At 58.3% G+C, this 108,752-nt stretch overlaps 13 protein-coding genes and 1 long non-coding RNA gene across 18 annotated transcripts; 6 read left to right on the top strand and 8 right to left on the bottom strand.

Moving 5' to 3' along the window:
* Window positions 1–9,590: 9,590 nt before the first annotated feature.
* On the top strand, window positions 9,591–18,068 carry CRYBG2 (crystallin beta-gamma domain containing 2; the record flags this gene model as incomplete). Its single annotated transcript, XM_080357583.1, has 19 exons — window positions 9,591–11,807; window positions 12,278–12,322; window positions 12,409–12,527; window positions 12,753–12,909; window positions 12,992–13,131; window positions 13,206–13,332; window positions 13,892–13,927; window positions 14,020–14,147; window positions 14,333–14,459; window positions 14,714–14,856; window positions 14,936–15,062; window positions 15,159–15,191; window positions 15,305–15,417; window positions 15,563–15,692; window positions 16,010–16,149; window positions 16,908–17,031; window positions 17,159–17,317; window positions 17,692–17,851; window positions 17,980–18,068. 19 exons carry the CDS (start codon window positions 9,591–9,593, stop codon window positions 18,066–18,068), a joined length of 4,314 nt encoding a protein of 1,437 aa, XP_080213709.1.
* A 7,419-nt stretch (window positions 18,069–25,487) lies between these two features.
* UBXN11 (UBX domain protein 11) lies at window positions 25,488–34,260 on the top strand (the record flags this gene model as incomplete). Its single annotated transcript, XM_080357584.1, has 12 exons — window positions 25,488–25,494; window positions 25,576–25,676; window positions 26,507–26,561; window positions 27,573–27,649; window positions 28,112–28,226; window positions 29,410–29,627; window positions 29,943–30,020; window positions 31,176–31,296; window positions 32,110–32,213; window positions 32,435–32,502; window positions 33,152–33,298; window positions 34,095–34,260. 12 exons carry the CDS (start codon window positions 25,488–25,490, stop codon window positions 34,258–34,260), a joined length of 1,257 nt encoding a protein of 418 aa, XP_080213710.1.
* Window positions 34,261–35,789: 1,529 nt separating this feature from the next.
* SH3BGRL3 (SH3 domain binding glutamate rich protein like 3) lies at window positions 35,790–37,762 on the bottom strand (the record flags this gene model as incomplete). Its single annotated transcript, XM_080357418.1, is given in 4 exon segments — window positions 35,790–36,729; window positions 37,059–37,226; window positions 37,590–37,699; window positions 37,702–37,762. Coding segments are annotated over 4 exon segments (405 nt in total). The 3' UTR covers window positions 35,790–36,663.
* Window positions 37,763–39,859: 2,097 nt separating this feature from the next.
* Window positions 39,860–49,411, bottom strand: CEP85 (centrosomal protein 85; the record flags this gene model as incomplete). The annotated part of the gene is made up of 13 exons (XM_080357704.1): window positions 39,860–40,023; window positions 40,297–40,525; window positions 41,128–41,235; window positions 41,321–41,371; window positions 41,829–41,949; window positions 42,459–42,613; window positions 42,866–43,018; window positions 43,367–43,552; window positions 43,938–44,055; window positions 44,869–45,002; window positions 45,654–46,378; window positions 48,574–48,726; window positions 49,357–49,411. The coding sequence occupies 13 exons, from the start codon at window positions 49,409–49,411 to the stop codon at window positions 39,860–39,862; spliced, it is 2,352 nt and encodes a 783-aa protein (XP_080213830.1).
* A 2,562-nt stretch (window positions 49,412–51,973) lies between these two features.
* Window positions 51,974–52,573, top strand: LOC308048432 (claudin-7-like; the record flags this gene model as incomplete). The annotated part of the gene is made up of 1 exon (XM_080357585.1): window positions 51,974–52,573. One exon carries the CDS (start codon window positions 51,974–51,976, stop codon window positions 52,571–52,573), a length of 600 nt encoding a protein of 199 aa, XP_080213711.1.
* A 917-nt stretch (window positions 52,574–53,490) lies between these two features.
* On the bottom strand, window positions 53,491–61,890 carry CNKSR1 (connector enhancer of kinase suppressor of Ras 1; the record flags this gene model as incomplete). The annotated part of the gene is made up of 21 exons (XM_080357586.1): window positions 53,491–53,691; window positions 53,789–53,970; window positions 54,182–54,293; window positions 54,370–54,434; window positions 55,501–55,574; window positions 55,661–55,732; window positions 56,081–56,154; window positions 56,231–56,403; window positions 56,496–56,526; window positions 56,792–57,027; window positions 57,114–57,247; window positions 57,701–57,786; window positions 57,936–58,055; window positions 59,185–59,253; window positions 59,644–59,703; window positions 59,784–60,032; window positions 60,117–60,158; window positions 60,387–60,471; window positions 60,547–60,737; window positions 61,353–61,510; window positions 61,839–61,890. 21 exons carry the CDS (start codon window positions 61,888–61,890, stop codon window positions 53,491–53,493), a joined length of 2,466 nt encoding a protein of 821 aa, XP_080213712.1.
* A 2,965-nt stretch (window positions 61,891–64,855) lies between these two features.
* Window positions 64,856–66,243, bottom strand: ZNF593 (zinc finger protein 593). Its single transcript, XM_080357737.1, has 3 exons — window positions 65,989–66,243; window positions 65,438–65,500; window positions 64,856–65,304 (listed from the first exon to the last, which is right to left on the bottom strand). Exons 1-3 carry the CDS (start codon window positions 66,183–66,185, stop codon window positions 65,163–65,165), a joined length of 402 nt encoding a protein of 133 aa, XP_080213863.1. The 5' UTR covers window positions 66,186–66,243; the 3' UTR covers window positions 64,856–65,162.
* A 728-nt stretch (window positions 66,244–66,971) lies between these two features.
* LOC308048561 (uncharacterized protein C1orf232) lies at window positions 66,972–67,908 on the top strand (the record flags this gene model as incomplete). The annotated part of the gene is made up of 4 exons (XM_080357768.1): window positions 66,972–67,058; window positions 67,169–67,255; window positions 67,343–67,440; window positions 67,650–67,908. The coding sequence occupies 4 exons, from the start codon at window positions 66,972–66,974 to the stop codon at window positions 67,906–67,908; spliced, it is 531 nt and encodes a 176-aa protein (XP_080213894.1).
* Window positions 67,909–68,210: 302 nt separating this feature from the next.
* FAM110D (family with sequence similarity 110 member D) lies at window positions 68,211–71,086 on the bottom strand. Its single transcript, XM_080357801.1, has 2 exons — window positions 70,957–71,086; window positions 68,211–69,854 (listed from the first exon to the last, which is right to left on the bottom strand). The coding sequence occupies exon 2, from the start codon at window positions 69,746–69,748 to the stop codon at window positions 68,708–68,710; it is 1,041 nt and encodes a 346-aa protein (XP_080213927.1). The 5' UTR covers window positions 69,749–69,854; window positions 70,957–71,086; the 3' UTR covers window positions 68,211–68,707.
* A 1,445-nt stretch (window positions 71,087–72,531) lies between these two features.
* On the bottom strand, window positions 72,532–75,063 carry LOC308048535. Its single transcript, XR_013923151.1, has 3 exons — window positions 74,928–75,063; window positions 74,206–74,353; window positions 72,532–73,603 (listed from the first exon to the last, which is right to left on the bottom strand). It is a non-coding gene; the product is annotated as an uncharacterized lncRNA (long non-coding RNA).
* Window positions 75,064–75,210: 147 nt separating this feature from the next.
* PDIK1L (PDLIM1 interacting kinase 1 like) lies at window positions 75,211–83,765 on the bottom strand. Of its 5 annotated transcripts, none has more exons than XM_080357726.1 (3): window positions 83,699–83,765; window positions 81,353–81,654; window positions 75,211–78,707 (listed from the first exon to the last, which is right to left on the bottom strand). In XM_080357726.1, exons 2-3 carry the CDS (start codon window positions 81,635–81,637, stop codon window positions 77,967–77,969), a joined length of 1,026 nt encoding a protein of 341 aa, XP_080213852.1. In that variant the 5' UTR covers window positions 81,638–81,654; window positions 83,699–83,765; the 3' UTR covers window positions 75,211–77,966. The 5 variants fall into 5 exon arrangements, with proteins under 5 accessions (XP_080213852.1, XP_080213849.1, XP_080213851.1 ...); XM_080357723.1 differs by having other exon boundaries at window positions 81,353–82,791; window positions 83,699–83,735; XM_080357725.1 differs by having other exon boundaries at window positions 81,353–82,000; window positions 83,699–83,725.
* Window positions 83,766–87,022: 3,257 nt separating this feature from the next.
* Window positions 87,023–90,242, top strand: TRIM63 (tripartite motif containing 63; the record flags this gene model as incomplete). The annotated part of the gene is made up of 9 exons (XM_080357587.1): window positions 87,023–87,181; window positions 87,344–87,510; window positions 88,633–88,801; window positions 89,059–89,154; window positions 89,277–89,510; window positions 89,618–89,640; window positions 89,821–89,945; window positions 90,047–90,124; window positions 90,232–90,242. The coding sequence occupies 9 exons, from the start codon at window positions 87,023–87,025 to the stop codon at window positions 90,240–90,242; spliced, it is 1,062 nt and encodes a 353-aa protein (XP_080213713.1).
* A 1,294-nt stretch (window positions 90,243–91,536) lies between these two features.
* On the top strand, window positions 91,537–93,710 carry SLC30A2 (solute carrier family 30 member 2; the record flags this gene model as incomplete). Its single annotated transcript, XM_080357588.1, has 8 exons — window positions 91,537–91,586; window positions 91,771–91,970; window positions 92,148–92,294; window positions 92,574–92,727; window positions 92,814–92,970; window positions 93,133–93,238; window positions 93,329–93,463; window positions 93,565–93,710. 8 exons carry the CDS (start codon window positions 91,537–91,539, stop codon window positions 93,708–93,710), a joined length of 1,095 nt encoding a protein of 364 aa, XP_080213714.1.
* A 638-nt stretch (window positions 93,711–94,348) lies between these two features.
* Window positions 94,349–101,142, bottom strand: EXTL1 (exostosin like glycosyltransferase 1; the record flags this gene model as incomplete). Its single annotated transcript, XM_080357471.1, has 10 exons — window positions 94,349–94,778; window positions 94,853–95,013; window positions 95,363–95,449; window positions 95,551–95,646; window positions 95,960–96,078; window positions 96,158–96,290; window positions 96,361–96,480; window positions 97,244–97,351; window positions 97,434–97,527; window positions 100,208–101,142. The coding sequence occupies 10 exons, from the start codon at window positions 101,140–101,142 to the stop codon at window positions 94,349–94,351; spliced, it is 2,283 nt and encodes a 760-aa protein (XP_080213597.1).
* Between the last annotated feature and the right edge of the window lie 7,610 nt (window positions 101,143–108,752).

The following is a 108,752-nucleotide window of genomic DNA, read 5'->3' on the forward strand; positions in this document are numbered from 1 at the left end:
CTGCGCCCTCAGCCTCAACCCATGTCCCGCGAGTGGGGCGTGCACCCCCGTGGCCGTGTCCCCCCCGTGGCCGTGTCCCTCCGGCCCGGCGGCACAGGCCGCCCTCCTGCCGGCGGCGGAGCGGTGCCGAGGCGGTGCCGGTGCCGGGGGGGGGCGCGGCGGGGGCGGGGGGACCCGTCGCCCCCTGGGCCGGGCGGGAACAAAGGGCGAGTGACCAGCGGCTCCATTTCCGGCGGGCGGACAATGCCCCGGCCCGTGGGGGCACAGCGCCGCCCGCCGCCCCTCCCGGGCGCTGTGGGGTGTGCGTGAGGGGAGCCCCCGCCACCGCCCCCAAACTGGGGGGAGATGACAGTGACCCCCGTCCCCCGCCGCAGGGATGAGCCGGGGGGACATTTGAACTGAGCGCGGCTGTCCCACGCGGGACGCCTCTCGCGTGGTGCCATTGAGCGGAGAGGGGGTGTGGCACCGTGCGGCGGTTGGGCGCGCTGGGGACCGTGGTGCCACCCGGAGGGTCCCCTCGGCCCGGCCCGGTGCTGCCGGTAACGTCCCGCGTGGGGCGGCCACGCACGAAGCCCCCAGGGCCGCCGGCGCTGGCCGTGGTGCTGAATGCGCGCCCCTGTCCAGGGTCCTGGGAGCTGCCTTCTTCCTCCTGCCCTTCCTCCTCTTCTTGCCCATTCTCCTCCTCCTGCCCTTCTCCTCCTCCTGCCCCGCACACCCCACACCAAGACTCCCCACACCCGGGGGCTCCGCGTTGCCACTTCCCTGCAGAGCCGAGCAGTCCCACAGACCCCACCCGCGGGCCCAGGGTGAGGGTGGAGGAGGAAGAGGAGGGTGGTTTTTGCATGGGTACCCCGAGGGCAGGGAGAGGGATGAGCCTTCGGGAGGAGGCGGCCGAGACTGGGGAAGAGATGTCCCCAAACCTGCCCCCACTGCCACCCCCCCAGGGCTCTGCCATCTCCCGCGGCGGAGGTGAACCAGGGTCCCATGGGGCTCGGGTGGAGCAGAAGGAGCCTGCAGCAGCATTAATAATTCTGTGACATTCACAGGGTGTCACCTCATCTTTATGCTCGTTTTAACGGGGATAGATGGGGGCGCGGGGAGAAAACTCCCCTGGTCTCTTGTTCACAACATCAGTCTTGAGTCAAGTCCCTAAAGCCGAGGAGCAGTCCCGCGTCTGCACCAGAGGAGCACAGGGTCTGGCGGGGGCTTCCAGGGATCCCCCTCCTGCTCCAGCAGGAACGGGAGGGGACGCCGGGCTGGGGACAGTTTTGGCAAGAGGGAAACGACGGTGGTGTTCACATGTGCTCACCTTCCCGCTCCCCCTCCCCCTGCCGGCACCCGCAGCCCTCCCGGGGAGCGGATGCGCTGCGGGACCGTCCCGGGGCTGCGGGAGCCGGGGCGCATCTGGCCCCCTCTCCTGGCCAGCGAGGGCCAGGGCCGCGGGTCGCGTTTATTCTCCTCCTCTTGTTTGCAGGAGGAAAGAAGAGGGGAAAAAAACCCCAAGACTTGCAGGAGAACCCTCCAGGTCGCTCCTTTCTCTCGGTTCACCCCTCCTTCCAGCCCATCTCCTTCTCCCTTTGCCTCCTTTCACCTGGGATTTGGGGAGGGCGCAGTTGGCTGCCTGTGTATTTCACTCCCAGGCTTCTGCAAACAACCCCACGAGCGACCCCAGCCCGCTCATGGGGGATAAGAAGCACCTGAGCAAGTTCCTGGCGCTGAGGCCAAGGTTTGTAGAGTAGCCCTGAGAAATGGCTTTGTCCCTTCCGTCCCCAGAGGAGACACCTTGATGCCAGCACCCACACAGCCTGGGGACAGTGTCCCTGCACAGGCAGGACTCCCTGCAGTGGGGTGGGAGGTGGGCAGAGGTGCGGGGGAAGGATGTGGTGAGGAATCAGCCCTTGCTTTCTCCAAAATGAATCCTTCAGAAACAATCCATCACCGTGCACCAGTTTCCTCCCGCCAGCCCCTTCCTGAGTGAGGGAAGGGACTGGCAACCTCTAGCGACACTCTATTCTATTTAAACTTAGCAGCAAGTTTCTCAGCATCCCCCAATTTCTGCCTGTCCTCAGTGACTTTCCATCCAAGCGACACAGTCACATCCCTGAGCATGGCGCTTCCAGGCGGCTTCTCTTTACCTCTCAACCTCATCTCCCCCGGCCCCGGTGACACAGCCCTGCAGCGGTGACAGTCCCATGTCATATTTCTGTGTGTGGTGTATTTGTTTTTTGGGGCCTGTTGAATGGCAAATGTGAAAGGGAAGGGGACTCCTTCCTGTTCTTTCAGAGCCGGTCGCTGTGCCCTGCTCGGCTTCAAGGGAATAGCCAGCAAAGCGGCCGCTTTCACAAATAATGGCTTCATTAGATTGAAAGAAGTGGACAGTGACCTCTCCGAAATGGACTTTCTGACCCCTGCTGACCTCTGGCCCTGGCTATGACAGCCTGTAAATCTTCCCTCTCCCGGCACAGCCGCGCCGAGGGCAGGCAGAGCTCTGCCGGAGCCCCGTGCCGGCGCTGCTGCCCAGTTTGGCATCGCAGACCCCTGTGCAGGCAGCGCGGTGCTGCCTGGGGGCGGCCAGGTCCTGTCCCAGCAGGATGAGGCCCGGGGGATGCACAGATCCTAGGCACATGGGTCAGAGATTGGGTCTGCTGCCCTCACTGTGCTGCAGAGCCTGTGAGGGGCTGGTCCCGGGAAGCTGAAGGGCACTGGGAATGGTGTTATGGGAGTTGTGGCTCCAGCGCCGTCTCCCAGCATTGTCACCATCACCACCTGCCCATCGGGAAGGTAGAGACCAGCCTCCGAGTGTCCATCGGGGAGAGCTGAGCCCACTCCCTGCCCATCCCACAGGCACACACACACCTCCTCCAGCCCCACATCACCCACCTCCCTCCCACCAACACTGGTCCCCCTGCAGCCCCCAGCACAGCCCAGGGCGCTGGCGACACGGCACAGCCACAGCCTCGCCTCCTGAGCTGCTGCTGGGGAAACTGAGGCACAATGGGGATCTGTGGCCAGTGGGTGGCTGTGCAAGGGCAACCCACGTCAGGCTCCCCATAGTGCCCTGTGCTCCCCCCGGCTGGCACTTGTCCCCCAGCCCCTCGCAGCCCAGAGCCACCCGCCTCCCTCCTCCCCGTCCTTGCGTGCTCACCGCTGACCTTTGGCTATGAAGCAATCAATAACAGAGGCCACAGAGCCGCTCCTCCCCCTTGCCGGCCCCCCACGCCCCCCACTCACCCCTTGCCTCCAACAAGCCCGACTGGGACTGAGGAACGCTCTGGTAACTCCCAGTGCTGGGGACACGGGGCTGGGGGTGCATCAACCTACCGGAGACACAGGTGTGCTCCCAAGGAAGCCCTTGACCAGGCATCCCCATCCCAACACCCCCAAAAATGTCTCCCTGAGGCTGCTTTCCACCTCTAGGGTGTCAGTGGGTGCTGCACACCTCTGGGTTCAGGGTGCCCATGGTGGGGACGGAGCGTGGCCATCCTGCTACTGCCAGAAATGGGGCTCCCTGGGGCATTGGCACTGGAGAAGGGAGGCTGAGGAGCATTTCTAGGGGTGACCTGCCAGGGGGTGACCCACAGGGATGCTGCTGGTGCTGGGATGCTGCCCAGGCTTCCCTGCAGCTCCGCTGCCTTTTGGATAAGGCAGGAGGGGGTACAGGCAGGTAGAGTCAGTCCTGGCCTTTCCTAATTCAGCAGCTCCTCTTTGCACCCCCAGCTCCCCTTTGATAAAAGCCCTTGGGCAGCAGCTGATCGATGGGCTGCAGAGTGGGGATTGATCAGGATTTCAGCCCCATACATATTCTTGCTCGCTGATAAAGGGAAATCGATAGCTGAACGAGATATTCCTCCGAGGCAGCGGCCTCCAGCAGACCAGGGCTCACCATCCTTCCCTTGCCCCTTCAATCCCCCACCCTGCTCCAAGCCTTGTTCCCCCCAACAGCAAAACCCAGGCAGGGGGAGAGAAAATTGCTGTGGGGGAGCTGGAGGAGAGGGGGCAGAGCTGCTCCTCCTGTGGCTGAATCTCGCCTTCCAAAGCACACGCCCGCCTGCAGCATCTTCCTCTCACTGGTGGGATGGAAAACTCCTTCTCAGGGTGCTAGAGACCCCCCTGCACCCAACGTCACAGGCTGGGTGACCCTGGGGAAGCCGGGCTGGCTGGTGCATCCACAGCCCATCACCTCCAAATGCCCCTTCCCCAGCGCTGAGACCTGGAAACTCATTGCAGGTGTGGCCAGAGCAGCACCCTCCAGGTGCCTGTTCCATAGGGACAGGGTGGGGGCACCCAGTGTTCACCCGTTCATCTGCCTGCAGCTGATACAGCCCTCCCTTTCCCTTTCCCTTTCCCTTTCCCTTTCCCTTTCCCCTTCCCCTTCCCCTTCCCCTTTCCTTTTCCCTTCCCCTTCCCCTTCCTCTTTCCCTTTCCCTTTCCCTTTCCCTTTCCCTTCCCCTTCCCTTTCCCCTTCCCCTTCCCCTTCCCCTTTCCCTTCCCCTTCCCCTTCCCCTTCCCCTTCCCCTTTCCCTTTCCCTTCCCCTTCTCCTTCCCCTTTCCCTTTCCCTTTCCCTTTCCCTTTCCCTTTCCCCTTCCCCTTCCCCTTCCCCTTCCCCTTTCCTTTTTCCTTCCCCTTCCCCTTCCCCTTTCCCTTCCCCTTCCCCTTCCCCTTCCCCTTCTCCCATTCTCCCATTCTCCCTGTCACCTTCCGATTTTCCCCTGCCTGGAGGGACAGTGACAGCAGGGACGCCCCTGTGGCACCCTCGGACACCCCCGGGTGCTGTGGGGCTCCCTCCAGCCTCATGTCCCGTCCCAGCTGCTGTGGCTGAGCCCATCCCCACACTCTGCCCCACACCTCATCCTCCCTTTGCACACAGTGACTCAAGGCCCGGGCTCAGCCCAGTGTCCCTCCAGTTCCCCCAGTGCCCGGGGAGCTGCTTTGCCCCAGGGAGGACCCTCCCCAGCGCTGACTAAACCCTCCCTGGCCGGCCCCAGCAGAGCCGCTTCCACAGAGCCACGGCTGCTGACTCGGCTGCTCGGGCACGTACACACACTGAACCATTCTGGTTGGAAAAGCCCCTCAAGATCGTCAAGTCCAACTGTTCCCCCACCCCGTCCCTGCCCCATGTCCTGAGAACCTCATGTCCGTCTGTCCAGCCCTCCAGGGCTGGTGACTCCAGCACTGCCCTGGGCAGCCTGTTCCAATGCCCCACAGCCCTTTGGGGAAGAAATTGTTCCTAAATCCAACCTCAACCTCCCCTGGCGCAACTTGAGGCCGTTTCCTCTGCTCCTGGCGCTTGTTCCTGGGGAGCAGAGCCCGACCCCCCTGGCTCCAAGCTCCTTTCAGGCAGTTCAGAGATCAGAAGGTCTCCCCTCAGCTCCTGTTCTCCAGCTGAACCCCCCAGGTCCCTCAGTCTCCATCACACTTGTGCTCCAGCCCCTCACCAGCTTCGGACCCCGGTGCTGCTGGCAAAAGTGCAGAGGCAGCTCAGCTCTGCCTCAGTTTCCCTGGCAGCCCAACCAGAGCCCAACGGTGCCCCTTGTGCTGGGCCAGTGGTGGCCGAGGAGGCTCCTGGCAGCCAGGATGGTGGCCCCAGGGTGAGGCTGGCACCCCGCTGGGGCACCCATGGGTGCTGGGGAGGAGCAGAGGGCAGGGTGAGGGTACAGGGCTGGTGCTGGCTCTGCTGTCACCCCAAGCCCGGCTGGGTAAGGGCCCTGTGTCCCTGTGTCCCCAATCCCCTCGAGAGCCCCGGTTCTCCCAGACCTGGAGCCCCCCCACAGCAGGAGGTTCCCAGGAATGCGCTGCAGAGTGGGGGCTCCACATGGGACCCCCCTCAACTGATGAATCCAGGTGTGATCACATCCCTGGAGACTGCAGCGTGTTGGGACCCCCCAGCCCCGTGGCTTGGCCAGTGTGGTGCCCCAGCTGGTGACAAAGCTGGTCAGTGCTGTCCCCTCCAAGGTCACCGTCACCCTCTGTGAGATGGGTGGTGGGGAGGGGGTGTCCGGGCAGGGGTCCGGGGGAGGCTCAGAGCCACCCAGTCTGTCCAGGCTCCCTCCGGGCGCTGCTGAGTCGGAGCAAACGGCGGAGCTGGTGCTGGGGAACCAGCTTGACCGGCTCCCCGGCTGTCAGCACCTGAGGAATGCCAAACCTGCGCTGCGCCAGGGCTGGGTGCTCAGGGCTGGGTGCTCAGGGCTGGGTGCTCCCTGGGTGACTCTGCCGGTCCGCCCAGCCGCGGCGTGCAGGGAGCAGCACCCCGCTTCCCGCTCGGCACGGCACGGCGCCCCGCTCCCCGCTGGGACTCTCGGCTGGCAGGTACATGGGGGTGCAGGGTGGGGAACCCCGGACACTGGGTGCTGCCTGGGCCAGCCCGGCTTGCAGGGGTGCTGGTGGGGAGGGAACTTCCAGCTTCCACCAAACCAGCTGCCACCCGTGGGTGCTGCCCGGTGCTGGGACTCACGCCCCGGCTCGGCGGGGACCGGGATGGGTCCTGCTCAGTTGCGATGGGGATCGGAACCAGCCGGGGAGGGGACACCGGGAGGGGAAGTGGGGCTGAGACTGGCTCTGCTCCTCTCACCTCCAGTCCCTGAATCTGGGGGGGCTGCTGGGCTTGTAACCCCACTCCTGTCACCAAAGTGTGTCCCCAGGGCCACCAGTAAAGCTGGGCTCCTCCAGCTCCAGTGGTCTCATGATGCAGGCTGGTGGGACAGCGAGGCTCCCCCGTCACCCCTGTCCCCTCTCCCCGCAGAGCATGTGGCTGCTGGTGACGCAGCTCGGCGGGGGGGACGGGGGCAGCGGGGGGCGATGGCGGCTCCCCTGCCCTCCCTGTGACCCCCACCCGTGAGCAGCCGCCCAACCCAAATCCCTGATTTTCCTGGAGGTGGCAGGTCCGCTCGCACCCTGCGGCCACTGGGCTCAGCCTGGCGTGGCCCCAGGCTCGGCTTAACCCGTGGTCACCGGCTCAAAGGCAGCCGCAGCCACCGCCCTCGGTCCCCTTGTCCCTTCTGATTATTAAATGGCACCTTGTGCCTTTTACTTGGGTGCTGGGAGACTGGGGTTGGGTGCTGGGTGACACTTTGAGATGACAGGAGGCAGCAAAAGAGCTGAGCAGGTTGGTTTGGCTTGGCCGGGGGGGATTAATTAGCCGTGCCAGGTGCCCCGGTGTGGCAACACCAGTGGGAGACGTGTCCTGGCGGGCAGGGGCAGCAGGAGCTGTGTCCTCATGTCCATGTGAACTTGACCTACTGTTGTGGTAGAAAAGAGCATAGTGAAATTGGGGTGCTGAGGCAGCACAGGACCCCAGGGCGAACTCCTTCCCCAGGGCCAGTGGGTCACTGGGTGGCCCAGGATCCAGCTGCAGGGCTGGGATGGGAACAACAGACGAGCAGATCTTTGGAAATCCAGCTGCGGGCGAGAGGCAGCCGTGATGCTGAGTCAGCAGCTCCCACCTCCCCCTAGAGCCCCGTGTGACACAGAACTGGTGTCCCCAGCCCAGTGCCACCCCAGGGCCATGGGCACGGCGGGACTGGGCACCGCCAGCGAGTGCTTGAGAAACCAGCACTGGAGCAATCCTGGGGTGCAACTGGGGGCCAGGGACGGACACATCACAGGGCAGAGAGGAGACACATCCCTGTGCAAACCGTCCTGCCCAGAGTGTCCCCAGCGTGGGTGTCCCCATGTGCCACCACAGAGTCCCCAGCTCGGGGCACTGGGGGTCCCTTCAGCCTGACCCGCTCTTGCCCGTTTTCTCTGACACCAGTCTTGTCCCCAGTGCATTTAAACAGCTTTTTCTGCACATTGTGGTGTGCACCCATCCTTCTTCCACTGGCGGGTGCTGTAACCCTGGGGATCCAGCTGGGACACTGGGGATCCAGCTGTGGCTTTGCTGATCCAGCTGTGGATTTCCCAAGGCAGATGAGGCTTTCCCAATGCAGATATGTGGCCCCAGCCAGGCTGGTCCCAGCCTGGAGCCGCACTGGCTGTCCCAGACAAGGTCTCATCTCCTCCTGGAAGATGACACCAACCCTTCCTATCTGTACTGGAAAGACCTGCCGGGCCGGGGAGAACCAGACACGGAGGGCGCGTGGCGGGCGGGCAGAAGGGGCAGGCAGCTGCCTGCACCCCGTGCTTTCCTGCCCCTGCCCCCCCGAGCCCCCTTAGGGACTGGAGCCATTGGGAGGTGACAGGGTGGGAGGGGACCCAGCTCCAGGTGGTGCAGGATGAGGGTCTCTCCCGAGGTGTCCCCTGGGAACCCAGCCCCGTGGGGTGTGCAGGGAGGTGTCCCCATTCCCACCTGGGACACCTGAAAGTCAGCCTGTCTTTAGGCTGAGCCCAAAGCCCCGTCCCTTGCCGTGCCCAGGCTGGACCGGGCTCTGAGCACCCTGAGCTGGTGAAGATGTCCCTGTCATGGCAGGGCGGGCACTGGGGGAGATTTGAAGGCCCCTTCAACCCAAACTAGTCTATGATTCTCTGACACTGCACAGCTCCTAATTGGGACCTGGGGATACGCTGCCCCACTCCCAGCTCCCTGCACAGCACCTGCTGCGTCAGCAGCTTCCACAGCCCCAACCCAGCAATAAAACCCTCCTGGGGCAGGGACTCGGCCACGGCACAGCATCAGCGTCCCCTCCAAAGCTGGGGTGGCACAGGTGGCCCTGCCCCCTGCCCTGTCCCCTGCCCTGAGCACCAGAGACCGCAGCGAAGCCCACCCTGCAGCAGCGGGCAGAGGGGCTGAGTGCTGCGTACCAACTTCATCACAGAATCATCCAGTAGTTTGGGTTGAAGGGACCTTCAAAGCTCATCCAGTGCCCCCTTGCCATGAGCAGGGACATCTTCACCAGCCCAGGTTGCCCAGAGCCCCGTCCAGCCTGGCCTGGGATGTCTCCAGGGATGGGGCATCCAGGGATGGGAGCCTGGATCAGGGTGCAAGTGGCAGGTAATTAGTGCAGCTCATTATCTCCTGCCGATGGGGCTGCAGAGGTGGCTGGAGCCACCCCGTGTTTCCCAGCAGCAACAGGGAAGGGACAAGAGCACATGCTGCTCAGGTCCCCACCTCCTCCGCAGCCCCACGGCTGCCCCGGCCGGGCCCTTTTGCTGCCCTGTTGTTTTCTGGGCTTGTTTGTTTGCTGCGTTTGCTGACTCGGCGCAGCCCGGCCGCCCTCCTGACTCATCCCGCAGCTCGGGGCACAGCCCGGCCGCATCCTGCACGCTCAGCCGCGCCGCGCCGTGCTCTGCTGGAGCCGCCGCGGTGGCATCGCGGAGCTCCCCAGCATCTCTGTTGGATGCACTAGCGGAGGGGCCAGTGGTCCCCCCTCGCATCCCATGTGTGCCAGGAGGGGTGTCATGAGCACCCCAAGAATTGCATAGAACCCCCAAAACCATCTCCCATGCTCATGGGACACCCCAAAATGCCCTGCAGGGCCACCAGCAGGTCTGTGGGGGGGTCTCAGGGACTGGCTTGGACTCTGGGGCTGGTTCCTGCAGTTCTCAGCCCTCCCAGCGTCTCCTCCTCTCCCCGCAGCTCCCAGCGTCCGTGGGGGCCGAGCGCGGTGCTGCGGGGCGTTACGGAGCAGCAGCCCCCGCTCCCCGGCCCCCCGGCATGGATTCGCCGTTCCGGCACACCAAGTCCAGGGGCTTTGTCTCCAGTGCCGAGCTGAGCATGAAGCAAGCGGTGCCGAGCGCGCCGGGGACCGAGGGCAGGTCCCGCTTCCAGAAGGTCTCGCTGGTGTCGCGGCGGCTGGAGAAGACGGGGAGCGTGCGGGGCCGGGACGGGAGTCCCTCCCGCGTCTCCCTCTTGCTGCAGGCCTGGGAGAGGGAGATCGTGGAGCAGACGGGGTCCGGCCCCACCACCCTGACCCACCGGGAACGTTCCTCGTCCTCCATCAGCCTCCTCAAGGACTTCACCGCGCACGGCCCCATCTTCTCGCAGGTGTATTCCCCGGCGCAGAAGCCGCGGCGGCAGGACGAGAGGGGGAAGGTGGGGGCCGGTGCTGGCAGTGGTGGCATCTCCCCATCGGTGGGTGCGCCCGTGCACAGGGAGAGCTACGTGCACGGCACCCTGCTCCCCACCCGACTCCCCGAGTGTCCCGTGGGGGCTCCTGGTGACAGTCCCGGTGCCCCATGTGCGGCCGAGCGCGGCTGCGTCCCTGCCGTGCCCAGGGCCAGGCATGTCACCGTGCTGCGGACGGGCAGGGACGCCGCCGGGACAGAGCCGGGGCTGGCGGAGGGAAGGGAAACCCAAAACGGGACGCACGACGCTGCCGGTGTCACCGCGGCACCGCCACTGCGGGAGAGCTGCGGGCAGCAGGGTGGTAGCTTCGCTGGGGACGCAGCGGGCAGCGAGAGCTCACCGGGCACCGCCGAGGCTGCCGAGGGATCCCCTGGGGACAAACACTCGCCACAAGCCGCAGCCACGCCGGTGAACGCAACCCTGGGAGATGGCAACAGGCCGGGGGACCCGCAAACCTGTATAACCAGCTCCGCGCAGTGTCCCTCGGAGGAGGCTGGTGGCCAGGACGGCCCGGGTGACGCGGGAGAGGGAAGCACGGCAGACAGGGACAACAGCATTTCAGTGACACCAACAAGGACAGACAGCCCATCAGGAGCCAGTGTCACCCCTGAACACCCATCCTTGGAGGGGAGCGATGATCCTGGTGCCACCCCTGAAAACACATCCTTGGAGGGGAACAATGGTCCTGGTGTCACCCCCGAAAACCCCTCAGATGGGAGCGATGGTCCTGGTGCCACCCTCGAAAACCTCTCAGAGGGGAGCGATGGTCCTGGTGCCACCCCCGAAAACCCCTCAGAGGGAAGTGATGATCTTGGTGTCACCTCCGAAAACCCCTCCTCGAAGGGGAGTGATGCTCCAGAGCCTTCACCCGAAGCACCAGCACCTGCACCTCCAAAGGCTGAGGTTGAGTTGGATGGGGGCGAAACGACGAGGAACCCCCAGGGAACAACCCAAGAGCCCCAGACCAGCCCAGACCCTCCTGCCAAGCCCCCAGCCCCTGAGCCCCCAGCCGAGAGCCCCCCGGATGCCACCGAGGAGGACCCCGAGCTGCTGGTGGACATGGAGATCTTTGTGGACACGCTCCGCAACATGGAGCCCTCGGAGATGCGGAAGGCGCCCAAGACCCCGCGGCAGCCCCGGCCGTCGTCGCTGGGCCGCTGTGCCGCTCTGCCCCCCATCCACGAGGACCGGGTGGCCCCCCGGGCCCCCATCTCCCTGCCCGAGGCCCTGCGCGAGCTGCTGGCGCGGGGACCGGCGGGGCGGCGGGACGAGAACCCCGAGGAGGAGGAGATCGAGAACCCCTACCTGAGCCCCGAGGAGCGGGCGCTGGCGAGGACCCTCCGCAGGGCACCTGGGGACAGCGCGGCCGGTGACAGCCGGGCAGAGGGGAACTCGCTCCTGGGGAAACTGAGGCAGGCGGGAGCGGAGGAAAAGGCCAAAGCGGCAGCCGGGGGTTTGGCCGAGCGGAGCGTCCTCTTCCGAGGGAACGTCCTCAAGGGCATGGCGCTGCTCTCCCACTTTTTGGAGCACCGGACGGCCGCGGCCGACGAGCTCAAGCCGTACTCCCGCCTGGACAACAGCGTGCTCTACAGCCGCTTCATGGCCCCCAGCGCCGCCCCGCTCGAGCTGCCCGGCAGAGATGGGGGGGACACAGGATTGCCCACCCCTGGGGACCACAACGGGCTGGGACCTGGTGACCACCCTGTCCCCGAGATGGCCGTGCTGGAGGCTCCGAGCGCCGGCTGCGTCCCTCTTGTCACCGAAGAGCCAGAGAGTGTCATGGCCCTGTGCCCCGCAGATGTCCTGGTGAGTGATGGGGGGGCTGAACCCCCAGAGTGCTTCCCATCAGAGGGGACATGGGATGACAGCCCCCGGTGCAATAAGACAGTGCTGGGATGGGTGGTGGGAGGTACCAGGACGGGTGACATAGGGTACTGGGATGGGTGATGGAGCATTTTTGCATCGGTGGTGGGAGGATCCGGGATGGGTGACAGAGGGTACCAGGGCAGGTGACAGAAGGGTACCAGCTCAAGTGATGTGTGGGTGGCACCACGCATGATGGGAGGGTCCCGGGGTGGTGACAGGAGGTCCCGGGCGGGTGGCGGGAGGCAGGTCCCCGCGGCGCAGGAATGCTCAGGTGTGGCTGCTCGGGGCGGTGGGAGGGAGCAGCAAACACCAGACGCGAGGTTGCGACTGCGGCTTCTTTGGGCTGCGGGGAGATGGCTGGTGCGGCCGATGTCCCGCCGTGCTCCTCACGTCCCCTCGGGTGTCCACAGCAGGAGGACAAGAACGGCTTCAAGATCAACACGAGACCTGGCAAGGTACAGGGAGCGTGGGGGCCGGGCCGGGCTGGCCGGGGGGGACACGGCGCAGTGTGGCAGCACCTGTCCCGTGTCACCCCTCCCAGATCATCCTCTTCGCCGAGGCTGGATTCGCGGGCCAGAAACGGGAGATTTGGGGCGACGTCCCTGATGCCACGTCCTGGGAGCTCTCGCACACCATTTCCATCAGGGTCATCCGAGGCGGGTAGGGGACGGTGACAGCGCGAGGACACGGCGGGAGGGCTCAGCGGGGCTGCCTGTGCCGGGGGTGGCGAGTGACCATCCTGCCGGCGCTAATGACAGCGGCCGCGATCCGGCGGTGACGGGACTGACAGGACATCCCCACCCACACTCTGCCCCCAGGCTCCCCATGGCTGTGGGTAACACCAGGCTGTTTTTCCCTCAATAACTTGCTCCCCCCCGCCCGCAGGTGGGTGATGTACGAGAAGCCGCGGTTCCACGGGCGCAAGTGCGTTTTGGCCGAGGGGGACGTGGAGATCGACAACCCCTGGACGGCGTACGGGCAGAGCGGGGAGCCCCGCGGCAACCGGCCCTTCCGCATCGGCTCCTTCAAGAGGGTCGTCCGGGTGAGCGCAGGGACCCCCCGAGCATCCCGCACCCCCACGCAGGGGTACCAGCCCCCCGTAACGCAGCTCTGCCCCGCGCCAGGATTACCGCACCCCCGAGATCAGCCTGTTCACTGAGGAGAACGGCGAGGGCGCGCGGCTGCAGTTCAGCGACTCAGCCGAGGACACGCGGACGCGGGGCCAGGCGCTCACTGCCGCCTCCATCATCGTCCACTCGGGATTGTGAGTGTGTCCGTGGGGCTGGGGGGGCTCCGGCACGGGCTGGAGCAGGTGAGATGCTTTCCCCATCTCCACAGGTGGCTGGTTTACTCCAAGCCTTTCTTCGATGATGATCCCTACGTTCTGGAGCCGGGGGGCTACCCCAATTTAAAGGCATGGGGAGCAAAGGATCCGTCCATCTGCTCCATGCACCCCATCAGGCTGGTGAGTGCTGGTTACTGGGGTGGTACTGGGGTAACACCAGAGAGAGCATCTCCCGGTGCCTCCCAGTTCACACCAGTGAGAGCTTGGTGTGGAAATGTGCCGAGCGTGGCTCTGGGAAGTGCTCCTGTGGGTTGGTGGTGAACAAAAGCAATAAAATGGAGCAAGTGACAAGTGGCAGGACGAGAGGAAACAGCCTCAGGTTGCGCCAGGGGAGGCTGAGGGTGAATTTAGGAGCAATTTCTTCCCCAAAGGGCTGTGGGGCATTGGAACAGGCTGCCCAGGGCAGTGCTGGAGTCACCAGCCCTGGAGGGCTGGACAGACGGACATGAGGTTCTCAGGACATGGGGCAGGGACAGGGGTGGGGAACGGTTGGACTTGATGATCCTGAGAGGCTTTTCCAACCAAAATGGTTCTGTGATTATAAAATAAAGCCCAAAAGAGCTTGTTCTGGAATGAAAACAACTCCAAAACCAGCTCAGGCTTTAAAGGGGGTGATCGGATGCCCCTGCACTGTCCTCTCCTGCTACCACAGCCTCACCAGGTCTCCTTCTCCTTCCAGGGCTGCCCGGTTGTGGAGAGACCCGGGGAGCCGCAGGTGAGCACCGACCAGCCCCGGGGGCGCCGTGGGGCCGGGGCAGCCGTGGGACCTGCCGTGTCCCCACCTGCTCACCCGCCGCGTCCCCACAGGTGCTGATCTACGAGGCCGCGGGTTTCCATGGCCGCAGCTTCACCATCAGCCGAGACATCTACGACCTGAAGCGCCTGCCCGGGCCGGCACTGGCCACCGTCGGCTCCCTGCGCGTCCTGGGTGGCTGGTGAGTGGCACGGGGTGGGCAAAACCACTGGGAAGGTGACGGTCACCCCTGGGAAAGGGCTGCCCGGAGCTGGGGGTGGCCACGGGCAGCTTGGAGGGTGGCACCAGAGAGATGTGATGTCCCTGTGTCCCCCGGCACATGGATGTCCCCCGGGGCCCCCGTTAACACGTCTGTCTGTGCCGCAGCTGGGTCGGCTACGAGAAGGAGGGTTTCCGTGGCCACCAGTACCTGCTGGAGGAAGGGGAGTACGCGGACTGGAGGCACTGGGGAGGCTACGGCAACGAGCTGGTGTCCTTACGGCTGATACGGACGGTGAGGGTGGTGGCATCGCTTGGGGACAGAGCCAGTGCGGGCAGGGACAGCGAACCCCTCAATCCCACCCCCTCCTCATCCCCCAAAGGGAGCTGGGCATGGCCTGAGACCCCAAACTCATCACATCTAGGAACCCAGAGCTGCTCCCGCCCTCCCTCGGGTCCCGGACCCCGGCTACGGGCACGGAGAGCACCCGGCCCGCGGTCCCTTCCCCTAACACACCAGGGGCCTCGGGGGGCTCCTTCTCCCCGCAGGATTTCTCCGACCCGGCGCTGGTGCTTTTTGAGGCCATGGACTTCGAGGAGGGTGCGAGCGTGGAGCTGAGCGAGGCGCTGCCCGACACGCAGCTGGCCGGCTACGGCACCGTCACCCAGTCCATCCACGTGCTGAGCGGCGTGTGAGCGCGGGGACAGGGGACAAGGGGCCAGGGGGATGGATGGGGGGGCGCTGAGCCAGCACCCACGTTTTCCTGGCAGGTGGGTAGCCTATGAGGGCACCAACTTCTCTGGCGAGCAGTACGTCCTGGAGAAGGGGGTGTACCGCAACTGTGAAGATTGGGGTGCGGGGGATTGCCGCATCGCCTCGGTGCAGCCCATCCTGCAGGTGAGAGCACTGGGGACCCCCCCGCTTCACCCCATGGGGCTGGTGGGGGCCAGGCTGCGATGAGACCACAACCAGCCCCGCTCTGTCTGCTTGCAGGTCGGGGAACACAACCTCCACTTCGTCTCCAAGGTCAGGAGTGGTGGAAGGGGACCGGGACGTGCCCCCCAGGGGACACAGCTCCTTGTGGGGCGGTGATGATTCTTTGCCCCACCTCACCGAGCCCCTCTGCTCCCCCTCCACAGATCCTGCTCTTCTCAGAGCCCGACTTCTTGGGGGATCACGTCTCGTTCGAGGAGGACCAGGACGCCCTGCCCGCCGCCTTCGTCCCACGCTCCTGCAGAGTCCGCGGGGGCAGGTAGGGTGTTCTGGCTGGGGACGGGGACATCACCCGACCAGCAGCCCCACAGGGTGTCCCCAGGAGGGCGGGTGTGACGGGGTCCTGGGGGGCTGCAGGAGGGATGGACCCCCCCATGGCAGCCCACACACGCTCCTCCCGCCAGCTGGATCCTGTTCGACGGCCAGGCCTTCGCCGGGGAGCAGCACGTGCTGTCCGAGGGCGAGTACCCCACGCTCAGCGCCATGGGCTGCCTCTCCTCCACTGCCATCTGCTCCCTGAAGAAGGTCCCAGTGGTGGGTGCCAGCCCTTCCCTTCCCTTCCCTTCCCTTCCCTTCCCTTCCCTTCCCTTCCCTTCCCTTCCCTTCCCTTCCCTTCCCTTCCCTTCCCTTCCCTTCCCTTCCCTTCCCTTCCCTTCCCTTCCCTTCCCTTCCCTTCCCTTCCCTTCCCTTCCCTTCCCTTCCCTTCCCTTCCCTTCCCATCAGCTCTGGGGCAGAACCCCCCCCCAGAACCCCCTATTTCCCCTCCCACGGTGCTGCCTCTCCAGCCCTTCTGCACCCATGGGTGCTCACTCCTCCCACTCACCCCCCGGCGCCTCTCCCCCGTCCCGCAGTTTTTCTCAGAACCCTCCATCTTCCTGCACGGGCTGGAGTGTTTCGAGGGGAAGGAGATCGAGCTGAACAGCGAAGTGCGGAGTCTCCAGGCCGAGGGGTTCAACAACCACGTGCTGTCCGTGCGCGTCAAAGGCGGGATGTAAGTGAGCCCTGGTCCTGCCCCGGCTGCTGGGTGGTGTCTGCCTGCCTGGGAGGCGACTGTGGTCTGCTCATCCCATCCCATCCCATCCCATCCCATCCCATCCCATCCCGTCCATCCCATCCCACTCATCCCATCCTGTTCATCCCATCCTGTTCATCCCATCTCATCCCATCCCATCCCATCCCATCCCACTCATCCCATCCTACTCATCCCATCCCGTCCATGCCATCCCACTCATCCCATCCCGTTCATCCCATCCCACTCATCCCATTCCCTCCATCCCACTTATCCCATCCCATCCTGCCCATCCCATCCCATCCCATCCCATCCCACTCATCCCATCCCGTCCATGCCATCCCACTCATCCCATCCCATCCCACTCATCCCATTCCCTCCATCCCATCCAACTCATCCCATTCCATCCCATCCCACTCATCCCATCCCATCCATCCTACCCATTCCATCCTATCCTATATTAACCCAATCCATCCTGTCTTACCCCATCCCATCCTGTCCTTTCCCATTCCATCCCACCCATTCTATCCTATCCCACATTGTCCCATTCCATCCCATCTCATCCCATCCCACCCCGTCTCATCTTATTCCATTCTCTCCTCTGCCATTCCATCTTGTCCCATTCCACCTCCATCCCACCCCATCTTGTCCCATCCTATCCTCTCCCATCCCATCCCACCCATTCCATCCTATCCTATGTTGTCCCATCCCATCCCATCCCACCCATCCCGTCCCCTCAGCTGGGTGCTGTGCGAACACGGTGACTTCCGCGGGCGCCAGTGGCTGCTGGACTGCACCGAAATCACCAACTGGCTGACGTACAGTGGGATCCAGCACGTAGGGTCCCTCTACCCCATCCGCCAGGTGAGCGCTGGGACGGGGACGCTGACACCCAGGGGGGTGAACCCCAAAACCGCCGCACGTGGGGGTGGTGATGCAGGCAGAAGGACTCTTTTTTTTTTGGTGCAAATAAAGGTTTCTCTCTTTCCAGAGACGGATTTATTTCCGCATCAGGAGCAGGGAGCTGGAGCTCTACCTCTCGGTCCCCGATGACGTGGAGGACATGAAAGCGGGACGCGTGGTAGTGTCCGGCCTCGGCGAGCAGAGCAGCTCCGTCTGGTACTACGAGGATGGGCTGATCAAAAACCAGGTCAGGGCTCGTGTGTGTGACAGTCGGGGCTGCGCAGGGGCCGGGGAGCCGCTGGCGGGGCTGCGGCTGGGTGCTCCCCACCCCACAGCCACCTCCGAGGGCTTCTAACAGGTTTTCCCAGCGTCTGCCCTCAGCCTTGTCCCCAAAGACCAGTTGATTGTCTCCTCCCTGAGTCTCCTCTGGAGACCTGAAAGCATCTCTGGCTCCCCGGAGGGGTTTTCATCACCCTAATCATCCTCACCTCTCGCCAAGAGGTTTTTCGGTGTCTAACCCCAGCAGCAGCTGCGTTTACAGAGAAACCCCTCGGAGCTCCCAGCCTTTGCTGCGGGTATTGGAGGGGACTGGGCTGACCTGGCCACCACCGCTCCTTGCAGGTGGCCCCCAACATGAGCCTGCAGGTCATCGGGCCGGCCGGGAAGGGCGCGAAAGCCGTGCTGTGGTCCGAGACCCGGATGCCACGTCAGACCTGGAGCATCGATTCTCAGGGACGGATCCACAGCCAGATGTTCGAGGACATGATCCTCGATGTAAAGGGTGAGGCCTCGGCACCCTTCCCAAGAAACCCCAAAAACATGGTGTTTGGCTGTAAGATGGGGCACCCGCCCCCCTGCTGCCATCAGGAGCGAGGTCTGTGCCCCTCAAACCCTCCCCTTGCTCCGCAGGCGGCCGATCCTATGACCGGGACCACGCCATCGTTTGGGACATGGCTGAGGAAAGGTCCACGCAGATCTGGGACATACAGGTGCTATGAGAAGGGGACATGCGGCCCTCACATCCAGAAGTGCCACAGAGCAGGATGGGGACACCTTGCCATCTCCTGCCCCACGCACATCGCACCCCAAACACCCCTCAGCCCTGGGTGCTGGGGTCAAGGATGCCCACCATCACCGTCACCATCACCATCACCATCACCGCCACCATCACCATCACCATCACCATCACCGCCACCATCACCGTCACCATCACTGTCACCGTCACCACCTCCATCACGATCCCCTGCACCACAAGGGGAATCCCCCACCTCTCCCCTGGGGGACCCCATACGTGGCTCACAAAGGACCCCATGGACACGATCCTTCGGAAAGCAGCAGAGCCCCTTCCCCAACAGTGTCCCCCCTGAACTGTATTTATGTACGTGTGTAAGATATGGCCCCGCTCGGCCGGGCCAGCTCTGGGTGGTTGGTGTCCTTGTCCTTGCACCGGCCGCAGCCTGGCAGCCCTTATTCTGGGGGAGCTCACACCTTCCACCCCCCCAGCTCTGCATCGAGGGCCTGATCCTGCTCCCAGGATGGAATCCCGGTGCCCTCTGGTGCTCACAGCCCACGGGCAGCACCAGGGATGTGGGGTTTGAGGAGGGGGCACAGGCCAGGTTGTGACCCCCTGAGAACCAGTGGGAACCCATCTTGCTCGGGTGTTCCAGCCGTGTCACCCCGGCTGAGCTCCATGTCAGCAGCGGTTGGTGTCCGCGCTGCAGAGCTGCATCACAGCCCAGATCACTCATCGCCAATGTCCCTGGGACAGTCTCCTTCACCCGAGTGAGGGCAGGAGCTCCTTGGGAACGTGACTCAGAGCCAGAGGGGACATGGGGTGAGAAATCCCACACATGGAGACATCAAGAGCTTCTTGTCTGTCCTCACTGCTGGGGAGAGGAGAGGCTGCCGGCGCGGGCCCGGTTTGCTGAGCAGGTTGAGCCCAGTTTGGAGAGAGTCACAGTGTTAGGGCAGCTACCGCTGATCAACCCCGCAGCAAAACGGGGCTGTTCGGGCAGCGCTGTCTCCCCGGGAGGTTTCCTCAGCAGATTTGGATGCACCAAGGTCCTTCAATCAGGTGTCTCCAGTGACTGATCTGGCTTGTGGCAACAGCCACCACGTAATCACAGAATGTCAGGGGTTGAAGGGCCCTGGAAAGCTCATCCAGTGCAATCCCCCCATGGAGCAGGAACACCCAGATGAGGTTACACAGGAAGGTGTCCAGGCGGGTTGGAATGTCTGCACAGAAGGAGACTCCACAACCCCCTGGGCAGCCTGGGCCAGGCTCTGCCACCCTCACCCCAACAAGTTGCTTCTCATATTCAAGTGGAACCTCCTGTGTTCCAGTTTGCACCCATTGCCCCTTGTCCTGTCCCTGGTTGTCACCAGCAGAGCCTGGCTCCATCCTCCTGACACTGCCCCTTTCCATATTGATCCCCAGCAATGAGTCCCCCCTCAGTGTCCTCTTGTCCAGCTCCAGAGCCCCAGCTCCCTCAGCCTTTCCTCACACGGGAGATGCTCCACTCCCTGCAGCATCTTGGTGGCTGCGCTGGACTCTCTGCAGCAGTTCCCTGTCCTGCTGGAACTGAGGGGCCACAACTGGACACAAGATTCCAGATGCATCATCAAATCATAGAGTAGTTTGGGTCGAAGGGATCTTCAGAGCTCACCCAGCCCAACCCCTGGAAGCCGGGGAGGGATATCAAAACACACACCGGGCAGGTAGGGTGGTTACAGAGTGTGAAAACCCACTCAATACAGCACCACTAGTGTAAACAAGCACCCGCCTACCACCACCCACGGCCGCGCCTGCGAAAGAGGGGTATGCTGCCTCAGCAATCCTTATATACCTCCTACTAGGCTGTGATTGGCTAATAGCGGGGAATTTGGGAGCACCGGATTGGTCGAGAATCAGTAGGGCGGTCCGCCGGGCCTGTGGGTGGCGCTGGGCCCCGGGGCCGGGCCTCAGGGCCGGGCCCGGGGCCTCCGCTAAATCGTGGTGTCGGAAGAGCCGCGATCTCACCCAAAGGCCTCCACACCAGCACTTTATTTCTCAGCAAACCCGGGGGGGCGCTCCGGGGTGTGATTTTGAGGCTGAAGGAGCACAGGGCCGGGGCAGCGGGTGCCGTCCTGGGGGTGGCATCTCGGGGTCAGCGGAGGCGCAGGGCGAAGGCCGCGAGCAGCCCCATGGCGAGGGGCAGGAGCGCGGCGCGGGCACCAGGCGGGCTCAGGTTGGTCTGGGAGGCGGCTGCGGTGGTGGAGGGAGCCATGGTTGGGTTCCCCTCCACATGGCCGAAGGGCTGGAAGAGAAAGGGAGAGTCAGCGATGAAGTGTAGCAAGGGACAGGAGCGGAGGAAACGGCCTCAGGTTGCGCCAGGGGAGGTTGAGGTTGGATTTGGGAGCAATTTCTTCCCCAAAGGGCTGTGAGGCATTGAACAGGCTGCCCAGGGCAGTGCTGGAGTCACCAGCCCTGGAGGGCTGGACAGACGGACATGAGGCTCTCAGGACATGGGGCAGGGACAGGGGTGGGTTATGGTTGAACCCAATGATCCCGAGGGGCTTTTCCAACCAAAATGGTTCTGTGATTATAATAAAGGCCAAAAGAGCTTGTTCTGGAATGAAAACAACTCCCAAACCACCTCAAGTTTTAAATGGGGTGATTGGATGCCCCTGTACCAGTTGGACTCCATGAGCTTCTCTTCCAACCAAAATGATTCTATGATTTTAAGCCCAGCTCTGGCTGTGAAGCCAGATGAGTCCCGGGCACATCCACAGCAACATCCCACCTCATTTTATTTCTCCTCCTTGAATCTCTTTTCCTCCCCACTCTGGCAGATGCTACAACTGTGGGGGGCTGGACCACCACGCCAAGGAGTGCAAGCTCCCGCCGCAGCCCAAGAAATGTCACTTCTGCCAGAGCATCAGCTCGAGTTGGACTCGATGATCTTGAGAGCCAGCGAGCGCTCCAAAGCAGAGCAGAGAGCAGTAGGTGGAAACCCCCCCAGCGCCTTCACAGCCCTTTCTTGGGGGGGACACGCAGCCTCCCCTTCCCCCAGAAGCTTCTCCTTCCCCACACACACAGAGTCACTGTTGGCTTTGGGGTTTTCCCAGTGCGGAAAGCAAAGCGAGCTCCCCCTCGTGTCACTGCCCTGTTTCCAGCCTTGTGGTTTTAAAAAGGGGGGGACAGAAGGAGAAGCTGGGGGGTGGTCAGTGCCCCTCAGGTCACTGTGAGGGAGCAGGAGAGTTGGAAGTAAAGGGGAGAAGAGACTCCTGACCCCTCAGTCCCCTTGGCTGTCTCAAGGCTGCAGTCGCTGTGTGAAATCCAACACAACTGGCATGGTGATTTCAAGGTGGTTTCCTTCCCTCTCTAAAGGTCGGTACCTTCCAAATTAAGGTGTCTGCGTGAATCCTCCTGCCCTGGCTGTGCAGGACCAGTGTCGCTGGGGTTTTGGTCCTTCCCGACTGAGTGTATGCCTGCGATCGGGGACCACAGCGACAGGCGCTGCCCTGTCTGCGGGAAAAGGGGCTGCACGTCCCCGTGTTGGTTCACGTTCCTCAGGTCCCTCCAGAGCCAGGACAGGGACAGGGATGGGACCCCAACACCTTACTCTACCCCCTCACACGCACTTATGCGCTATGAGGGAGTTTGCTTGGTTTCCCCAGCCACAGAGCGGGACTCCTGGGAGGTAAATACACTCTGTGGAGGTCACAGCTGTGTGGAGTTTGTGAGCAAAACGAGCACAAATGGGCAGGAAAGATCCTGAGAGCTGCTCCAAATAGCATTACCGTCCCCAAAAGCACTGGCACTTTCATCCCTTCCATGCACCCGTCCCCACGCAGGGAGAACCGACATCCACCCGCACAGCTCTCGCACCGAGCGCGCCAGCAAAGAGGAAAATAACGCCTGGTGGGGAGAGGCGAGAGGAAACCACACAGCTGTGTGCCCAGCCAGCGTCCCCATGGCTGTTCCCAGTGTCCCCACGGCTGTTCCCAGTGTCCCCAGTGTCCCCACAGCCATCCCCAGTGTCCCCGCACCAGGCACGGGCTGGGGCTTGCAGACAAAGCAGAGGCTCCAAAATGGGGTGGAGAGCTAAGTGCAAAGGTTACGGATGTGAGTGATGCTCTCAAGTAAAATAAAAAAACACAAAACTTTTAAAAAAGCAACTTATGGAAGTATTTAGACCTTACAGACCGCAGCGCAAAGCCCCTGCTGAGACAGCCAGGGTTAAAGTCACATAGAAAGTCAAACGCTCTGTTTTCCAGCTGAAAGCAGAAATTCTCCCACTGGTTGAACCCCAAACTGCTGTCACCCCCATGGGACGGAGCTGGCGGGACCCCCGGCCTTCACGGGGGTGTCTCTTACCAGGCAGAGGACGAGCAGGGCGAGCAGGAGGAGGTGGGCGCACCGGGGGGGCTGCATGCTGGGGGCTCGCACTGTGCTGTGACGCTTCCTCATCTGCTCGCAGTGCTGGCAGCCGGAGGCTTTAAGCGCGGCAGTGGCGGCCCCATCTCACCAGTCACGCCTTCCCTGCACCGGCCCCACCGCCCCAAAGGGCCGTTTGAACCCACGGCAATTTGGAGAAATCACATCCGCTGCCAGTGCTGCGAGGGAGAAGGTGAAAGACAACATGGGGGATCTCAGAGTGCGGATGACACTGCATGGTCCTTTCAGCCTCGATTCTCCATCATCCAGCACAAGGGCAGCCCTGTTCTCCTTTTCCCTTGTCACAAAATACCACCTGCAGCATGAATCCCCCACCCCTGATGAGCTCTTCTTCTCCCCTCTCCTCTGCCCCACACCATAAAGGACTAATCATGGTTATGGATCAAACCTCATCCAGTTCACTGGGAGGGTTTGCAAATTACGGGCAGTGTTTCAAGAGGGCCCCGCATTGCACCGTGTGACAAACCTCATTCCGTGCAGCTCAGGACAGACGCTGCCCCTCTGAATTCTGCTTACACACTTGGGGTACTCTGATCTGTGTTACATATCAGCAAAACGCTCCCTTCCAGACCCCAATATGTGTCACGGCAGGTCTCTGAGCTCCTCCACCCACTCAACTGCATGAGCAGCAAACAAGAGATATCTGGTTATTTTAAGATGGTTTGAATTAAGCGAAGCTACTGGGATGCACTGCGCATAAGCACCTGTTGTCTGGTTTTGTGTTGGTGAAGCGCATCACGGTGTAGCAAGCCCACCGCCAGCCGGTGGCTGGAGCTGAGTCCTCTGAGGCAAAGCTTCACCCAATTTAGTTAATTTTTGCTCTTCTTGCAAGAGTCAAAATGAAAGTCTCTTGGGGACAGCCAACATCCTATAAAAGGTGCTAAAAACTGGCCTGTCCTGCTCCTCTCCAGCTGGTGAGGCCGAGATCTCCGGAGAGCAGAGCGGCACGGGGACGTGCAGGGATGGTTCTCTGCACGGCGGGTGGAGCGCAGAGCATCAGCGAGGAAATGAGCACGTGGGAGCTCCCGGGAGAGGGAAAGCGTTGCTAGAACACAGGGACAAAAGCAGCAGGTGAGACCAGGAGCAGCTGCACAGTATGTGACACCTCAGGTCAGGCTGCGCCTGGAGCTGGAGATCAGGGCACACGAAGGGTGGTGGAGGAAAAGCAGCACACGGTGCTCCCACCCCAGGAAAGGTGTGAAACGCTCTAAGTGACCACAGCTCCACAAAGCACCGTTTTGTGGGGCAGGGAACAGGCAGGACCCTTCAGCCAGGCAGGCGGCTCACAGAACGGAGCCTGCGGGCAGCCTGGGCCTCCCTCCTGAGAAACAGAGTCACAAAGATGATGGAGTGGAGCATCTCCCATGTGAGGAAAGGCTGAGGGAGCTGGGGCTCTGGAGCTGGACAAGAGGACACTGAGGGGGGACTCATTCATGGGGATCAATATGGAAAGGGGCAGTGCCAGGAGGATGGAGCCAGGCTCTGCTGGTGACAACCAGTGACAGGACAAGGGGCAATGGGTGCAAACTGGAACACAGGAGGTTCTGCTTAAAGATGAGAAGCAACTTGTTGGGGTGAGGGTGGCAGAGCCTGGCCCAGGCTGCCCAGGGGGTTGTGGAGTCTCCTTCTGTGCAGACATTCCAACCCGCCTGGACACCTTCCTGTGTAACCTCATCTGGGTGTTCCTGCTCCATGGGGGATTGCGCTGGATGAAGGGCCTGCCTAGTCCTCCACGTGACCAGCGCTGAGCCAATGGCAGCGGCTCCGCGTCGCCGTGGCAACCGCCTGTAAACAATATGGCGGCGGGGCGCTGAGCGCGGGGTGAGTGCGGCGCCAAGGCGGGAACCAGGGGGTCCGGTCCCGCCGCGGTTTGGGAGCCCCCCCGACACTGTGAGGGACACCCCAACACTCGGCGTGCCCCCCAGTGCACGCCGGGGCGTCCCCAGCGCTGCCACCCACACCGGGCCCCCGCAGGGCCCGCCCCGCCAGGTGGTACCGCTTACCATCGTTATTTTAAGTCTGGTTTTTGCCAAAGATCCTTCAAAAAGCCGATCGCTGCCGGCCTTCTGGGGACCCACAGGGCCGGGCATGATGGTAACAGGCTCAGAGACACCACCAGCTCAAGGATTTTAACTGTTAAAGACAAGCGGTGGGTGCGTGAACACCCGCTCTGCACAGAAAGCAAGGATGTAGGGCTGGTGAGAAACATGTGCAGTTTAGGCTTTTTTGGACAACACATTTAAAAATCATCGAGCAACTCCTTTCAAAGTTAATGAACCTATGCTTTATTTTTACATATTATCCCCTCTTCTTTGTACTAAAAGGGCAGAGCTGCCCAAGTTCATGGCTTCCACTGGTAAGGCTTTTCTTACCATTGTATGTTTTGCAATGATTTTAGCTTTTTCTTTCCAATTTGTCTCAGATCATAAGTCACAGACGGTTTCCACATCCCCAGCAAGCCCCAGAGCACATTGGAGCCTCATCTATTTTTACAGTTAGGTCACATCCTTCCTTCTAGACCTCAGAGCAAAAACTCCCTTTCCCCTCCCAGTGAGGTTTGCCACTTCTGTTAATCCCAGAGGATTGTGCTTTTTGTTAAAATAGCTCAATATTACCACTTTCTGCCTCACTGTGTGGGGCGGGACGCTCTGTACGAGTATCACAGAGCTTTTCTGCCAGCCCCATTTTGTGTTCACTCCTCCCAGCTGCTGAGATTGTACCTTCCCTTGGGTCCCGGCTCATAACGAGCACCTACTCATTAGCATAAGGGTGTTTATGGGAATGAATGGACTGGGCCATGCTGGTTCCTCCTGCCCTCTATTTCTCTCAGCTTAACCTCAGTATTTCTTTACCTGTTTTTGGAGAAGCCGTATCCAAAATATTGACCTGTTTTCTTTCTCTCATGCTCTTCATGCCTCTTCTCAGAAGGTGCCAGCCTGTCTCCTGGGACACGAGGGGGACAACGCTGAAAAAGAACATGCAGGGTAAAGACCTCTGGTTATTAGGGGATTAGGCTCCATTACCAGGTGCTAATTTAGATAGGTAACACATATTTGTGCTTGCAGGCACAGCTCACACCGACACGGAGCTCGTGTCCTCCATGATGCAAAAAATCACTCTGTTGGAGGAAACAATAGAGAAACAAGCCCAAGAAATCCAACTGAAGGTAAAAATGCTGCCTTTTACTGAACCTCTTTTGTGCCTGGCTTTGGCGGTTGAAGTCGCTCACATCTACTCTGGGCTAAAACACGTTAATCTGTAGCCTGCTCTGTTAATTACACAAACAAGCCTTTGCAAAGCAACAGAGTGATTGTATCAGTCCTGGGGGTGGGAGAGCGGACGGTCCCTGCCGGGACTTCAAGGCTCTCAGCACCTTTCACTGATATCATTAGCTGTTTGGCTTCAGACACTTTATTTCCCTCCTTTTACTTTCTGAAACAGCAGCTGCTCACACTGCAGAGTCATCCTGGAGCAGACCTCTCTGCACTTTTTCAGCTTAGAATAAATACCCTATTTTTAATTCTATTTAAGAGGTGGCTGCAAAGATATTGGTTTGGTTTCCACACCAGCCGCTTGCCACAGGTCAGAGCACGAGCAAGAAGCGCAGGGGCAGGAGTTTGTGTGGTTGCCCACAGCTCTTTTGCAGGTGGAGGAGGAGAAGATGTGGAGATGAAGTTCTTAGGGACGTGATTTAGTGAGAGCGTGGGGTTAATGGTTGGGCTCGATCTTGAGGCTCTTTTCCAATCAAAATGATTCTGTAAGACAGGTCAGTGTGTGCCTCGCCTATTCCTGGAGCAGCAAGTTTATATCCCACCCCTCATTTGAGTCTAATTAAGGTTTTTGTGACGTGATACACCCTTTCTGACCCTTATTTTGGCTGTCGCTGAGTGGGGTGAGAGTAAATACACCCCTAACCCCCCAGCCAGGACTAAATTATGCCTCAAGGTCCTGAAGGCCAAGAACTAAACATGGTCATTATTTGTTCTGGTCCTGAAGGATAAGAGGATTGCTGAACTTGAAGAGGAGATGAAGGCTCTTCAGAAAGGAGAAGGTAAATATTGTTTTACCCTTGGGACCTTGTTCCTACCTGCAGGAGAGCTACAGAGCTCCCGGCACCGCAGAGCGGGCTCCGAGTCCTCCTCCTTAAGCCAGCCTTGCCTTAAAAGCCCGAGAGCCTCTCCGGCGAGTGGTATCAGTCACACACACGTGGTACCGTTTGCCGAAGCAGATCTGCCTCCATACTCACATCCGTTGCTCGTTTTTTGCTGGTACAGTGCAAAACATTATTTCCTGACCTATTTTCTCTGGGTGACGGAGTTTCCACGAGCACAGAGCAACCGCGCAGGATGGTCGCAACGAAAAGAATGGTAAATACTGCAGAGTTCAAACGGGCTGGAAAAACAGAGCTAAGTGAAACCAAAAATCTACGTGGAGTCTCAAACGGCAGGTCTAAAAGCTCACTTGGCCCGTGAGGCAGCCTAACTCTAAATTGAGCCCAGCTTTGCGTGAGTCACCAAAGGTTTTCCCCTCCATTCTGTTCCTTGGAATCCAGCAGCTCTCCAGCTGAGCCCAGACACGTTTCCTGCAACGGCCCAACTACCTTGTTAGCACAAAACCGCGGTAAGTTCTCCATTTCCTGAGCAGAGAACACAAATACGCCCGTAAAACCACAAACATGTGTTTTGTACCTCATTGCACATTGTTCCAGCCGGTCAGCCTGGGTTTCTGGATCCAGCTTTAGTGGACACCTGCTCATTTTTTTAATAGGTCCCTTAAGAGTTAGCCAGGGAATTCTCATAGTGTAATTGCAAACAGCACCGCTCACATCAGCTTCCCAAAGCACAAAACCCCTCCAGTGTTGTTCACCACTATCTTTTAGTCTGTCAGCATCTTTCTTGAAGTGCTGCGGGTTGAATTGTCAGGGTCCAGCACACAAAGCTTGTGTTCAGCTCCTGCATTGAGTTCACTTAGAGCAAGAGCGGGTGCTGCTGTGCCGTGACGTGGGTTATCTACAGCTTTTATTCGAGGCTGTACATGGAAAAACCAACTCTTGCCTTTCCAGATGCTCGTGGCTCATCCGCAGCAGAGGAGCTGGAAATGAGGTGCCTTGAGCTGCAGAGCCAGGTCTGGGAGATGGAGGTGAGACACCCGCACCCCGGTTTGAGGTCATTGCCACCTTGGGCTTTTTCAGGATGCCACTTTGATCATCACGATTCTCCACCTCGCCGCTCTGAAAAGAAAGAACAGGTTGGATGTGAGCTACAGGGCAGCAGGAGTTTGGGGTATTTAACACACAAACATTTGTGCGTCCTGCAAGCCTGTTTGTTTTGATTTCTGAGACTGCAGAAACATTCTTTGCAGCTACTACAGTCTTGGGCAATTACTGTGTCACTACAGACACTCTTATTCTCCCTTTTACTACTAGCAGAGCTACTACTTCTACTCTGTCCACGAGTTTGTCTGCCAGAGCCAAAGAGCCCATGACAACCCTTTTTCATGTCCCCTTCTGCTTCTCGTGATCACAGCTGAGCCCTCTCAGCCTTCCATTTTAGTTCTCTGAAGCTCTGCTATACAACACCCACTTGTATTTTCCTCTTACAGCGGTTTCTAAATGACTACGGTCTGATTTGGGTTGGAGAGAGACATGAGCAGCTGGAAGATTTAGAATTGCTCAAGGATGAAGAGGAGCTGCCGGCAAGGAGCGTCTGGAAGCCAGGTAAAGCACCAGCGCTCTCGGCTGAAGCAGCTATCGGAAAGCTGGTATTTTGTAAACCTGTTATATATTTTGTAAGCCACATCTATGGGGAGAGCAGAGAACCTGCTGCCTGCCACCCTGATTGCAGCTGCTTCCCGAAGAGCTCACGTACCCTCAATGTTTGAAGCTTGATTGCCCCAACGACACGGAAGTAAAAACGGGTGGAAAACAGAATCAGACGCTTTGTGTACATAGTAGCTGGAGTAACTTACCCACATTGTTTGGCTCCATCAGGGAGTATTGTTTGTCTTTCCTTTCAACCACCACGTGAGTGGTTTAATTGAAACCTGATTGTGCTGTATGAGGTCCAGGCATATTTGGCAAAAACTTCTTAGGAAGTGGTAATGGAGAAAAAGAAAGAATAACACTTGGGCTGTACAGCCAATGCTGCTTCCTAACCACTATGCAAATATTAGCTAACTAATCTTTCCCTCCCTTAGGTGCAGGAGGGTTGGAGATGAGAAAAGCAGTATAAATAGTTTTAATTGTTTTCAGCTCATTTACCTTTTTAAGGAAGATTTCCGCAACTCTGCTTTAGCAAATCATAAAAAAAGCAGAACAGAAAACACCAAAAGGCTTCACACCTCTGCCTACACCTCTTCTTTCATTTCCTCTTCTGATTTCATCTTTCTGCCCCATCACAGCTCTGTTTTACTGTGTCACCACCACCCTGATAAACACCCTCAGCAGCGTCCCAGCAAGAGGGAGCAACCTGTGGGCGGCAAGGAGTATTTACACCAGCATCTCTTCCCCGATCCATTTATCCAATTAATCCAACCAGTTACATTTCTCACTCTGTGCATTTTACAGCACCTCGTTAAGGGATATCGTAACCTTCCTGAAACGACAAAGGAGCTGAGCGCTGTAAGGAGCCGGCTGCATGCATCTCTGCCTTGGCAGTTCTATCAGCTCTCAGGCTGTGTCCCGGCCGCCCTGCCCTTGCGGTTTGCCCACACCCATGTCAGCCCGGCAGCGCCGCACCGACATTGCACCACGCTTTGCGAAAGCGCAAAAGGCAAAGCACCGAGAGGCAACACAGCCACTCCAAAAAGTGTTAAACACAAACCCACCGCTAATTCACACAGAAGAGAAAGCTGCTCCACTGGCATCCCCTTCCCCTCTCACTCCGGTCCCTCTGCCATAGGTGATGCGGTTGTTGCCAAACACCAGGTTGATTTTGATTTAATCTTGGAAAACGTGAAGGATTTGAATGTGCTGGCTGGAGAAGGTATTTCTCAAGTTGAGTACACGGCCGGGGGGGCTCGGCTGAGGCAGCCGGACCCCCTCCCATTGACGCTGTATCAAAACGGGATCGTCATGTTCAACGGACCCTTCCGGCCCTACGAGGACCCGTCCACACAGGTAGGGAAAGGTCTGTAAAGGCATTTAGACTTGGACCCATCCCGCTGTCTCTCACTAAGCCTCAGGAATGTGTAGGAATAGGGGTTGGGAGCTCATCTCAGACCTAAAAAGGAGCTCCAGCTCCTGCACTGCACCTGCCCTCCCATGGTGCCTGCGAAGACAAAATCATTAAGCAAAGATGTACTAAAGATGTAGATTCTGGTCTTTGCAGCCTTTTCAGCACAGCAGTCACCACACAAATAGAAGCAGCCCAGGAGGAACATCAGTCACAATGGAAAGTCTAAGGCACGACCACGAGCTCTCGCTTTGTTTCAGCAATGCCTGCAGGATATCATGGACGGCTATTTCCCTTCGGAGCTGCAGAATCGCTACCCAGACGGCGTCCCTTTGCAGGTAAGCGGCGCAAAACCCCTATTTGTCAGCTTTTTGGAAGAAATTGCTCTCTTGCTTATCAAGAAAATCTGTTCGGGTTTCTTTCACCAATCTGCTGAACGCTCCCCACAGCAAATTAAGTTTCTGAACAAAGCGCATATGCAGCTTAATTCTGTGTATGTGTGTTGGGGAAAGGGTGGCTGGGAGCACACCTGCTAGAGCCGTTACAGGAAACACGGGAGCCTTTCGGCATTCGGACTGAACAGCTTCTCCGCCTCTCGGCTTGGAACAGGACTTGTAAGAGCACAGAAGGCTTTGTAGAAGGGGAGTACGTGCAGCCTTTGAAGAACCGTGTAATGAAAAGGAGAAGAAGAGTTCTCAAATAGTTCCCCTGGAAAAGTTTTAAAAACAATTTGAACAAGTATCTCTCAAGGAGGATGTTGAGAGAGTTTATTGAGCCGCAATTTAAATGGATTTGGCCACCTGAGGCTTTTTTGGGCCCCGCTTTTTGATTTCTCAGAAATAGCAAAAAGCCAAGGGCACGTTTTCAGGTAGAAAACGGGCAGAGAGCCCTCAGAGGACTCTAATCTAGGTCTTTGAGTGCATCCAAAACGTAAGCAGGCACAAACAGAGGGGCGCAGCTACCCATGCTGTGAAAACAGGGCGCAGCGGGAGCTCAGGACAGGCAGAGCGAGCCGGTAGGTGTGGAGGTGCCCAAGTTGGGTGGAAGGAGGGTTGTGCAAGGCTCCTGTGGTTCCCTGTCATCTGTGCACAGCTGGCTGCCTCTGGAAGCCACAGTAATCTGGGGTAAATACATCGCGCATCCACCCGAGATACAGACAGGCAGCGTAATAGGAACATAAGAGGAACCCAGACAGAAAAACTGCCCCTATTTATACAGCCTTCCACATGGTGGGGGGGCCTTGGGGTAGCACTCTTCCAAATCATAGAATCCCAGAGATTCGAGGATTTGCTTTATTAGAGAGTCTGTAGGAGCTGAAAATGTGTTTAATTGAGTTTGGACAGCTGGGGCAGCGCCCAAGGAAGCAGCGTGCTTGGTTTCATTTGGGGTTTACAACTCTTGGTTATAGCTGCTGTTTATTGTGCTCTGATGCAGTGAGAAGCAGCTTGTGCAACACTCGGATTTGCTTATGGCTCTTGGCCTTAATTCAACAGGTCACCGACAAAAGGGACGAGGTATTTCGGGAGAAAGACCCTCCAGGGAGATTTCCCGGCCACGGCCAAGTGGTTGGCTGTTCAAAATCAAGTGAGGTGCAGGAAACCACTGAGATCACAGGTAAATTCTTAAACCTGCCTTAAAAATGCAGCTACCTCCCAAATAGGAGAGTCAAAACTGAGATCCCTGCAGATCTGGTGGTGGGGGCAGCTTGCGAGCAAGCAATTTTTGGTTCTCCTACAAGCTCGTTCCCATAGTGGTGCACATCTCCAGCCAGACCGAGCTTAACTGTGCAGAATATGGGACAATTCCTTTTCAGACTTTCATAGGAGAATATGGGACATAAGGTCAGGCCCCAGATTCCTCATTTTGCTTCTGGACTTGAGCAGTATGCTTAAGCAATACCTGTTGGGGTTGGAAAATGAAATGCAGTCAGCCATATAGACAGAAAATAGTGGGTTTGTGCATGCATAACTAAATAACCTGAACACATGCATTGCAACATCTTCCTATTTATATAAAATTTACTACTTGCTCATTCATCTCAAGGCCAGTCACAAAAACTAATTGTCCAGTGACACCACAGGAAAAGGAATGGACACCTGCAAATACACCCTCACAAGATGGAAAATCCTCAAAGTCTGTAGAAATGGTGATAGTTCAGGCAGGGCTAACCAGGGCTCTGCCTGGTGTGTGTCCCGCTGTGTGCTGGCCAGGCTGCGCACTTGCTCCTTGTTGATAATCAAATATTTAGTGGCCCAGAAAGTGGGACAAGCTTCAACGAGGAGACAGCCAGGCCCAGCCTAGCCGGGGAGGTTAGAGCTCTCCCTGTCGGCTGCTGCGCTCTCACCTTTCACCAAATCAGCCTGCTCTGGGGGAAAATTGTTTGTCAGAAAGGTTACAGACGGACACATCTCCCCTCTGCTCCGGCAGGTCCCAGAGTCTCCTTGGAGCAGTTTCTCAACAAGCTTTCCAAGCCCTCAAAACACAGAGGAGACGCGATGGGTGTCCAAGGCTCAGCCCAAGCAGCAGAGGAGGTATAAATGAACCCCAAACACGCCCAGGATGAGGCCAGCAGCGATTCCCTGGGCTCAGCGCCCTACACAGCACCAGCAACCACTTCCTTGGGCCTCTCTTAGCTCTGCAGAACCTCCTTCTCCTCCCAGAAAGGCTCTGCCAGAGCACACGTGGCACTTTGGCAGCTGCTCCTGGGCTGCCCGGCCCTGGCTGTGGTGACGCTCACCTGGTTTGGTTTCAGGGTGCTTGTGGGGTGCGGAGAAGCAAAGAGATCCTGGTGGAGACACCCAGGCTGGCTGCCCTGGAGAGGTACGGGCACGGCCCCTCCATCCCTGCCCCGTCAGGCTCCTCTTCCATCACTGAGTTCTCAAAGGGGTTTCAGCTGAGGAAGTAAATAGACTTGCCCAGTTTATCTTAGAAATAATTAGGAAAAAAGTCCAAATTTGGTCTTTTGGGAAGATAGCAGGTTTACCATGAATTTACCAGTTATTTTACAGTTACTTACCAGTTATCTTTTACATCTCTAACAAAAGCTGCTGTTGTTCACAATGTTTCTTGCTACTGTGAAATACTTCTACTGAGAGCAAGCCAAGTCCCAAGAGTTTGAAACCATCTAAGCAGCTGTTTACAGTTGTGTTAAATGGGAGAATCCCTCCAGGAAACCGATGCCCGAGTGGGAGGTCACGCAAATAGCACTTTTCCACTTAGACTTCTGGCAAGACAAGACCCAAATAGCTAATGAGACAAAAAAAAAGAAAAAAGCAGATTATTTTTAATCAAAAAAGTAGGGCAAAGTACTTACCAGACAGCCCTGATCTAAAATGGAAAAGCTAAAAAAGGTCAGCAGCCCTCTTTCCAAGGCACCTTTAAGCAGGGGAAGCAAAGCAGCAGCTTGGTCCGCTCACCCATGGTCAGACAGAGCCCTTACTCCTCAGCAGACAGGGTTTTCTAATCTCAGGGTCAAGACGGCTGAAGAGGCCGAAGCTGCTGCCCCTGACGTCTGCACCCTCCGCGTCAAATCTGAGAGCGGGGAGCAGACGTACATCGTGAAGATGCTGTTCACAGAGACCATAGGAGACCTGCGCCAGCACCTTGCCCGTGCCAGGTAGGCTCAAGGCCTCCTCCCAGCTCCACAGAGCCCCAGGGAAGGTTTCTTGGGCCCTGGAGAACAGGAGCAGCCTGAGCAGACAAGCCTGAGCCGAGCAGGGCTGAGGGTTCCAGCTCCGGGAGCTGCTGGGCATGCTCTGCCGCTTTGGCTCCAGCACCAGAGATGCTCTCTGGGCAGCACCACCAGGGTCACGCTTTGCTCAGATCATTTAATACCCACCTTTGCCAAAAAGCGGACAAGCAGCAGAGATAAACCTCTTGTGTCCTCTCAGATTTGCCATCTGACCCAGGCCCACCGCTGCCTCTGCCTCCTTCCAGCTGCTCTGCAGCGCTCGCCTGTTGCCACCGTTCCCAAAATGGTGCAGCCTGGAAGCAGAGCTGCAGCCTTCGGCTCGGCTGGTGGATCCGCTGCTGGATAAACACCATCCAGCTTTATATCTGCATGCATCTAATGCTGCCCAAGGGCTCACACATCCCTTTGGGGACAGTGAGAGATGGCTGAGGGGACCCCTTTGCTCTCCCCTCTTCACTCTGGCCTCAGTCTGTGCCCGCACTGAGCTCACGGCTGTTGGGATGCAGGAGCCTCCCTCTCCGCTGCAGCTGCGCAGCCTGGAGCAGCCGCTCCGTGCCTGGCTGGTTGCAGTTTGGGCAGAAAGCCCTTTTTCTGCTGGGCCTGTGCTTGTGAAACCATCTCTCCTCTACTCTTACATAACCGCAGCTGGATCAGCCAAAGCATCTCAGCAAAACCTTGGGGGATCCCGTTGCGTAGGAAAGATTGTGCTGTTTTTTCCTAGGGGTGGAGACTCGGATTCGTATGAGATCATCAGCACCTTTCCCCAGAGGGTGTACACAGACAACTCCAGGAGCCTGCAGGAATGCGGCCTGATCCCCAGTGCCTCCTTGCTGCTGCAGAGAAGAGACCCCTCCCAAAAAGAGGGAACAGAGCTGCAACCAGCTTAACAGGTCCCAGCAAGAGCTGCTCCCCCAAACTGTGCGAGAGGAAGGAGCTGCCTCACATCTGTAGCTGTGTTAAACCTCCCCTGGCTGGGAAGATAGGGGAGGGTTGTCTTTCCAGATTTAGTTCATTTGTGCTGTTACCTGGGATGCAGAGAAGAGCTCAGGGGCAGCTGTTTGGCCTTTGGCAGAGGGTGCCAGGCCCAGTTCTGCTGCCTCATATGTGGATGCTTTTCCCCCAAACAGGTGAGCATTTCTGTCAGCTCAAAGCCAAGGTTTGGTTTCTCATTTCTGCTGAAGGTTACACAGGCTGATCCCTACCCAGAGAAGCCACTGGTACCAGGCAGTTGCTTAGCTGGGCTCAGGGATTCTCTACAGCAACAGTCCTATCTGAGCAGGACAGACAGACAGCATCTGTTTGCTCTCCACACAGACTTCAACTGCACTTACACCATAGCAGAAACTGGCTCAGATATATAGTCCCCGGTGAAACTAAACCAAAAGGCCTTGAGCCATTGCAGTGCTGGGACCGAGCCAGCCCCCTCTCAGCCAGATCCCGCTCCTGGGTTTCCTGTACGGGAACAACTCCTTCCCCTGCACGGCCCCGGCTCCGGCGGGCCCAGCCTCGCCGCCACCGCCCCGAGCTGCCTCCCTCCGCAGCTGGATGTGCAACAGGACACCGTGTCACCGGAGAAGAGCACAATCCCTCCACCGCTCCTCCGCACAACCCCCCGTAAAGCACCTTCCGCCCTGTCCCGCGGGCTGGGGCTGTGCAGGCCCCTTTCCCCAGCACATTCTTCCTGTTACAGCTGCAACAAGCTCCCACTTGACTCGCAGCTGACAACAGTCGTGCTTGTGCAAGGCAGCACCATCTGGCAGGTTCCCTTTTAGCAGAGACACAGCCCTCACCACAGGCTCCCAATAAAACCATTTGCAGTTTCCACTTCCATTCGATCTGGAAGGCACGGTTGCTGCGGAAAGGGGCAGGACGCCCAGAGCACTGTCCCCATCCCACACCGGAGCTGGGCCCCACAGAACTCAAACACAAGCAGCACCACTTGTGCAAACCAACCGCTTCCCCATGGCTGGTGACTCAACCCCCACAGCTCCACTTCAGTTTCCTCCTTTTTCCACCTATAGCAAATACAGGAGTGTACAGGGGACGCTCCTATGGGGCAGCCGTATCCGCTGCCCCTCTATATCCTGGTCTATAACTGATGGGGTCATTTTGGTGCTGGGGGTTTGGTTTTTGCTCACGTGTCTGGCTGAAGCTGTCCTGTTCTTAACACGCAGAGGAGAGGAACGCTCAAGAGAGGTACCTGTCACTACTGTGCTGTAGGATATTCAGATTAGTCCTCTGAGCCTTTGATTAACAGTAGCAATCTAAGGTGTTAAGATCTTTCTGTCAGGCTGCAGCAGCAAGTACAACTGACTCAGCTTCCCTGAGCTGGAAATGACACAATCATTACGCAGGGTGATGTTAAACCTGTAGTCAAAATAAAACCAACTTAAAAAAAATCCACAAGTACCAATGCGAAAGGTACAGTAACATTTAATAGCATCTCGGAAGACAACACTGGTTATAAACTTGCTTTTTGGCAGGAAAACAAAATGCACTTGGTCCAGGTTGCAAAAAGCTCAACTCAAAGAGGAAAGATAAGACAGCTGGAGCATCAGCTGTTCTGGAGCAGCCCTGAGCCATTAATGCTCCCGAGGGAGCCCCGGCACCGCATCGAGGGCAGGCGCAGCAGCGCTGGTCCCGCTTCTAGACCCATCCTTCCCGCCCAAGAGCTGGTCGAGCGACACCGGCCTTCCTCCCCAGCCCTGGCCTCCTCTGCGGCGGGTGGTCAGGCCCCAGCTTTGTGCAGTATTTTTGCATTAAATTAATACAAACAAAAAAAGAAAAAAAAAAAAATCAACTTAGTTGCCATAATCTCTGCAGTTGAGATGAAAGAAAAAAAGAAAGAGGCAGTGAGGCAGCAGGATGTACAATTTAACAGCAGCTGGGAGAAGTGGGAAGTAACATGCAACCCGAAGCCCTTCCCTCGTGAAGCAGAAGCTCTCCCTGCAGGGGAGAGGGCTGACGGACGGCTGCACTTCGCACGGCCCCAGAGGCTTTGCTGTTTACGGAGGCACTGGAAGCTGCGGTGGGAGCCAGGCCCAGCTTTGTTCAAAGGCCATGCGCAGCGAGCGTCAGACTTTCTTTGGATCCCTCTGAGATGATTATCAGGGTTAGGCAGGATGGAATCGGAGGCAGCTGCAATGAGTAGTTTTGGTCATGGGTTTCCCTGTGATGGGATGACAAGTTGCGGTGCCAGGACAGCGCTGACAACCTGGGAGTGAAGGTGGTTGGAGATGAGGGTGCTTAGGGACGCAGGTAGAGTCCAGGATGGGAGAGGAGCCCGGGGATCAGGCCAGCTTCAGAAACTCCTGCAGGGTGTTTTGCTCCACTGCTTCCACAAAGAGCTCATAATCCTGCAAAGAAAAGCCATACGGTCACTCGCAAGGCAAGAATGAGCTGTATGCTCCCGCTGGTCCCCGAGCGTGCAGCACACGCTGGTTCACAGCACAGGTGACAGTCACTTGCATAGAGGATGACAGAGCAAAGCGTGGACAGCCCCACTACCCCCCTGCCTGGATCCCATTTTTCACAAGCCGCTGTTAACCCTGGCAGCGCCCTGTCTGTGCGCCTCGCAAGAAATACCTTTTGAAAAGCATTTCAACACCATTTGTAGCAAGACAGGATTATTGCCCACCACCCAACCTCCCCGGTGCGCACCCCCAGCACAGAGCACAAGCCTTACCCCGCAGTAGTGATCTCCGTTGACGATCTGGGGCGGGATGGCTTTAGGGTTGCCCGCCTTCGCCCTCATCTCCTCCCGGAGAGCGTTGTCCTGGGAGATATCCACCAGCTCATACTTGATGTTTTTCCCATCGAGGATTCTGGTTACTTCACTCTGTTGGGATTTGATCTGGAAGCCGGGTGGGGAAGGCTGGTTATGGGGGGCTGGACAGGACCCAAAGTGTGGACACACACCCCAGTGTGCCACACACAGCACAGCACCCACGGAGCAACCACTGCTTGTGGGCCACAGGCCAGACCCCACCTGGGCACCCGGCTCGGCCCTGCGTGGCGGGGAAACACCCAGCACGGCGGGGATTCGGGGGAAGAAGGGGATAGAGTGCAGTGTGAGCAGGGGGAGGGACACCTGGGATGGGGAGGGGGGCGCTTCGCAGCTCCAGGGGAAACAAGAGACGCCCACCCTAGGGAAGAGGGGCCCCGGGACACCCCGCCCTGCCCCGCCGGGGCCCGGAGCGCCCCCGCCGCCGCTCACCTCCCGGGATCCGGTCACCGAGGTGCTGTAGACCTTGAGGGTGCTCATGCTGCGATCGCGGCCGCTCCCTGCGCTCAGCGCGGCGGAGGGACGTGCGGAGGGAGGGACCGGGCGGCCCCGCCACCGCCCCGCATGTGACTGCGGGGACCAATGGGACCGGCGGGCCCGAGCATGCGGGCTCGGCGGGGCCGGCACCCCCACCCCGGGACCCCCAGCGCACCGGGAGCTGCGGACGGTGGAGCAGAGCGGCTTTATTTGATACTCAAACAGTCGGTACAAACAATGGGCGAGACAAAGGCTGGTAGGAACACACGGCGCCCAATAGCCCGGGGGACGCGCAGCACCGGAGGGAACCGGGGGGATCGTGGTCCTGCTGCCCCTGCCCGGGGTGCTCTGTAAATTAAGTCCCAAGACTTGCCCTGCATGGCGACCAGCAGTCATGTACAGCAATGGGATCACCACCTGGGCTGGTTTGGCAGGAGGAAGATGACAAGGTGACATTTCTGGGACACGGTCGGAGGGTAAATGTGTCCCCAGCACATCACTGAGGAGCCAGATCCTGCATCCCAGGAGAATGCAGGGAAATGGGATGGTGCAAACCAGCACCCATGGGAGAAAGCGGCTGGCACAGCTGGTGCTGCTCTGCGCCCCATTGCCCAGAGCTCCTGGCAGCCAGGACAAAGGAATTCAAGAACCAGTCCTGGCGCACACTGAGCTCAGGACATGGCATCAGCAGCCTGGGAACACAAACAGCCAGAAATGTAACACACCCGATGGGAAAGAACAGGGCAGACACTGCTGCACTCCCTCCCCATGCTGTGCAGCGGTAGTTCGGGACAGCAAACAAACCGATTTGTTGCCACCGTCACCCGTGGTGGCCGAACGCTAAGAACAGAACAGATTTGGTCTTAAAATTTAACACAAAGGAATAACAAAAGCATTTCTCTCAAACCCAGGGCTCGTGGCCCCAACGTGAACCAAGAACAACCAAACAGCAGAAGTTTCAGCAGTGTTTTCCCCCATTATAACTGATTTAGCATCTCGCTCTTAAGCTGAAAACCATAAGTTCCATCCTCAACACCACGGTATTGTCACAAGCCAGTACTGTAAAGTTGCCACTAAGGTTAAGGAGGGTTGTGATCAAGTGAACTGCATTTCCATTCTGATTTATTTAGAAATCCCATTAATTTTGCAGAGGAGCAAAGAGCTCCTAGAGAACAAAGTGCTGGGATAAAACAAAGCCCAGTGTCAGGAGGAGCTCTTTGATCCACGTCATGACCAGAATGGCTTTTTCCCTGTCACACAGCAAGCAGAGTGCTGTTCAGGGGTGTCCCCCGGGGTGCAGGGGCTCCAGACATCCCCAGCTCCCCAGGATTGCCTGCGATGGCGCTACAGGCTGCTGCAGGGAATATGCATATGCATCTGCAGCCGGCAGATGCATTAGGCACAGAGCAGTGTGGGGACAGGAGGTTTGTCTAGCACATTAAGGCACTTCAGCATCAATCCACTTTCTCTGCAGTTCAAATCTTAAGCTCAGAGTGCTATTTTAGGGAGATAGAAAGCTTAAGGCTTCTGGGGCTAACAGTGCCCAGGGGGAGCGTTTTCAGAGTCTATTTTTTAGTGATGCTTTATTGCCCAGCTCCTGCTGGCTACCAAAAGACTCAGATTGCGTTTACCTGAGCAAAGCAGGTGCTGCTCCGCAAATGGCTACATGAGAATCCAAGCCAGAGCTGTGCAGACAGCAACTGAGGAGCCTGTAGCACCTTGATGTAATTAGCAGCTGTATAAAACTGGCACACCTGCCTGCAAAGGCCACAAATGTCCCCTAACGCTCTGATAATCCTCTGGTCTTACTAGTCACACAGGATCTGCATAGAGAATTTATCAGAGAGGTCAGGGCATACATTTCCTTTTAGTGATGGTTTTAACTGTCACATTTGCATGTTCAGCATTTGACATGCCTAGAAGGCAATTCAGAATTCATCTCCCAGCGTCAGAGACCACACCAGCTCCCAGCAAACACAGCATAAATACATTCCACAAGATCAAAGCTACTGCAAAGCCCGACACCGAAGCCCAGAATGATTCCGGTCAGCAGCTAAACACTTCTGGCAACACCCCCCCCTCCCAGTTTCTCAGGATGGCTAAGTCACACATCTTGTACCCGAGCAAAGGGATGGTAAAGTGCTGAATAGGTTTTGGGTTGTAGGAGCTCAAGACTCCTGGGGATTTCAAGTCTTCATTTCCCATCTTACTTTGGGGAGTGTTCTTTACTGGGTGATGCAGTTGTCTCCCATGTCCTGAGCGTATCTGTCAGATATTGCCGTCCTTAAGTCCTCCACCTCTTTATGGAGCTGTTTTACCTCCACCAGTTTCTTTCCAAGTCCATCAGGGCTCAGCAAATCATCCTCCTCCTTGGCAGAGTACTGCACAGCTGCGGAGTCAGAGAGAGGAGTTACCTCACATGCAACTCCAACCAAGGAGCACACACACCTTTGCAACAGAGCCAGAAAAACCCATGCACATTTGCAATAGAGGTACTACTTAACGTTTAGTGATGACAGCATGCACCTTTAGAGCTAGCAAACCACAGAAAGAAGGTTCACAATCCCAGAAAGACAAGAGCCTTCAATACTAGGTGAGTTATTCAGTTCCTGTGCTGTGGCAGGATGAAAGGGTTTGCTCTGCCATCACTCTCTGTACTTACAGCGAATGCCCAGGAGCAGGGAGAGGTTGGGATCCTTGCCCTGAGCCCTCTGAGTGACGATGCTGTAGACAGACTGCAAATCCTGCAGACAACTGGCCAGCTCACCGTGCAGCTCCTGGGCCAGGCGGGCTGCCTTGACAGGCAGCGGCTGGGTCGTGAGCTCTGCCTGCCGGAGCCGTTCCTGAAGGGTCAGGTTCTTCTCAATGAGGTCCTGGTTCTGCACGGAAAGCTGAGCAAATGGACACAGCAGGTTAGCGGGCACTCGAGACAGAATCAGTACACTTAAAGCAACATAACACAACTGCTCTGTGGAAGCACCGAGGGCAGAAGCAGCAGGCTTACATCGAGCCCTCCAGACTCTTAGCAGATAAGCGAGTGTCAGGCCTACCCGGTGTGAGCATTCAGCTTTCCTGGCTCAGACACAACAGGAATTAACAAAGCACCAGCTGCTCACCCCATCACTGGCCATCCCTTCCCTCAAGGGCTGCCATTGTGCTTGGCCTCCTTTAGGCTTGAGAGTGGGGCTCAGCCCTGCCCTTCAGCCAGGGCTGGAGCGGAGTTTGGACTCCTGCTCACCACACCTTGCTGCCCTCAGCCAGCAAGCTCAGCATCCACCACAACCCACAGCCCCCACTGAAGTTCCCAGGGCAGAAACTGCCTTTTTCCTCCTGCTTTCAAACAGAGAAGAACTCCTTTCAGAGCACGGAAGGCCAACTGACTCTAGCAGGAAGCAGGTTGTGCTGTTGACAGCAAATTAAGGGTCTTGTTTAAAGACAATCCATTACTCATGCAGCCACTACACTTGGGCACTCTAAACGCCCCCGCTCTGACCTCTTTCACAGCAGTCCGGAGTTGCTGAAGTGCATTTTCTCTTCTCATGGCTTCCTCCTTCAGAGCTTGGCTTGTCCCCTCTTCCTGGGCCACCTGTTCTTCCAGGTTCTGGAACAGACCATGGGAAAATAGTAAGCCTAACTCATTTCACAGCAGATTCTCAATTCCAGGTCCCTCCGCAGTCACCTCTCACCTTTACTTGCAAGGACAACTGCTCCATCTTCTTCTGCTGTTTGTCCGCAATCTGGAATCGAAAGCAGAGACACCAGAACTGGTCACCCAGACTCAGTAATACCAGCAGGATTTCTCCTTCAGTAGCACAGCATCCCCTCTCCTCCCTGCCCGCTTACTGCTTTAATCACTGCCTCTGTTCATAATGGACATAGATTCCCTGATGAAAGGCACCTGATAAAAGGCACCATTAGAAGTATCAGCTAAAAACAAACTGGAGAAGTTGCATTCTTGTGGTTTTCCTCTCCCCTCTTCTGCATTCTGCAGCTTCTCTCCAGTGTTACTGTGGAACTGCAAGGTTATCACAGCAAGAACAGCTTTTAAAACCCCTCCGTTTGGAATTCCTAGAACTGCTGCTTCAGTGCAATTGTGACTGCCTATGACAACAAAAGCACCCGATCTCATTTTAGTGCCTGGTGTGACTCAGTGGAAAGGAAAATGTGTGATTCCCAGCTGGGACAGCCTGTTACCTTCCTGAGGCAGTCACATTCTTTCTTCAGAGAGTCATTTTCTATTTTCTGTCTCTCCCCATCCTGCGCAGGGGGTCCTCTCTCCGCATTCTTTACGCACTGCTGCACCTTGTCCTGCAAGCTGAAATCAGCACAACACTGTGGGAAAATGAGCTTTATATGGGGTGTTCCCCCTCACTAAATGATATGAGGAGGCAAAATGATTTTCATATTTCATATGAGGTGTCAGTCTTGCCCTGTTTGCAGCTTGCAAACCGCCAGGGCTGTGGAGGAGCAAGTCACTCGCTCTGGACACAGCCGTACCCACAATATCAGCACATTTGCAGAGACACAATAATGACAGATTACATAGGTCCATTTTGCAAGGAGTTACGGTTGAGAGCAATAACCCAAGGACACAGACAAAACAGGTGACAAAACAGGGGTCCTCTTGCAGCTATCTGGTTCTGCTCCCACCCTCCACTCTTGGCACGCAGAATCTGAACATGGTGTTTTGGTGAGCATTCACATTATCAGCACAAACCCACGGTAACCTGGTTCTGACAGGTGGGACAATGGCTGTGCTGAATCGTCACCCTTCTTGTGCAATGATTACTTCAGCGCTAAGAGGAAGTTTCTTCTGATTTTCACCTGCGCACGGTGGCAAGAAGCTCCAGCTCCTTGTGTTTTTGGGATTCTAGCTGCATCTCTTGCTCCCTGAAAGCAGCCCGGACATCTCCAAGCTCTGTTTCCAGCGCCAGCACTGTTTCCTGCATAGCAGCACTCTTCAGTTCAGATTCCTTCAGCTGCAACAAAGACCATCACAAGACTCTAGAGACCCCCAAGGGCTTTCACCACACACGTTTCAACTACATTCACAGTTCTGATTTTTACAACCTATGTGGCAATTCTCAGCTACAGCTCAGAACATTCCTCCTCCAAAAAGGCCAGACCACAACTTTACTCAAGCAGCTGCACAGGGGATTATCTGCAGCTGTAGAAAAGCCACCTGAGCAAGTCTCTGAAGGGTTATCATGACAATTCTGAGGAAGTTTTACCTTCTGACTCTGTTTCTGATGGTCCTCGAGGGTTGGTAAGTCAGCTAGGTATCGTTCCAGGGTCTCGATTCTCTGTTGTCTCTCCCTGTTTTGTTCAGATTCCTTCTGGCATTTCTTTTTAAGATTATTAATGTGTTTGTCTCTCCCCTTTACCTGCAGGGACAGTTATACACAAGTTTATATAATTTCTTGTCCATTCTTCAGTATGCTGTCTCATTTACCTTTTTGTACAGCACTCAACACCAAAATACAACATCACCTCAACTCTGCAGCACTTCTGCTCATTTAGCTAAAGAGAGGCTGCTGCTTTGGTTAAAAAGAGAGGTACCGAAATACTTCTAACTGCAGGAAGAAGGGCTTTGGCTGATAAACCAAAGAATTCTCCAAGGAGATGAGAAAATATCAACAATCACACATTGCCACAGAGAACTTACACCTAGGCACTACACTGACTTAGCTTCTCAAAGAGAAAACACCTTCCCGTATCAACAGGGATCGTACCCTTTCTTCCTGTTTCTTTAACTCCTCCGCATGTTTCTGCATAGTTTCCTTTAGCGACTCCCGGATCAGCTTTGCATCCACCTCTGCGGCAGCCAGTTTTCTCTCCAGTTCAATCTTCTCCTTACTGAGGGATTCAGTCTTCTCTGTGAACTGCGCTCGAAGAAACGTATTCTCCCGCTGCAGCTCCTGCAAAAACGGACAGCGGTGAACTCTGCCTGTTGGAGCTAACAGGCAGTTACAAACAGGCACGAGGCAGCTGCGCTGTCTCAGAGCTGTGTTCTCAGCCCTAATTCTCAAACATCACTCACCCCATTTGATATAGTGCAGTATCTGAAATAGCACTTGTCAGGCGTTTGTATCGCTAGCACAGCTTCTAAACAAACTGTACTAATTCAGGGCTTGAAATCTCAAGAGTCACAGAAGATCTTGGAAATGACAGGTAACTGGGACCTCACACAAGGGACAGTTTTACTCTGCGCAGCCCTCCTTCTCTGGAAACGCCTCATGAGAAGTGGTAGGTCCATTGGATTCAATACATATGTCTTACTGACACCCTGTTGTACCTCATTACCTGCATTCTCAACATGTAGACATCTCCGTAGGGTGCTGGACAGCCGAGCATGGCACTGTGAACTTGCAGTTCACTTTCCCGGACCTTCTGCTCCAGCTGGGATATGTGTTGTCTTTGTCTGTAAAAAAAACCAAACAACCCCCAAACCCAACAGATAATACATTGTTCTCAAACATACACCCTGTTTTCAATGGTAGAAAGAAATAAACAGTGCCACCATGACTCTAATGCTCCATACAGTGAAAAACAGAAGAGAAAGACAACTCTGCAACTCAGAGCTGGCCTGCAGGGAAGCAATCTGAAAGATACCAATTCTAGAAGAAGTTGAAATGGGTATTAACTCTTCTCCCTTCAAAGCCTCCCCCTCAGCAATGATTATACATAAAACAACAAGCCTTACATGCTTTGGAGAATCCAGCTTGGCTGTGGAGCTTATGAGTAAAATGAAGAGACAGAAAACTCAAAACAAGCAAGCAGAAGAAGTATTTACATCCAAATGCTGGAGGCAGTTTTCATTAGGACTAGTGTTAGGTATGAGAAGTCCTTTTGGCAGCCCAAACTCCCAAAGAACACATTTAAAATACAGACCTCAAAAAGCTCCCAGAAAGTCCTCAAGCAAAAAGGCAGCGGTTCTGACATTCCGGATAATTGTGAGGTAAACATAAATCTTTATGCTTTATAGAACCCAGGAAAACATAACCAAAATTTATTTATTAGAACTCCTCAGTATGACCGTCCTACTTCCAAGAGGAAGGGCAAAACTCATGACAAAACAGGCTGTTCTCAAAGTGGTGTTCGTTGCAACAAAAAAAGCTCCATCAGGTAAAAGGGACTCCGAGATATGAGCTTTCCTCAGTATTTTCAAAACTCTTGCTTTCCAAAAGGAAACGTACTGGAGTCCTTAAACCACATGTTGGTATCAAACTCTCACCTGTCAATGAGAAGCTCTTTCTCCTTGAGCAGGTTTTCATTGGAGTTCAGGATATTGATCCACTGAGCTGGATCGGGCGTAGGCAGCGAAGGAGAATACATGGGGGGGTGGTGGCAGGCGCCTCCATTTTGTAACTGAAATACAAAACAAAACGAGGAGGGAGAGGTTTGTGCTCCACAGAGGTAATTGCAACATTGCTAGAGCTATTTTGCACACTGTGTGCTCATCTGCATGCCAGGGCACAGCTATTTCAGTCTCTGTCCATGTCCAAGAACAAGTAACTTTGCCCAAGCAGAACTGGAGATTAACAAATAATTTTAGATCACTGCGCTAGCTTGCTGGAAATAATTTGTCTCCATACAGCTGGTGGGAGGTGATAAACTCTTTCCATCTAATAAACTTCAGTAAATTTTAGGCATCTTGTAAAAAAAAAAATAAATATACATATATATCTGCTTCCTAAGTCTAGATACAGAATACAGATTATTCTAGAAACTGCTCAGAACTTCTTGGCATGCTTTTTCTTCAGTTTGTAGCAGACAGGATATTTCAGCCCTTGATCTGAACCACCGTGCAGTGCAGTAACATAATACAGGGCAGCTCTATGTCAAATGATACCTGTGACACCACACGTTGTAAAAACAGATCATTAACAGACTTTGGGTGTAAGACAGGGAGAAGAATGAGACATTTTCCCTCTGGCTTCAAAAGTCTCGGACAATGATTCATGGCTAAAGAGACAGGAAGGGTTTCAAACTCACACAGTGCCACAAGCAGCTCCCTACCTGCATTTGCTCTACTTGCAATCGCACTTTCTCCAGCTGTTGTTTCCAAGCGCTGAGCTCACAGACCCTCTCGTGCGGATGTAGCGCACACGCTTCTGGCATCCATGCTTGAGATGAAGGAGCTACAGGTTTTGAAAAGAAACTGTTGGCCTGGAGTCCTGTTGGCATCAGCCTGCTCCCACTCGGCCACGGCCCGTCCCGGGGCTCGCAGGCTCCATTCGCCCCAGCTGTTTGCCGGCTCTCTGGTAGCACCTTATAATGGTCCTTTCCTGCATCAGCTGCCCCAGAGCTTGAATTGAACTTGTGGAACCTGTGGAGAGGGTCAGTGCATGAACTATCCAGAAAGAGCGACTGGTTCAGGGTACGCTCGATGGCAGGGGTGTCAAACTTCCAAGTGTCTTCAGCTCTCATGTGATCCGAAACAGGATGCCAGGATGGCTCAAAACCGTTTCCCCCCGAAGTCCCGTATGGATGCAAGAGATCCCTGGGTGGCACCTGAGACGACTTCCCGGTGTTAAAATCTCCGTTTCTCATGAGCCCTGGGTGTTCAGCAGCAGATCCTGGCAACGCAGTGTTTGAAGTACCCTGCAAACAGCTCTGGTCTCCCGCAGAGCACGGCTTGGAGGGTGAAGCACCCAACGTAGAAGGCATAACATGGGCTGTTGGGATGGTCACTTGGGTTTTGATGGGATGGAATGAGGCACTGTCACTGGAATTGCAAAAGTCTAGGGAAGAAAAACAAGAAGAGTGATGCTCTAATTATAATCCTGAAAATATTCTGACATGAACAGCCACTCCTTTGGTGAACTTTCCAAAAGAATTTTAAAAACCAATTCTTTTCCCCCTGAACATGTGTCCTAAGCAGCAGCAAGACTAAGGCACACCTGTGTTCTCCCTCACTACAAGTTTCAGGAACCTGCTGATATTTTCTTACCACCACAAACCACAGGAAGAATCCAAGTTTAGTTCAGTACACATTTTTAATCCCTTACTTTTAAGCTACTCTAGTATAACCTTAAATCAATAAGGTTATCTTTCTATAGGTTTAGAAATCAAGTCATTTAAATTGAATAAAAAGGCTGAAACTTACTCAGCTGAACACTGAGACCTCGATTCTGTTCTGCCCGTCCCACAGCTCAGCGACTCAGACCCGTAACCAAAGCTAACGGGAGCCTTCGCTGAGCCCATGATGAGCTTCAGACACAGCTGAGCACCAGATCAGCGAGCAGTTGACCTTCCAACTCCTCCAGAACATTGCAGCAAAAGAGCTTTTTCCAGAGGCTCGAGTAATGGCTCTCGCCTTATTGCCACAGGAAATGAATTCAGCGCACGCAGCCCAACGTGAGCTCGTCCTGTCAGATGGGCACCAAACCTGGCTACGTGGACATACGGGGTTATTCTTAGCAACTCTCAAATTTCAATACAGCAACAGCAAGAGCTGAGAAAGGCAAACAGAGAAGTGCTTGTTCCCACTCCTTGTCCTGATACATTGTGTATCGCAGTGATTCCAGGTTTTTCCCAGATACACAAACTTGTTTTCTTCATGGGTTTGGCTAAAGGCCCAACACCACATGATGCTTCTTTAAACCAACATCAGGATTGCAAGGTCACCCACCTGTTTGTAACCTCAAAGCATTGCTACAAGAAGGAGGAAAAGGTTACAATTTGAATATGACCTAAAACAGATGAGGGAAAAGCCATCAAACTGCAGGAAAACTATCACAACAAAGGCACAAGACCCTCTCCTCAAAAATGAGCAGGAAGGCGAGAAAAATCTCATGACATGACTTGGCTGTGCCTCAGAACTGCAGAGAACACCATGCTACCGAGCCGCTGCAAGTACATTCACCTTGGCAAAGGGAGAAGGGACAGTACGATTTCCTTTCACAGCCCCTAAATTTATACCCCAGTATCGCTCTCAGGAACTCAAGTTCTCTGACCAGCACGCCACGTGCTGATGCTGCAATCGGTTCCTTGGGTGCGCGAGGGGTTGTCACAACAACATTTCTGAGTAACGTACTGTCCTGAACATCAGCTCATTCTCAGCTCTTGCAACCCAGGCTACAACATGACAAATGCTCAGAATGGCAATTTCCAAAGAGCCATCGTTTCCTCCCCACCCTCAGCGTGCAACTGGATGATTTATTATCCTGAGAGAGGCTAAATGGGACACTTAAACATGCTCTAGTAATATTTCCAGCAGTATTTCCACAAGCCAGACTTCCTCCAAAGCCTTCATTTCAGCTCACACATTATTAAGATCTATAGCTCATTCAAAAGGCTCACGGCAGTGTGTGAAACACATAAATGTGTCAAGTGCATTGTTTTAAAGAACAACAAACTTGCTGCTGAAGGAAGAATTGGTGAATTGACAGTGGTTTATGCCACTTTCCCAGGTGAAGATGAAAATACAGGTGGAAAGGATTGCTGGGCCAAGCAATTTCACAGAATGTGCCTCAGCTAAGGGCAAGGCTGCCGCGTTCTCCAGTGGGAAACGCACAGCTCCACAACTGCAGAGGCTTACGCACAAAGGCGCACTGATCTAGAGTCTCTAGAGGCATCTAGAAATTATTTCTTAAAAATCACACAAAAGACTTGCTAATTAATCACTTGTTGGTCGATGTGAACCAGCAAATCACCAAGGTGGCTCTTTTAGTCAGTTAAAAATGCTCGCTACAGTTAGAAGACAACCAAACCAGCTTAGAGAGACAGCAAGTCTCTCTCTCTTTATATTTCAGGGAGCATATCTGTGCACTGAGGCACTGAGTTTGAAATCATCCCCAAACATCATTACACATCCTGTTCTCCCCAAGTTTTACATTCTAGGGTTCAGTGATATTGGGCTATTTAATGCTTGTCGGTCTTCTAAGAAAACTTCAAGTCTTTGGCTGTGCCCGAGCGGTCCCGTTCTGCCCATCACCTTCCGTGCTGTCTGAGCATGACGTCCCGATGCCCCCGTCCCCGCTGTCGGCCACACTTGGGCAGCGGCTGACCCGGCTCTGGAACTTCACAGACAACATCGGTGTTTTCCAATCAGTCTCTGAGAAATTACTCTTCTGACTGGTGCTGGGATCTGGAGAGAAAAAACCAGGGATATTTATGCTTTAGCCAACAGACTAAAAAGCCTTTTAATATACTTAATTAAGCTATACCTGATCATCCTAGCCATACCTAATTCCACATGCCACCAAAACCCAGACTGACCCGTGCTTGACTCCCTGTATTGTTGCTAAAGAAATCTCTTTTGCAAAAGGAAATGGCAGCAAGTACAGGGAAGCCAAATAATATCAACAGGAGACTGAAAATCTATCTTGTCATGGAAGTCAGAAGGCAAAAGCAGTAAATTATACTCCCATTGATACGCTTGGTGATATTACACCCAGCAGATGCTCTGGTACTCAGACTAAAAAGAGCAGCAGCACTGGCAAACAGCAAAACTGCTTAAATTAAAGATACATTTTTCATTAACTGTTAAGAACTCTTCCAGGTTTATCAGTTATCACCCGTGATAGGTTCATTATCAAATTATTCTCTACCTTTGCATACCCATGCAATTATTTTATGTTGCAGGAAGAAGACATTGTGGGGTTTTTTTTAATAAAAAGCTTTTGGTAAAGAACTCTTCTGAGGGCCACATGTCTCCTCAGACAAACTGAAACAGGATCCGCCAGCAGCGTGGCTGTAAAGAGAGGACCGTCCTTACCCGACGGAGCGTTGTGCTGGAGCCTCAGGTCCAGATGCTTCTCAAGAGCAGCCATCTTATCCATCCAGCGAACTACAGGGCAATAAATAAATAAAATCCCTATTTTAAAATCAGCATAAACCAAACTCTGTTCCCACTAACCAAGCGAAGGGTACACGCGTCAGCCACTCTTCATTCAGAGTAACACAATATTTCATATTTAATTAGCACCTCCTCCCAAGAGCGTCTCTGTTTCAGCCTCACAGCAACAATACTTAAAAACCCCTTGCAGTTAGTGTAGATTTTCTTCATGCCTGAGAAATGAGAAGAGTTTCTGCTTGCAGCATTCTCCAGGTATGCAGCAGCGCCTTTCAACTGGGGCATGTGTTATCCCCATCGTAGTTATTTATAGAGCAGCCATCACCAGGCACCTCCACACTGGCTTTATGTCTGTAGAGACTACAAATTTCCCTTTAAAAGTCTTAACTCTAAACCAGTTTGTTTCTGCCATCTGTAGAGGTCACTGAGCAACTACATGCAGAAAGGCAGGCACACAAAACTTAGCCTTGCTGTTCCATAAACGGCAATCATTATCTATCCAGAGCCTTGGTGTAATTTATCTGCTTATTCTACTACTTCAGACAGTGAATTTCCTGCTTCAGATGATGTGAGTATAATTTACAGCTCTCAGGCTTCCCTGTGGAAATTTGAGGCCTCTCTCCACTCCACCAGTCAAATATTAAATCTTAAATTGCCAGTGCTTACAAATTTTTGCTTACTGATTCAAAGAGCTTGCAGAAACCATTAATTCTTAAAAACATAGGATAAACATTTGGAATACAACAGAATAATGAACCAGATGCAGCGCTTCACTTAGCAAAGAAACTGAAGAAACAAAACTCTTCCAGCTAAGCAAAGTGCTCATTAGGTTTGATTCAGGGATGCTTCAGAAATCCCCGAATTTAAATCTCAGTCTCCAGCACCACAGCCAGGCCATTATAACACGGAAAATCAAATGCAGGCTATCGAAATAAAGCAACCAGGCATCCCCACCTCAGTCAGCACCACCCGACCACAAACACCCCCCTCCCCTCCCGGGGGGCACCCACAGCACCCAAACCACCCCCTCCGGGCACAGGGCGGGGAAAGGGGAGCTGGGTCATGGCGAAACAGGGAGAGCAGCGTTTTACCCGAGGGACGCGAAGCCAGAGGGTGGGAGGCGGCCCTTCGCCCCTACAAGGGGATGGAGAGTGATTTGGGTGGAGGGAGGAGGGAGAGGAAGAATTGACCCAAAGGAGAGGGTCCAACCGCCTGCAGGGCACAGCCTGACCCCGAGGGGCCGGCCCCTGAGAGAACAGGGGGAGCCGGATCCTGAGGGGGAGGCCCGTTCCTGAGGGGAAAAGTGGGGAGCCGGTCCCTGAAGGGAAGCGGGGGCCGGTCAGCAGCCCGCGCCGGAGAAGGACGGATGGCTCCACCGCGGGGGGAGCGCAGGCAGCGGTGCCGGTGCTGCCCGAGGCCCCGGCGGCGGGAGCGGCCCCCGGGCAGGATGGATCCCTCACCTGGCTCCGCCGCCCGCGCTGCCCCGCGCGCCGCGACCGTTACAGCCGCGGAGGGGGCGTGGCAGAGAAACCGGCCCCTGCCCCGCAGCCATTCAAGCGCGCTGGCCACGCCCCCTCCCTTCTCTCATTGGCTCGCCCGAACGCTGATCCCCGCCCCGTAGCTTCGCAGAGGGAGCGACGGCTTTTGGCGGAGGAAATGTGTCCGCGGCCGCCACCCGTAGGGCGGGGCTTGAAGGAGCGGCACCGGCCGTTTGCCTGCGCATGCGCAGTGTCGGTGGCGGTGTGGCCCGGACGTCGTTTGTCATAAAATCACAGAGTCCCAGGATGTCAGGGGTTGAAGGGCCCTGGAAAGCTCACCCAGTGCAATCCCCCCATGGAGCAGGAACACCCAGATGAGGTTACACAGGAAGGTGTCCAGGCGGGTTGGAATGTCTGCACAGAAGGAGACTCCACAACCCCCCTGGGCAGCCTGGGCCAGGCTCTGCCACCCTCACCCCAACAAGTTGCTTCTCATCTTTAAGCAGAACCTCCTGTGTTCCAGTTTGCACCCACTGCCCCTTGTCCTGTCCCTGGTTGTCACCAGCAGAGCCTGGCTCCATCCTCCTGACACTGCCCCTTTCCATATTGATCCCCAGGAATGAGTCCCCCCTCAGTGTCCTCTTGTCCAGCTCCAGAGCCCCAGCTCCCTCAGCCTTTCCTCACACGGGAGATGCTCCACTCCCTGCAGCATCTTGGTGGCTCTTTATTGTCCATGCAGCGGGTCCTGACCTGTCCTCTCTTCCTCCGTCCTCCCCTGCCCGCTCCCTGGTCATGCCCAGGCGGACTCAGCCTCACCATTGCCCCCATGTTCCCCCTAGGGCTCCGCCGCCCCCTCAAGCCCCACCCCAGCTCAGCCCCCTCACCCCCTGCCCGCTCAGCCGGGAAGGTCAGCGCTGCCCTTGATGCCAGCACTGCTGGGCCCCTCATTATGCCCGGCCACGCCGTGGCCCCTCACGTGTGGCGGGGGGTCACCTTCCTTCCCACACAGGCGCGGCCACGGCGGGAGCAGCGGCACCACCAGCAGCGAGTCCTCGCGGGCGATGGGGACCCTGTCCCTGCTGTGGGGCCTGGCGCTGGCCCCCATGGGCTGGGTGCTGCTGCTGGCCGCCACGGCCGCCCCGCGCTGGCGAGAGCTCCGCGAGCGCCCCGGCTTCCCCCGCGACCTCTCCTTCAGCGACGGCCTCTGGGAGAGCTGCGTGGAGGCGCTGACACAGCCGGGCCCGGCCTGTCGCGCCCTCCCGGAGGACACAGCCCATTTCTGGCCCATGCGGGTGCTGAGAGCAGCCACCGTGGGCTCGCTGCTGCTGGGGGCCCTGGCGTACGGCCTGGCCGTGCTGGGGGCACGCTGGTGGGCCCCCCCACCACACCACAACCTGGTGGCCGCTGCGGGGCTGCTGCTGGCGCTGGCGGGTGCCCTGTACCTGGGTGCCGCTGCCTACATGGCTCATCGGGTGCTGGAGGACCTGGCCGACCCGCAGACCCCCCCGGCAGATCGCTTCCACCTGGGGACGTGTCTCTACCTGGGCTGGAGCGGCGGAGGGACGGAGGTGCTGGCTGGTGTCTGCCTGGCCACCAGCTTCTGCAGGAACAGGGGGCTCGTTGGGGAGGCGGCTGCTGCCCCTTACGAGGTGGATTATTGAGGCGCTGGGACAGACGAGGCCGCTCGCTGGGGAGCATCAGCAGCTCCTCAGCCTCCTGCTGTGGTCGCCCTGCACCCCTGGGCACCCCTCAGACCATCACCGGGTGGAAGACGTGGGTCTGTACCACATCTTACCTCCTCATTGGTAATTTTTCACTTATTAATAAAAACAAGCTGGTGTTGATGCTTCCTTGCGTGTTACTTGATTGTGCTTTAATCCTTAGCAGGGTTTAGTCTCTGCAGCCAAATAGTGACCCATACCAGCCCTCTGTGAGGGGCTGGGGGGAGGCAGGACCCCCCCTCCATTTCCAGGCTGACCACATCTCCCCCCTTGCACACTGCATGAAGCCTCCAGAGCATCACAGCCCTCCCTGGGACGTTTTCCCAATTCCATCACCCTCCCTGACCTCACAGCCCCACTGAAGCCCGTCCCTGTCCCCCCACCCCACGGGTGGGTGCCATCGCCTCCCACGCTGGGCTGGCACAGCCCGTGGGGAGGGGACAGCAGGATGCCACAACCCCTCCAGGACAGTGACACATGGGTAGGGACCGCTGTCACTGCAGGGACATTGCAGGGCCAAGAAAACCCACGATACGATCAGCCCTCATGGACACAGTTTTATTTACAGCAGAAGAGACCCTGGCGGCACCGCGCTGCAGGAAAAGGCGCTTGTTGGCATCTGAGGCAAAACATCCTCGAACAAAGCAAGGCTGTCACTGCAATGTCCCGCCGCAGGGACGGGGGATGGAGCAGAAGCCAATTCTCCTGTGGCAAGTCTGCTCTGGGGGCTGAGTCCTCAAAAATGTCATCGCTCGCCCCATGCACCCACCCCAGCGTGAGCAGAGCAGCTGCTTTGTTCCCGCAGCACTAGGATGGTTTTTGGCAATGGTTTATGTCAGAGAGGTCCCAGCGGGGTGTCAGGGTTCGGCCGCCTCTTTTGGGGGGCCCTGCTCGGCCCCAAGCCCCCCATTGCTGTCCTGGCCTCCCTGCCCTGCCCAGCACTCCCGCAGCTCCTGGTACAGCTCCTGGTGCTCGTCCTTCCAGCGCGTGAACTTCTCCGAGGTGAGCGCGGCGTCGCTCAGCAGCTGCTCCAGAGCCCGCAGCTCCTCCAGCTTCGCCTGCCCAGAGCAACAGCGTGTTTTGGGGTGGCTGCCCATGAGCAGGAGGGTTTGGGGGCGGTCAGGAGGATTCGAGGGGCTGTCAGGGGCCTCCCACCTTGAGCGTGCTCTGCAGGGCCCGCACCGTGTGCACCTTCTCGTTGATGTGGGGGTTCTTGTTGCGGCGGATGAAGGACTTGCGGCACTGCTCCTGCGTCAGGAACCGCTGCTGCCCCATGAGGGACACCCCTCCCTGCTTCAGGCACCGCATCAGGCACTCGAGATCCTCCCCAGCGGAGTCTGCGGGAGGAGAGAAGGCGCCGTAGCGGCGGGGACAGCCCCCAAAACCTCATGGGGCTGCCCCCACCCTGAGTGCATCCCGACATACTACATGGTTCACACTTAAATATGTCCCACATTACCCTCCCAGCACGCACACATACAAAAGGGTGGCCTTAACTTTGCTTGAAGGGTGCACACAGGGGGACAGATGCCACCCCCCGGTACCTACCCATGGGCGAGCAGGGCCGGGGGCTGCCCTGGGGGCTGCTGGCTGCACTGCCCGGCTCTCCAGCTGCGAACAGCTGGGCTTTCTCTGGGGCGTTTGGCAGCCTCTTCCTCGGCTGGGGGAGACAGGAGACATGAGGTGAGACAAGGATCCTCCATCCCGTCCCTGCGATGTCCCCTAAGGCCACTCACCGAGTCGCATCCGTGCCTGGGGAACTCATCATCAGGGTCCTCAGCTTCTGTCTCGCTGTAGCAGTCTGGAGGTGTTTAAAAGATGTATAGGTGAGGTTCTTAGGGATGTGGTTTAGTGCCAGAGTTAGGGTGGATTCGATGATCTTAAGGGTCTCTTCCAACCAAAATGATTCTATGATTCTATTCTGGAGGCCACGGGGGGAAGACAGTGGGAGCAGGAATCCCTGGGCTGCCCCTCAAATCCTCCCTAGGGCTGAGCATCACCCCAGCTCTCCTCTGCCTCACCCCAGCCCTCTTCTTCATCACCCCAGCCCTCCTCTGCATCACCCCAGCCCTCCTCTGCATCACCCCAGCCCTCCTCTTCATCACCCCAGCCCTCTTCTTCATCACCCCAGCCCTCCTCTGCATCACCCCAGCCCTCCTCTGCATCACCCCAGCCCTCCTCTGCATCACCCCAGCCTTCCTCTGCATCACCCCAGCCCTCCTCTGCATCACCCTAGCCCTCCTCTGCATCACCCCAGCCTTCCTCTGCATCACCCCAGCCATCCTCTTCATCACTCCAGCCATCCCCTTCATCACCCCAGCCCTCCTCTGCATCACCCCAGCCTTCCTCTGCATCACCCCAGCCATCCTCTTCATCACCCCAGCCCTCCTCTTCATCACCCCAGCCCTCCTCTGCATCACCCCGGCTCTCCTCTTCATCACCCCAGCCCTCCTCTGCATCACCCCAGCCCTCCTCTGCATCACCCCAGCCATCCTCTTCATCACCCCAGCCTTCCTCTGCATCACCCCAGCCATCCTCTTCATCACCCCAGCCATCCTCTTCATCACCCCAGCCCTCCTCTGCATCACCCCGGCTCTCCTCTTCATCACCCCAGCCCTCCTCTGCATCACCCCAGCCTTCCTCTGCATCACCCCAGCCATCCTCTTCATCACCCCAGCCGTCCTCTGCATCACCCGAGCCCTCTTCTTCATCACCCCAGCCCTCCTCTGCATCACCCAGCCCCCTTTCAGGCAGCATTTCTCACATTTCCCCCAAATCACGAGCCGAGTTCCCTGTGGCTCCCCGCAGGGTCCCCATCTCTCGCAGGGGAACTGACCCCATCTCCCACCCCGGGAAGGACCCGTTACCTTCCTCCCTGTCTGGGACGGACTGGTGGGCCAGCGTGTACTTCATTTTGGCTGTCACCAGGTGACTGACCCACCTGGGGAAAGAAAGGATGGACAGACAGACAGAAGGTCACGGCCAGCTCGGTGTGGTGGGGCTGTCACCGGCTGGCGTGTCACTCACATGCTCAAATCCGCCAGCGTCTCTGCGGCGAAGACGAAGGGCTTGTACCTCTGATGGGAGAGCTGGAACACGCTGCAGGAGGACAAGCGAGCGGCTGCCCCTGCTGCTGCGGTTACCCAGCCCTGAGCCCCCAAACAGCCCCTCATCCGCACCCAGCTTTTCCCTGCCCGTTGGAGACGCTCCCATCCTCAGCCTTGTCCCAGTAACACCAGTAGCGCAATGCACATCTTGCTCAGAGCGTGGGCTCCTGTATCGCAAGACTGTCAGTCCTGCCAGCCCCATGGGGTCCCACCAGCCCCATGGGGACCCCATCAGCCCCGTGGGGATCCCGCCAGCATGGGGACATGCAGGTGGCACCCAACAGCACCCATCAGCACATCCATCAGCCAGGAGGTCCACGGAGGAACAGACCCCACTCACTATTTCTTCTTCTGCTCCCTTGTGCTCTCCAGGTCGTAGGTGGCCACGTTGATGAGTCCCACAGCCTTCTCATCCTGCCAGGGAGACAGCTGTGTCTGTCACCCGCCCCGGCAAAGCCCGGGGTTGAGGACACCCCGTGTCCCCACTCACGTTGGGGTGGTTGTACCAGTAGAGCGTGTGGCCCTTCAGCACGAACCAGCAGCGCTTCCACTTCTGGGCCATGAAGCCCACGTGGTCCTTCTTCTTGAGGAGCCAGCCATCGCAGTCCACCCGGCCCAGGTCCCGGCACGAGACCCGCCGGCGGCTCAGCCGCGTCGCCACTCCTGCGGCATTTTGGGGGGGAATCATGAGCAGGGAAGGGGGAGCCGGGGGAGAGCCCATGGAGCCCCGTTCACCCTAACGCGGTCCTGCTCACCTTTTGATCTGCGTCCCCTCTGGGGGCTGCCCTGCATGGGGACACAGGGACAAGTGGTTAGGGACGATGTGGGGGGGCGAGGGCAGTGCAGAATTAGCTGAGCCCCCCCAGCAGCACCCCCAGCCTCTTAGGGACCCCTAACTCACCCCATAGCAGCGAGCTTGGAGGGGAACCCACCCCACAGATGGACATTTTACCTCCCAGCTCACACAGGGCATGAAGTCCCACATGTCCCTGCTTAGTGTCCACTCAGGGACCCCCCCAAGGCTCAGAGCTCCTCGCCCCCCAGCTCTCACCTCCCCAGTGAGCTCGCTGGGCTCCGTGCCCCCGGCCCCCGCGGTGGGGGCTGACGTGGGGCTGAGCTCTGCGGTGCAGGGTCCGGCGGCACCAAGGGCGCCCGGGGAGGATGGGGTGCCCGGGCGGGTGCTTGGGGAGGATGGGGTGTCCAGCGGGTTGCTCAGGGAGGTTGGGGTGTCTGGGGGGGTGCCCAGCGAGGTGCCACCCTCCCACGCTGCCTCCTCTTCCTCTGCACCTGCAAACAGGAAGCGGGGCTGCAGCCTCCTGTTTTGGGGGGAGAAACCGCTCCATCCCCGGACACCCCCTCGGATCCCCTCCTACCGCAGCCGGGCAGCGCCGGCAGCTGCCCCACGGCCGCCCCACGCAGCCTCGCGTCCCGCTCGTCCTCTCCCTCCTCTTCCTCTGTCGCAGGGTCTGGCACAGAGTCCGGCCCCGAGTCCAAGTCGGCAGCAGCGCTGGAGGAAAAAGGGATCGCTGAGCCCAAAACCCCCTCGACCGCCGTGGAGATCCCACGATGGAGCTCCAGCCGACCCTGCACTCGCTCGGGACACCCGCGGTTCTCCCTCGCCGAGGACGCACGGGGCGGGAGGCGACAGCGGTGGCTCAGCACCGGCTCCACCGGCCGCCGTGCTCCCCGCCGCCGGCTCCAAACGCCTTTCCATTCCGGGAGAGGAGAAGGGTCATGTCTAAATATAGTTTCCACCCCATTAAAACGTTACCAAGTGAATGAATTACAAACACAACCACTTTTTTTTTGTTCCTTAACGCTACTGGCGGCTTCCCAGGCTGCTCGCAGGCAGCGGCCGCGCTGCCGGCACCTTCCCCCCCAAAATGGTGCACAAGGGGCCTTGGGTGCACCCAAACAGCCCCGCAATGGGGGTGTTGGGGTGTCAGGGTTTGGGGCTCACCTGGAGCTCAGGGACACGGGGCTGCCCGGGCACTCGCTGCTCCTGGCACCAGGGGAATCCGCAGCATCCGAAAATGCTCCGGGGAGCTGTGGATGGAGCGTCAGGACCAGTCGCACCCCCGCCAAGGTCCCTCAGGGCTTTGGGGACCAACACCTGGCTCTGAGTGTCCCCGCCTGGTTCCCAGCATAGCGCAGCGCGGCACTGGGGCTGGGCTGGGAGCACTGGGGTCGCTCACCTGCTGCCTGGGCGAGGGGGGCGAGTCGGGCAGGTCGAGGGGGATCTTCTTCAGCACCAGCGTCACCTCACCTGCCTTCTCCAGCAGCTTCTTCTCCAGGTTGTCGCGTGTCCAGCCCACCTGCCCACACACCCCGGTGACCCGTGGGACACAGCCCCAGCCCCACGGCTGCCCCACGGCCACCCGGCCCCGTGCACCCTCCCAGCCCCATGGCTCCCGTGTCCCCAAAACCCTCCTTGGCTGCAGCTCTGATGTCCCAAACATCCTCCCTGGTCACAGACCCCACAGACATCCCTGGCCACGGTTCCTGTGTCCTGCACATGTCTCCAGCTGCAGCTCCCATGTCCCCCAAATCCTCCTCTGTAGCAGCTCCCCTATCTCCCCAAGCCCCCAGCAATGGCTCCTGTGTCCCCCAAACCCGCAGCAACAGCTCCTGTGTCCTCCAAACCATCAGCAACAGCTCCTGTGTCCCCTGAACCCCCAGCAATGGTTTCTGTGTCCCCCAAACCCCCAGCAATGGCTCCTGTGTCCCCCAAACCCGCAGCAACAGCTCCTGTGTCCCCCAAACCACCAGCAACAGCTCCTATGTCCTGCAAACCCCCAGCAATGGTTTCTGTGTCCCCCAAACCCCCAGCAACAGCTTCTATGTCCCCCAAACCCCCAGCAATGGCTCCTGTGTCCCCCAAACCCCCAGCAATGGCTCCTGTGTCCCCCAAGCCCCCAGCAACAGCTCCTGTGTCCCCTGAACCCCCAGCAATGGCTTCTGTGTCCCCCAGACCCCCAGCAACAGCTCCTGTGTCCCCCAGATGCCCAGCAATGGCTCCTGTGTCCCCCAAGCCCCCAGCAATGGCTCCTGTGTCCCCCAAACCCCCAGCAATGGCTCCTGTGTCCCCTAAACCCCCAGCAATGGCTCCTGTGTCCCCCAGACCCCCAGCAATGGCTCCTGTGTCCCTCAAGCCCCCAGCAATGGCTCCTGTGTCTCCCAAGCCCCCAGCGACCGTTCCTGTGTCCCCCAGACCTTTCCCCGCCACAGCTCCTGCATTCTGCAGGTCACAGCTTCCCCATCTCCCCACCCAGCTGCAGGTCCTGTGCCCCCACAAATGCTCCCGGGTACAGGTCCTGTGTCCACCCAGATTATCCCCCCTACAGCCCCTGTGTTCCCCCAACCCCCCCAGCCCTGCAGTTCCCCATCCATGACCTCACCGCCAAAACCAGCACCCCCTTTGAGCCCCCATCCCCCCCAACTCACCACAACCTGCTCGTTGACCTGCACGATCTCATCTCCGGGCACGATGCGGCCCCCGTGGGCAGCCAGAGCCTGGGGCAGAGACAGGGGGAGTGGGGTGCTGAGGCGCTCACCCCCCCAACTAACCCGCACTCAGGAGCTCTCCCGCCTGGGGACAACTGGGGGTTTAACCATTAACCAGAGCCTGACCTTGCACAGCACCGGCCGGAGCGGCTGCTGGATGGGGGTGCAGGGGGGCTCCCACCGTGGCACGGGCTGTGCTCACCCATGAGATGAGCTGCACGGTCTCAGCTGCAGGCAGCCCCCCAAGCTCTGGGTCAGGGGGGCAATTAGGGCCCTAAGGGGCTCGCAGGGTCTGGCTGGGCTGCGGCTGGGATGGGGGGTGCTCCCCAGGGCAGGCGCTAAAAGGGGGTGACTGGGGACAGGGTGGTGGGGGGGTGTGACACACTGTCCCCCACTCACCTCCGAGGGGGTGGCAGACACGAAGTGCAGGCGGGAGCTGGTGGAGGTGATCTCGAGGCCCTGGGGGGACATGGGGTGGTGTGAGCGGGCACAGGGGGTGGTCAAGGGTCGCGGTGCAGGGGGGGACACAGGGGACTCACCAGCGGGGCAGTGGGGAGCAGCGGGGGGCTCCCCGGGGGGTCAGTGGGCAGCGTTGGGGTGTCAGGGGATGTTGGGGGGCTCTCCCACAGGTTGGGGGGCAGCGTTGGGGTGTCAGGGGACATGGGGGGGCTGTTCCGGCGGCCGGGGGGCAGCGGCAGCCCCACGCGCTGCAGCACAGCCCTGCAGTCCAGCAGTGCGGGGGGGCTGCAGCCCACGATGTTCTCGCAGATGCCCACGATGTGCTGGCACTGTGGGTGATGGGGGGTTCAGGGGGGGCCCTGGCAGCACCAGACCCCCCCACACTGGCCACCCCCTCCTCACCCAGCACTTACAATCTGCAGGATCCGGCTGTCCCTCTCGACCACGGGACAGTCCTGCGGGGACAAGACGGGGGGTTAAGCGGGACAGGACGGACTCAGCCCCTCTCCATCCCAGCTATTGGGGGCCCATGGGGAACCCCGCTGTAACACATCCCCTCATCCCAGTTCTCCATCCCGCTCCATCAGGCAGAGTTCTGGGGGACAGGAGAGCAGCCGGCTGGCTCCCCCAACACCGTGCCCATCACCATGGCCTCGGGGCAGCGTGCCCCCCCAGGCACCCACCTCCTGCAGCATCTCTGCCAGCTGGGCACAGAGAACAACGATGTCCCTACTGGCTGAAAAGTCATTCAGGGTGGTGAACAGGTACCTGGGGGGGCAGAGAGCTCAGCCCCAGGAGTGGGGGCTCCCAGCACCCATGGGTGCCCTCACTTCCCCCCCAGACCTGTTGAGCCAGGAGAAGAGCCCCTTGGCAGCCCCCAGCAGGTCAACGACGTGGGCCAGGAGGGTGAGGGGGGGTTGCTGGGGGGCAGCCCCCCCCGGTGACCCCCGCAGCAGCAGGCTCTGGGTGCCCTGCGCCAGCTCCCGCAGCCGCTCCGTCAGTGTCCGCAGGCTGGTGCTCGCCAGCCCTGCGTCCTGGGGGGGACAGGGACGCTGGGGGATGGGAGGGCAGCGGGGGGCTGTGGGGTGAGCCCTTGTCCCCACCTTCACCCAGCCCAGAGGTCCCCCAAATCCCACCTCTACCCAGCTCAGGGCATCCCCACGTCCTCATCTTCACCCAGCCCAATGTGCCCCCACATCCCATCCATTCAAGGTGCCGCCATGTCCGCCACCTGCACTCAGTGCAGGTTGTCCCCATGTGCCCCCTTCCACCCAGCCCAGGGTGCCCTCACATCCCCCACTCCAGCCAAAGGTTCACCCATGTCCTCCCCTTCCACCCAGTCCACAGTTCCCCCAAATCCCACTTCTACCCAGCTCCAGGTACCCCATGTCCTCCCCTTTCACCCAGCCCAGGGTGCCCCCACATCCTGCCCTCCAGCCAAAGGTTCCCCCATGTCCCCCCTCTCCACCCAGCCCAGCGTGTCCCCATGTCCCCCCGTCCACCCACACCAGGGTGCCAATGTGTCCCCACCTTCACCCCACCCAGGGTGCCCCCATATCCTCCTCCTCTAGCCCAAGGTGCCCCATGTCCCCCCCACCCCAGGGTGCCCCCACACCCACCCCGCAGCACCCGTGGGTGCCGTGTCTCACCAGCTCTCGCAGCAGCTCCACGGCCTCCAGCAGCAGCTCCTGGTGGCCCAGTTGCCGCACGCCCAGCGCCTCCAGCGCCCCCGCCGACAGCGCCAGCAGCTGGGGCCCCCCCAGCCCCCAGGCCTCGAAGGGGTACCCCTGCACCGCCGCGTCCAGCCCTGCGCACAGCCCTGCCCTAGCGCCAGCACCCCCGCTGGTGTCCCCGCTGTCCCCCGGCTGGGTGACCCCAGACCGGTGACACCCACTGCCGTGGGCGCTCTCTCCGTGCAATGAGCTTGTCCGGTCTCAACCCAACCCATGGGGGCAGCCAGACCCCTCCCCACCCCACAGATCCAGGAACCGACCCCCCCCAGGGGCAAGGGGCAATGGACAGGAAAGCGCTTCCACCCCACAGCCACCCGTGTGTCCCTAAAGCAGGAACAAGCCCCCACCCAATGGCCAGCAGTGGGGTGTCCCCAGGGGGCAGCCAGCGGACGGGGGTCTCACCTCGGAGCCAGGCGGCCGCCCGCGCGGGGCCCCAGGTGCCCACGGGCTCCATGGCGGCCGAGGCGGAACCGGCGGCGGGAGCGGCCGCTCACCTGCGCCAGGGCCGGGCCCATTGGCGCACCCGCGTGCCGCTCACCGCGGCTCCCGGCGCCGGCCGCCCGGCACGGCCCAGCACAGCCCGGCACGGCCCGCGGGGCGAGGCCGCGCGGCGCACCCCGCTGAGTCACGGGCCGGACGGTGACACACGGCTGCTGCCGAAACCCCCTGGGGACACGACGTGAGTCCCCCCGCCTCGGTTTCCCCTCAGCTGCGGGATGAGCTGTGCCCCCATGACTGTGTGCAGCGAGGGCTGAGTCCCAGCGGAACTCATGACACTGGTGGGTGTCCCCCCGTGCACTGTGAGCAACAGGTTTGTCCCCATAGACCCTGCGAGAGCCCCTTCCACACAGGGTGTCCCCATGTGCCCCCTTCCACCCAGCCCAGGGTGCCCCCACATCCCCATCTCCAGCCAGAGGTTCCCCCATGTCCGCCCCTTCCACCCAGGCCAGAGTTCCCCCAAATCCCACTTCTACCCAGCTCTGGGTGCCCCCATGTCCCCCCCTTTCACCCAGCCCAGGGTGCCCCCACATCCTGCCCTCCAGCCAAAGGTTCCCCCATGTCCCCCTCTCCACCCAGCCCAGCGTGTCCCCATGTCCCCCCGTCCACCCACACCAGGGTGCCAATGTGTCCCCACCTTCACCCCATATCCTCCTCCTCTAGCCTAAGGTGCCCCCATGTCCCCCGCCCCTTTGCGGGGGTCGCACCCCCCCAGCACAATTCCCACCCCCTCCTTTGCAGGTGGGGAAACTGAGGCAGGGGCAGCCTACATACAGGTCTGCAGAGGGGGTGCCCCCGCCCAGCCCAGCTCTCCCGCTCCCCAAATGTGCCCTGGGCTGGCCCTGGCCCCCCCGCCAGCTCCTCACCACCCGTCCCCCCCCGCCCCGGCGTGTGCGCTCGGGGGAGCAGCGGGCGCTGATCGGGGCTGACAGCCGCTCGCCGGGTACGTGCCGCCCTCTCCGAGGGGCCGCGGGGACGACAGGCGGGTGACGGGCACAGACACCCCTCGCGGTGACCGGGACGGGGGTCCCGGGGTTGGGGGGGCGCTCAGCCCCGCTGCTGCAGCTGCCCCCCAGGGCCTGATCCTGCCGCTCCCCGCCGCGCCATGATCATCCGCCCCAAACGCTTGACGCCGGGGTATTTCCGTCTGCTCCAGGTAAGGGGGGAGTGGGGTTGGGGGGATTCCCTGGGGACCCCCAGGACCTGTCTGTGCTGCCCCCAGCACTGCTGGCCGTGGGGTTTGCACCCAGCTCCGGGCTGGCAGCGAGGGTGCTGCGGTGGAGCCCCGAAGTGCTGCATGGGGCACCCCAAAAGCACCCTTGCGCACCCTGGGGGGCCACAAAGCTGCCCCCATCACCCTCCCACCCGCGCTGGGGATGTTCAGGGCACAGCGTCAGCCCCCTGGTCCCTGTCCCGGGGGGCTGGGATCTCAGCGCTCTCCTCTCCCCGCAGATGCAGCTGGCGGCGGGACAGGGGGCCGAGCCGGGGGGGCGGCTGCTGACCCCCCTGGCGCTGCTGCTGGCGGCCACCGGGCTGTGCCTCTCCATCTACAGCGCCCGCAGGATGGCCGGCCCCGCCAAGGCCCCCCCGCAGCCCTGAGGAAGGGGCCGCAGGGCTGTGGGGACGGTCGCCAAGGGTTGCCGGGGTCCCCCCTCCACCCGCTGCCACCCCTGAGCGGAGCTGCCGGACGCGGATCCTTTCCAGCTCATCTGCGCCACATCCAGCCCTTCCCCTCCCTCCATGGCGGGGCAGCACGATGCCCCTGGGGCTGGGGGACACACGCCCTGTCCCCCCCAAATTTTGGGAACCAGTTCAATGACTGGGAGCTGCCGGCTGAGCTCCTGACCCGGCTACCACGAGACACCAGGATCCAGCCACAGGACCGCAATGGACAGACAGACGGATGGTAGAGCCGGGTGCTGCGTCCATCTCTATCTCCCCAATAAGCAGAAGGGTCTGGGGGGGCCCTTGCACCCCACTGGCGGCCACGCACCCCCCATCCCTGCAGTGACCACCGCCAGCCCAGCCCCATGGAAAGGAGGTCAGCGCCAAGCGCCGTTAGGTAACATGGGGAGGGGGGGCGATGGGGACACGAGGCCGGTGACGTGTCCCCTGGGCACGCGCACCCCCAGGGATGGGGTCTGCAACCCTCCCGGCCCCCTCGCACCCACTCAACCCGACAGAGCTGCCTTTAGTGAGACACTAACAGATTTAGTCAGCTCCGTCTCCCCAGGCCGGGGGGATGGACACGAATCCAGGCAGGCTGTACGGAAATAAACCCTTTCCTGCCAAGCACAGCCGTGTTGTCGTGCTGCCTTCCTGCTGCTCCAGCCCCGCGCCCCGTCCCTGGGGTTTTGCTGCCATCGCCGAGACCACTCGGCAGGAATTCGCAGCAGCAGGTGGTGCCATCGTCACCCAACGTCCGGCAGGGTCACCGGTGGGACCACAGCAGCACCGCGCTGGTGGATGTGAGGGGAGGAGGCTGATCGCACCACACACGCAGCCCCAGCCCTCTATGAACCTGAAGTCGCTCATCAGCATTGAGTTTTAGGGAACAGGAGCCTAAAAGTGTCCCTGTCCAGGGGGACACCAGCGCTCCCTTCTCAAGGCCCAAAGGGGCAGAGTCAGCACCCCAATGAGCTGCTCGCTACAGACCCAAGTGCTTGATCAAGTGTCCCTTCAAGCACATATTCCCCCCAAAAAGCAGCCCCGTATCTGCAACCAGTAGCCTGGGAACTCCCTGCCAGGAGAGGAAAGCAGGGCGAGCTTTATCCCCCTGCCCGGGCAGGAGCGGGGGGACACGGCTGCTCCTCTGGGCTGGTAATACTTCCCTTTGCGGGATCGGGATGGACACAACACCGCGACGTCACCCTCCAGCCAGGGCCACACTCAGAGAGCTCCCAACACCGCCAGCCTGCTGGTTGACATATTTTAATGGGTGACTCACCAGGGTCAACCCCTGGCCCACAGAGAGAAGCCTAAAACGGCTCTAAAAGCAGAGACGGGCATACAGTCACGGCGGCACTTGGGGAAGCAGCGGCTTGTCCCTTCCCCGAAAAGAAGGACACATAGCGAGGGCACTCAGGGCCTCGCTGGCTCCTTCTCCTCATTAGTGCTCCAGTGACGAGGGCTGCCAGGAGGAGCATGTTTGCTCGCTGGGGCATGTTCTTCTCACAAAGCTGAGGACAAAGATGCTTTCACGGAGCCGCCCGGGCCCTCAGTCCGCGCTCAGCTGGAGGCCTCCATGGCCACGACCTCATCGAGTGGCTGCGTCTGCACCTCCACCTTCTTGGGGGGGATGTAGGAGCCCATCCCGGCGGCGCGTTCTGCCTCCTCCTGCGTGTACGGGGCCTCCCGCAGCTGCTTCAGCCTGCGGGGAGGGCAGACAGGAGGGATGAAGCTTCCACCCCTGCTCCCCAGAACAACACCGGCCCATTGACACCACCACCCGCTTGCTGGGGGCCGCAGCCTGCCACAGGGACCCCCGCTCAGCACCCCCTTACCTCTTCTTGTGCACCTTGGACCTGAAATGCTCCTTCATGCTCGTCAGGTCCACAAAGTAGCGCCTGGGGGGGAACAGAAGCCGGGGGTCAGGGGGTTCTGACACAGGGGCAGGGCTGGGGAGAGCCCTACCGAGGGGCCAGGGCCCCGCAAGCCCCCAGGGCCAGTCCCCCCACGGGCCACGGTCCCCCCTGAGACCAGAACAAGCTCCCCCAAGGGCCAGGGGCCCTCCCAGGACCACGGTAAGGTTGCCCGCAGGGTCAGAGCCGCCCTCGTCAGGGACCCCCAGGGACCAGGACAACCCCCTCCCCAGGGCCAGGGACCCCCAGGGACCAGGACAACCCCCTCCCAGGGCCAGGGACCCCCAGGGACCAGGACAACCCCCTCCCAGGGCCAGGGACCCCCAACACCGGGCACCCCCTCCCCAGGGGCCATGGACCCCAGCAGCAAGGTAAGCCCCCCAGGGGTTACAGCCCTTCCTCCCCAGGCGCCCCGTGTCCAGGACCCTCTGGAGCGCCCCCCCCTGCTCTGGGGACCCCCCCGGCCCACGCACGCGCAGTGCAGGCAGTAGAACTGGGCGCAGCCCGGCAGGTCGGGGTCGGGCTCCTGCCGCAGCAGCCGGGCGGCGTTCTCGGGCTTCAGGTCCCCGTGGATCTCGTCCAGATCGCGGCGGCGCCGCTTCGTCTTCAACTGCCGGGCCAGCGAGTGCGCACGGTGCGCGCCGGTGCGGCGGCCATTGCGCGGCGACATGGCGGTACCGCGCGGCGACCGGACTGCGCAGTGCGCAGGCGCGGGTGGCTGCACGCCCCGCCCACGAAGCGGCAGACCCCGCCCACAAAGAGGCGGAGTATATAACATGCATTTGTCGGCCACGCCCACTAAGGGCAAAACCACGCCCATCTAGCGGCAGACCACGCCCCCAGAGCGGCAGACCACGCCCCCAGAGCGGCAGACCACGCCCCCAGGCTCAGCAGTGCGCAGCCCCGCGCCTCCGCGGTGCCGTCAGTCGCCCCGGGGACAGCGACGTCCCCAAGGGACCCCAGCACCCGTCCCCAGGCTGTCCCCGTAGTGGGGCACAGGGGACTTCGGGGCAGGGGTGACCGGTTCCCATGTTGCCCCGGTCAGTGCTGTGATGAGCTGGGAAGGGCTCTGTGCACCGTGTCACAGCACTGATCATGTTTCCTCTGCCCTGGGTAATAAATTATAGATGGAGAGCCACGTCGTGGGGAGCGCTGACCCCAGCGTCTGCTCCCCACTGCAGGCCTGGGGTGGTCCCAGCGCCGGGGCTCCCCTGTGGGTGAGGGGCTGCAGGGGGGCTGGGACAGACGGGCAGGGGGAGGTTTAGGGGTGACCGGAGCAGCTGCCCCCGCAGTGCCCCCAGCTCAGGCCAGGCTCAGGTTCCCCTTTGTGCATCAAAAGCGGCCCCTGAAACTTTAATGAAGCCACCGGATCGCCGGGGCGGCGCGGGGGGGCCCAGCCCCGCACCCCTCCCGCTGCCCGTGGCACCCGGCTCCTGGCCCCGCTGAGCCCCTCACCATGACCCAGGGCTTCTGGCGGCTCTACAAGGCCAAAGTGCTGCAGACCCTGGGGGGGGCACGGGCGGATGGGGCGCTGCAGGAAGAGGTAGGCTGGGGGGGTCACCACCAAGCTTTGGTCCTCTCAAAGCAGGGTGACCCACTTCCCTGCCCTCCCCCTGCCTGCACCCCTGCCCTCACGGGGGGGCTTCATTGCAGGGAGACCCCCCTGAGTTGATGGAGACGGATGAGACCCCTGTGTTGATGGAGGAGGGACCCAGCCCTGTGTCCCAGCTGGCAAGGAAGGTGAGGCAGAGCGGGGGGAAGTGGGGGCTGGGGGGACCTGCTGGGACCTGGGGGTCCCCAGTGAGCCTGGCGCTGCCTCCCCCGCAGGTGCAGGGGGTGGGTGCCCGGGGCTGGCGGACACTTTCATCCCTCTTCACCCGTGAGGATGAGCACCAGCTGCTCAGCTCGGAGCCATGCGCAGACCAGTAAGTTCCAGCTTGGCGGGGGGGGACCCCAGAGCCCAGATGCAGCCCTTTGCATCCTCCCATCCCATCACCTGCATCCCCTTCCTGTACCCATGGGGCTGGGCTGGGGGAGAGCAAACAGGGGAGCTTGGGGGTCCCAGTTCTGGCCACTGTGGGACCCAGCGAGAAGGGTCCCCATATGGATGTTCCCATCCCCGCTCTCTCCCCAGCCCGCTGGCCGCCTCGCCGCCTGAGCTGTCCCCCTCTGAGAAGGCACTCGGCTTTTGGGATCTCTTTGCTACCAAGTGGCAGCAGGCGGCAGGGCCAGACAAGGAGACGTCCCCTCCGGAGCCGGGTGAGAACCCTGGGGAGCCGCCGGGTGACGATGACAGCGACCTGCGGGAGCCAGAGGAAGGCGCCTTCCGCTGGGGCTTCCTGGCCGGCAAACTAGCTGAAATCCGGAATAAAAATGCCCCCAAGGGCAACTAGAAGAGGAGGCACCGGCCACACTCTCCAGCAGCACAAGCGGCCCCCCCACTGCTGGTGGGCAGCCCCCTGCTCACACCCCAGGGATCTGCGCTGGGTTTCGGTGACGTGTCTGCACTAAAGACCCCAAAGTGCCCCCTTTCCCGGAGCCCTGCCTGGTGCTTTCTTTGCCCTTGACCCCTCGCCCAGCAACCTCATCACCCCTAGAGCAGCATGGTCCCCATGGTGGGGACAGGGAGCTGCCACCCTCAGCCCCAAAGCATCACCCCCCACCAAGCCCACACAAACCACACGCACCACCAGGCTAGAAAAAACAAAACAAAACACACCGTGTTTATTGAGTGCTGCTCTGGCCCCAGCAAACCCTTTTCTGGGGAGGAGCGGGCTGTGAGGTGGGCACTGCCCAGGACAGGGGGCTCAGGCTCTGCCCATCCCCTTATTCTGTAGCTGGTGCAGGATATGAGAGGCTGATGGGGGAGGATGGAGAAGATGGGTCACAGCACAGGGATACAGGAACCTGCCAGCCCTGGGGACACAGAGAGACACACCCAGGGGAACCCCTTTGCCCACCTGCCCCCCAGGTGCCCCCACTTAGCCCTGGATCTAGGGTAGACCTGGTGGCCCCAAGGGAGGTAGACCTGGTGTCCCTGCAGGGGGTAGACCTGGTGTCCCTCCCAGACAGCCCCATGTTGCCAAGACTGGATGCCACTGGCCCATCAGCCACACCCAGCAAGGGTGAGGAGCCACATCCACCCAGCAGGAGCCACACAGGCATCCCCGTCCCCAGCCAGGCTGCCTGCGCTCAGACCGTGGACTCCTTGGCAGCCGCCCAAGCTCTTTGGCAGCCATAGAGCCACTTGATGACACGGGCGTTGCGCTCCACCACCGAGACGGTGGAGCCCAGCCGGGCATCCGACTCCTCCTCACCTGGCCCCGCGTCCCCCTCGCTGCCCCCCGAGGCCTGCTCGGGCTCCGACTCGCAGGATCCGGGGGGCCGAGCCGAGGCGTTGTCCCAGCCCGCCGGCCCGAACCGCTCCTGCCCCAGCAGCTCCACCAGCGCCCGGTCCAACCCGCAGTAGTTGAAGAACCGTTCCTTCTCGGAGAGCGGCAGGGAGACGCGCAGAGCCAGCGCCTGCTTGCCGGGGGGCTGGGGGGGCTGTTCCATGGGGCTGCCGGGCAGTGGGAAGATTCCACCGCTGCCGCCACCACTGCTGGCACCTGGCGTCCTCGCCTCGTCCTTCTCCATTGGCACCCACAGCATGGGGGTCCCAGGGCTCTGGGGGGCTGCTGACCCCTCGCCCAGCCGCCTGGCTGGGGGGGAGCTGGGGGGCTTCTCTCTGAGGGCTCCCTGGAAGAGGCGTCGCACCAGCCCGGAGTCCTTGGCGTTCTCCTTGTCCACGCCGGGGCAGTCCCGTTTCTGTCGGTAGATGATGAGGGAGTCGGGTCTCAGCAGGCGCCTGCCGCTGGTCCGGCGTGACACGGGCGACTGGGGACACGGCAGCTTCCTGGGCCCCTCACGGCTCAGCTCCGAGCCCTGACACAGCTCGCTGCACTGCTGGCGAGTGAGGAGGCGCCGGCTGCGCGGGGAGAGCCGCGGCGAGCAGCCACGCAGCGCCGGCTCCTGCCGGCTGTTGATGACCTGCTGGGATTTGACGTACTTGGCCTTGTCGGCCTCCAGCCGCTCCACCGCGCTGGGCGTCCGGCCCCCGCCGCCCCCCAGCTCCCGCGGGCACTTGGGGCCCCGGTTCAGCCACATCAGCGGGGACCTGCGGCCGGGGGCCATGATGTGCAGGTTGTTGGAGGTGCAGATGGTGAGAGGGGGGCTGCCCAGGGGCACCATCATCCCCAGTCCTGAAATAGCACCCTTGGTCCTCCCTGGGTGGCTGCGGGGCACCCGGTGCTGTGGGCAAGGAGGGTCCTGAAGCTTTGCTGGTCTCCTGGATTCAGCCCTGGGAGGAAAGAGGAGAGCTGGGGTGAGCACCGAGGATGCAGCATCAGAAGGAAGAGGATGGGGCGTGAAGCAGGGCTGGGGTCCCCTCAACCCCACGTGTATCGGGCGGCGAGCCCTGCCAGCCCAGGCTGGAATAGCCCACAGGCAGGAAGAGAGAAGCGCCGAGCATCCGCCGGCTTCACCCGCATCCCAGGAGCAGCTTCCAACAGGAAAAAATACCGGAGCTGGTCGCCTTATCTTCCTGAGTGCAGGGACAGCAGAACAAAGCCAGCGCGGCCCCGTGCGCCGCAGAGCTGGCGAGCTGCCCCGGCTGGGGCTCCGCATGGGACAGCGGGGCTGGGGGATGTTTTGGGGTCCCCGTGCCGTGCCCCCCACTGCCAGGCTGAGCTCAGGTCATGAGCAAAAGGGCTTTTGTTAACCCTGGGCTGCGATGGCTCTTGCTCAGCTGTACCCGAGCATCCACGCAGGACCAGGAACGTGAATCCAGCAGTGGAGGTGGGTGCCTGGGTGGGGGCTCTGGAGCCTGATCTGGGGGCTCTAAATGCCCAAAGCAGATGGTTTTGCTGTGCAGAAGAGGCCCAAATGGCCGTGAAGAGCCACCCCATGGCCAGCAGCTGACCCAGCCCCACAGCTGCTCCTGTGCTCCCAAGGGATGAGCTCCCCAGCCTCGCCCGGTGCGGTGGCTCAAAGGATGGTGGCCGCAACACGTGTTCCTGTCACCCAGCAGCTTCACCCCGGCAGAGCCAGCCCGTCCACACGCTCCTCAGCCCACCCCGCTGCCAGGATCTGTGCCCAGCTGCTGGGCTCGGTGGGTGGAGGATGCTCGTGCTCACCTGAGCCCACGCAGGGATGCAGGGATGGGACACGGGGATGGGATGCAGGGATGCTCCAATCTCACTTGGCTCCTGCACCTCTGGCTGCCAGCAGCAAACTGAGCCCAGAGCCAGCAGAAGCCTCATATAGAGGGTGAGGAAGAGGAAGAGCCACCCTGTTAACCCCTGCTAGCCCAGCCCCGTCAGCAGGAGCCCCCCTGCCCCTGCAGCCTTCACCGCCCAGGGCCCTGCCCAGCCAGAATTAACGCCCTGGTAGCTCCAGCTCACCTCCTCCTTCCTCCTCCTCACGGGAGCCTGGCTGCGATTTGGGGATCCACAGCGGAGATCTCTGTCTCCTTCCAGGCAGGACCGAGTCCCTCTGTGCCCCCCAGCATCAGAACAGGACAGGGAAACCACATCCACTCCAGCAGCTTCTCCTTCTACATCCACTTTGAGATACTGGGGCAGCTCAGGAGCAAGATCCACCCCCAGCCCTGAGGCTGGTGGAGGAAGGAGAAAGGGTCTTTCTGGCACCTTCTGCACCGGTGGCAAAAGGGTCAAAGCCAGTTCCTGCCTCCTCTTCCTCCCCGGGAAGGGCTGTAAATCACAGGAAGCCACAATGGGCTGGAGCTGGCCCAGGGGTTATTTTTACCGCTGCCCTCTCCCTTCCCAGCCCCCGGCCCCCTCAATCCCCAGCGCCTGCCGGGGGGGCTGTGAAGGTGACACCACAGTGACCGGGGGGGAGGACACGCTCCCAGCACCCCCAGCGCTCCCCAGGGTGGCTGGAGAACTGGGGCACAGCCCAGCCCAGGCTGCTGCAGGGACCCAGGGGACCAGGGGGGACAAAGCCACAGCCCAGGACTCACAGGACAGGGTGCTCTGAACCTGGATGAGCGGGGACCCAGCCCCGGTTCCTTCCTGCAGCGCTGCTGCTGCGGAATCTCTGCCAGGAACCAGCGTCCAGCACCTCCCTGCTCCACCGCACCGGTGCCAGGAACGGGCTGGAGCCGGTAACCTGACAGGAACGGAGGCCAAAACAGAGGCCGAGCAGGATGAGAGCGGCCAGGGCTCGTCTGAGCTCTGCCAGCACCGGAAAAAACCCCCGAGGAAGGGACAACCCTCCTATCCTATCCTATCCTATCCTATCCTATCCTATCCTATCCTATCCTATCCTATCCTATCCATCTGCAGAGGAGCGATGCAGGCAGCCGTGCTCCAGCCGCGCTCAGGCTCCACGTGCAGGATGTGGCCGCGCCGGAGCAAACCCAACCACAACCTGAGGAAGACGGGGAAAAGGACGGGGAGTGACGGAGAAACCCCAGGACCTGCCCCTGGGAATAAAGCGTCCAGGTTGCCAGCTGACAGGGCTGTATTTTTAACTCCGGGTGATGTGAGTCACTGTTTATTAGGACAGGTTTTGTTTTCCGAGCTGGAATCACAACGGCCATTCTGGTAAAGCAAGTGAGTAACGGTGGCCTTTGATTCATCTTTCCCTGGCCGATGCGGGTGTTCCCGGGGGTGCTGTGCCCTAAAGTGAGGCAGATGGGCACTTGCTGAGCTGCTGGGTTTGGACAAGGCAGATTCCCTTCGGGATACAAAAGGGGACGGTTTGAGGAGCCCTTCCCGGCAGCAGCATCCCAGGCAGCTCCCGCTTCCCCTGGGGATGCGATGGGGGTTTTGTCACTTCACCTTCTAGGAAGGGATTTAAATGATTCATCAGCCTCTTGTGAATGCACCAGGTGGCTTTTCTTAGTCACGTGGATGCTCAAAGTCCCTTGTTTTTATTTAAGGTTACTCGGAGCCCTTACAAGGTGCTCTCTGCCCTTTGACGGGGCTGCGCTTCCCTCTCCTCCCTTCCTCGTGTCCAGCCTGAATCTCTCCTCTTTAGTTTAAAACCATCATCCCTTGTCCTATCGCAACAAGCCCTGCTCAAAAGCCTGTCCCCATCTTCCTTATTGTACATAAAGTACCGACAAATTGGGGCAAGCAGGCAGGGGACACCGGAGGCTGCTGTCTCTGCACGCAGCAGCAGAGCTGAACCAACCACCCGGTCCCTTCCAGATGCATTTCTGTTGGAAAGCAACATGTGGGAAAGCAAGATGTGCAGTTCCAGCCACCTGAATGATAAAGGAAGATCAGCACTAACATGGCCATCTGGACGGTCAAAGACATAATACTAACATAATAATATATAAGGGGCCTTGGATAGGTTATTTTGAAGTATGTTTCTCATAATTGTAAAGCGTTATAGCCCAGACTCGTGGGAATGGTGTCTCGGGCCGGAAAACCGCCCCCAAGTGCATGGGGTGTGTGAATGTCCTCGGGCCTGGACTGTGAATGAGTGGAACAGCGAGACAAACATCACACGAGTTTAGTGTGGAAAAACACCGTTTGTAAATATCTTAGTCCAGACACATACCTGTAAATCCTATAAATTGTCAATGGTGACTAAAGAAGGCGGCTTAGGCCTAGGTCAGCTCTCTGCTAAGCCAGGCTCTGTGCCTTTTTTCCAGAACAAGATCTCTGTGTGAATCTCTCTGTGTCCTGGTATGCGTCGTCCCTAATCACTGCACATTTCTCCTTTAAAAATCATTTTAACGCCCCCGCAAGCTTTAACCGCACCCTGCCCAGGTGCAGACAGCACTGCAGCACCTGATAAGAGCTCTTTCTACTCGCCGCTTTGCTTTCAAAACCCACAAAGGCTTTTCCTGGTCCGAGGTCCATGCGAACGCGGGAGCAGGTGCAGCAGCGGCGGGCTGGACGGGTTTAAAAATACCCGAGGCTCAAACGGGCGTGAATAAATCTGAAACCGGCACCCAATCTGCGGCAGCCACCCACAAGTCGGTGCAAGTAGGAACGAGCAGCTCAGGCCGCTGTGGCGTTTCGGACGCGTCCCCTCTTCGCTGCCCTTTTGAAACAGAAACTGCGCTTTGCGCTGGAAAGGAAGCGAAACAGTCAGTGATGAGCAGCTTGTGTTAAATACTCCTACTAGTCCTCTTAGTGTTAATAAATTAGTTAATAAAATTAAGGGAGAAAAGCCTAATACCTTGGGCACAATATATGTTTTCTCCAACTATCTGGACTGATCTAAGACCAGATTATTACTAGTCACATCCATCCTAACATTCAAACATCCATCCTAACGTTCATGTGTGGCTTGCTTTTCTTACTCCTTGTTCTTGCTCTGATAAAGTTCAATCTGTCAAACAGAAACCATAAAATTTGACATATAATTGCTTACTATTTAGCTCTAATTTAATCTCTGCTATTTCACCCATGTTACGTTTAATCTCTCAAAACTTATATATTGGATCTCTGTTGTTAAAACGCATATCAGCCTGAAATTTGCATCCCTCCTCCCAAGTGTTATCAAGCTGAGCTCTTTATCGAGTAAAGGCTAAAAACGCTTAATGATTGATACACAATGGAAGGATTTGCAGGACACCGGTGGAGCAAAGGGAAAAGCTGTTTGTGCTGCCCACGGTCCAAAGGCCGCTCGAGTGCATCTGCTTAGCCAAGGAAAAACAACAACTTTACCTCCAGCACTCAGGTCTGTTCTGGTGCAGCTGGTGCAGGAAAACGCTGTTTAAACCACCACAAAGTGAGAATATAACCACGGTGCGTTCCCGAGGAGCCCTGAGTGATGAAACGGGGCGGGTGGGCAGGAGGACGAGGCCTCGGTGTCCTGCAGAATGAGGGAAATAAAGCAGAGATCGGGTTATTTGAGGAAAGACACGGCCTTAGTTACATCAATTTCCTTGCAGATTGTGCCTCCACCCACCCCACCAACTCGATATATTTCAAGTATGTAGACTTAGTTTTCTTCATGTTGTGTGGGAAGAATGTAGCTTGAGTTTATATTTAAAAAATCACCACTCTCACAACTAATCAAAGAGCTGCGGCTTTCTCCTTTAATTGAGGTTCTTATCCTTTAATAAAAAATATAATCTAAATGGCAATCCCTTTCTCTTTTGTAACGACTGCATTGACTTGAGGATTTAACCCCCCAGCTCCTGTCGGGTGGGGAATCAGAATCTGCCCCTTTCTGGCTCTGGGATACACAGGAACCACGATGCCAGCGGACGGTGCACAGGAGACGACGGCGCTCAGGTTTGTTGCGGGGTAAGAAACAGCCAGAAAAGACAATTTCCAGCATTTCCAGTTTGCGCTATTCCCACCCCCAGTCTGCACAACCCTGTGTTAATTAAAACCATGCAAATGGCTCCTGGACTCTTGCATGAGCAATGGTGTTTGCTCACCTTTATTTCTAAGGTGTCTTGGGACGTGTGAGACAAGGAGGTCGCTGTCCTCGCAAACCTGCAGCCCATTTACACCCAGTTTGGTGGGTGAAATCCTGCTCCGGCGCACACAGGAACACCAGGGAGGAGTTTCCCTGCACAGCGTCTGTTTGCAACCTCAAATACATCCAGTAGCACCAGTCCTGCTGGAAATCTCCTTACGTGACACCAGGCGGAGCGAGAAGAAAGGATTTCCCCGTAAAATATTCCAAAGCTTCCTCAAAATTCAGCTTTTATTTAAAAACCAGTCATGAACGTAATAAATTACACAATAGTTTTCCTCATTATAAATTCTCCATAAAATATATTTTACAGTTTTTTAAAAGAAAGATTTGATGATTAAAACCAAAAAAAGTCTCTTCTGAGTGCTGAAAAGGATCTTGACTCCGTGTCATGCTGGTGAGGCTGGAGCTGCTACAACGATTTATCAAAGGTTGTAAAACAAACACCTTCAGACGACAAAAATAGTCGAACTGAACACAGACCTTGAGGACTCAGAGCGAGGGAAACACTCAGTGTTGCCCAACAGCGCGGCCAAGCACCATGAGAGGGATTTCGGGTACCCCCCAATAGCAATCAGTGCAAAGAAACACTTTGGGAGTCAAAAAACCCACAGATTTCTGTGCCCCGACACATTTCTGCCCCACAGGCAGCATATTCAGTGTTCTTACTTGAAATATTTCGGGGAATCAGATGATTTGCAAAGCACCTGAAAGGTAAGTAGTATTATTCTGTAGTGAATACGTACGTTAAGGTGAGATTTCTGACTTTTGGGTGGGCAGGAAAGGAGGAAGTTTGCGATAGATTTTTTAAAAGGTCTCAAGTTTATACAATGATACAACCTCCTAAAACTCAACTCGTGAAATGTTAGTACTGTGAAAGCGGTGGTGCAGCCAGTGAGAAGTTTCTTTTCCTCCTTTCAGGAACAAGCTGAGGCTTCAATGGCCACTTAGAATATGAGAACAAGCAGATTTCCGCTTCTATAACATAAGAATAAATAGATCTCTCCTTATTGTTACTCCCAGACAGGCTCTGAGTCTCCTCTTCTAGACCGAGCTCCCTGCAGGAAGGACACGAGCTGTATCCTCCATCACCGACCACCCCAATTTATGCTCCTCTGTACTGGGGAACACTCTCTTCTGAAAGTTATTTCTATAGTGTCTTCCAAACAATAAACACTGTTTGAGACAAAGTGTATTCATCCCAGAATCACTGTTCAGACAACTTGTCTTAAATGATGAAGTGAAGGAAAACAACAAGAATTAAGGACTAAGGCCCCTGGGTAACGGGCGGCAGCTCTGTGCAGCACCAGGCAAGACCAGATGTTGTCTATAAAGATGCAGAAGTTCAGTAGGATCAGAATCGTTTGCTCTTGGAAGAACAAATATATATATATATATATAATTTTGTTTGTGCTGCTTATTCATACTCTGGCAGAATAAACACTGACCGATGAGAACTGCTCTGGCAGCACTAAGAGGCAATAGTATCTGAGGAGAAGTTACACACAAGAATACTTACAGCACTTCTCAGGTGAGATTTGGGGAAAAAAGTCACCTTGATTTTAATAAAACCAGCCTTAGTTGCAGCTTTAATATATCTGCCTTTAAAGGCAATTTTTTAAGACTATATTTTTCTTCCAAAAGGTCAAATTGATGAGAAAGGCCACAGTCCTGCACCCAAAAGAACAAAGTGTCATAACATTTACTACAAAGCAGCTTCTATCAGTCAGGTGCCTTCAGGGAAACCTCAATCTGCTTCTGTGGCACGAGAGCCTTTCAATGGCTGCAAAGCTTCCCATCCTTCCATGATGCTTTTAAAGAAATATTACTGCTTCAAAAGGAGGAAAGTAAATTATAAAACAACATAAAAAAAAACAGTGAAGGTTGCTGCATAAATTGGAGGTACCTTTCACATATCGGTGACTGAGTTCTCTCCCATATTTGAGGTGTGTTGTACAAGATGAAGTCGCCCCTCTACCTCCTTTTCACAACCAGGTTAGAGTCAGGGCCAGAAAGGAAGAGATTGTGACCAGTAGAATCACATCGATTTAACAGGAAAACTGTGCTGCAACCATATTTTGCAGCCTTGAAAATAACACCCCATGCCGCTGGATTCCCTCATCCATATCTCCATAAACTAGTACATTGCTGTTCTAAATCCTCAAGGTGCTACTGGATTATAGACACAAGGGTCAAGAGCACATTGTGAAACTGTAGATTAATGGATTAATGAAGTATTTGATTACTAGAAGAAAGCGAAATCCAATGGTTAACGTACCAGCCAACATGCCAGCATCTGATTGCACGCATTGGTAATTTGACTCCCTCAGTGACGAGCTCGTTAAGCTGTAAGTGCTAAAATGGGCCATGTCAGCACTTTGCAAACTGCTGATCCCCCTGCATTGCTTTTCTTTGTAGACAAAGTCAACTCTCAGACCCTATTTTTGACAATAGATAACAAAAATAAATAATAAAGTTATTCCGGCCTGGAGAAGAAGGAATGCTTCTCATTTATCTTCCTCACGCAGGTTTCTAGCAGACCCAAATCATTCAGACCCATAGGAAATAATTTAAGAAAATTGGCATACACTCCCAGTCACTCATATACATAAATATATACACAGAATTACTTTACAAAGCCTGAAGATTTGCACTACCAGCATGCAAATCTCTTTTTTCCATGAAAGTCCCTAATACTGACGTAGGAAAGTGGAATGTACGAAATACTCCGTGACATAGCGCTGGAAATCAAGTCTCAGCTCTCGAGACATCGCACCGCCAGCGCACGCTAACGAACATCAGCACACCTGACACCTGCGTGGAACATCCCGGGATTATACACATCAACACATCGTCAACAACAACAGCCAACTCGCATTTCTACAACTGACGAAACTCAAAAACTGGGATTTGTGTGGTACAAACTACACCCCGCAGGTTTGCGTTCAGGCTCATTTCTTTTACTGTCGTTAAGTCGCACCATCGGTTGGGAGACGGGTCACGTCTCCCAGCTGCTGTCTTTAAAAGCTATATTGACTAATCGCAGCTCCAGCTCGAAGGCGTCGGGTCGGTCCTGCGGGTTGGCAGCCAGCATTTCCTTCAGCAGTTGTTTCATTCGGGCGTTCATGGATTTCTTCTTGACGGGAATGAGCAGTTCCATTTTCGGGTTTTCTAGAAGCGCCTCTCCCACAGGCACGATCGCTGTCCCCTGCTTGACGTAACTCCCCAGAAGTTCCTTCTTCGTTTCCGTATCTATGAATGTGATTCGTTCCAACATAGCCCAGATTATAATCCCTAAGGCAAAGATGTCTGCTTTGGCAGTGTAGTGTCCTTCCCAGACTTCAGGGGCCATATAGAAGTCAGTCCCGCACGCGGTGGATAGAAAACACTTATTTACGTTGACTGGCTCCTCGGGGTTCTGTCCTGATGCCGAACACACTTTACTCAGCCCGAAATCTGCGACTTTCAGGGTGGGCTCCAAGTCACTGGCATCCATCCTGCTGTGCGATATCAGAATATTGTCAGGTTTGAGATCGCGGTGAATAATCTGATTTTTGTGCAGGAACGCCAGCGCACTGCTGAGCTGAAGCATGAAGCTGGTGTTGGTCTTGCGGTTCGGCTTTCGGGACAACAGATACTCATTCATATCTCCTCCGTCACAGAAATCCATCACAAACCAGAGGTAATAAGCGCTTCTGGGGTCAAAGACTACTTCTCCTTTTAATGAGGTCTCGACAAGCTGCAACAAGGAAAAGAAATGTCATAACTACCTGATGATTGCCAGAACATAGAGATATCATGGAAAAATGCATGAAGTAGGGATCTTCCTCTCAACAGTGCAGTAAGATAGCGTAACTGGTGAAAATAAAACTTTCTGATGTTAAAAACAAAACCAAACCACAAGGTATTTGACAGCCTCCTTGTTTTTGTGTATGCAAAGCATTATCAAGCTCCCATTCCTGCCCATAAGCTGGAGCTAGACCCAGATAACAATATTTTGAAAGATAGTGCATGGCCAGTGCGCTCCCATCTGTTTCAGCTGGACACTGTCCCACCCCAAGCCTGTCCCACCCCTTTCACTATCAGCTTTACTGCGCAAACAAAACCTCTACAAGTAACTCTGGGCAGTGCCAGGGGGTTGTATTTGTCCTCTGCCCATGAAGCGGCACCACAATAGATATTTAAAGCTTATTCTCCATTCCTTAGGCAGGAATGTGTTCTAGCAAGTGTTAACATGAGATCCCTTCACTCAGGAGAATAATAATCAACAGGCACAGCTGAACCTGCACGTAACACCTTTCCCACCATCGTGATCCACAAGCTATTTTCTAGAATATAAGCAGTGAGTAACTTGAGCAACCAGTTCTAACAGCTGCTTCATACAAAAAGCAAAGTAAAACCAGCAATCAGTTCTACTAATCCTGTTTACACAACTACACATGGCCTCCTCAGCTCCTCTGAGGCGGCTCTTAGCATGCTCCCCAAGGTAAGTCTTGCAATGATTTCTGTTAGAAGTACACTAAATTAAACGTAGCTCTACAGGCTTGCAAAAATTAAGGTAGTTATTAATATTTATAGAGGTGTTTTAAAGTGCTTTTTAAAAAATGGCCTTTTCCATGCAAGAGCAAAATTACTAGCAATTTATAGCAATCTTTAATTGCAAGCACAGCTAATACTCAAACCAGACCAACAGTAAATCCATGTTAGAAGTAGAAAACTACATATTTAGGGTTTAGAGTGGCTAACGGGGAGATTAGGGTATCAGAGGACAGCAGGAGCCTCCTGTGCTGAGCAAGCACCGACACACAGCTCTGTCCCTCAGCTTTACAGAAGCCACACTCGCACCTCAGCACAGAGGGTTAAAATAGCAAAATCCACCACCACCTGTGCCAAAGCACACAAACCCCAGCCAGTTTAGGACTCTCACCTTGGCTTAGCTGAGCTGAGTCCAGTTAAGCATCTGCCCCAAAGCCCCTCGGGAGACACTAACACCCCCCTCCCCGGCCAGCCTGCACCAGCTCAGCTCTGTAATGTAATATCACACGGGGTGGAGAGAGTAGAGGGCAAGCCAAGGGAGATCTGATTTTCTCTATTTTAGCAGTTGCTATTAGAAAGTGATCCCCGCCTCTCCAGAGTCAGCTCAGCTCTGCCCTTTGCTCTTCTCTCTGGAGCAGAAAACCAATTTGTAGTGCTTGTGCCTGACTCGGGTGAGCTGTACATGAGGCACAGGTAACAGGTGCTACCACCAAAAACCAACGTGCCTGTGATCTGGAAGCTCTCCCCCACCTCGCAGTCCCACCACGGTCATTTTAAGCTCTTCCCTGTACAACTGTTACCAAGTTTGATGCAATATCTTACAGATCCGCTAACCAGTAGGAAGGCAAGGCACTAATTTCTCCCACATGAGCTGGGCAGTATTATTTTACCCTAATCCCTTCAGGAAAGCAGGTCAGTAACAACTACCAAGCTGCAGTGAGCTCCCAAAGGCAAGAACTCTCCTCCTGATGGTCACACAGCACCGGGCACAACAGGATCTGGACAGGGAAGGGTTATCAGACCAATGTTCAGTAACAAAAGGTCCTACACCAGACATGCAAGAACGACAACAATAAAAACTGAAATGATAAAAGCTGACTAGGGATGACACAATAAACACCGAGCAGCTTCCTGACTTTTTAAACCAGAGGCGCAAATTTCTGCCAGAGTAGCTTCTTGACAAGGGAATGAACCAGATTATCTTCCAAAGTCTTTGCAGAGCTACTTATTCTTCAAAAATATGCATCTTCAAACTTAAAGGCGGCTTAGAAGACACCTTCAGTACTCATAATGGGGAAGATGTATTTATTCCCTTATTTATCATACCTTTACTTCTCTTTGAAGAGATTCACAGCTATTCATTCAAAAAAGAAAATGGCTCGCCACAGGCTAACAATTGCTTCTTATTTCTGAAAGAATTTTAAGTGTTGGCTTCCTAAATTAAGATGGTTACTTCCTCTTCCACGGACACCGGAGAATAAGAAATGCTTCAGAGCTCTGTCCCAGGACATTAGCACATGTCTGTTAATTAACCCTGCAGCAGGGCTTCTACTAAAGAACACAACAGCCTGCACCTCCCTTCTGCTCCACCTGTGGTGTTTCCTCAAATTACCAAAGCAGATTTGCATTTCAAAAACCCTGCAGTCTTTTAGAGTGGCACGGCTTCAAATTACAAGATATAGGTGATTGTTCAATATATATATCTAAAATTTTGGGTGTTGACAATGCAAACAACACCATAACTAAGAACACCTCAAAAATAAAAATGGTCTTAGCTACCCACCTCCTTCCCTCCCAGCTGCACATCCATATTAATTACTTCCACCCCGTTACCTCAGCTTCATGTACCTGTAAATAAAGGGAGGAACTGGAGCCATGGGACATCTTCTGCACCATACCATCTTTCTGCAAGAGGCACTCCTCCAGGTGAATGACGTTGGGATGCTGGCTCTTGATACTGCTAAGTGCCCAGAACTCGCGCAGGGCGAGTTCCACGTCCTCTGGAGCATGGCACCGCATCCTTTTCACCGCGACCCGGGCAGAGGTCTTCCTGACGACTGCTTCGTACACCACACCATAACTGCCACGACCAACCTCTCGTATTAGATCGTACTTAGGCTGGCTACTCACCATCTTCAAGATCAAAGGTTCTGGGGAAGGGGGGAAAAACCCACAGAACTAAAACTCATGAACAAAAACTGGGCTGTATTTTCCCCCACATGGCTCGGTGCGGCAATATTAAGCCTACCGACACCCTTCAATTAACAGCGAGCGTTACACTGAACCCAACACTGGAACATTCCAGGACCTATTCTGTAAACCTGTTGCCACGGACTAGTTAAAAAGTGAAATTACACCATTTTGGTGGGACTGTCAGGATTTTGAATACAGCCCAGTTTTCAAGGTGGCAACAATTCCAACCTAGACTTGCACTGTGCTGAGACAGGACAATCGCGGGGGCTCCTGCTGCTTTCTCTCAGCATCTTCCGTGAACATCTGTGGGAATAACGGTGCAGTATCATGTAAGGTATCATGTATGGTATCGTGCCGTCCATCCAGCCTGGCACAGCGGAGGAGAGGTTCTAGCTGAAGCCTGTGGCTGGGCAGCAACAGATTTAATTAACACTGCCTTTTATGAGGGTGACTGCGTAGGTAAACGTTTCTGTTACAATTTAATCACTAAATACTTTTACAGCTACTAAGACAGGAGGATGCTTCACATCACTTCCAATTTATGTATTAATGTACTATGATTTTTTACTTAATATCCTTTGACTTGGGAGTCTATGGTCACAAAAAAAGGGCAACTGATTGCAGAAGCTCATACCCAGCATCTAACTTTCAGTTTAGCTCAACAGAGCAAGGGCTTCTACAAAAATTAAGATATTGCTCTATAAGTAAAATAAGAGACACACACACATTCACAAAAATAAAAAGCCACCAAACACTGCCACAGATTTATGAACCTTCCTGCACACTTCCCTGCATGATTACAAACCAAAACACACCAGCACCACCTTCACACAAACAAACCAAAATGGGACACTGACTGCAGACAGAAAACAAAATAAAAAGCTCAGCTAGCCAATTATCACTGGTCAAACAGAATGAAACGCAAAAATAATAATTAAGAAAAAAAAATCACAGCTAGTGTATCAAAACTAAAACAGCTTGTAGACTGCCAGTGGTAAATGTAACTCTTTAAGTCACTAAACCAGGCGATAAGGACCGCATCAAACAGCCTGTTATTAGTAGGAAGCTTTCAATTATTTCCACTGCTTTAGGTACTTTTTTTTTTAAGGGAAATAAAAAGAAAAAAGAGAGAGAAAAAAGAGGTATCATCAGTGAGTGTCGGGGCAATACTACACATATATTAACCTTTAGGCAAAGTTCTGCGATGCAGATTTACATCAACATTTTGACCTGAAGTGTGATGTGCCCAAGAAACGCATTACCACGAGATTCTGCTCACAAGGTGCTCTGACCCTGCACCTGCAGAACGGCTGCAAGGAGGGAGTGAAGGCGACAGCCCACACAGAGGTGACACAGCCAAACATTCCCTGAGGAAAAGCCTGCGTTACCCAAACACCATCACACCAGGTTCAAAATGAGCAGAAAACATCCCTTCCATGTTGAGGGTCTGCTGGCTGTTCTCAAGGCCCTGTCGCTATGTCAAGTGTCAGGGTGGTTACTCGCCTCCCTCCCCCCCAGCCTGGAAACGCCACCGAGGTTTATTGCCCAACCCGTGGAGAAGGACAAGGCCCGTACCAGGCCGCAGGGACGCGGACAGGCCCGGCACCGCAAACCCAACGGGCCGGGGCTGCCCCTGCTCCCTCCTGCAGGCCCGGGAGCTTCAGCCCCCTCCTCAGCGGCGATAATTACGGCATAAAATAAATGACGCTCCTCCCCTCTTCACCCTGTGACGCCTCGCAGGCGGCGGGCACACCGGGGCGCCCCCCGCACCGAGCGGGGCCTCGCTCCGGAGGAAAATCACCGAGACACCGCCTGCCTGCGGCGCGGGGGCAGTGGGGTCTGCTGAGGGGACCCGGCCCCGTTAGGCCCGACCCGCCTCGACAGGTACCCGGGGCTCCTCACACACCTGGGCCGGAGGTGCCTGCATGTGTGGGCACAGCGCGGCCCCGCTGTGACGCACCGGAGCAACCCCCGGACCGAACCCGGCCCAGCCCGCGTTACCTCAGCGCAGCCCGCTCGCCGCCGCCGCCCGGCCGCCATTATCGAGCTGCGACCGGCCCGCCCTGCGCGGCCACGCCCCCGTGCAAGCCACGCCCCCCTCCAGCCACGCCCCCCCCCCCCCCCCCCCCGCGCCGCCGCTGCGCGCTCTGATTGGTCGGTGGCGAAAGGGAGTGGGGTGCGCACGCGCCGTTCCCGCGTTCCCCGGGAGGCGCGGGGGGCCGGTGCAGCCGGTTGTGCGGGAGGTGCTGGGGGCGCTGGGCACCCCTTCTCCATCCCCTTCTCCATCCCCTTCTCCATCCCCTTCTCCATCCCCTTCTCCATCCCCTTCTCCATCCCCTTCTCCATCCCCTTCTCCATCCCCTTCTCCATCCCCTTCTCCATCCCCTTCTCCATCCCCTTCTCCATCCCCTTCTCCATCCCCTTCTCCATCCCCTTCTCCATCCCCTTCTCCATCCCCTTCCTCCCGCCGCGCTGCTCTCTGTCCTCCCCTGTGCCCACCCCCATTTGCATTAATAGTCCCCTTCTTTTTTAGGAGGGAGGGTTCTTATTTTTATTTATGAATTTGTTGCTTGGCATTGGAAATAAAATCAATACAGCCTTTCGCACCGCTGGTTGCACTCTGCCTTTGTGTGACAGTGACACAGCTCCTGGCAGAGAGCTGCTTCCCCTCTCTGTGCCCTGCTCTCTGCCATTGTCTCCTTTCCTCCTCAGGCTGCAGGTGCCCCTCATGCATAGGAGCTGGGGGTGCGTGGCTTCTGCCATGGTCCCCACTGTCCCTTTGGCCATCACAGTCATTTTGGGAGAAGCCAGGGCTGGCAGCTGCTCAGAGCCCTTCAGAGAGCAAGCAGAAGCTGCTCAGATATACTCGCACCAGAACAACATGCTCTTGCGCTGCTCTCTGGTTAATTGGGAAGGAGCCCAGTGGTGATTAGTGCCCGGGGGCCCTGTCTAAGCTACCCCAAGCCAATTAGGGGCCAAGGAGCCCCTTGTGGGTTTTGAAAGCTGATTAGGGCATTATAACCCCTCCGTTCCCACAAATCCCCTTAATCGAGTCCAGAAGCAATTAGTTAATCAATGTTAACCCCCAGCAGGGCCAGCCCATGGGGGTGGGGGTGGGTGCACATCTGGGTGCCCCACTCCTGGCTCTGATCAATGGCCGACCCTTGCGCTGTCCCCCCAGTTGTGCAGCCAGCCCTGCTTCCATGCCAGCGCCTCCCTGGAAGAGCCCCAAGTGCTGAAACGGGGACAGTTTTGCAAGATGTGCTTGGCCAGGCGCAGCGCGGTCACTTGCTTGACATGTGAGCCTGCCCGGAAGGAGCGCCCAAAACAGCTGCGGGGCTGCCCTGCCCTGGGGAGAGATGCCTGCAGCGAAAATGGGGTCTCTGGACTCACGTACCCTTAGAGCCAGGTCCCCATGCACCCCTGCACCCCTGTACCCATGGACAGATGTACCCATGTACTCACGCACCTGTGCACCAATGCACGTGTGCACTCACGCACCCTTGCACCCTTGTACCTGTGCACCCTGTGTATGCATCTACTTGTGCCCAGTGTACCCCTCCACCCATGTGCCCCATATTTGTGCACTCATGCACCCTTGCACCCATGTACCCTGTATTTGTGCACTCATGCACCCCTGCACCCGTGTACCCCTGTATTTGTGCACTCATGCACCCTTGCACCCATGTACCCCTGTATTTGTGCACTCATTCACCCTTGCACCCACGTACCCCGTATTTTTGCACTCATGTACCCTTGCACCCATGTACCCCTGTATTTGTGCACTCATGCACCCCTGCACCCGCGTTCCTCTGTATTTGTGCACTCATGCACCTTTGCACCCGTGTACCCCTGTATTTGTGCACTCATGCACTCCTGCACCCGTATACCCCCATATTTCTGCACTCATGCACCCTTGCACCCACATACCCCATATTTTTGCACTCATGTACCCTTGCACCCGTGTACCCCTGTATTTGTGCACTCATGCACCCCTGCACCCATGTACCCCGTATTTGTGCACTCATGCACCCCTGCACCCGCATACCCCTGTATTTGGCCACCTCTGCACCCATCCCTCACCCCTCCCGCCCGCAGCCACTGTGGGTGCAGCAGCACCCACCATCCCAGCACGACCCATAGGCGAGGGCACTATAATTACCGCTCTCTCTTCACGCAGCTGCCAATATTTACAGGTCTCCGTGTGGACAGGCGCTGGCATTTGGCACGACACCCTGTTTATCCCCGCGCCAGCTGGGCACCGCGCACCAGGGCTCTTTTCCCTCGCTGGGGGGTCCCAAAGGGCCATACGTGGCCATGTCCCCTCCCGAGGCCGTTTCTGGGTCAGGTTTTGCAACCGAGCGGAGGGGCCGGCTGTGCGCACCAGCATGGGGAGCAGCCCCCCTGCATCTGGAGGTGCAGAAGAGCCCCCCAGCCCCTGCCTGGGGAGGGAAGGGGGGTCCCTGGTGCATGTGCCAGCCATGGGGGCTGCCCCTGAACCCACTGCTGAGGTGTGTGTTTGCACCCCAGCAGTGGCCACATTTTGGGGTGCAAAGGGAGATGCTCCCTATAAGCCACTCTCCACTGCTGCTGGCCCAGCTCTAAATGTGGGAATTGCTCTAGGCGCCAGCATTCTAGCTTGAAATAGTACAGGAGAATACTTTGGTCACTACAGTAGTCCTGTATTATTTACTAGTTACCAAGTTATCTTGTTATATGTGTTGTATTTTCACCTGCCTGCTGTGCTTTGAGGAATATGGCCTTCAAACGCGAGATTAGGAGATTAAATATTTCACGTAGATGAGGTTCTTAGGGACACGGGTTAGTGCCAGTGTTGGGTTAACGGTTGGACTCAATGAGCTTCAAACTCTTTTCCAACCGAAACGATCCTGTGATTCCAGGATTCTGCCCCGTTCTGGCCCCATCACAATGTCTGACGGACCACGGGGGTGTTTTTTGTCACTCCTCGCCCCCACCCCGATGCCATTGTGGGGTCCAGGGTCTGGCCACTCTCCTCGCCGGGGTTTTGCAGCCGTTTGGCCCTGGGGTGCAGCCTGGCCCCGTGTACCCCCAGCTCCGGTTTCGGCGTGCCGGCAGCCGTGGCACGGGCGGGCAGGGCCTCCCGGACAGCCTGTCCCCGCTTGTTTACCGCTGCCGGTGGCATCCCGATGGCTCAGTCCCGTGTGACAGGTGCTGCTGCTTCCCCGGACACCCGACCCCGCGTCAAGATTTGGCTCCTCGTGACTGGGGAGCGACTTATAAATAGCGGGACGAGGGGCGAGGACGGCAGTCGAGAGCGGGTGAGCGGAGCGCACCGTCGTGCCCATGGATTTCCAAGCCGGCATCCTGCGCGATGGCAGCCCCATGGAGAGCCTGGAGAAACAGCTCATCTGCCCCATCTGCCTGGAGATGTTCAGCAAGCCGGTGGTGATCCTACCCTGCCAGCACAACCTCTGCCGCAAGTGTGCCAACGACGTCTTCCAGGTGAAAGGGGGACCCTGTGCCCGTTTTCCCCCTCGGCTCGGGCTGGATGTCACCAGGATGGTCATAGCACTATGAGGATGCTCGTGGTGCTGTGGGGATGCTCATGGTGCCATGGGGATGCTCATGGACCCCAATAACCTGTATCTCCCCCCCCCCTCCTAGGCTGCCAACCCATACTGGCAGAGCCGGGGCAGTGTGATTTCGGGGGGCCGGTTCCGGTGCCCGTCGTGTCGTCACGAGGTGCTGCTGGACCGTCACGGGGTCTATGGGCTGCAGAGGAACCTGCTGGTGGAGAACATCATCGACATCTACAAGCAGGAGTGCTCCAGGTGGGCAGGGCTGATTGCTTGTGCCTTGACCCGGCGGGGACACGGGGACCTGGGGACACAGGCATGCCCACCTCCCTTGTGCCAGCACCCTCAATGAGGAGTTTGCAGCTGGGAGAGAAATTGGGGGGATTTTCTGCTGGCTCAGTGGTAGCTGATCCAAATCTTCCTCCTTTCTCCCCAATCCAGAGCGGTTTGGGTCTCTGGGTGGCTCGGGGGACAGCAGGTCCCCAAAGGGGTGGTGGCAGCAGGGCAGGTCCTGTCCACCCCCGTGCTCTGCAGCTGGAGCGTTGGGTGGGAGATAAGGGGTGTGGGGGACAAATCCAGGCTGTGCTGGTGACAGCGGGACCTGATAAGGAACAGACGGACAGTTTGTGGGTGGGGGGCCCACTCGGGAAAAGCGTGCAGCTGTGGGGGGGGACAACGGGGTCACAGCTTCTCGAAACAGAGCGGTGGCCCCAGCCAAATTCCCTGAACTGCTGTAAATATTGTTTGAGAGCCATGGGGACAGGGACAATGGCACGTGGCAGGTGTCCACAGCCCTGGGGGGAATGTGAGGGGCCAGCGTCAGGTTTGCTTCAGTGAGTCAGTCGGCTTGTCCCCATGTCCCCCGTGCCAGAGAGGGGATGATTCAGCTGGGACCCCTCCTGGGGGTTTCTGGGTGCCCTGGTGACACATTGGGTGACAATAAATCCCAGCAGTCCAAGGCTAAAATTAGGAGCTTGTGCAACATCCCTAGAGCGCAACCCTGGCCCCCCCCACACCAGTGCCAACTTCTGCCATGCCCAGCACCACACTGGTTTAAACTGGGGCTTACTGGTCTTGGGGCTTATGGAGGAACAGAGGTCGGTGGCTCCCAAAGGAACAAGCGTGAGGTTGTACCAGTATCTGGCCCCTTTCCTGGGGACACAATTTTGGGGTGGCCATGCGGCATCAGTGGGGGTGTCACTGCAGTGGGGATGATGCTGCAATGGGGACATTATCACCGTGGGGACAATGCTCCAATGGGGATGTCATCACAGCAGGGATGTCACTGCAATAGGGATGTCACCCTCATGGGGATGTCACCTCAATGGGGACGTCACCCTGACGGGGACATCACCGTGGCCATGCCGCTCTCTCCAGCAGGCCACTGAAGAAGGGGGAGCATCCCATGTGCAAGGAGCACGAGGACGAGCGGATCAACATCTACTGCGTCACCTGCGAGGTCCCCACCTGCTCCATGTGCAAAGTCTTCGGTGCCCACAAGGACTGCGAGGTGGCCCCCCTGCAAACTGTCTTCCAGGGCCAGAAGGTGACGTGCGGGGGGACAGGGGGGCCATGGGGGGACACGGCCAGTCCCGGGGCGATGTGCTGAGCTGGGATGGCTACAAATAGCACTGGGATTTGCTCATGGGGTATTAATAGCCCCCGGGTGACTTCGCCCAGGAGACAGCCTATATTTAGAGTGGATGCGGCTCAGGGGGAGCTGTGGGGGGAGCAGATGGGAGATGTTGCTGTCCCCGTTCCCGCTGGGGTTCGAGCTGTTTCTGTCCATCCACCCCTGCCCAGACTGAGCTGAACAATTGCATCTCCATGCTGGTGGCGGGGAACGACCGCATCCAAACCATCATCTCCCAGCTGGAGGACTCGTGCCGGAGAACCGAGGTGAGGAATGGGTGAAAAAGAGCCCCCCCTAAAACCTGGGGGTGAAACCTCAACATTTGGGATGGCTGGGAGGGAGCTGGGGAGCCCGAGGGACACCCCGGTGACATCCCTTGTCCCCGCAGGAGAACAGCGAGGCGGCCAAGCGGGAGCTGTGCGCTCACTTCGATGCTTTGGCGGAGGTGCTGGAGGAGAAGAAGTCGGAGCTGCTCGAGCGCATCACCCGCGAGCAGGGCGACAAGACGGGCTTCATCCAGGGCCTCATCTGCCGCTACAAGGAGCAGCTGGAGAAGTCGAGTCGGCTGGTGGAGACGGCCATCCAGGCCATGGAGGAGACCGGGGGAGCTGCCTTCCTCATGGTGAGACCCCCAAACCCCCCCTGTGTGTGCCTGCATGGGGTGCCACCAACTTGGGGACATCCCGGCTGCCACACGGTTCCACTCACCTCTGCTCTTCCCCCCCGCAGAACGCCAAGCAGCTCATTAACACGTAAGTGCCCAAATTGGGGAAAATTCGGCCATTCCCTATTGCTGCCACAGAGCTGGGCAGGATTTGGCCACGGGGTGCCCGGGTGAGCGTGGGGCTGCCCCGACCCCCCGCCTGGGCTCCCTATGGTCCCCCAGCCCGGTGAGGGGACAGGGGGGACATGGCCGTGCTCTCCCTGCCCAGGATCGTGGAGGCCTCCAAGGGCGGCCGGCTGGAGAAGATCGAGCAGGGCTACGAGAGCATGGACGCCTTCTCGGTCAGCCTGGACCACCTCACCGAGGCCGTCCACGCCGTGGACTTCAGCCCCGGTAATTCAGCCCCCGACGCCCCTTCCCAACTCCCACCGACACGGTGGCACCCGTCGTGTTTCCCGGTGGCCCCGTGGTGACGTTTGGCCGCCTATTTGCAGCTGAGGAAGACGAGGAGTTCTTTGATGGGGAGGAAGAAGACGTGGAGGAGGATGCGGTGCCCGAGAGGACAGTGATGGGTAAGGGGTGGCACAGCTGATCACACCTCCCCAGGACACTCAAGCACCCATGGAGGAGCTTTGGGGACTTGGATCCCCTATAACCCCAAATCCTCTCCCCCCGGCAGGTCCCCAGTAGCCGCAGCCGTTGCCGGCGCAGGAGGATCGCCGCGGGCGCAGGATGTCCGGCGACGGGACTCGGGACGGGGGGGACACGCCATGGGGGCCGGTGGCCTCGCGAGCCGGCCCCTGCTCCAGCACAGGACACTTTTCTATACGGGTGCAAACAGGACAATTCCGCACGTTTTGTATCTTCCTTCTTTTGTATATAATTCTCACGGGTTTGAATTTTGTGTATTTTGTAAAGAAAACTGGTGTTCTGGGTGTTTTTTGTTCCCTCGCCTCTCGTTTTCGGCTCTGGGATGCGGGTGGGTGTGCAGGGCCGGTGTTGTCCCTGGTGTCCCCGCTCAGGCTGGCAGAGGGACACCTCCCGCTCCAACATTTAATTATTGGTCTCATTAGCACCTCAGCAGCGCTGGCACCCCGTGCCTGGCTACTCGCCCACGGATGTGACGGGTCAGCACCTGATGGGGTTTATCTTGTGGCAACGAGGGGCCCGGGGCCGGTGGTCACCCCAGCTTGGGGGTGCTGGGGTGGGGGGGGTAAGGATGCTCTGGGCTGTGCTAGTCCCCAAAATGGGGGTGGGCTCAGCATTGAGCTATCGGTTTGCTGTCAGCTGAGCTCACACGACTGCAAAAATACACCATGAATGCAAAATATACTGTGCATGCGAAAATAGAGCACAAATGCTTTTCTGCTGCAAAAACACGAGCCTGGCTCGGCGCCTGGCCAAGGGGAAACTGAGGCAGCGGAGCGCTGGGCTGTGCTGTGTCTGCAATTAGCCCCTGGGTAATTAGCACTGCTCCCCCAGGGTGATGAGCAGGAGTCACTGCTGGGGGGGGTCTGGCTTCAGGCTGGTCCATCACATGCCTGCTGGGCAGCTGGATGTAAACTGGGGGTGCTGGGGGGGGTCTGGCTTCAGGCTGGTCCATCACATGCCTGCTGGGCAGCTGGATGTAAACTGGGGGTGCTGAGGGAGTGGGGAGGGGGGTCACAGGTGCTTTTAGGGGTGATGTGGGGTGCTCCATCCTCCCCCCACCTCTGGGGTTGCATCCACGCCCTGCTGCAAGGTTCCTGGGGGTGCTCATGGGGGGTCCCAGAGCAAACCCCCCTCCCTCAGCACCTCCAGTGCCGGGTGGGCAGGGCAGCGGCCGTGGGCGCTTTGCAGCCGGTCTGGCCCTCCCTCCCGGCCAGGCTTTGCACACGAGTCCCCAGCGTCACACGGACCAAGGCCACCGGCTGCCACCGCCACCGGCCACGCACTGGGTCACTGCACCGGGTCACCGTCCCGGCCCCTGCCCCCCGGGAGGACGATGGCAGCCGGCGAGGAGAAACAGCATCTGCTGAGCGAGGGCACAGGCGGGTAAGGGGGTGCCCGGGGGGCCTGGGGACCTGGTGTCCCCTCTTCCCCATGGGGCTCCCAGGTGGGGCTCCCTGGAGGCATCTGTCGGGGGAAGGGGTTGGGAGTGTGTTCAGGGTCCAACCTGCTCCCCAAAATCCTCCCAGCCCCATCGGCTCCAGCCCCCGACCACTCCTGTCCCTGGCAGGTCGTACCTGGGGATTGCACAGAAGAACGGGCACAACTCGGTGCAGGGAGCGGCGCCCGCGCTGGAGCTGGGGACCCGGCGCAGCCAGCACTGCCACGCGCGGGGGGCCACGGGCACCCCCGGCCGGCAGCGGCGGGCGCGCAGGAAGCTCTACCTGGCTGCCGGCATCTGCCTCGTCTTCATGGTGGGAGAAGCTGTGGGTGAGTGGGGGGTGTGGGGATGGTCCCCATTAGGGCACCCAAAGGGGTGGCCCCGGGGTGCGGGCCGGGCTCCCCTTTGCTTTCCACTGGGGTCCCCACCAGAGTGACCTGGCCCATGCGTGGGTTGGGCTGGGCCCCCCCCATGCCACCCCCTGTCCCCGCTGTCCCCTCCCGCAGGCGGGTACCTGGCGCACAGCCTGGCCATCCTGACGGACGCCGCTCACCTCCTGACCGACTTTGCCAGCATCATGATCAGTCTCTTTGCGCTCTGGGTGTCCTCACGGCCCCCCACCAAAACCATGAACTTCGGCTGGCACCGGGCAGGTAATGGGGTAACACCACCCTTGGGGGTGCTCCCAGGGAGCACTCGGAGCACCTCAGGGTGCCCTTCCCATGGGGACTGGGTGCCTCCAGGAGACCTGGGTGACACGGGGACCCCCGGCAAAGCCCCAGCACCGCAGGCATGGGCAGGGGAGGGTGCAGGCACCACTGTCCCCATGCAGGGAGCAACTCCAGGGATGGGTGCTGGGTGCCCACCTTAAGCACCGGTGCTGCCGGGGAGGCCAGGAGGGTGTAATGCAGGGGCGGGGGGGCTCTCCGCAGAGATCCTGGGGGCTCTGCTCTCCGTGTTCTCCATCTGGGTGGTCACGGGCATCCTGGTCTACTTGGCGGCCCAGCGCTTGCTCTCGGCCGACTACGACATCGAGGGGGATGTCATGCTCATCACCTCCGGCTGCGCCGTGGCCGTCAACATCGTGTACGTGCGGCCGGTTCCCCCCTCCCTGGTGTCCCCCCAGCTCGTGCGCGGTGGCCCTGGGGACATCAGCGCTGTCCTGCCCGCAGGATGGGGCTGGCTCTGTACCAGACGGGGCATGGGCACAGCCATGGCGCAGCCGGAGAGGAACCCAACACCAGCGTCCGTGCTGCCTTCATCCATGTCGTGGGGGACCTACTGCAGAGCATCGGTGTCCTCATCGCATCCTACATCATCTTCTTTAAGGTCTGGGTGGTTACTGGGGGCAAGGGGGATACTGGGGACATGGGGACTGTGGCTTCAGCCACGGGCAAGATGGAGGGGACCGTGTCTCCCTGCTGGTGCAGATGGGGATTTGGGGTGGGGTGACAGAACCAGAGGGGCCTCATGCTCTCCCACCATCTCCAGCCCGAGTACAAGTTCGTGGATCCCATCTGCACCTTCCTCTTCTCGGTGCTGGTGCTGTGGACAACACTGACCATCTTCCGCGACGTCCTCCTCGTCCTCATGGAGGGTAAGGACACACCGGGGGGGATGTCTGGGCCACGGGCCACCCATGGGTGCTGCCCATGTCCCTCCAGCACCCCCAGCTCTCCCTCCCCAGGGACCCCCAAAGGGATGGACTTCAACGCCGTGCGGGAGACGCTGCTGGGGGTGCGGGGGGTGGAGGCCGTTCACAGCCTGCACATCTGGGCGCTGACGGCGGCACAGCCGCTGCTCTCGGTGCACATCGCCATCAGTGAGTATCGCTCCCCGGGGATGCAACTGGGTGGGGGGGGCGGGGGGATTTGGGGTTCACCTGCACCCCAACATCCCCCCGTCCCGCTTTGCTCCCGGCAGACGCGGGCGCCAGCGCGCAGGAGGTGCTGGAGGAGGCCAGCGCCCGGCTGCAGGGCACGTTCAGCTTCCACAGCACCACCATCCAGGTGGAGAGCTACTCCGAGGAGATGCGGGACTGCCGGGAGTGCCAGCCCCCCCGCGACTGAGCCCCCCGGCGCCCCCTCCATCCTGCCCTGGCAACTTTTTATACACGGAAAATAAAGAGGAGAAAAGGGCTGGTTGCATGCACGGGGGGTGTTTGGTCTGGCAGTGCTGGGGTGTTATCTTGGGTGTCTGCTGGGAGCGAAGGCATCAAGGACAGACCCACGGCCGCAGAGAATGCTGCTGGAGGCCAGCAATCACCTGAATATTCCCTGTTTCTGTTCAGCTGCGGACAAAACAGCTGAAATGACCCTTTTCCCCACTTTGGGGAGCGCTGGGAGGCAAGAGGCTGCGGGGGAGCCGTCCCAGCCAGGGGGAGGAGGACACGCTCGCTCAGCTCCCTCTTATCAGTTCCTCTGTTTGCCCTTGGGAAGCCACAGGACTCACCCTCCCCGCGCGCTGGGGCCGGGGGGCTGTGTGCGTGGCCGGGTGCCGCACAGGCCGTTCCCAGGGTGCCCAACGACAGCAGAAGCACCAGCGCCCCAACCCACCGGTGCTCCCCACATCCCACAGCCACCAGCCAAACTGCCTCTCCACCCACCTTTATTGCACCAGTAAAACCCAATAACGAGTAAAACCCCGTCAGCAGCGCCCGCTCGCCCCGGGAGGGCTCCGTGCACCAGGAACCCCCTCCCCGCAGTCCTCAGAGTCTCTCCAAGCGCGGGTATTTCTTGCGCAGGACAGACACCTGGTCCTTGTAGAGAACGGGGTCGAGACGCAGCTGGGAGGACACGAGGGGCATGTAGCCGAACCAGTCCGCCAGCTGGTTGAGACAGTCCTGTCGCTGGGAGAAACGCCGGCCACCGGCCGTGCCCTTGACCTTGGCAGGAGGGGAGTGTTGGGGTGATGGGCTCTGCTCCCCGGCCGGGGGGGTCTCTGCACTCCCCTCCTTGCACCCTACCTGCTGGGGCACGTTCTCCTTATGCTGCTTCCTCTGGGTGACCTTGATGGGTGGCAGCTTGGTGACAGCGGCCACCAGGACGTTCATCAGGATGTCCTCGCAGGCGGCCAGGCTGTCCACCAGCTCCCGCAGCCCCGCCGGCAGGTACCCGGTGAAGAGGCTGTGATAATACCTGGGGAGGGAGCGGGATGGAGATGCAGGATGCGGCTGAGCCCCCCGCCCCGGTCACCCTTCCCTGGGTGGTACCTGTGGTAGAAGGCGGCGGCGGTGAGGACGATGGAGAGCTCGTTGGTCCATTTGGACGTGTAGCCCCAGCGCCTCTGCTCGGGGTCCCAGAAGTGGCTCCGCGCGGGGAAGCCCACGATGCGCTCGGGGAAGCTGCGCCACACCACGAAGGCAAAGTCCACCTGGTACGGGGTGGGGGACAGTGTCACCAGGCCATGGGAACCTGTGCGAGGGGAGACACCATCGCCCCTGGGCACAGGGGACATAGAACCGCAGAATCATAGAACCATGTTGGCTGGAAAAGCCCCTCAGGATCGAGTCCACCTGTTCCCCCACCCCTGTCCCTGCCCCATGTCCTGAGAACCTCATGTCCGTCTGTCCAGCCCTCCAGGGATGGTGACTCCAGCACTGCCCTGGGCAGCCTGTTCCAATGCCCCACAGCCCTTTGGGGAAGAAATTGTTCCTAAATCCAACCTCAACCTCGCCGTGCCCAGCTCCATGTGCTGGGGACCGCGGTGCCCACGGCCTCACCTCACTGGTGGAGAGGCTGGTATGCTCGTCCAGGCTCAGCACAGCGTCTGTCTGGATGGCTGCGTAGGGGAAGAAGCGGTCGCTGAGCTACGGTGGGGAGAAAGACAGGTTGGGATGTGCTATGGGGTGGGTGTCCCAGCTCCCTGCCCATGTCCTGGATCCGTGTCCTGCATCCCAGCTCCCCTCACCTTCCCCCGGCCCTGGATGATGCTCAGAGGCACCGAGGTCTGGGGCCATTTCCCACTCGGCGGCGGCGGCTTCTCGCAGCTCCACAGCACCAGGATCTGCAGGGCAAGGACCAGTGTGTCCTGGCATGTTCGGTCGGGGTTCAGAGGGTGGTCAGAGCTCAGCCCCCCCAGCATCGCAGCAGGACCTGCTCCAGCCCAGCTCACCCCAAAACCACCTCACACCGGTCTGGACCACAATACCCCCACGGGTGGTCCCCAGAGGGCTGGGGAGACAGCTCTGCCCACCCGAGGGTGACACCATCAGCCACTCCATCCCACCCTCCCCTTCCCAGCACCCGGGATCCTGCCCCATCCCTCCCGCTGCCTCCCGGGAGATGCACCGAGCAGCGCAGGGCTCAGCTCCCCCAACCTGGGCGCAGAACTGGGATCCTGAGACAGCCTGGATGAGCCTGAGGAGCGGCTGGGAGAGGGAACTGGATGGCGAGACGACCCGGATGAACGCTGTGAACTTCTCGGAGGGGCTGGAGCCTGATGAGAAGCAGAGGAGAGGAAGGTGTTGTGGTGCGCACCGGGTTTGCCGTGCTCAGCTGGGCGGGCAGGGTCCTACCGCGCTGCAGGTGGTAGAAGGGAAAGTCCCCGAGGTGCGTGGAGAACTCGGGCAGCGCCAGGAGCCCCCCGGGAAGCACGTTCCAGAGGAAGCGGGAGCGGGAGCGGTGTGCGAGCAGCCGGTCCTTGATGATCTGCCAGAGAGATGCTCTCAGCACCCTGGTTGTGATCCCGGAGCCGGGACAGGGCTCGGGGGGGGCTCACCTCCAGCGTGGTGTGCACGATCTTGTCGACGGAGGAGAAGTAGGCGTCCCATAGGAACTGCGTTTGCTGCTGGAAAGCCAGCACCTGCTCCGGGTGGATGCAGCGGACCACGGAGGGGATCTGCAGTGGCGGGGAGTGAGAAGGTTTCTCACCTTGTCACCTTGTCCTGACACCCCAGCAAGGCTGCTGTGCCACCTCTGTGCCGTCCTGAGGGACACCCCATGGCCAAGGGTGCTGTGTCACCTCTGTGCCATCTTGAGGGACACCCTATGGCCAAGGCTGCTGTGCCACCTCTGTGCCATCCTGAGGGACACCCCATGGCCAAGGGTGCTGTGTCACCTCTGTGCCATCCTGAGGGACACCCTATGGCCAAGGGTGCTGTGTCACCTCTGTGCCATCCTGAGGGACACCCCATGGCCAAGGCTGCTGTGCCACCACCCGCTGTGGCTCTGCCTCCTGTCCCTGGAGCAGGATTTGGCCCAGGAACACTGAGGGCTTTGGGTTTGAGAGATGCTCAACACCCCCTGAGCTGAATGATCATAGAACCATTTTGGTTGGAAAGACCCTCAAGATCATCGAGTCCAACCATAACCCACTCCGGCACTGCCCCGTGTCCTGAGAACCTCATGTCCGTCTGTCCAGCCCTCCAGGGCTGGTGACTCCAGCACTGCCCTGGGCAGCCTGTTCCAATGCCCCACAGCCCTTTGGGGAAGAAATTGTTCCTAAATCCAACCTCAACCTCCCCTGGCGCAACTTGAGGCCGTTTCCTCTCGTCCTATCACTTGCTGTGGTGCTCCAGAGCTGCAGCTGGGATGGGACCCTCACTCCCCTGTATCTCCCCACGGGAGGGCTGCTGGTGTGGGGCAGGATTTGGCCATGGTACCTGCAGCAGCAGCTTCTCACTGCCCACGACGACGGCTTTGCCCCAGTCGATGGCCTCGGCGAAGGGCAGCTCCCAGCCGTCGCTCAGCAGCACCGGGATGCAGGCAGCCTGCACGGGACACACACGGGCTGGGACAGAGCCCCCAGACCCCGGGGTGGGGATGACCCCATGCTCCCCACCTGCCCCGTACCTGCAGAGCCTCCAGGAATCGGAAGGAGCCCAAGCGCCGGCCCCGGGGCACGATGCAGAAGGTGGAATTGTGCAGCAGCTCCTGGTAGTCAAACCTGTGATAGGAGAGGGGGTGGGGGGGTCAGGTACAGCCCCCACCAAGCTGTGAGCACCCTAGAACCCAGCAAGGCTGAGCATCCCTCCTGGGAGGCACAGAACCAGCCCGGGGCAGCATTAGGGGCTGATTTTGGCCCCAAATAGCCCTGTCTCTGTGGAGCAGAGATGCCCTGGCTGGTGGAGGGACGTGCCCAAGCATCGCTTAAAGAGGGGGGGTCAGGATAGGACCCCAGTGCCCTTAGAAGGCATCACCCATCTCCCTCCACCCCCATGCCACGAAACCCATGCAAACCCTGTGCCCGAAACTGCGGCGACTCCTCTGCCGTGCCCAGACTTGCCGGGCAGGACCAGCCCTGCCTGTCCTGGCAGCGTTTCGGGGGGGCAGAGAGCTGGTTGCCCGCAGGGGTGCAGGCAGCGTGCCCCCCCCGAGCCAGGCTCACACCGTGGGGCTATGAAAGCCCCTTCTGTGCGGCTGGTGGGGAGCGGCGCGTCCACTGCCGGGGCCCTGCGACCGCGCCGGAATATCCAATATTGACATTAGGTCAGGACAGACCCCGACTGTTTCTGCGGGGGGGAGGGACGGGGCAGCGGGTCCTGGATGGGATGGGGGGACACGCATGGTCTGATCAGGTTGGCCATGAGAACAAACAGCTGCTTGCAATGGTCCCCAGGGGGAAGGGTGTCCCCACAGCGGGGACATGGGGCTGGTGCCACCCTAGGGGTTGAGGACGTGTCCCCTCCATGGGTGCTGGAGCATCCTGCCACACTGGGATGTAGGAAGTTGGCCCCAGTGCTGAGGCACGAAGTTTTACCATCAAACCCACCTCCGGATGAACCACCCCAGGGTCTCTGATGGATGCCAAAAATCTCATTAGTGGCCCCAGCCTCATTAGCACCCCAAGCAACCTGTTGGAGGGGCAAGTGCGGCTCGGACAGTCCCCCCCATGGAACTGCAGAGCAACAGCCACATCCCCAGGGCCAGACACTGTGCTCAGGGCAGCCGCGCTGCCACCGGCTCCTTGGGGACCCCAAAACCCAGCGGTGACCCCCAGCACCTCCGCGGGGCCGTTCCCAGCGCCGGGGCTGGGCGGGCAGTGGGACGCGTCCCGGGGGCACTGCTGCGGCGGGCAGCGTCCCGCGATGGGCAGCCTGGCGCCGGCCGGGCTGCGGGGCCAAAACCTCCCGATGGAAATATTTGGCTCCTGACGCGTTGCGGTTTCCGGGTAATCACGCCGTCAGGGCTTCCTTGTTTTGTGAGGAGCCGGGACGGGCGCCCGCCGCGCTCCCCGCGCCCGGCCCCTCCGCGGCTCCGCCGGGCACGGTGCCACCGGGGACCCGGCGGCTCCAGAGAGCCCTTCCCAACCCGCATGGGCCGCTTTGAACCCAGGGCCGGCAGCCCAGCAGCGCTGGGACAATCCGCCCTTTATCCCGGCACAGACCCGGTTTGTTCTGGGCAGCCCTCCCCAGGTGCGAGGAAGGTGACGGAGCCCCCGTGGTGGCTCTGCCGCCGTCCCAGCTGCGAGTGTGGGGACATCTCCCACGGCAGGTCAGGCGCGGTGGAGACACCGATGGCTTTTTGCCCAAGTGTCCCATGGGGACAAGCAGCACGGCGGAGGCTTGGGGTCACGCGCGAGCTGTCCTGTGCCACTTGTCCCCTGTCGATCTGCTGCCTAAAGCTGTCCCGGGAGAGGTGTAAATCCCCCTGTACTTGCAAACAGCATTACGGGATTACCTGGGCTGTGCGGGGGGGACATTTCCCGTCCCACCGCCCCCCAGCACAGCAGGGCTGACCTTGGGCCCCACATCCTGCCAGCCCGCAGCATCTCGCACCATCCTGCGATTCTCTGTCCCCAAAAAGGGGGACACCGACCCTGCTGGGCTGGTGGAACCCACCAGACGGGGCCACACGGTGCCTTAGCTGCCCCAAACCCTGGTTAACCCCGGTGCCCACAGCACCCGGCTCCGCTTTTACCTCCCAGCACCTCCTAAGATGCTTTGAGGATGATGCCGAACACGGCCTCTCCCCATCTGCTCTCCGGGTGGCTGTGGGATGTCCCCAGGACAGGGACCTGCCTGTCACCAGCAGGACGGGGACATGAGGAGCTGTTGTGGGTCCCCGCAGCGCGGAGCCCCCAGACCCACAGAGCTTTGTCCCCACCAAGGTCCATCACATCCCGTTTGTGATGGGGGACTCAGAGGAACCCCCAGCTCCAACAATGTGGGTGAGCTCAGGGCCGTCCACACTGAGATACCCAAGAACCCGCCAATTTTGTGGGATTTTTAGCGGAGCCAGTGAGGGGGGGATGTTTTGGGCTCATCTCCAAGATCAACGTTAATGTTAGGGGAGGGCAGGAGGGGGAGAAGAAAAGCATCATTCATCAGCGTTAGGAAAAAGGGAAATCGCATTAGAGGCGGCCGCCGTGATTGCAGATAAGAGCCGATCTCGCCAGATTATTCCAACTTTAATACAGAAGAGGAAAGCCCTGAACAACCAGCGCCTCGCTCCCCGCTATGGAAATGAAACCCCCATCTATTTCAAGAGAGCCCAAAACTTTCCTCTCCCCCACATCTGGAGGTCCAGCCACCGCAGATGGGCCCAGCTGTGCCCGCAGAGGGACAGAACGTTTGTGGGGTGTCCCCTGTCACCAAACCCCCTTTCCCACCCCATCTCCCACTCACTTTTCGTAGTTGACGTTGTCCTTGTCGCAGCGCGTGTCCTTGTGCTTCTCCCAGTCCTTGCCGTGCTTGCAGGTGGTGAGCGAGACGATGTCCTTCCCGTTGTGGATGTGGTGCAGTGCGTTCCTGGTGCCGGAGCCGATGCCGGTCAGGTATCGCTTCCCTTTGAATACCAATAAATACTTCTTTTTCGGGGGGACCGAGTCCTGATACAACCAGCCCCTCTCCCCGCCGCGCTGCGGGTGGTCCTTGGAGAAGAGAGGGATGGAGATGTCAAAGCCCGGCCTGAAGTTCTGGGTGTAGAAGCTGGCTTTGGCCAGGATGGCTTGGCCGATGTCAAAGCCCAGGTCCTCAGTGTAATTGGGCCAAGTGCCTGAATACAGGTTGAAGATGAGATGGTTACGGCCACCGTTCCAAAGCGGGAAGGCGCGGATTTTCTCGTCGACATTCCGGACATATTGACTGGAGAGATGGTCGCGGTCCAGCGTGTCAATGCTGAGGATGAAGAGGCACGCTTCCTCGGGGTTCGGCGTGTAGTAGCGCGAGCGCTCGATGGACGTGAGGATTTTGCTGTAACTCTCCGAGAGGGGCTGGTCCCTCTCCCGGGGGTAGGTGAACACTTTGAAGCCGTGTTTCTCGCACCTGGAGAAGTCAAAGCAAGTTTCCATCCGGCATCTGCTGTCCTTGTAGACGGTCAGCCGCGCCGCCCGCCGCTCCCGGGGTGATGGCAGCGAGGGGTCCTCATCACTCTGGAGCTCCTCGGGGTTTGCAAAGCTTTTGAGGAGGGATTGATCCGTCCAGCGGGGCCAGTTCCTCCGGGCTTCAGCTTTTCTCCCGGAAAAGAAAGCGAAACGGCGCAGCTGGTCTCCTCCGAAGAAGAAAAGCAGGAGCCAAGAGGCAAGGAAAGTCAGGAAAATGTATTTCTTCCTGGTCTGCATAGGTTCATGTGCAGCCTTGGCTCCTCATCGGGTTTGGATGGGTGCTGGAGTCCAGTCAAAAAGCCAATGTCCCAAACCCCACGGGTGGCTCCTGATCCCCAGGTATTGTCCCGTGGCCCTTGCAGCCCGTGGGAGCGCGGATGAACCCCACAGTCCCCCCGCCGCCCCTTCCAACCAGGGCTGCGCTGGCTTTTCGGGGCCGTCTCTCTCTGCAGAGTTCGGTGCGGCACCGTCCCGCTCCCTTCCCTCGGCTCAGCCTTCACTCCGCTGGGCCCCCGTGCCGTGACAATGACATTTCCATCGCCGCTTGGCCCGGTTTCAAATCCCTGGAGAAGGGGAGAGGTCGCGCCGTCGCCGTCCTGCCGCCGCCAACCGTGTCACCGCAAGCGGCTCCCGTGTCCCTGCGGTGGGACCCTCCTTCCCAGACCCCTCCTGGGAATTAAACCTCCTTCCCCGCCCCCACGCTCGCTCCCCCCGTTACCTTTGGGGACACGTAGCCCCGGGTGGGTCTCGGGTCGCTGTGCCCCGAAGTGTCGATCTGCGGGTCCCCGGGGCTCCGGGCTGCATCCCCTGCCGGGAAGGCGGCGGAGCAGCCGCCCCGCCGAGCAGCGCCGGTCCCGGGGGTGCCCCCGGCGGGCTGCGCTTGGCTGGGGGGGCTGGACGTGTGTCCTCTCTTGTCACCTTGTCCGTCTGTCCCTCCGTCGGGCTGTCCCCGTGTTGCCCCCGGCTGCCGGCACCCCTCGTGGCTGCCCGTCCTGCTTCCCCCGTGTCAGCCTGGCTGTCCCTCCCGAGGCTGTCTGTCTGTCTGTCTGTCGCCGCTTGGGCTGTCCCCCTGCGCCTGTCCCCGGGCTGGCTGTCCCCCTGTCCCCTTGCCTGCCCGTCTCTTCCCCGGTCAGTGCGCGGCCCCGCTGCCCGGCGGGTCCCCGTGGTCCATCACCCCCCGTGGTCCATCACCCCCCGTGGTCCATCACTCCCGCTCCGTGTCCCGTGTCCCCCCGCTCCGTGTCCCCCCCGCTCCGTGTCCCCCCCGCTCCGTGTCCCCCCGTCCGCATCTGTCACACCGCGTCCTGTTCCCACCGTCACAACATTGGCCCTTGGCCCCGCCCTCCCGCCTCCGATTGGCCATCCGCACCTATGTGGGCGTGGCCAGAGGCCGCGCCCCTCGGAGCCCCACCCTGCGGCGCCTTCCCATTGGCGGAGGGCCGCCACCGGAGCGCGCCCACGTGGGACAGGGGTTCTCCGCGCGCCCGCAGGGTCCCTGCGCCGCCCGCCCTCTGCGGGACCCCACGCGTGGACTGTCCCACGTCCCGTGTCCCACCCACAAAACCAGGACCTCAGGGGTTCACCTGCAGGATACCCCACACCATTTCCAGCCAGGAGCCTCTCCCGGGGCGATGTGTGGTGCTGGGGGGCTGAGCCCCACGGCAGGAGCCAGGCGTGGGCTGGAGCGGGCAGCAGGGACAGGCTGGGACTCGCCTCTCCCACCCTGCCCCGGCATCCCCGGCTGTGCCAGCCGCCCTCCGCCCTGCCCTGCCGGCTGGGCGAGCCGGGACGTGCCGGGGTGCCGGATCCCACCCACGGGTGTAACAACCTGGCCGGGCTCAGCCTGCAGCTGGACCGGCCGCTTCGTGCCTGGCACAGGTCAGGGTGGCACCAGCCCCAGGGGAGAAGGTGCAGGGCATCCCACGGTTTGGTCTTGGGTCCCCTCTTTGTGCCCCAGCAGCCACATGGGACCCAGGGGGCACACACAGAGTGACAGCCCCAGGGTCCCACTCGGTGCCATCCCGTGCCCCAGTTTCCCGAGCACCCAGGGGACCGTGCTGGGGTGCCCGGCGTGCGGCTGTGTGCGCAGAAAGCTGGTGGGGATGGTTTTCACCACATCTTTAGGTATTTGTTTGCCGGGCCCAGCCGAGGGGACGGCTGAGCCCACGGGGAGTTAATCCCTGGCCACGCAGGGGATTACCACGGGACCCGGGGCCGCTGTAGCTGCAGAAAGCGGATTAACCGAAGGACAGGGAACGTGGGGACGGGCAGCTGGAGCCCCGGGCACCTCTGGGCTCTGGGTGGGGGGGACATGGGGACAGTCCCCAGCGACAGGGGGCAGGAACGTGGCTGGGGTGCAAACAGGGCCAGGGCAGCCCCAGGGTCAGGGTGCTGCCCATGGGCTGCAGTGGGGGGACTGGGATTGTGTCCTGCACTGGGGACACTGGGAGCTGTGGTTTTGCGCTGGTGGCACTGGAAACTGCATGTGATACTGGTGGGACTGGGAGCTGCATGTGGGACTTGAGGGACTGGGAGCTGCATGTAGCACTGGGGACACTGGGAGCTGCGTGTGGCACTGGGGATACTGGGAGCTGTGGTTTTGCGCTGGTGGCACTGGGAACTGCATGTGACAATGGTGGGACTGGGAGCTGCGTGTGACACTGGTGGCACTGGGAGCTGCTTGTGGCACTGAGGACACTGGGAGCTGTGGTTTTGCGCTGGTGGCACTGGGAACTGCGTGTGGCACTGGTGAGACTGGGAGCTGCATGTGGCACTGGGGACACTGGGAGCTGTGGTTTTGCACTGGTGGCACTGGGTGCCGCAGCTGTGCTGAAGACACCAGGAGCTGTGATTGTGCACTGGAGCTTGGGAGGGGCACTGGGAGACACAGGAGGAGCTGGGGGGCGGCACTGGGAGCTCTTGGGGAGCACTGAGAGCTGCGGGGGCACTGGGAGCTGGGGGGGCACTGGGAGCTCGCGGGTACTGGGAGCTACGGTGGTAACTGGGAGCACTGGGGGGAGCCGTGTGGGCTCTGGGAGCTGAGCACGGGGAAGCACTGGGATCTGTAGTTCAGCTGGGGACACTGGGACGTGTAGTCCAGACACCCAGCGCATACTGGGAGGTGTAGTCCCGGGCTTGGGGTGCACTGGGAGTCGCGGTTCCGCAGTCTCGGGGCTGCTGGGAGCTGTAGTTCTGCAGCGGGGGCTGCGGGGCTCTGTCTGGTTTGAAATGGGGGTCTGGCTGGAAGCATCTCCGAGCACCCCGGCAGCGCAGGGATGTGAACGGGGACTGGGACCAGCCCAGGGACAGGAGGGAGACGGCCCAGCTTGGTTCCGCAGCATGAAGCACAATGCTCCTGCAAACAGATATACACAGGCAGTGGGGACGAGAGACTTTGGAAGAACCTCCAGCACCTTCCTGGGAAGCACCAGGGACCACAGAGCAAGGGGAGCTTGTTACGGGGGGTCCAATCCTCAGCCATGCCAAAGAAGGGCTGAAGCCGGCGGAGCTGCAGGGATTTACCGCACCAGAGACCCTCCCCAGGCAGCCCTGGACACGCCGCCTCAGCAGCTGCCGTAACATCCAGGCTCTGGGCAAACCATCTGCTTTCGCATTGTCCCCGGTGCCACCGGGATGCATTCCTGCTGGGGACACGCCGGGGGACGGCGGCAGCAGCCCTGGCCGTGCTCCCCCTCCTGCCGTCGCGGGGAGAAGCTGCTGCAGGGTTTCCCGGGTGCCGAGCTGGGGGGGAGCGGGGTTTGGGTGGTGACAGCGGGTGACAGGGCACCAGCAAAGCCCTTTCCCCAGAGGATGAAAGAGGAATGGAAAAGCCGCATCAACTCACTCCCCTGGAGTTGTTTGTCACTGTGACAGCCACGTCCTCGCCTCACCAGTGGCCCCTGGACCGTCTGCGCCAAGGGCGAGTCCTGGGGATGCTCAAGGCTGGGCAGCAGCATAGGGGACATCTGTCCACATTGCCACCTCTCCCCGGTGACACAAAGGACTGATGCGGACAGGACCGCAAGACCTCGGTGCTTTTGAGGCTTCCAGCTATTTTTTTGGTAATGATTTTACACCTAAACCACCATCTCTAGCCCTGGAAGCAGGCTGGGCTGTGGCAGCCTCAGGACCACCCTGCGCAGACGCTGAGCGCGGGTGGGGGACGTTCAAGGTCAACGAATCTTGTAGGGGGGGCGTGGGGAGCAGAGCCCGACAGGTCCTGTTTTAACAGTGAGAGACAGTGACGGGTGCAGAAATCAAATCCCATTTTCCTCCCCGAATTAGCTCAGCCGGGGACCCGCGCTGGCAGCTCGGGGGAAGCAGCAGCCTGGTGGCGGCTCCGGCGCCGCACAGCTGAGCCAGGCTATAAATTCTGCAAGACTCTTATGTAAAGGCTTTCAGGAAGGGGGTGGCAGAAATCAACTGTGCTTCTGACATTCGTTAACCCTTCGGTTCACAGAGAAATGCTTATTACTGTCCGCAGTGCCGGCTGGGCTGGGGGAGAGGGTGAGTGGACAGATGTCCTTTGTCCCATTGCTCCCACTCCAGAGGCGGCATCTGTGCCCGGGACCATGTTCCAAATTCGTGTCTCTGGAGGAGAATCGTGCTAGAGGAAAGAAGAGAGTTCAGAAAAGCCCCGCGGTCACTCAAGCAGGACAGACACCCCCTTTCCCCGGCTCCATCAGCCCCTCTCTGCTCCTCTGTACAATATGGTGGTGCAGGAGCCGTTGCCGCTTTCCTACTTCACTGGCTCACTTCATCTGCTTTAAAAACCCAGCGTGGAGCCACCTCTGCAGCCAGGCTCTCCTTGCAAGTGCTTTCCTCCCAATCCCCATCACAGAGAATCATTTTGGTTGGAAAAGACCCTCAAGATCATCGAGTCCACCCATTCCCCACCCCAGCACTGCCCCATGTCCTGAGAACCTCATGTCCGTCTGTCCAGCCCTCCAGGGATGGTGACTCCAGCACTGCCCTGGGCAGCCTGTTCAATGCCCCACAGCCCTTTGGGGAAGAAATTGTTCCTAAATCCAACCTCACCCTCCCCTGGCGCAACTTGAGGCCGTTTCCTCTGCTCCTGGCGCTTGTTCCTGGGGAGCAGAGCCCGACCCCCCTGGCTCCAAGCTCCTTTCAGGCAGTTCAGAGATCAGAAGGTCTCCCCTCAGCTCCTGTTCTCCAGCTGAACCCCCAGGTCCCTGGCTGTGCCAGGCTGGAAGGTTTTCTGGCAGAAAGCAGGAGACCAGCGTTACCCCATGTGCCATCTGCAACAACCCAGCGCTTGGTCGCCGTGTCCCAGCGCAGGGGTTTGGGTTTGAGCATGAACCAGCCAGGTTTATATCTGTAAACCCCCTGTGTTTTATCCACGGAGGGATTTTGCTTCTCAGGGACATGGGGAGGAAACACAGGGTGTAACGTGGGGGGAGCAGCACTCGGGGCACCCACCTGCATGTCGGCAGCTCAGCCGCCCCCTGCCTGGGAATGTTCTGCTTTGGAAATCCACTTCCAGCCATCGATCCAAGCCGGTAGCTTTAAAAATAAAACAAGAAATACAAAAGCTGCCCATTGATATTCCCCTCACAGCTGTGCCGGCAGCACGGCTGGGGTGAGGACACTCATTCCTCTTACCCACGGCTTTATCTCCGCTCCCCGACCGCCTTCGGCTTCAAAGCTTTTCCCCTCTCGGGACCAAAATCCAACAGTGTCAGCACAGACCCCGCTTGGAGATCTTAATATCTCAGAGCTGAGAGTCTCCTTCTCATCACCCCAATCCCAGGAAGCCCCTTCCAGCCCATCCCTCCCCATCCCAGCGCACAAACCGGCACCAAACTGGAGTTACCGGCGCCAGCGCTTAGAGGAAAAACCCCGCTTATTTACTCAATTGTAGCTTTCCTGTTGATTTAATTAATGCAAATTGAGACGTGTTAAAACCTCCGTGTAATTACCATAAGACTGTTGTGGTGTTGTTTGGTTTTTCTTTTCCTTTTTCTTGTATTTTCAAGGAAAATAGTAAGGGCTGTGCTCACAGCAGCTCGTGGAGGTTTGCAGCCCTGCAAGCTGAGCCCGGTGAGAAGGGCAGAGGAGCCGGTACCGACCCCAAAACCAGCCTGAGCGGAGCTCCTCACATCCCTCTGCTTGGTGAGTATGTGCTTGATTTGACGTTGATTTTTCTATGCAAAGCTTTGCTCTGCGTGAAATTCCGAATTAAAGTCGAGTTCCTTAATCTCCGAAGCGAATCGTTATCACCAAACGCATTGGCTGCCTCGAGCTGCGAACCCCGGATGCTCATGGTCACGAGGGATTCAGCTTAACTTTGTTGTTTAGGTTTGGATTGGATCTTGGGGACAATTTCTTCCCCAAAGGGCTGTGGGGCATTGGAACAGGCTGCCCAGGGCAGTGCTGGAATCACCATCCCTGGAGGGCTGGACAGACGGACATGAGGTTCTCAGGATATGGGGCAATGCTGGGGTGGGGAATGGTTGGACTTGATATTCAGTGTCTTCTCCAACCAAAACGATCCTGTGATTCTTCTATGACCCCCCCAGCCGCAGTTCCTCCCGTGCGGGGTTTGGGGCAGGACGGGGGCTCTGCTGGGTGTCGAACCCTCGGGATCGGGGTCCGGACGCGTGTGCCGTTGTCGCGGTGCGATGCTGCGGGGCCGGGCTGCTCCTGGAGCTCCCCCACCTCCAAAATGCCCAGAGAGCTCCTGTTCCCTCAGATGGCACCATCGAGGGTATTTTGAGAGCACAGCTGGGTTTTTATGGCGGTTTCCACTCCGCAGCACAAGTCCCGTTTCGGGCTGGAGCTCTTGCTGACCCTGGAGAAGATTCTTGGATAAAAATGGGAGAAAAAGGAAGGAGAAGTGAAACTGCGGTGCTGGAGGACACAAGAGGCTGTGTGAGGCCTCTCTAGTTCCAGGCTCACCCAAAAAAGCCCTTGAAACAGATTTGAAGGGTGTTATTTTGTGAACATCAAGATTTCCCCCAATTTAGGAAGGCTGGGCTGAGCTCAGCCCTGTGGGTATCGGCTTATGGGGGACCCCAAATCCTCTGTTAAAACCCTTTGGTGTGCGGCATCACCCCAGGTTGGGCTGTGGGGACGTGCTGAGCCTGTCACCCCTCCCCAGGTGACACGGTGGCACCAGACACCCCAACCCACCAGCTTCACCATTCCTTCATCTCCTCGCATTGGTAGCACCTATCTAATGACATTTATCACGCAGGTCCTGGGTTGGGGGGTTTTGTATGTGTGTGGGGTTTGTTTTTTTGGTTTTTAAATTGTTTTTTAATGAAAACGAAGCACTTAATTGGTAATTGAAACATAAGCGTGTGTCTCCGGGTATTGATTTTAGCGGTTTGCTGGTTTATTGCATAAAAGAGAGCCGTGTTTTTGCTCCGGAAAGGCTGGCTTTGTCTGCCTGTTCTCACAGCTGCAGTGGATGTGTCTGATCTATTTATTTTAAATATATATATATAGATCTATGATGAACTCCAATTAGTGGGGGAAAAGGGATGAAACAGCACTGAGCAAACGTTTGGTGCAGGTTTTGTCTCTGCTGGTGCTGCCGAGCGATCGCAGGGGTGAAGATGGAGCAGGAATTAACCCGTTTTGATGCAGAATTGGTGGTGGGGATGGGAGGGAAAACGCTTCTCGCCTAAAGTGTGAAAGGATAGATCTGCATCTCCTCATCCAGCAGTCGAAAGGTGCCGTAAAAACCAACACCACAAACCAGGCTTGTTTCCTTGGCTCACAAATCCTATGGGAAGAGCCATGTTTTATTCTGACAGATCGATATCTATACGCGGCACCTATAGATATTGCCGCGGGATAAGGAGCTGCGGCTGTCGCATGGG

This window comes from Nesoenas mayeri, assembly GCF_963082525.1.
Source record: "Nesoenas mayeri genome assembly, chromosome: 21".
Taxonomy (NCBI): domain Eukaryota; kingdom Metazoa; phylum Chordata; class Aves; order Columbiformes; family Columbidae; genus Nesoenas; species Nesoenas mayeri.

Excerpts from the sequence above, each read along its gene's own strand:
- ZNF593 (XM_080357737.1), bottom strand. The coding sequence starts at position 66,185 with ATGTCGCCGCGCAATGGCCGCCGCACCGGCGCGCACCGTGCGCACTCG. Across the intron at positions 65,501-65,988 it reads TTCTACTGCCTGCACTGCGC|GCGCTACTTTGTGGACCTGA; the intron begins GTGCGTGGGCCG and ends GTTCCCCCCCAG. Across the intron at positions 65,305-65,437 it reads TCCAAGGTGCACAAGAAGAG|GCTGAAGCAGCTGCGGGAGG; the intron begins GTAAGGGGGTGC and ends CCCTCCCCGCAG.
- FAM110D (XM_080357801.1), bottom strand. The coding sequence starts at position 69,748 with ATGATGGTGCCCCTGGGCAGCCCCCCTCTCACCATCTGCACCTCCAAC.
- PDIK1L (XM_080357726.1), bottom strand. The coding sequence starts at position 81,637 with ATGGTGAGTAGCCAGCCTAAGTACGATCTAATACGAGAGGTTGGTCGT. Across the intron at positions 78,708-81,352 it reads GTTCCTCCCTTTATTTACAG|CTTGTCGAGACCTCATTAAA; the intron begins GTACATGAAGCT and ends TCCTTGTTGCAG.